Raw genomic sequence first — 133,091 nt, 5'->3', positions numbered from 1 at the left:
ATACTCCTTTCTCCGATTTTTTGCACAACAACAACCTGTGAGGTGGTTTGGGCTGAGAGTGAGTGACTGGCTCAAAGTGACCCAGCTGGCTTCATGCCTGAGGCAGGACTAGAACTCACAGTCTCCTAGTTTCTAGCCTGATGCCTAAACTACTACACCATATTTCTGCCATATGAATGCTTTTATTCTTTTGAGAAAATAGCAATTACTTATACTTCTTGAAAGAAGTGCCTGTTATCTTGTAATTACACCATTTTCAGCTGGGGAAGGGAATATTTTCTATCTAATAAAAGCTAAACAGTTACTGTTATGTATTGGGCTCATTAGTAATACCACGTGGGTTGCTGGAGCAGTTAACGGTTCTCCAGCAACCCAGACTACAAGTCTCCAGTGCTGCAATTGGCTATCCCTAGGCGGCAATGATTGCTTCAAACCTATTGGCTGCTGCCTAGGGGCTAGACTATATATTGCGGCTAGTTCATATCATCTAACCCATCCACTGCGATAATCAAGTTTGCAGATGATACAACTGTGGTGGGTCTTATTACAGGTGGGGATGAGACAGCATATAGGGCGGAGGTACAAAAACTATCCATATGGTGTAGTAACAACAACTTGCACCTAAACATCGGCAAGACGAAAGAGATGATGTTAGACTTCCAGAGAAAAAAGGAGGAACCTGCCCCACTTTACATCGGGGAGGACTGTGTAGAGAGAGTTTCCTCCTTTAAATTTCTGGGAGTCTACCTCTGTGAAGATCTGACCTGGAAAGTTAACACAACCCAGGTGGCTAGAAAGGCCCAACAGAGGCTTCACTTTCTTAGGGTCTTGCGGAAGAACAGGGTAGAACAACAGCTAATGACCCTCTTTTACCGGTCTACTATAGAGAGCGTCCTCTCGTATGGTATTGTGGTTTGGTATGCTGGTCTGACAGCCGCGGACAGGAAAGTATTACAGAGGGTAGTGAGCACAGCACAAGACATTGTGGGCTGTTCCCTGACACCACTGGATGACATCGCCAGGGCTCGTTGCCTTGGAAGAGTGAGGAAGATTCTCAGGGATGACTCACACCCTGGACGGTATCTCTTTAGTCTCCTACCATCCGGTAGGAGATATAGGAATATAGCCAGCTGTACCAACAGGCTGAAAAATAGCTTTTATCCATGGGCTATTAGGCTTTTAAATGAGACATAATCTTATGCAGAATTGACTTGGGAGGCCGGTGTGTGGTGTAGTTGGTTCACATGGTGTGGTAGGATGGAGGGTTTGTTGTCACTGTGTGTTGGGGGGAGAGAGCACAGGGGGAGGCTCAGCTAATCTCAATGTACACATGTTGTACTTTGACAATAAAGGTTTATTATTATTAAAGCCATTTGTTCAGTTCAGATTCTGCAAGCAATAAACCATGAGTTTTCCTGAGCTCACTTGCCTCGTCTTCATTCCTGCGCCAAAGAACCAGCTACACAACACTGGCGATGAAGGTGGGATCCTGTTTCCCTGAAAAAGAGCTGAAGTCTACGAGGGGAAGGCAGCGCACACCAGAGGGAAAAGGCATTTCACCCCCCTCAAGGTTGGCTAGCAAGGTACGCTAGCGACCTCGTGCTCAGTGGACTCATTCCCTGAGCCTGGGAAGCAGGATTGGAAGAAACTGCATGAACCAGCTAAGACAGAATGCTGAAGGTTGGGAGAATTTGAGAATTCGACGTGAAGCACCCAGAGGAATGGTCATCTTATTTGTCCCAGGTAGAAAACTACCTCCGGGCAAACCAGATCGCGGAAGAAGGACTGAAGGCCGCAATGTTACTCTGCCTGTGCGGCCCAGCAACCTTTGATTTGGCCGAGCACCTCTTTGCTCCAACACCGATAGAAGTGGTTTCCTATGCAGAACTCAAAAAGGAGCTAACCAGACATTTCCAGCCCAAGATGTCTGAAATGGCTTGGCGGTTCAAGTTCAACCAGAGAGTGCAGCAACCTGGCGAATCAGCTTCAGAATTCATAGCAGGTCTTTGCAAATTTTCTTTTTTTTTTTTAATTGAAAAGTTTTAACATACAATTTTCCTTTAAAACCCCCCTCCCCCTCCCTTCTCCCCCCCTACCTCTCCCCCCTCCCCCCCTCCCCCCCGACTTCCCAGAGCTAAATACAAGGTATATATATAAAAAGCAATCATAAACAATCATATACTAACAACTATAAACTCTAAAATCCATCACTCTCTAGCTTATATAGGATAAAACAAGCTTTAGTAATATTAAATATATATAAAGAAACCAAAAGAAAAAAAGAAAAAAAAAGAAAGAAGACTTATTCAAATGCTACATAAAACTTCTTAACCCTATACTTGTTCTGGATAAACTCAATCCATTTTCTCCATTCCAAATTTTCAAACTTAGAAGAGCGACTACGAGACCGGCTTGTCTGCGGCCTACAGGACCGAACGCTTCAGCAGAGACTCTTTGCCAGACCAAACTTAACGTTTTGAGAAGCACAAGACGAAGTAATGGCTGCCGAAGCTGCCGGGGGTGCAGTTCAAACAGTACAGCCCGCCAAAATGACAAAGCATAAAGGAACGGTCCACCATGAGGACACCAAACACACTGAAGAATCTTCCGAGGAAGAAGAGCCTGAAATCAACATACTCCAAAAGCAACTCAACATGAAACGCCGCAACAGCCAGCAGCAAGAGAACACTTACAAGACAGTTCTCTTACCTAGATGTAAAGGGTGCGGTAGCAACCATTGTCACACCGATTGCAGATTCCAATCAGCCATGTGCAGAGCTTGTGGCAGGACAGGCCACATTGCAGCAGTTTGCATATAAGATGGAATTGGACTGTAGCTCTGCAGTTTCCATTATTTCTCAAGACACTTTTAACTTCGTGTGTAGGCGCAGTAACAATTGGGCCAAACTAAGGCCCTCAGACATAATCCTAACTGACTTTCAAAATGCTCAAGTTAAAGTTAAGGGAGAAGCCACTTTGACGGTAAAATTTAAGGGTTTTTTTGGGCACCTGGATGTCATAGTAGTAGGGGGCCAGAGAACGAGTCTCATTGGACTCAATTGGTTTGATGCCTTAGGTATTCAGATTACTGGTATAAACTGGACACAAACTGCAGACCTCGCGTCAGTATGCGAGGACTATGCAGATGTTTTTGATTCAGCCCTAGGAACATACACAGGCCTGCCTATCTCATTTAAGCTAGATCCCAACGTAGTTCCAATCAGGGTTAAGCCTCGTAGGGTCCCCTTTGCCTTAAAACATAAAATTGATTCAGAAATTGATAAGCTTGTAGAACAGGGCGTTTTACAGCCTGTTGATGGTGGGGAGTGGGAAACTCCTATAGTCACTCCACTTAAAGCCAATTCGCATTTGCGCTGACTATAAATGCGCTCTAAATAAAGCCCTCAAGCAACACGCTTACCTGGTCCCAGTGGTCAACCACATTTTAGCCTCCTTGCAAGGGGGTACTATTTTTGCTAAACTTGATTTAGCACAGGCCTATCAGCAATTGCCGGTTGATGAAGCCACAGCTGCGGCTCAGACGATCGTGACTCACAGGGGGGGCTTTCAAAGTTAAACATTTACAGTTTGGAGTCAGTGTTGCACCTGGCATTTTCCAGGGGATCATGGAGCATACATTTAAGGGTATTCAGGGTGTCTGCCCTTATTTTGATGTTCTTATTGCAGGGGAATCCCCAAAAGTGCTAGCCAGTAGGCTCAGGGCTGTTTTGCAGAGGCTTTGCAAAACAGGCCTCAAATTAAAAAAGAGCAAGTGTAGTATTGGGGTTCCTTCAACAGAATTCCTGGGTTTCCAAATTAATGCTAATGGCATTCACCCTGCCGATTCTAAAGTGAAGGCCATTAAAATGGCTCCTAGGCCCAAATCCAAAGGAGAGCTACAAGCATTCTTGGGCCTCCTAAATTTCTATCACACATTTCTACCTCATAAGGCTGCAATAGCAGAGCCCCTCCACAGGCTTCTAGATAAGAAAGCTCCATGGAAATGGACTAACTTACATGAAAAAAGTTTCCAGGACTTAAAAGCACTATTGTCAGAAAAGTCCACTGTAACTCACTACAAAGAGTCTAAACCAGTATGTCTTGCATGCGATGCATCTCCCTATAGGGTGGGGGCAGTTTTAAGTCACGTAGAAAAAAATGGAACACAGGTTCCTATAGCATTTTACTCAAGGACATTGCCCTCTGCTGAGCACAACTATGCTCAGATTGACAAAGAGGCCCTAGCCATCGTTGCTGGAATAAAAAAAATCCATGACTATTTATATGGTAGGGACTTCACGGTCTTTACAGTCCACAAACCTCTGTTGGGACTTTTCACAACAGACAAACAAACCCCCCACATACTTTCTCCAAGAATGCTGAGATGGTCTATTTTTCTATCTGTATACACTTTTAAATTGATTCACAAACCAGGCAAAGAAATGGGCCATGCTGATGGCCTCATCAGACTTCCACTGCCACCAATGGAACCAGATCCAGCTCCAGCTGCTAGAATACTGTCCATACAGGACCTACCTGAATTTCCCCTCCATGTGGGGGACATAGCTGCTGAAACTGCCACAGATAGAACATTTAGTAGAGTATTGTCATGGGTATACACAGGCTGGTTGGATAAAAGCCCAGGTTCGAATTTCAGAACTATTTTGTCAGAAGGCATGAGTTATCTGCCCACAAGGGGTGCATTTTATGGGCAAACAGAGTCATAATTCCCACTTCCCTAAGAGACAGGGTTTTACACTCATTACATGAAGGCCATCCAGGCATTGTCAGAATGAAAGCTTTAGCTAGAAGCTACCTTTGGTGGCCTGGCCTTGATAAGGACATTGAGGCACAAGTCCATGGTTGTTATACATGCCAGCAATCGAGGCCTGAAGTGCCACAGGCTCCAGTTCACAGGTGGGAGGAAACGCACACTCCCTGGTCTAGGATTCATATAGACTACGCTGGGCCCTTTCAGGGACAGCTCTTCTTTATAGTAGTGGATAGCCACTCCAAATGGCTGGAAGTAATTCCAGTTCCTAACATAACTACTGCTAGGACCATCCAGGTGCTGAAAAAACTCTGCCACACATGGGCTGCCAGATGTCTTAGTTTCAGACAATGGGGCCCAATTCACTGCTGCTGATTTTCAGGCCTTCCTTAGAGCTAATCTCATCAGACATGCAACGTCTGCGCCTTTTCATTTGTCTTCTAATGGTCAAGCTGAACGCATGGTGAGGACAATGAAGGAATCACTCAAGTGCATTGTAGCAAGTGACTGGCATCACAGATTGGCAGATTTTCTACTCTGCCAGCATTCTATGCCCTGCACTGCTACAGGCAAAAGTCCTGCAGAACTACGTTGGGGGAGGCGTTTGATCACTAAATTGGACAGGTTGCATCCAGATAGAGTGGCAGCAGAAGCCTCTCGACCAAAACTCCCAAGGGGGCTGCAAGTGGGCGATTGTGTATGGGCCAGAAACTATGGACATGGGAATCTGTGGGTTCCTGGTCAAATTACCAAAGCATCCGGGCCCCTGTCTTATGAAGTGGGTTGGAGGCAGGGCGAGTTGTCAGATGCCACATTGATCAACTCAGAAAACGGTTTCCAGAACAGCCACTAAGTGAGGACTGCGTCATAAGTCCCTCCCAAGGTCCTCAAAATTGATGCCAAGCCAGTCCTCACATGGACTCTCAGGGTTTTTCCTTCATAACTGAGGAGGAACCAAAGGGAGAAGTGGGGAGTCCAGGAATGCAACATGGATCCCCTGAAGGAGCAAGCCGACCGAACTTCAGCAACTGCTGTGCCTACTCTGCTGATCAGTCTGACTCTGGGGTGGGCCAACCTGGAGAGGCCAGCCAGAGAGCATCTAATCCCCTTGACTCAGGAGCACCAAGGGACACAGGTCTACCCAGCCCACTGGGTAAGCTGGTAGACCACAAAGTGACTGGAACTCCAAGACGTTCCACTAGGGCACACAAGCCTCCTTCATATCTTGCTGATTACATTGTAAAATAAAGAGCTATAATATTGTTGTATTGCAACTTTTCACTGTACTACAGGAACTAGTGTTATGATGTTAACTTCTGGCGTGCTGTCAATGAAGGCCTATTCATTCAGGTGCTATGATGTTAACTGTCTAGTGTGCTGTCAATGAAGCCTATTCATTCAGATGTTGTTTATTAACACTATAACCTATATGGGTTTTTCTCTATTACTATTATTTAATGTTGTTTTGATAAGGAGTGTTGATATTTGCATTAAGACTAACTTGTGTTATAATATTGTCTGATCTAAGAGGGGAGGGGTGTTATGTATTGGGCTCATTAGTAATACCACATGAGTTGCTGGAGCAGCTAACGGCTCTCTAGCAACCCAGACTACAAGTCTCCAGTGCTGCAATTGGCTATCCTTAGGCCACAATGGTTGCTTCAAACCTATTGGCTGCCGCCTAGGGGCTAGACCAGGGGTCGGCAACCTAAAAAAGAAAAAGAGCCACTGGGAACCGGTTCCATCACAAATTAAAAAAAGAGGGAGCCGCGTGCGTGTGTCCATGCACGCGCATGCGCAAAAAGGTTTTTTGCGCATGCGCGGACGCACGCGGCTGCCATTTTTAAAAAAATGAGATGGAACCGGTTCCCGGTTGCCCGATGGCGACGGCCCGTCTGCAAAGCTGCCGCTTTCGGCAGCTTTGCAGACGGGCCGTGGCAGCTTCCGCAAAGAGCGGCGCCCCTGCCCATTCCGAGAGGTGCGCGCGCACCTCTCCGAACGACCGGAGGTGCGCGCGTACCTCCGCGCGAATGGGCAGCGGTGCCGCTCTTTCAGGAAGCCCGCCGCGGCCCGTCTGTGAAGCTGCCGAAAGCGGCAGCTTAGCAAACGGGCCGCGGCAGCTTCCGCAAAGAGCGGCGCCCCTGCCCATTCCGAGAGGTGCGCGCGCACCTCTCCGAACGACCGGAGTTGCGCGCGCACCTCCCCAAACCTTTGGGGAGGTGCGCGCGTACCTCCGTGCGAAGGGGCAGCAGCGCCGCTCTTTCAGGAAGCTGCCGAAAGCGAAGGGGCAGCGGCGCCGCTCTTTCAGGAAGCTGCCGAAAGCGAAGGGGCAGCGGCGCCGCTCTTTCAGGAAGCTGCCGAAAGCGGCAGCTTCCTGAAAGAGCGGCACCGCTGCCCGTTCTCCGAACGACCGGAGTTGCGCACGCACCTCCCCAAACCTTTGGGGAGGTGCGCGCGTACCTCCGTGTGAAGGGGCAGCAGCGCCGCTCTTTCAGGAAGCTGCCGAAAGCGAAGGGGCAGCGGCGCCGCTCTTTCAGGAAGCTGCCGAAAGCGGCAGCTTCCTGAAAGAGCGGCACCGCTGCCCGTTCTCCGAACGACCGGAGTTGCGCGCGCACCTCCCCAAACCTTTGGGGAGGTGCGCGCGTACCTCCGTGCGAAGGGGCAGCAGCGCCGCTCTTTCAGGAAGCTGCCGAAAGCGAAGGGGCAGCGGCGCCGCTCTTTCAGGAAGCTGCCGAAAGCGGCAGCTTCCTGAAAGAGCGGCACCGCTGCCCGTTCGCGCGGAGGTACGCGCGCACCTCCCCAAAGGTTTGGGGAGGTGCGCGCGCACCTCCGGTCGTTCGGAGAGGTGCGCGCGCACCTCTCGGAATGGGCAGGGGCGCCGCTCTTTGCGGAAGCTGCCGCGGCCCATCTGCTAAGCTGCCGCTTTCGGCAGCTTCACAGACGGGCCGAGGCGGGCTTCCTGAAAGAGCGGCACCGCTGCCCATTCGCGCGGAGGTACGCGCGCACCTCTCCAAAGGTTTGGGGAGGTGCGCGCGCACCTCCGCCCATTCGGGGAGGTGCGCGTGCACCTCTCCAAACGGGCGGTGCCACTCTCCATTTGGAGAGGTGCGCGCGCACCACTGCCCGTTGGAAGAGGTGCGCGCGCACCGGGCGGCTGGGAGCCGCAAGAGACGGCTCAAAGAGCCGCATGCGGCTCCGGAGCCGCAGGTTGCCGACCTGTGGGCTAGACTATATATTGCGGCTAGTTAAAGCCATTTGTTCAGTTCAGATTCTGCAAGCAATAAACCATGAGTTTTCCTGAGCTCACTTGCCTCGTCTTCATTCCTGCACCAAAGAACCCGCTACACAACACTTACCCTAATAGAGACATCAATTCAAAGACAATATGCCATACACCAAATTCTACAGAAAGGAAAAACAGTGCAGAGCAGCAGATACAGTTGTAAAAATATATGCTGTCATCAGTGGTGTTTTTTTTTTTTTGTAAGAAAAAAGATGCCGGAACTCAGGCCAGGACATTCCTTGATCGGCAACCTTTCACCCCCTCCAGAGCCGGACTGCCATGCTAAGGTGGATGGGATGGGTGGCATAGTCCTGGTCCCCCTCCGTCATTTTGGAGCTAGAGGGGAGTGATGGTGAACGGCTCTGCTGCCGCTGTGCGCTGCTGGAGGGGCTTTCTTTAAGCTTCGCCCCGCAGATCACCTGCCACAGTGCAGCCGCCACCTCCTTGTCCTCCACCAACTCTCCTGTGGCTTGCGCCATGACCGGGGGGCACAAGCCTCCCCCACTGCCTCCCTCCGCCAGTCCTTCTGTCACCTGTCCCACGGAGAATGACAAACACAGCAGCTTTGCACAGGGATGCAGAGCAGAGAACAGCACTTACTTGCTGCCCTGCATTGCCCCACATCTCCCTTCTCCCTTCTGGAAATGGCAGCCCCATTTCCTGCTGCTTCTCCTTCCGGTGCAACTCCTCCCTCCTCCCGAAAGCATTTCTTTGCTAACCTGCTTTCCAGCTCTGACGTGTTTCTCTTCTGCTGCAGGGAAACGGAGTTTGTGGGACTAAAAATTCCGTCAGACCTTCCAGTTCCTTGTGAGATCTTTTTTTTTTTTTCCACAAGAAGTTGGAAGGTCTGGCTGAACTTTTTTTAGTTCCATAAATTCCATTGAAAAAAGGTGTCGGAACACCGTTCTGTGCATTCTATGACAAAAAAAAAGCCCTGGCTGTCATTAATGCTCTAATTGCCTTCTTGGTGAATGAGGTTTACATACAGTATGAATGCATTCACAACATTCCAGATTGATTTAGAAAGAAAATAGTAAAAGGGATTGCAGGAAACAGATTCTGTACCACTTCCCTCTCACTAATGTTAATGGAGATATTTCTGGATAGTAGATGTTATGTACAGAGGGGATGTCACACACAGATAAGCCACTATCACCACCAGGTGGCAGGGTGCCTTGTCAGGATTGGCAGGGCATCCTCTGGCGGGAAATCCGGATATTGGGATTGCTGCAATGTATACCTGGCTAGGTATATAAAAGGGTAGTTGCCTTTGTTCTCCCAGTCTGTGCTGAATCAATAAAGTGTGCTATGTGAACCCTGTTGTCCTGAGTGGCCATGCGGTCCAGAACTCACGATCTAACAGTAGAGTCTTCCATTAATAAGAATACAGAATAACTAAGAGTCTTTTTCTTACAGAATTGTCCAGCAGAACAGCATTCCTCAATATTGACAGCTTTCAGATGTGAGGTCTCCAACTTTAGCTGGGGATTTCTGGGAACTGGGAGTCCATACATATAAAAGGTGCCAAACTAGAGGTGAGAAAGGTGAATATGCAGTAGAATACATAAATAGTACAGGACTTTCTATAGCTTTTTGAATTTATCAAATATGCCCCACAATTGCCCATTGACATTTGAGCCTAAATAGTTTATATATTTTAAATCTCTAGTTTTGTATCTGATTTGAAGTGATTACAAATGCTGGAGAAGTCTTATGGCCTCCTGATCAATTTCTAAATTGGCCACATTGTAATTATGGCAGCCTGAAAATGTAGATGGTTGTTTGGGAATTGCATATATTTTTGTATTGTATATCTTCTCTATAATCCTTCTTCATCATAATTGTTCATACTGCAACAGAGGTCCCCAACCTTTGGGGAACAAGAGACTGGTTCTGTGGAGAGAGGTTTTTCCATGGACCGGAGGGTGCATGGTTTCGTGTGCTGCCTGCATCCTGCGGATGGGTCGTGGCTTGTTGTGCGGACCAGTTGCTGGCATGCCGCAGCCTGGTACTAATTCATAGACTTGGAATTGGAGACCCCTGTACTACAAAACAATTGCAATAGGAAATGCAATACATTTGATAGGAAATACCTCTGCAGGTGGGAAGGGTTGGTGAGAATATCCTGTAAAAAACTTCCTATACTGAATTAATAATAATAATAATAATAATAATAATAATAATAATAATAATAATAATAATAATAATAATAATAATAATAATAATAATAATTTTATTTGTATACCGCCCTTCTCCCAAAGGACTCAGGGCGGTGAACAGGGCAATACATGTTAAAAGACAAAAATACAAAAATTAAAAGAGATTAAACAAGGTGCCCAAGAACTATAACAATAGGTTAAAATACATTGAACAGTAATAAAACCTGACCCCATCCCAACAGGCCAGGCCAGCTTGTTCGAACAAATAAGTCTTTAAATTGCGCCGGAAGGAGCAAAGGTCGGGCGCCATCCGGAGCTCAACCGGAAGATGGTTCCATAAATCCGGCTCGCCCACAGAGAACGCCCTCCCCCTGGGGGCCACCAGTCGGCATTCTTTGACCGGTGGCACCCTGAGGAGGCCCTCTCTGTGGGAGCGTACTGGGCGGAGGGAAGTTGATGCCGGCCGCAGGTGCTCCCTAAGGTATTAATACAATTAATACAATTGGCCTTTTTGCATTTTGAATATCATCCTTCAGGGTAAGATACGTGAGCAACTTAGGAGCAGAATCAAGCATGGATTTGTTGAATAAGCCACGATCACTAGATTCACATACTGTGCTACACTATAAACCATGTACTATAAATAAAATGGGTGGATTCAAACAAAACACTAAACCAGAAAGAAACAAATAATAGATTATGGTTTAACGGGATGCATGAATCTAGTGAAAACAGATGAATATTTAGATTTTTCAAACAGGTTCTGTAAACTTCTAAATATAATTGCATGGAAAAGAGGAGAGAAATTACCATACCAAGTGATTTACTTTGAATAACGTATTTTCTTTTTGTGTTGATAGAACAAAAATAAATACTAGAAGAATTCAGATGTTCTCCTGTCTTTTTGATTACAGATGTCTAAAATTTGAAATGAGGCACCATGGGGATATGTTTTTTAATTAAATACTTAAGCAAAATCAGAATATATCTGTAATTGTTTGCAATATATTTCTAGGTTTTTCTTGAATATGGAAAAAATGCTTCCGCGGAAGAACTACAAATTTCGACTGTTTCTCCTCCGTGCCACCCCTTGACATGCCTCCCTCTCCTTGCCAGTCTCCAAAGCCGCTAGCAGCTATAGTACAATGTATCGCAGGTAAAAATTACAGGACAATTTCTTCGCAATACCCGTATTGTCTATCTTCTGGCCTTTAGATGGCGCTCTTCCTTTATTCTCGCAGCTACGCGTGGTAACAGATTTACACTTCAAAAATTTAACTCACAGACAATGGACTAAACTATCTACTAAAGAAAAAGGGGGTATCCCTTCAGAAAAAAAAACTTATTAATATTCTTTCGCCCCTTTTTGCGAACTGTGAAATTTTATATAGAATAGTGAGAAGTAACGTACAGATGTCATAACGAACAGGTTTACTGATGCTAAGCTCAATTTTTCCTCTCCCCCTCTTTCGAATACGCAATGGGACGTGCTGGCAGTGAGGTTTGAGTTTCGGCGCGAAAAAAACACAGCTTGTAGTCAGGAAGTTAAGCCTGCGCGTCTTACCCCCCCGCCCGCCTTCACGTTTTATTCCTCCCTCCCTCGCGAGGCGGCGCGCTTCTGAACCTTGGGAAGGAGTGCGCGAGGCACAGGTGGGGGAAGGGCGGGAGGCCTCCCGACTGCGGCAGTAGCATTTCGGCGTTAAGAAGCTCCGGCCTGTGTAAGGATTTATCTATATATATATAAAAAATACATATCAAATTTAGGAACCGCCCCTCTCCCCACAGAGGAAGCAGTGGTAGTTGGGGGATGGAGGCGAGTGGCCATGCCTGCTTTTTATTTATTTGATTTTAGTCCGCCTTTATAAGTAATGCAAGGCTGTGACCATACCTAATGCTACTCCCTCCTATTTTCTCCACAACAACCCTGTGAGGTGAATTAGCGGAAAGAGAGTGACTGGCCCAAAGTCACCCAGCGGTTTTTTTCGTGCCTAGGGCTGGACTAGAACCCAGTCTCTTGCTTTCTAGGCCAGCACCTTAACCACTAAATCAAATTGGCTCCTTTCAGGGTGGTAGGGGAAGAAATCTCCTTTAGGCTTCTCGGGTGGGGCTTTCTTGCACTTGCCTTTCTCCGTTCAAGGAGAGAGTGGGTCAGTTCAAAGCAAAAACCCTACTTGAACGGAGCCCACCCCACGCCTTTGAAGTTTGGGTGAAAATTAGCTGGGTTGGGGTCTTGGGAGTGCGTGCTTCTTCCTCCTTTTCCATTAGGATTTGAGTGTGGGAGTAGGGAAGAATCAGGCACCTGACCTGGCTTTTTGCTTGGTCAGGCTTAAATTAGAGGTTACTGTGGACATAGCCAAGTTAATTTGGGAGCTAGTTTTTGGACAAGGTTAATGCCTGGAATACAAAAGAAGAAAAGGGGATTGATTCCATCTAAGATTGTTTTCCTCTTTTGTTTGTTTCTCTAGTAACAAGATGTCAAAGAGAAAAGCAACAAAAGTTTTCAAAAAGAAACTGGCAGTAAGTGGCATTTTGTTTTAAAGTGTGTGTAGGTATTTACCCCTTCTTTTTAATGTAGAAACCTTGAGTTGATTCGGGTGTAGGAATTCTATAAATTTATTTAATTCTTGAGCCATTTAGTTTTGCAATGACTTTCTAAACATAAAAAATTAGATCATCAATTTTTGTGATGTAGTTGAAGTAGGGCTGTTCACTACTTAGTACTTTGTCTTCAAATTGTTTGCAGTGTGAACATTAATGCAATTACATGTTTCTCTGGAATTATACAGCAGCTATAGAAAACCACTCCATGGGTTTTTTTTTAAATAATTTCCAATAATTTTATTAGGGATTATATTAAACAAGTAGAACTTACACAACTACAAAATATATTAAAGAAAATAAAAAAACAACTTCATGGTTTCAGGAATAGATGCAGCAGCTCTAAAATATTAATAGGTGCCGTGTGCAAAGCTCTAGATGGTAGTACTACATATGGCCCCTGCTAACTTTTTCTTAATTTAATTTGAACTTATTACTTATCTTAAATATTTAACTTTCTGAAGAGCTTGGACAACGTGTTTTTTAACATTGCTATGTTAAAAAGGTGCATGGAGCTTTTGAAATTCAGGACTTTAACATCTTTCGTTCTGGATGGAGTTATATTACCTCAGATAGACCCAGTGTGCAACTTGGGGGTTCTCCTAGATTTGCAATTCCTGCTCAAAGAGCAGGTGACAGTTGTGGCTTTGAGACCCTTTGTGCAACTTTGGATTGTGTGGCAGCTGGTCCTTTTCTGCTTTGGAAGTCCCTGCATTCAGTCACTCATCTCACACTTGGACTATTGCAACATGCTGTACATAGGTCTACTACTCTACTTGAAGAGTATTTGGAAATTACAGCTGGCACAGAATGCAGTCTTGGGGCCCCTAAGGTGGTCTGTATCACCAGTTGCCAGTTTGCTTCTAGGTACAATTCAAGATGTTGGTTATCACTTTAAAGCCTTCCATGGCATGGATCCAGGTTGCCTAAAGAACCATCTTAACACCAATGGGATTGCCCACCCCACTTACCCAGTAGAAAGGGAATGCTATCAGTCAAGGAAATCTGGCTGGCTGGGTCCAAGAAAAAAGCATTTTCTGCTGTGGTTCCTAGCCTTTATAACATCATGACCTCTGAGATGAGATCTATAGCCACCCTTTTGGCCTTCCAAAAGTATCTGAGGGACTTGGCTGTGCTAACTGGCATGGAAGCCCAATGGGGGCATATAATTCTTGAGGTGGTTAACAGACCATGAGAAGACACCCCCCCATGCATCCTGCTCCCTCTCCCCATCTTTGTGAATGTTAAGCTAATTTAATATTACCGTACTATTTATTGGTTTGATGCTTTAATGTTTTATCACTTTTTGAATAATTGCCTAAAGTTACCTGCAGGTGAAATGGGTAGCACATAAACTGAATAAATAATCTGTTTCTTTGCAGAGGTGTCAAGCCAAGCCAGACTCTCATGGTAAACTGTTTTCATCTGAGGAGCTTGATGTCTCAAGTATTTTGAAAATTCCTGGAAGCAGACAAACAGAGGAAACTAATGACTTATATGGTTAGTTATTGTCTGTAATATTTTAAAGATGTTCATACATAGTTATTAGAATTGTCTGCTTTCTGATTGGCACAGTGGATAGCCATTTGCTCTCTGAATTATTATTTTTTGCTTTTACATCTCATCAGCATAAACATTTTCTTCCATTAATTTGTCCTAATGCCTACTCTTGAATCCTGACAGCTATGCCAGGTATATTACACTGAGGGCTAAACATTCTATTCTCACTTTCATATGACCAGGCATTGCTATTTGCTCAATGTCTAGTGAACCAAACTAGGTTAGAACCCTAGAAAAATCAAGGTGGGATATCAACCTTTCATGGTAACTTGTTCTGCGTGATTGCTTCAAAGAACTATAAGTTACGAAACACTTTTATACAAGGCTTATTGCATCTTGGTGTTTTTCCCCCTCTTCCTAATATCTTCCTCTTGAGTGAAACTGCTTTGTGCACTTCACACAGAAACTATTGTTTTGAGATTTTCTGTGATAAGACAAGTAGGTTCTTTTAAATTGTTATAGTTAATTAGTACTTTTTCATCCTAGATCATCCTTTACATAGCACTGCTCTGTCTGTGTATGAGGAAGAAGAAAAGGCTGATAATGGAAACAATCAATATTCAACACTGAATGAGTCTACCAGCAATTTCTCTGGTCCAGTGTCCCCAAAGAAAAATGCAAAGAAAAGGTATTCCAAAAATAAGTTTATTTTCTCTAGACTGATTTTCTATGTGTATATGAATTTATTAGTGTGTCCAACTTAATCCAGCTATTAACCATTTATATAACTTCATTGAAGCTATGTCATCCAAATAGAGAAGAGATGTTTTGAGCACATCCAATACTTCATTCTAAAATTCCTAGTAAAGTACAAATATTAATTAAAGAATCAGTTATATTCTTTATTTTTGGTGCTTTTGAATCGGCTTTGAGTTTGGTCTCTAAATAGATAAGACTTCTTAGCAACATGTTTTCTTTATAATCGTTTCTTCTCTGTATGTTCCAAATCTACTGCTTTTTCTTTAAAACATTTGTAATTTTCAAGTAGGACAGGATCCAAGTTTTGTAATGACTTGCACATCTCTCATTAGCATAATTATTTTCTTAAATTACAATTGTGAAGGCACTAAAGTCTTGCTTCACCTTTTGTACTTCCTCTGTATCATCACTACCAAATATTTAGTTCTTACAATAGAGTCCCAAAGATGGCATTTCTGGCTAACTTCGTGAGGACTTGATTTTCTCACAAAAGTCAAAAGATTTTGGACTCTGCATGCCAGCATTTTGTAACACCTTGAAGACTTGGATTTGTTCCTGGGCACGGGAGTCAGATGGTTAGTTAGAGCTGAGACATAGTTGTTCTGATAGTTCTGAATTTTTTTAATCTGGGTTTTCCTTTTATATTCTTTTTTATGTGTATTTGTACATTTTTATATGACATTAGCTCCCCAAATTATTGGTGCTCTCTGAGCTTCGTGGTTTTCTTGCAGACTTTTCATTACCAAACTAGGTAACATCAGTGCTAGGAGGAAGAGGAGTTTGATCTTATTTTTATATACCGTATTTTCCGGCGTATAAGATGACTTTTTAACCCATGAAAATCTTCTCAAAAGTCAGGGGTCATCTTATACGCCCAGTCGTCTTATACGCCGGAAAATACGGGTAGTCTTATACGACGAGTATAGCCCAAACCCTATACCCGTATTTTTCGGACCATAAGACGCACTTTTCCCCCCCCAAAGTAGGGGGGAAAATGAGGGTGCGTCTTATGGTCCGAAGCTGATCCGTATGGCCAGCCCCAACCTCCGCAAGTGGAAAGCAAGGGAGATTGCTAGGAGCGCGAATCGGCACATGCTGAGAAATGCCGATCTCACGCTCCTGCAATCTCCCTCGGTTTCAGCTTCCCTTGCTACAAGAGAAAGCAGGCTGAAACGGAGTGAGGGAGATTGCCAGGAATGCGAATCGGTTGATCTCGCGCTGCTGCAATCTCCCTCATTTCAGCCTGCTTTCTCTTGTAGCAAGGGAAGCTGAAACTGAGGGAGGGAGATTGCAGGAGCGTGAGATCGGCCGATTCGCGTTCCTGGAAATCTCCCTTGCTCCGTTTCAGCTTGCTTTCTGCAAGGGCCGCCTCCGCAGGTACTGCTCTAACGTGGAGAGGGAAGGACAAACAGGGAGGGAAGGAAGAAAGGAAGGAAGGAAAGAAGCAAGGGACAATGGGAGAGGGAGGGAGGGAGAGAAATAGAGGGAGAGAGAAAGGGAGAGGGAGAGAGAGAAAGGGAGAGAGAGAAGGAGAAAAAGAGGGAGGGAAATAGAGGGAGAGAGAAAGGGAGAAATAGAGGGAAAGAAAAATAGGGAGAGAAAGAGGGAGACAGAGGAGAAAGAAGGAGGGAAATGGAGAGAGAAAGGGAGAGGGAAAGAGGGAGAGAAAGAAAGAGAAAGAGGGAGAGAGAGAGAAGGAGAAAGAGGGAGGGAAATAGAGGGAGAGAGAGAGAGAAAGAGGGAGAAAGAGAGGGAAAGAGAAAAATAGACCACGGAGACGTCCTCGGACAAGCGCTGGCTCTTCGGCTTTGAAACGGAGATGAGCACCGGCCCCTAGAGTCGGAAACGACTAGCACGCATGTGCGGGGGAACCTTTACCTTTATATATATATATATATATATATATATATATATATATATATATATATATATATATATATATATATATATATGGATCCTTGGTTTTTCGGGTTTTTCCCCGCGTAGAACTAAAGGTGTGGGCGCAACGTTTCGACGGAGTCTCATCCGTCATCATCAGGCTTTAGCTTCCTTCTTCTGGGAGAAGCATGTGGCTGTTAGTTCCTCTTTTTTAAACTGCCAGAGGGGGTGTGTTCTGTGGAGGTGTGCTCTGATTGGGTAGGGGACCAAGTGTGTTCTGATTGGGTGGGAGTGTGTTTTGAATGGTGGGTGTGTTCTGATTGGGTGGGGGGGTGTTCTGAGTGGATGGGCTGGTCTCAGCTGCCAGCTCCAGAACTGAGCTGGTGAGTTGTGCTGCTTTTGTTCGGCTTCGTGTTTGTGGTGGTGCCATGTTTTTATAGTGGGTGTCAGTTTGCTTATTGTGTGGTTTGGAGGGGTTTAAAGTGGCTGATGTTGCAGCTGTAGTTAGGTTTCTGTTTTGTGGTTGTGTGTCTTTATCGTTGTGGGTTCGGATTTGCTTTTTGAATGGTTGTGTGGTGGTGATGTCATGTGATGTTATCATGAGTTTGGGTCTGGTATCATTCTTGGTGGTTGGGCCTCGTCTGTCAATCAAGGCGGGTTTCCAAATGGCTGGTAGACGAGAGGTATCATCTCGTGTATTCATGCTGTGGGGGCGTTTTTCTATCTCAATGGCTTCTCTGATTATTCTGTTGTTAAAATGTTCAATTTTGGCGATAGTTTTGGTTTTTTTAAAATCAATTTCATGTCCCGTGGCTTCAAAGTGTTGGACCAGGGATGAAGTTTGTTCTCCCTTTCTGAGTGAGTTTTTGTGCTCTTCAATGCGTGCAGCCACGGGACATGAAATTGAGACCAGCCCATCCACTCAGAACACCCCCCCACCCAATCAGAACACACCCACCATTCTCCGCGCCCTGCCTGCCTGCTTCTTTCCGTTGCGGAAAGAAGCAGACCTCCGCGCCCTGCCTGCCTGCTTCTTTCCGCTGCGGAAAGAAGCAGACCTCCGCGCCCTGCCTGCCTGCTTCTTTCCGCTGCGGAAAGAAGCAGACCTCCGCGCCCTGCCTGCCTGCTTCTTTCCGCTGCGGAAAGAAGCAGACCTCCGCGCCCTGCCTGCCTGCTTCTTTCCGCTGCGGAAAGAAGCAGACCTCCGCGCCCTGCCTGCCTGCTTCTTTCCGCTGCGGAAAGAAGCAGACCTCCGCGCCCTGCCTGCCTGCTTCTTTCCGCTGCGGAAAGAAGCAGACCTCCGCGCCCTGCCTGTCTGCTTCTTTCCGCTGCGGAAAGAAGCAGACCTCCGCGCCCTGCCTGCCTGCTTCTTTCCGCTGCGGAAAGAAGCAGGCAGGGCACGGAGGTCTGCTTCTTTCCGCAGCGGAAAGAAGCAGACCTCCGCGCCCTGCCTGCCTGCTTCTTTCCGCTGCGGAAAGAAGCAGACCTCCGCGCCCTGCCTGCCTGCTTCTTTCCGCTGCACCTCCCCAAACCTCCCCAAACTTCGGCAGGTCTCCGGACGGCGGCGGCTTGGGAGAGGTGCGCGCGATCCTGGAAACACCGAAGCAAGTCCTCGGTAAGCTCCGGGCGGTCACTTGCTTCGCGTCTCCTGAGGGAAGGGGGGGCGACTGGAGCGGGCGTGTTTCCTCGCCTGCTGGGCGCCGCGATTTGCCCGGGGAACGTGCGGGCCCCGAATGGCAGCGTGGAGCGAGGAAGCGGACAGCCAGGGCTTCCCCGAGAGCCGCGGCCACACAGGGTATTCCTGTGTATTCAGGCTTGCAAAATGGCGGATCGAGCCTCTGCTGGCGGCAGAGGCTTGCAGAGCGCGGATCCAGCCTCCGCCAGCGGCGGAGGCTTGCAGAACGGCGGATTGGCTTATACTCGAGTCAACAACTTTTTCCAGTTTTTGGGGGTGAAATTGGGGGTCTCGGCTTATACTCGAGTCGGCTTATACTCAAGTATATACGGTATATAGACCAACAATGCATTGAATTACAAACGAACAGAACATTATAGTCAGGATTTGATGGAGTGTTTACTTCTGTGAGGTGTACAAGTTCATGCGTCACTTCTTTGGCAATGTTATAGATTGTAGATATAATTGGCTGGAAAGGTATGTCTGGCTTGTAAGCATGGGAACATCTACCATATTTTTCGGACCATAAGATGCACCTGACCATAAGACGCACCCAATTTTTAGAGCAGGAAAACAAGAAACAAAATATTCTGAACCAAATAGTACCGGTATACTAGGAAGGAAGGAGGGGAGATAGAGAGAGAAGGAAGGAGGGAGGAAGGAAGAAAGAGAGAGATAGAAAGAAAGAAAAAGAAAGAAAGAGGGTGGAAGGAAGAAAGAGAGCTAGAAAGAAGGAAGGAAGAAAGAAAGAGAAAGGGAGGGAGGAGGGAGGGAGCAAGGAAGAGAGAGAGAAAAAGAAAGAAAGAAGGAAGGAAGGGAGAAGGAAGGAAGAAAGAAAGAAAGGAGGGAGGGAGGAAGAAAGAGAGAAAGAAAGAAAGGTAGGTACCGGTAGTTTCTTTTCCCTGAATAGGTTTTCTAAGATGCCGAAGCAAATTCAAACAATTAGCAGTATTATCCTGCAAATGGGAAATCACTTCCAATAAACTTCGCAGAGAAAACTGCAGGGACAACTCCTCACGGCTTTGCTGGGGCAAGTCGCCTATGAGGTTTAGTTTAGCAAAAACTTTCTTTAGCAGCGAGGTAAAAGAAAGAAAATGTGCACGCGCAGGGAGGGGGAGGCAGTTAGAAGGCATGGCAGGCACGTCCGTATTTCCTCCCCTGCCGACCAATCACAGGGGCGGGGCGGAGAATTCCATGTCTTCATTCAGTCACGTCTCTCCAATGGAGCTGATGGACTGCGTTGACTGAACGGGAGACAAGTATTTTCGCTTACCTTCGGACCATAAGACGCACCTCGTTTTTCCACCCACTTTTGGGAGGGGAAAAGTGCATCTTATGGTCCGAAAAATACGGTATGTTCTATCTGTCCATTTGAGTCTAATTGCTATGGAATCCAACCCTTACAATTAATAATGTAAGGGTTTGTTTGTTCAGTATAACTAAATTTAATCCCTGATGAATGCACATTTGTGACCATATTTTGTTTTTTTCCCCAGTATGATATATGTACCATTGAATTTCCACATTTTATCACTACTAATTATGTTGCTTACTTCTTGTTATTTTTAAATGTAAATCTTTATCTGGAATAACATACAGATCTCTTTGGCCCATCAGTGAAATTATTTAGTCAATATAATGCTGCAGAAAAGGATTCTAACAAGTTTCCATTCCAGTGTTTAAAATTCCATGATAAAATATACTGTAGTATTTTTATGTTTACCAGAAAACCTCACATTCTGAAAACAATGAGAACTGAAGATACAGAAGAAGCTTCAATAAAGAACGTGGTAAGTAAAAGGTTTAGATCAGGGGTGTCGTCCAGAAGCGTGCCCATCCCATTGCTGGCAATGGCAAAACAGTCCCGATACCTCTCACGACGTCACGTGGCGTCGCGAGTTTGACATGTCTGGTTTAGATAATACTTTTTCCTTTTTATTGGGAGTAAAATACAATCTGTTATAGGCAGATGTTTTGAAACATATAATTACATTTGTTTTCAATCTCAGTTGTATATATACTTCGATAAAATTTAAAATTACATGACTCAAAACTACAAGCAAAACCAATTTAATCATTTTTAAGTTGAAATTTCTTATAATTTGTTATTTTTGTAATTGTTTTTTTAAAGCATACTGTTTTTATGCTCGAAATCTGATAGATTCCCTGCAGTGAAATATTATCTATCATGTCATTTGTTGACTGTATGTGGTATTATGTACCATTTCCTTGCAGACACCATGTGTTACAGCCTATTTCTGTTTTTAATGTTTACGTGTCCTGATAGTGCTAATCTGAATAGTCTCATATTTTCCTGAATCCATGAATGATAAAATAGTTTTTATGAGCTGAAAGCCATAGGTTACTTATGTTTATATGCTCAACAAAGATAGCTACTTATTTATTCAATTTATTTATTTATTTATTCAATTTCTATACCACTCTTCTCCCGAAGGACTCAGGGTGGTTAACAGGGCATACTTAAAGAGATTCAGTTTTAATTATAATAAATTGTAAGCAGTAGTTCTGTTATATAATCCATTTCTTACTCTACATGATTTTCTGCATATTTTATATACATTTCATATAACTTGAAGAGTTTTTCTTATACTAGTAGAAATTAGTGAATATATAGAAATGATTAAAATAATTCCTAAATAATTTTCAACACAGGTGAGCAAAATTTACATACATTGCAGGAATCTTCAAATTGTATGATCATTAAGAAATACTTAGAATGTAAGATATCAAATTAAATAATAGATTTTGGCAAAATTACAAATTCTACTTTAAATACCATTAATTAAAAAACATACAATTTAGTTTTCCTGCATGTTTTTTTAACTTGGCAGCTAATACAAAAAATGGGTCTTGCAATATTTTATATATCCTAGGAAATTAAACAATTAGTATTTGCTAGCAGGTAATTGGTATAGGAAATCACATTGATTAAAAAATAGACAAAACAAAGATTCTTAAAGAATCCTTTAATAGCATTTTATTAATATCTCTTTACCTTTATTTCAGCATAGTAATTCCTAATAATTACCTTTATAAAAAATAATTTCTTAGAAACTTTTCTACTTTCTAGGAGAGGCCATATTTAATTGGTTTTAATGTTTTGCTGATCACTATATTTAAATGTTTTTTGTAAAAATGCAGTGTCCCATATCAGTTATAAAACTCTATTATAAAAATGAAACAATTAGCACATACTTCAGTGATTATTAAAAAGCATGTTATTAAAAGTGGCCACTAGTTGTAAAAATATTTTTTTAATTTATTTTTGCTGCTGTGCAGCTATAGAGTATTCAAAGTTAATGGGGTGTTGTTACAAAGAAGTACATATGTGTAGTCTGATAGTGTATTCCTTGTATTTATTATAGGTGTTATGACAATTAACTAAAATTTTAAGCAGTGTACATCTAGACAAAGTTTATAGTTTGACTAAGTTTGACAAAGCTGTGCCTGCCAAATGAAATAACGTAAGTTGCTAACAACTAATATGTTCCTTAAATTTGACCTAACAGATACCCAAGAAAAAGACTCAATCCCATGTAAATAAGAATGTTTTACCAGAAAGGGAGACACATTGTCCAGGTAAATCATTTTTCCTCTCCCCTGGGCTCTAGAATGATTTTTCACTTCTATGTGTAGTATCAGACCTGTTGATCTTGATTTTTATAGTAACTGAGTAAAACTGTAGGACTTAGCATTTCATATACATCAGTTTAGGGACGCGGTGGCTCAGTGGGTTAGGACGCTGAGCTTGTCGATCAGAAGGTCAGCAGTTTGGCGGGTTGAATCCCGAGTGCTGCGTAACAGAGTGAGCGCCTGTTACTCATCCCAGCTTCTGCCAACCTGGCAGTTCTAAAGCATGTAAAAATGCAAGTAGAAAAATAGGGACCACTACGGTGGGAAGGTAACAGCGTTCCGTGCGCCTTTGGTGTCTAGTCATGCCGGCCACATGACCACGGAGACGTCCTCGGACAAGTGCTGGCTCTTTGGCTTTGAAACGGAGATGAGCACCGGCCCCTAGAGTTGGAAACGACTAGCACGCATGTACGGGGGAACCTTTACCTTTTATACATCCGTTTAAATTGTGTATCTTTGGGAAGCTTAGATAAGTTTGGACCCATAATAACCAAATGTATTAATAATCTATTTTTCACTTCATTTAGTTTCAAAAAAAGTTCCAAAGCAGCCAACAAAAGTTACCAGACATGTTACCAACGAAAAAGTTGTTTTGAAGGAGCTCGAAAAGATAACAGCAGAATTCAAGTAAGCATCTTTGTTTTTTTGATTGAGAATTTCCTTATGACTGAAAACTGCTATGGTGTTAAATGTCCCTTATAATTCAATCTGCTTTTTCGCTTTTCTAAATTGGAATCAGTGCTGTTGTGCTGTTTGGAGATATTGTAAAAACATAATGAAAGTACTACTTTAAATAATAGGGTTTTTTTCTGAAAAAATATGTCATAGCAAATTGTTATATTTAAAATAATATTTTTATCATCATTACTCTGGATGCTGAAGAGGGTTTAAGCAGGCTTGGGCCTCATCCCTGCTTTGATAGGAGACTGTCAAAAAATATCAGGACTGCATGAAAGCTGGGAAATTTGAAAAAAAAACACCAAAAGGCAGCAGGAGTTACGTGATATCAGAATTATTGCAGGAAACACGTTGACTAGCAGCAAAAGTACGAACCCAAGAATGATAATTTAAAACTTTTCAGCATTATAAGTTATAATATTTTTTAACAGGAAAATGTTAGGTATTTGGCATTGCTGTCTAAGTATCAACCATTAGTAGGATAAAATTCAGTGACAAGAATTTGCACCACTGCATGCACAAATTAGTTTAATGTGTTCCTTTAAGCATAGATTTATCATGATATATATTGTATATATTGTTTCAGAAAAGAAGTGGAACAGGAGAAGCATAAAAAAGTAATTGATAAATTTCATACCAGGCTCAAAGATGAACTTGCTGACATTGTACGTACAGTTTTTGACTGAGGAAAATTCTATATTTTGCAAGCATTAAAGGGGCGGTAATTAAAGACGAATCACCAAAATAACCTACAGACCCTTTAGTAGAAAAGGAATGATAATTAAATGTATCTGGGAGGGGGAACAAGTAGAGTGCTTGGGAATTTTATACAACAGGTCATTGGTCATTGGAACAGTCCATGATATAACACTGTGTATGTTAGAATAACAAACTGAAAATTTGGAAAGCATCCAGGAAGGAGAAAAACTAGGCAATGAAAAAAGTCAGTTGCAGTGTTTTTCTTTTTATGTGTAACAATTCTCTTAATTACCCATACTGTCTTCTGCTCCTATGCATTAGAATCTGAAAAAGGATAAAATTAGATACGTATATGTAAAAATCCAAAAACATTTAAAATTATTATTTCTTGAATTAAATAGCCTTCTTAGATTCTGGTTATTAGAAAATATGAATTTTACTAATTTCAATCTTAGGTATTGTAATTATTTACCAAGAAGTTATGCCATATTGTTAATTTGTGAATATTTTAATTAGTCTGCAGATGCTGAGAAACTGAAAAATACAAAATTGAAACAAACAAAGGTAAACTGGCCAGTGTATCTTTTAAACTGTTTAGGTTTTCTTCCTATAGATTAAAACTAGCTTTTAGTGGACAATATTTAAAGGAATAGGTTGTAATAATATGAAATTTCATTAATTCAGATTAGGAGCTAGACTAAATATATTCTATATGTGACTTTAATACAAATTGAAGGTTTTATGCATACTAATTTGCTCAGTTCTATATATGTAAACAGGTAGTCCTCAACTTATGACCACAATTGAGTCCAAAATTTCTGTTGCTAAATGAAACATTTGTTAAGTGAGTTTTGCCCCATTTTATGACCTTTCTTGCCACAGTTGTTAAGTGAATCACTGCAATTGTTAGCAACAATTGTTAAGTGAATCTGGCTTCCCCATTGACTTTGCTTATCAGAAGGTCACAAAAGTGATCACATGACCCCAGGACATTGCAACCATTATAAATATGAGTCAATTACCAAGCATCGAATTTTGATCACGTGATCATGGTGATGTGTGTGAAAAACAGTCATGTCACTTTTTTCAGTGCCGTTGTAACTTCGAAGAGTCAATAAATGACTTCTTGTAGGATGAGGACTACCTGTACTCACATTTTGTAAAATTCTGTTGATTCCAGAAAGGGATATTTTTCACTCAGTGGTCACACTTAGATTTTGAAATACTCTGCCTATGAAAAATCACTTAGTTTTACCAATAATCCTTGGTAATCAGCTTCAATGTGAATATTTTAAGGAATGCTACTGTTAGTGATTTTAATAAAGTTGATGAATTGTTATCTATGATTTTGGCTTTACATGATGTTAAGCACAGTGTGGGGTTTTTAAGCGTACAGGGTCAATTTAATATTTTTTAATTTGGTTTTTAACTTTTGTATGTTGGATTTTTAATTCCCTGTAAACCGCCCTGAGTCCTCAGGGAAAGGGCGGTATATAAATGTAACTAAATAAATAAATAAATAAATAAATATTTTTATTATATTTAGAATTATGCACATGTAGGTTGTAATATTTTTCTTTATTATTAGACAATATAAATATTTGAAATAAATATCCCCATTTCATAAGTAATTAAATTATAGCTGAAGGGATTTTCAGTGGTAAGGATATCTACAGTTGATTAAGTTGATCAAGGAAGAGTACCGTATTGAAATTATGTTCTAAATACTTCCTGCTTCTTCACAAGATTCTAACTTGGATTAAATTTTATAATAAGCAATATGTCTATATAGGTAGTCCTTGAGATACGACTGTAATGGATCCTGCTCATCACAATCGTAAAACCTGACTGACTCATGTTTAGAAACATTTTTGCCGTTGTCATTAACCAAATCACTGCTGTCATTAAGCAAACAGCATAGGCATTAAGTGAACCAGTGGTTTACTATGGGTACAGTTTTACTGAAAACTAAAAATAAATGTAGTTTTTGGCAAAATCGTTGTAAAACATGATCACTTGACCGGGAGTGCTGAAAATGGCTGTAAATATGGGCTGGTTGCTGAGCTCCTGAAGTGCAGTCACATGAGTCTGCAAGGAAGCATCGGAACTTTGAATTTGCATCATAAATACCCTTAAATAGATCTGTTGGAATTTCTAATGGTGGCTAAGAGACTAGTTGTAAGTCAAGACTACCTGTATTTTAAAGAAGTAATATCAGCGATGATATGCATTATCAAAAGGTAAAACTATTAAGGCACTTCCGATTTTGTGTCGGGGCGAGATGGGACGCAGGAAGACAGAGCTCTGCCTTCTGCACCCGATTTTCCCTGTTGGGGGCCCTGAAAAGGGCCTAAAGTCACCCTGAAGAGGCGTTGAAGGAGGGGTGCTTTGTCAATCATGGAGAGATGGTGGTTTCTCCATTCAATCCAAGGAAAGTCCTCTAAACTGGCAGGGGAAAGACCAGCCACATCTTTGCAGCCGGCCATTAGCTGCTGACAACGGAAGAACAAAAGCTTTAATTAAAGCACACCGTAAATAGCATGTTTGGACTGGGTGAGAATACTGATCCTTTCTTTACTATTTTACAACTTGAATTTCCTGGGAAAGGCTCCCAAGAAGCTTAAAACCTCCAGATGTGAACGGAAGCAGTGTTTTAAATTTTTTATGGGGGACAGAAATATACGATCCTGAAGTGAAAAGTAATACAAAGTTAGCATTTTAATAAATCTGAGAACTGAGATAAATTGTTAAGATTTTCTCTTTGGGAAAAAATATTGAGGTGAAATATAAGAAATCAACCCTTTGTTTAAGAGTGGAAAATGGACTTTGAGTGACATCTAGTGGTAGATCTGAGTACAGCACTATAACTAGGTCCTTGGCTGCTTGGTGAATTTCAGCCTAAGGGAAAATAGCTGGCAATAAAGGAAAATATTTTGGCATATTTATCACCCTGACCTTCTTGGACTATAAATACCTACTGTGCTTGGACCTTTAGTCTCCAACTAGTGAGAGAGAAAGAAAAATTTGAATAGGTCTCGCTGCAGGGAGGTTGAACCTTTTGAACACTCGGAACATTGTGGATTACAACCTTGCCTGACTGATAATTTTCAGGATACTTGAGACAAAGGATTACTATAAAATATTGATATTAGGACTGGATTATAAAGGCAATATATAAAGACCAGAAAACTAGAGGAAATCCTGTTCCACTCTTACTGAGACTGGTGATACTGGAGGATTTCTAGGAATGATACCTCAAGAAAAAACAAATCTTTCAGAAGGAAATAATCTATGCTATAACAAATTCATCAAACAATTCTTGCACGCACAGAGGACATAAAAAGAAACCATTACAAGACTAAAAATAATCTAGATGATATAAAGGACCAAATCTCCAAACTGAAGCTACAACTGGAAAGCCCCCAGACAACGAGTACAAAGTATGAACAAATAAACCAGAAATCAGAAGGTGAAGCAGAATAGACCTAGAGATGGAGGAAATAGGGAAAGGGAAATATGGACTGCCATTGACAAAATACTTCAAGACCTACCTATAACAATGAAAATACAAAAGACCCTTTACTCCTTTCTTCAAAATGCACCTGATGACAAGGAAGAAGATTCGAGAAAATGGAACATAGAGCGGGCAGGGGAAATGTCTAGGGAATGTGGATGGGCGGAATTCCTCCCCAAAAGTACTCTACCTAAACTGTCTTTCTCATGCCAAGCAGCTTGCACAAAAATGGAAAGAAAATTCTTGGGCGATTTAATTGCCTTGGCCTGGAAAGCTCCTTGGCAAAGAAAGCAAGCAAGCGAAAGTTAGACTTAAAAAACAGGATTAGATCTATCAGAGGGGGCACTATCTGTTTAACATACCGGTTTGAGTATGATTAAAAGAACGGATGACCCTTAGATATAACTAGATTTTTATAACGGAAGATATGATTTAGAATTAAAATAGCATTATTTCCCCTTCTTTTGATATGGGAAATTTGAAAATAAGAGGATTGGCATGAATAAAAAAGTTTAGCTATATAAATGTAATTAATATTGAGAAAATCGTAACTGACAAAGATACTTTAAATATTGATGGGAAATCAAACCTTAACAAGAGCATGAAAAACAGGATATTGACTTATGACTTGATATTATTGTTACCTCTATAATATTAGTAAAATACAATCAAGATGTCTGTATCCAATTTTGTATACATCAATAGCACTGAGAATTGTAATTGTTTAATGAGGGGAAAAGGGAAAAAATATGGGGAAGAAAGGAAGATCAAAGAAAAAAATACTGGATTGTGCAGTATTGAATAGACTTATATTGAAGAAGATAATGTTAAATACGTGAACCCAGACAACATGTTGTTTACTAAGATATAAATATTGTAATTTTAAAAAGATTAACAAAACTTATTTTAAAAAAGGTAAAACTATTAAGGATTTTCATATTTAATATTTTCTGGCATTTCAGATGGTCAGAAAGACAAATAAGAAAAGAAAACATTTAATAGAAATTAAAGAAGAGCTATTTAGGTATGTTAATAACTTTGCAATTAAGTTTTTAGATACGGTTATCACTGAATCCTACAATCTTGTTTTGTGCCAATCCAGTGATATGTTCATTTTCCCTGCTCCAGCAAATATTTCAGTAGCTCCAACTGACTGGTATTTATTTCAGATGTCCTATAACAACTATGCTGCATTAAATCAGATGCATCAGAGAACTGAAGCTGCACCTTTATGAATGTGGTAAAGATTTTTTCAAAACTAAATGTGGAGCATTACGTACTTAAATTCCAGATGCTTCCTCCAAATAGGTTTCAAACAGTATAAATAGTTTCTCATCTGGCAAGATTCATTCATCGTAAGCAGTATTTTTGCTTTTCAAAAATTAACACAAACATAAGAATAGTAGGTCTCAGAGAGATTATACACCCCAACTATCTGAAATTGCACTACTAACACCAAGTATCTCACACTGCAAAACACCCAGGACATTTGTCCTGTCCCTTCTAGTGTCACCAAGAGTATCCTATGTTCTTCAACCAATGAAAGAAAAAAATGCTACCAAAGAGTTGTTCACCCTGACTTAAAAAGCAGGTTTCCAATTAGATTTTATATTGATGCAGTAAGTCGATGTACCCCCTTATTTTTATCAGGGCTGAATCAAATACTGATTACCCTATTTCTTTGTGATAGTTTAGCTTATCATTCTACTCCTTCAGTTATGTAAAGTTTTCTGTAAAATAAAAGGAAACCTTAACAAAACATAATGCTCAAACATTTATTTTTGCTAGAAAGGAACCAGAACTGAAGAAACTAAAGAACGAATACAGCAAACTGCAAGAAAAAATATCCTGTCTCAGGAATGCAGCTCAGTTTATTAAAGATTTAAAGAGTCTTCAGCAAATGAAGGATGAAAAGGAAAACTCACAAAAAAAACTTGTAGTAAGTAACTATTTAATGGCTTAGCACACTGGAAGAATCACAGCTATAGCTACTGCTCCTTTTAAATACTAACCCTTGCATATTTCAGATAACATAAATACAGATAATTGTATTGTTCCTAGGAGATGCAATTTTTCCAGGTATTTGGGGTGTGCTTCAACAGAGACTTATTTGAGTGAAAAAAGCTAATCATGCCATGATTCTCCATCCCTGGCATCATTTTCAAGTACATATAGTAGTCAGCTTATGTCAGTTTTTTCACAAAGTTACAGTGGCACTGAAAAAGATGGACTTAACAATTGTCCTAGTTCTGGATGTTGCAGTGACCCCACAGGTGCCAACTCATGACTGATATTGCAGTGAGCCACTCACAAGATTGCCATTTGCAGTTTTTCCTACTGGCTTCTGACAAGCAAAATCAATGGAGAGATTAGCAGGGTAGGTCACAAGTAACCCCCCTTAGGTTGCTCCCCTATATTTTTCTCCCCAAAAGAAGGGATCTCATAGTAGCACCCCTTGCCCATCTGCACTTCACATCTCCTCCATAGCCTCAAGTAGCACCTGACCCTATGGCACCCTTTCCTGGGACTCCCACTTCTTCCTGCTTAATGATCCATGCACCCTGGGGCTATGACAGCAACTGGGATTGATGTCGCCCTTTATAACGCCATCACTTAGCAACATTAATTTCTATCCCCATTGCTATCATAACTCAAGAACTACCTGTATCCGAAAAAAATAACCCTTTTTAATGTAAATGGTACACATTTCAGTATTCAGTATTGAAATTTATGCACTCCTTCGTAAGATCCATGCAGTACGACTCTCAAAGCAACCTTTATTTTCGTATAACCATCTGTTCTATATAATATGTTTTACAATATCCTTGTGGGAATATATAGTATTGATATAATCATATTTGATGTGGAAAAGTAAGTGGCATATTGATTATTTTTGTGGTTAGCTTTTAAGTTTTATTACTCTTAGATAAATGTAAAATTCTTCATCTCATTTCATTCGAGTACAATAGTGTTTTCATAGATGGAGTGCAGTAACTTTTTATTTCTGGTGTATAAATCTCTAAGTGCAGTGTCTTATGTTATTTTAGGTTCCTTAAAAATGGTTGTTGAGGAATTAAACATTATTAACAGCCTCTACCCTTGCCAGAAATCCCAGTTTAGGAAGTTAGGATAAGTTCTACAGACATGGGGAATACTGATATATCCAATAACGTACAAGTATAGACAAGGCAGATAATTTTTATTAAAACTTTATTAACATTCTGGTAAAGGTCTTAAGCTCTGTGCAGGATGATGCTTATATTCCCCCAAAACTAAGAATACAACAAGACTTGTAATGGCTCTAGAGTTCTCAGATTCATGGATACTAAATTAAAAGAAATAAAAACATCTGAATAAAATATAGTTTTGCATATTTTGATAAGGCTTTGTTTTCAGACATGCAGGAAAGAACATATGAGAAATAGCCCACAAACACAATTGAGATATGGGCAGCATATCAGCCTTCATCACAAAAACACCATGGACATTAATCATAAGCCCATATATATCTTAAATGTCATGATTATGGTTTGTTAACTACAAAGGCAGGGAAAATGAAAACAGTCTTGACTTGTGGCAATTGCCTGCACAAGTCCATGCTGGTTTTTTTTATCCCTTTTGGAAATGATATCTTCTTGCCCTCTTCTTGGGCTGAAAGAGAATGGTCCAAAATCAACCAGCTGGCTTTGTGCCTAAAGCAAGACTAGAATTCATGGTCTCCCAGTTTCTAGCTTGGACCTTAAACTAGTTTTTCAAATCTAGATCAGAATATTCCCCCAAATAACAGAGGAAATAGACATAAGTAAAATTACAAAGAATGAAAATAAAAAAACAAGAAAGAAAAGGCTATCAAGGAAAAGAGGAACAGAGGTGCCTAGAAGCACTAATAGAAATAATAGGTCATTGACTTCTGGTTTTACAATGAGACGGGCGCAGGAAGGCAAGGCTCTGCCTTCCACACCTGATTTTGCCCTACTAGGGGCCCTAAAAAGGGCCTAAAGTTGCCCTGAAGAGGCAATGAAGGAGGGGTGCATTGTCGATCATGGAGAGATGGCAGTCTCTCCGTTCGATCCAAGGAAAGCACTCTAAACTGGCAAGGGAAAGACCGGCCACTCTGCGGCCAGCCATTAGTCACTGACAATCAAATAACAAAAACTTTATTAGCACCTCGTAAACAGCATGTTTGGACTGGTGAGAATATTGATCCTTTCTTTACTATTTTACAACTGAATTTCCTAGGATTGGTTCCCAAGAAGCTTTAAAACCTCTGGATGGGAACGGAAGCGGTGTTTAAAAATTTTTATGGGGGACAGAAATACATAATACTGAAGTGAAAGTAATACAGAACTACAGTTTTGATAAATCTGAGAACTGAGATAAATTGTTAAGATTTTCTCTGGGAAAAAAAATTGAGGTGAAATATAAGAAATCAACCCTTTGTTTTAAGAGTGGAAAATGGACTTTAAATGACATCTAAGTGCTGGATTTAAGTACAGCATCATAACTAGCTCTTTGGCTGCTTGGTACAGCTGGCAATAAAGGAAAATATTTTGGCATATTTATCATCCTGACCTTCTTGGACTATAAATACCTACTGGACTTGGACTGTTAATCTCAAGAGCTAGTGGGAGAGAGAAAAAATTGACTTTTGAATACGTCTGGCTGCAGGGAGGTTGAACATTTTGAACACTTGGAACATTGTGGATTACAACCTTGCCTGACTGATAATTTTCAGGATACTTGAGACAAAGGATTACTATAAAATATTGCTATTAGGACTGGATTATAAAAGCTATATATAAAGACCAGAAAACTAGAGGAAATCCTGTTCCACTCTTATTGAGACTGGTGATACTGGAGGATTTCTAGGAATGATGCCTCAAAAAACAAAAACAAATATCAGCTCCCAGACGACTACAAAATATGAACAAATAAACCAAAATAAGATGAAGGAGAAGAAATGGATCTAGTGATGGAGGAGATAGGAAAAGGGAAATAGGGACTGCCATATACAAATAAAACACTGTGAGGCCTACTTATAACGATGAAAATATAAAAGATCCCTTACTTCCTTCTCCAAAATACACCTGATAAGGAAGATTTGAGAAAACAGAACATAGAGCCGGCAGGGGAAATGTCTAGGGAATGTGGATGGGCAGAGTTCCAATCCAACCCCCCCCAAAATACTCTTATCTAAGTTGCCTTTCTTATGCCAAGCAGCTTGCACAAAAATAGAAATAAAACTTTTGGGCAATTTAATGGCCTTGGCCTGAAAAGCTACTTGGCAAAGAAAGAAAGCGAGAGTTAGACTTAAAAAAACCAGAAGATTTGATTTATCAGCAGGCATTATTAATATGCCTGTTTGAATATGATTAAAAGAATGGATGACCCTTAGATATAACTAGGTCTTTATAATGGAAGATATGATTTAGAATTAAAATAGCATTCTTTTTTCCTTTTGATATGGGAAATTTGAAAAAAAGAGGATTGATATGAAAAATGTTTAGCTATGTAAACATAATATTGAGAAAATCATCTGATAGATACTATAAATATTGATGGGAAATCAAACTTTAATAAAGAGCATGAAAAACAGAATATTGATTTATGAATTGGTATTGTTATCTCTATAATATTAGTAAAATACGAAGATGTCTATATTTAACTTTGTATACATCAATAGTACTAAGAATTGTAATTGTTCAATGAGGGGAAAAGGGAAAAAATATGTGGAAAAAAGGAAGATCAAGGAAAAAAATTGTGGAGTGTACAGTACTGAATAGATCTATATTAAAGAAGTTAATGTTAAATATGTAAGCCCAAACAACATGTTGTTTACTAAGTTCTAAAGATTGTAATTTTTAAAAAATCAATTATATCTATCTATCTGTCTGTCTGTCTGTCTGTATATATATATATATATGTATATATATATATATATATATATATATATATATATATATATATATATATATATATATATATATATATATATATATAGGGCATTAAGGTGATAGAAGGAACATACGCAAAGAAGGATTGTAGGCAAGGGAATGTTAATTCAGAAGCAAGTAATAAACTAGGTCCAAACATTAGGAATTTCTAACATAGGCATAGTATTTTATAAGCTTTTAAAGTATGTCTTGTTTTTCTCTTCCTGTTCCATAGTATGGTATTTCCAGTCTTCCTGCACTTCTGATGGAGTCACGAAGAATTTTAGGAGCAGAAAGTCACTTGCAAAATATCAACACAAAATTACAGGAAAGTTTGGAATTGCAAAAAACTAAGTAGTCATACTAAAAATTATATTCTGTGTTATCAGATGTACAATGTATTAAAATATAAAGTTGAAGTTGAAGTAGGAAAACTAAATAATTGGAGTTTATTTTCAGTGATCTAAACACCATAAATTCCTTTTGGCATGCTTACTGGTATATTTAGATACGATTATCTCAAAAATAAAAATCTTTTGTTTGGCAAAAAAGAAATAATGAGGCAACAAAACAGACCATTGGATCATAAATATAGAATTTAAATACGGTAGATTTACTTTGTGTGAGAACAAGTGATCTTTAAACTATTCTTTCATGAAAGTAGACTTTCCAACAGAGAAATAATCTTGCTATTATATAGTTGCAGTAAGGTTTTCATCTGGCAAGGCATGTGTAGCTGCATGTTGAGTACATATATGCTGCTTTCCAAGAAAGAAGATGGTTGTTGAGAAATTAAAACTTAGAGTTTATGCTTCTAGTTGTCAGCTCTAAATATATCACATTACTATTTATGTATTTGCATTACTATTTACATATTTAGCAATTCAATAAAATCCTTTTCTGAAATCCTAAGTCATATTTCTAGCACCTAGTTACTTCTAAACTCTAGTTGTCTTTATTCTTCATCAACCACAGTAAACATACGAAATGTAAGTTGCAGCTGAGAAGCCCAACAAAGCAAAACACCAGAGACATTGTGTTCGCTAATGTAACTTTATTAGCCATTAGCAAACCAATAAGGTAGAAAGGAAGCTAGCTCTGAGAATATGGCGGGAAACAGATAATTAAAAGAGTAAAACTTTTCCCTCCCCTCTGTGACAGTACAGGTCACATTGTCCAATTAATCTTCCAGCAATTATTATGAGAAGAAACATCTCGGTGTTTGGGCTGCCATATTGATAAGGAGCACCTGTGGATCCCAAACTCTCCCCCCTCCCCCATAACTGTAGTCAAGCCTAGAAACACTACAGCGGTCCTAAAGACAGGGTTCGTAGCTTGACGGGCCGGCCCCCTGGAAGGGAAGGGGAACCTGGAAAACAAAAAGGAACACACACCATGGCTTATTAATTTTTTGCTTGTACTAGTTCTGGCGGTATTTAAGTGTGTAATCGTTTTACCAAACAATCTGCTTTTCCGTGCTGGGCTTTTATCCATCTAACTTCTGATATTGAATAATCCTCCCACTGGATTAAGTACTGCAATTTCCATTTGTGGATTCTAGAATAGAGGATTCGCTTAACCTCATAATCCATTTCCCATTCTACCATTACTGGGGCTGGGGCTGCCTTCCTCACTGTTCTCATTGTGGATCCCCTGTGTGGCTTCAGCAAACTGCAATGGAATACCAGGTGCACTTTTCCCAACAACCTTGGTAGCTTTAGCTCTACTGTCACTGGGCTAATTACTTTTACAATAGAGAAAGAACCTATGTATTTCAGCCCCAGCTTCTTGCAAGTTTTTCTCAACTTAAGATACTTAATAGACAGATACACTTTTATCTCCTACATGGAACATTACCTGGGGAGCTCGGTTTTTATCTGCTTGTTTTTTCTGGTTTTTGGATGCCTTAGTTAAAGCCTTAGCATCGCTCCAGACCTATTGGAACGAACCCACCCAATCACTCAGGGTACTCAAGGATGGGGTTCCTGTGGGCACTCTAGTATTGGCACAAATTCCACTATTGTGGGTAACTTAAATAAAGTGAAGCCAGTGTTGCTGTGTACGGTTGTTATATGCCACTTCTGCAAACGGAAAAAGCCCAGTTTGTTTGCTGGTAGTTAACAACACTGGTACTGCTCCACTATGGTGTTGGCTCATTTTGCAGATCCATTTGTACTCAGATGAAAAACAACTGAGCCCCTGGGAGGACCCTATCATCCTTACAAACTCCCTCCAGAACTTTGCAGTAAACTGGACCCCATAATCTGAAATGATGCACTTAGGCGCTCCAGGTAGCCGGTAGATATGTTGCAAAAACATCACTAGCTTCTGGGCTGAGGGAAGTTCAGCACAGGAGATGAAGTGGGCTTGCTTAGAAAACAGGTCTATTACAGTTCAAATCACTCCCCCCACTCTCCAGCAGCTTCACTATAAAGTCCATGGCTATCTCCTCCCAGGGTCTGATTGGATTAGCCACCTGCTGCAGCAGTCCCAGACTCTTCCCTGGCAATCTTCCTGACCGTGCAAACTGCATCTCTCCCTACACAGTTCTCAATATATTTCTTCATTTTTGGCCACCAGAACTGACGATTGGTGAGGTGCAGCATCTTCAGGAACCCAAAATGACCCACTGCTTAGCATCGTGGCTGCTTTGTAGGACTTGTAGCTGCAGACGGTCTGGAACAGGGGTCGGCAACCTAAAAAAGAAAAAGAGCCACTGGGAACCGGTTCCATCACAAATTAAAAAAAGAGGGAGCCGCGTGCGTGTGTCCATGCATGCGCATGCGCAAAAAGGTTTTTTTGCGCATGCGCGGACGCACGCGGCTGCCATTTTTTAAAAAATGAGATGGAACCGGTTCCCGGTTGCCCGACGGCCCGTCTGCAAAGCTGCCGCTTTCGGCAGCTTTGCAGACGGGCCGTGGCAGCTTCCTCAAAGAGCGGCGCCCCTGCCCATTCCGAGAGGTGCGCACGCACCTCTCCGAACGACCGGAGGTGCGCGCGTACCTCCGCGCGAATGGGCAGCGGTGCCGCTCTTTGAGGAAGCTGCTGCGGCCCGTCTGCGAAGCTGCCGCTTTCGGCAGCTTCGCAGACGGGCCGTGGCAGCTTCCTCAAAAAGAGAGGCGCCCCTGCCCATTCCGAGAGGTGCGCGCGCACCTCTCCGAACGACCGGAGTTGCGTGCGCACCTCCGTGCGAAGGGGCAGCGGCGCCGCTCTTTGAGGAAGCTGCCGAAAGCGGCAGCTTCCTCAAAGAGCGGCACCGCTGCCCGTTCGCGCGGAGGTACGCGCGCACCTCCGGTCGTTCGGAGAGGTGCGCGCGCACCTCTCGGAATGGGCAGGGGCGCCGCTCTTTGAGGAAGCTGCCGCGGCCCGTCTGCTAAGCTGCCGCTTTCGGCAGCTTCACAGACGGGCCGCGGCAGCTTCCTGAAAGAGCGGCACCGCTGCCCATTCGCGTGGAGGTACATGCGCACCTCTCCAAAGGTTTGGGGAGGTGCGCGTGCACCTCCGCCCATTCGGGGAGGTGCGCGTGCACCTCTCCAAACGGGCGGTGCCACTCTCCATTTGGAGAGGTGCGCGCGCACCACTGCCCGTTGGAAGAGGTGCGCGCGCACCGGGCGGCTGGGAGCCGCAAGAGACGGCCGCAGGTTGCCGACCTGTGGTCTGGAACATACAATTTGTCCCCTTTCCATGCCAGCCCATCCCTCATGGTCAATTCTCTCTGATAAGCCACAAACCAGGAGTCAGTTTGCAGCTTTTGCTTCAGCTATTGGATAAATGTATTGGTGGGGGTGTGTGTGAACTCTTTCTCTTGTCTGGTTGTTGCTTGTGTTGCTTGTTACCTATCGGGAATGACGAAGCTCAGCACTTCCTGCCGAGTGCTTTTCAATCGGGGTATGCAGGACAGGGCATCAGACAGGAAGTTCTTTTCCCCCTGGAATGTATTTTAGTTCAAAATCAAATCTTTTGAAATAGTGCCCATCTGACTTGCTTAGGAAAAAGCTTGCGGGGAGGGGAGGTGTTTCAAGGCTTCTAAGTTTTTATAATCAGTCCAACACTTCAAAGGGGGCTTTGCTTCCCTCTAAAAAATGCCTCCAAGTTAGTAACACCTATCACACCACAAAAGCCTTTCTCCCACACAGCCCATTGCCATTCTGTCTTATTTAGCTTGCCAGATATGTACATGCACAGCTGTAGGTTCCCCTCCTCACTGCATTGGAGGACAGCTTCCACACCCACGTCGCTGGCATCTGCCTGGATCACAAAGGACTCCTCGGGATTTGGGTGTTTTAACACTGGTTCAGTGGCAAATAGTCCCTTTAAGCTTTTGAATGCCACTTGGCACTTCATTGTCCAGTTCAAGGTTTGATTCAGCCAGGGCTTGTCTCCCCCTTTTCCAGTCTTTAACAACTCAATGATTGATAAGGCAATTGTGGCAAAAGAGGGGATGAATTGCCTGTAAAAATTTGCAAACCCTGGGGGAAACTGCAGCTGCTGTGGGTGCTAGGGACTTGCCACTCCAAGATGGACCACAATCCCCGGGTTCATCTCTTATCCCCTTGCAGGATACACAGTAGCTCAAGTAGTCCAGTTTAGATTTGTGAAACTCACATTTTAAGAGTTTGGTGTACAGCAGACATGTCAAACACAAGGCCCGGGGGCCAGATCCGGCCCATAAAGTGGTTTCATGCGGCCCGCGAAGCCATCCTGGAAACAGTGAGGAAACGGCCCCCACTGCCTTGGCCCTGGCCCACAGACCCTCCTCCTGCCAGAGACCCTCAGATCTGTCCCACTCCTGCCCAGGCCCCCATAGGCACCCTTGATGCGAACCATGTAGAGCTGGCCACGCCCACCCAATAGGCCATACACACTCTAGCCACGCCCACCCAGTAGGCCACACCCACCCAGGTCACACCCACCCGGCCCCCTGAGGGTAACTGCAATGCTGATGCGGCCCTCAATGAAATTGAGTTCGACACCCCTGGTGTACAGCTTAGCCTCCAACAGCTTTTTCAGCACCAGTTGCATGAGCTTCATGTCCATGGTTTCGGTGTAAATGAGGATGTCATCCAGATACACTAGAACCCCCTTATAAAGATGCTCATGCAACACCTTGTTTATGAGTTGCATGAACAAAGCAGGGGCCTCCTGTAGTCTAAATGGCATCACTTTGAATTCATAGCTACTAAAGGGGCAGTTGAAAGCTGTTTTCCACGCATCACTTTCCTTAATTCTCACTCAGTAGTATGCCTTCCTCGGGTCTAATTTTGTGCATATCTTCCCTTTGGCTAAATGTCCTAACATGTCCTTCATGAGAGTGAGGGGATACATGTTCTCCACGCACATAGTGTTGATCCCAGAGAAATCCATGCATAATCTTAGCGGCCCATCTTTCTTTTTCTTTAATAGTACTGGTGCTGCTATTCGGGATTTCGCCACTTTGATAAACCCTCTTGCTAAATTCTTATCAATGTACTCCCTCATCTCCTTCAAAGTCATGGAATACATTTTCGGTTTAGGAAGTTTCGCCTCAGGCAGGATTTCAATAGTGCAGTCTGGGGTGGTGAGGGGGTAGGATGTTGCACTCTTTTTCACTGAACGCCTCTATAACGCTCTCTTGCTGCACTCAGGTTTTTTTCATGCCCCTTCCCTTCTCTGGCTGCTTTCTCCTTGTTCAGAGGGCTTGGGGCCTTCTTGCTCATAATCATACGTTTAGAGGTTTTCTCCCAATAGATCCAGGGCCCCCACTTGGCTAACCAAGACAGGCCCAGGATCATGTCCTCTGCCATCTTTGGGGCAACCATAAAGCGAACTTGGTGGTCCCCCAACTCTAACTGCACCGGCTCTGTCAAATGGGAAGCAGCTTTGCCTCCTATCAGCGTGCCCATCAACCTGTTCAAACTTCACTGTTTCTGTTTCTTGACTTCCTCACATGTAATCCTAGCCTCTGCACTGCAGCCTGACTGATTAGGCAATGGATGCTGCCTGCATCTGTGAGGGCTTTTACCATAGCCCCTGAGCAGGATGCCTTGACGTCTACCCTAACTTCAAGGTGGTTGACAGGTCCACTCACCATCAGGTCATCTTCTCCCTTGCTCTCACTGTCATAGAGGATCATCGGCGCCTCCTCTTTAGTTAGAGTTCCCTCCCCTTCGCTCTCTGGGGAGTGGACCTCAATGATTGGGCTGATGCTCATGATTTCTCCTTCCCTTTCTTCGGTGGCTTCTTTGGCTTTGAGGGGGTCACTGCCGCAAGAGCCATCCAGGGTAGTGATGCTGGGCACATCACAGCCCTGTGACCCTCCTAACCACAGTGAAAGCACATGATGGGGGTGCGATTGGACGGCCATGCAACTGGGGCTGCTGCTGCTGCTTGCTTTTTCCCTAAAGCGTGTTTCTCTTAGCTCTTCTTCAGTCGTGCTCCAAAACCCTCGCAGTCCTTGTACACCAAATCTAGCTCCACGATGGTGACTAACTGTTACCAGTCACTGAGCCAATTTGGGATCCCCCGAGCCAGACAAAGGTAAAATAGGTCGTGGCTTAGTCCCTCAGAAGTATTGGGTCAAGAGTTGCCTTAGCCAGTGTCTCAGCTTCCCCGCAACCTTCCTGAAGTCTGTAATGTACAGAGCCACAAGTCTACCCACCTGCTTGACATTCTGGGCCTCCACCTCCACTCATTGGGTCTGTGTGGGGTCCCCGAATCGGGCTTTGAGGCCACAGAGAAACATCTGGATGTCCCAGCTCGGGGGTGCCTTTGCCATGGAGAATTGTCACCCGCTACTGTACGCTGCCTCCCCTGCGAGGTTGGCCACTATGACATCCACCCAGGCCGCGTCATCAGGATATTCTTCTCCACGTCAGTCGAAGTGGGTCCAGACTTGATTGAGGAAGAGCACCAGCTTCTATTGCCCTCAACAGTGGTGTCCGTATGGGTACATCCATGGGTGAACTCCAAACCTGGAGGCTGGCGCTGGTCACCAATCTGCTGAGCAGGCACCAGTGGTGAGTTGTGGGCCCTCTGTCCCGGACTGCGACTGGGCTGGGGAGGCAGGCCTGGCTGCAGGCTAACTGATCCTCCAGACACCGTGGCTGCTGCTCCTGCTGAGTGCTGGGATAAAGGGGCCGGTGTTGATTCTGGGAACGGAGCTGAGCCCCCTTGGGGTCTAGGATCCAACCATAGGACCGGCTCTCTTCCTTGGACCTCTAGGCTGCTAAACTTCTGCCTCAGTTGCTCTTCCAATTAGCTGCCACACCTTGGCAAGTAGCGCTCCTTGGGTGCTGTCTACTCCGAGGCTCCTCACTCCCACCACTCCAGCTCTCTGCCCCATTCGGGCCGAGGGTGGTGCAATGGGAATTCAGCTTCAGTGGTTTTCTGCATCCCCTCTTGCCACTTCTTCAATTTGGGTCGGTTGAATGCCATTGCTCCACTTGTCCAATCCGGGATCGGGGTTGGCTCCTTTAATTCAACTCTCAGAGCATGTCAAGGCCGGTGGGGTTACGAAGCTGCTTTCAGCCCCAGCTGGAGTCCTGCTGGTCGATCCCGAACTGTCTTCAGATGCTGCTCCATTTCAGGCATCTTTTGAATCTTCACCACCCCTCTGGAGGGTACCAGAAGGGCGTAGAGGCTCAGGATCCTTGGAATTGTTTAGAAAGCTAGCTTAGTGTCAAGTTCTGGCTGTATTAGGCATTAACAAACCGGTTAAGATAGAAAGGAAGCTAGCTCTGAGAATATTTCAGGAAATAGATAATGAAGAGAGTAATTCTTTCCCTCCCCTCTCTGACAGGTCACATTGTCCAATTAATCTTCCAGCAACTGTTAGGAAAAGAAACTTCAGCCAACCAAAACATCTCAGCATTTTCAGCTCTCACGTTGATAAGGAGCACCTGTGGATCCCAAATTCCGCCCCCTCCCTTCGTAACTGTAGATAAGCCTAGAAACACTATGGCGGTCCTAAAGACAGTAGGGTTTGTAGCTTGACACAAAATTTATTATATACATAATGCCAGAGTAGTTTTAGATAATCAAATTAATTTTTTGCTAGGTTTTCAGTATTGCCAAATGTATCTGCTAGTGTGATATTTAATTCATCCACAAGATTTTTCTAACTTTCCTTTCTCCCCTTTGCTTCATAATTTCTTAAAACATCTGCTAGGAGCTCATCAGGTATTTCATTCACAGTATAGTTCTGGGTATGAAAAATATCAGTAGCTTCAATTAGTTCCACATCTTCAGAAGCTTCCAAAAGGTAGGTGTCAAGCTCATGATCCCATTCAACATTGGAACTTTTCTTGTTTAGCTTGTTATTTTCTTGCATTGAAGTAAAAGGTATGCTGTCCAATAAGTCTGTAACATCAACTGTATTTGCTCTGTCTTCAGTGTTATTTTCACCTATTGTACCTACATAATCTTCATCCTTTGAAGAGCAAACATTAAAATTTACAATATTAGATTATACTTTTCTGGTGAGATTACCTTATAGCATACCAATTACATACTGACTAAACCTAACCCCAAAGTTCTAGGCTTATAGTTTATAGTTTATAGTTTATTTGATTTATATACCGCCCTTCTCCTTGGTGGGACTCAGGGCGGTTCACAGGGCATATATCTCGCTCTGAGCAACAGAACACTGCTGGGAGGGTATTTAGGACTCGGGTGGGTGGATGAATGATAGTGGAGTATACAGGCTGAGAAGTTCTGGAAAGTGGTCTACACATCTTAAAGCTGCCAAGGTTGAAAAACACTGCTATAGAGGATGAACTGTGACTATCTATGCGGTGTCCCATATTTGATGAATAGAGAGAGGTGGAATTTAACTTGTAGCCACTGTATATTTTATTATTATTTTTCACCTGCAGTGCCCTTTTCCAGCCCGTATTAATTTGTTTTGTTCCCATAGGGATATGCTGAAAAAAATTATAGCTTTATCACAGCAAGTGGGAGGAACAAAACCTGGTTAACAGAACAACCTCCATCCTCCGTAGAAAAGAAACTCTTAAGTACTGATACTTTGTTCTAGAAAACAAACTAGTTATATTTATGGTTTTTGATATGCAGTTATTGTTCGAAATAGGTGGTTTCCATAAGAATGTTGTTCTGCACAGAACTGTAAACATTTTTTTTCAAATTTAAAGAACTGTATGCAAGCTGCTTAAAACTAGCAGAATATAGAGGGACAACTCCAGTTTAAAAGAGTTAAATGCAGTCTTCCATATCTCTCAGTTCATATAGAAATATTCTACTCAACTATTCCCATTCCAGGTTACTGATATTATTTACTTTGTCCTCCTCTAATGGAGGGAACAAATCTGTTTTTAATTGCACACTGAACAAATTATAAGGATTCATGCTGAACTTCATTCATTTACAGTTTTGTACACCTATTCCTAGAAATCAGATTCCAACAAGCTTCAACTGATGTAGCACATACTGCTAAAGTAAGGTTTCCAAATATAGCCTTATAATTACAAAATACATTTAGTAAAGTTTTATGGCTGTAATAATTAAGTTGCTTATAAGGTAAACAAAGATAAAATGGTATTATATATAATTCTGCTAAAGTATTACATATATCAGTTCCTATTTTGAAATTATCTTCTATGATTAAGCATATGTCTTATTTTATGCTGAATTTCAGTATTAAAAGAGAAAAATATACCTCTTTGAAAAGGAAGGGCAAACATACTTCAGCTGGTAGTGGAAAACCTATGTCATGAATACAAGTGGAATTATATTAGCAATAATTTATTTAAAATAGGTAATATAATGTGATAATTACAGAATGTACTCACATTCTGACTTGAAGTTTTCAGCTCTGCAAATAGGATCATGACATTTCTGATACCAATTTTCATTTTTCAAATCTATTATAATCCTTAAAACATAAATGATTTTACAATGACAAAGTTTATTCCGTAATAAATAAATATTTGATTTCTGTATACCGTACCAGGAAATTAATTTCCCCCTTTTCTGTTACTGTTAAGAAAAATAGGACGAGCATTCATATAAGATTAAGCATTACTGAATGAAATTTGATTTACTATTCATGCTGAACTCTGCATGCATGCACACACATGTATATGAACATAGAGAAACACCCATATATTAGATCTAGAATGTTCATTGCCATGTAATGATGCTGACTAAAAATGTTCACCAGTCAAACTTATTCCCTGTATTCCAACATACATCAAATCTTTCCATTACCTTTCTTTGCAAATTCTAAACATAATTACAAAAGCCTATACCATGAAATAAATATAATTCAGGTTCCAAAACATTAAGTAGATATTAAGAGTAACAAAAAAGTGAACCTACATTATATTATTACTTTTGTGCATTCTGCCAATATTTCTGCACCACCGATAGTTGGAGATGTCATATACAATAAGCTGTTCAAGTGAAAAGTAATTCCATCTTCTTATCCCTGAAAAACAAGACAGTCTATTTCTTAAAAACAGTATAAGTGCATTTAGAAAACATATTTCTCCTAGGTACAATTTTTTTTACCTCCTTGAACATTATCTTTCTTGATTAAAGTGCGAACAAAATTATCAATTTCTGGGTAAGGTGAACAATGGCATCCTTCTACTGGAGCTGTAAAAAAATTACATCTTTATTATCAGCAAATTTAAAGAAAAAATAATCATAGTAAGAACCAGCTAGGTTTCAATAGGGCACATTTGCATTATACATCAAAATATGTTTGCTAGTTCATCTCTTGAATAACAGGAATAGCCTGATTTTCAAACTAAGAAAGGGCACTGTGTATGAATGAGGCACTGGGAGGCACATTTACGATTAATCCATACAGTGGGTTAACATTTTGTAACAATATGCCTGGTGTTTTAAAACAAAAGTACTTTAAAAATGTTAAAAGTATGATTTCTTATTTCATTAACGTGAGCACTGATCCTCTCTAGTTAAGTCTGTATTAGAAAATACAGTACAAAAAGTCCTCAAGTTACAACTGTAATGGAGCCTGCCTATTATAGTTGTAAGTCATAACAGTTGTAAAAATGTTTCAGTCATGTGACACCCATTATACAGCCTTTTTGTGGCAGTCATTAAATGAACATGGGAGTCACAAGTGAACCCACTGTTTGGTATGGGCACTGTTGCCAAAAACTGGAAGTACTGGTTTTCAGCAAAACTGTTGTAAAATGTGGTCACATAACCATGAAATGCTTCAAACTGCCATCAATGCAGTGGTGTTGCTAAGCTCCAGTTGCAGTCATGTGTCTGGGGGTGGGGGGTGTTGACTGTCAGAACTACAAATCTGGGTTGTAAGTCCCCTTTTTCAGGTAGCTTATAATTTCAAGTGGACGCGAAGTTATCAATTGTAAGTTGAGAACTACCTGTAAGTATTTTCTAAGCTGCTTTTCATAATTAGTCATCGTCAATATTACAAATGCAAGAACCTTAATCTTGCTCAGAAGCAAAACACATTTTCAAATCTGCAATATTGTTTCATCAATTACCTTACAGAAATTTAAAGCAATAGTTATTTTACAGCACAGAACTTTTTGATGAAAATGCACTCGTGATGCACAGTTAAGTTTGAAAATTACATTTATTTATATACAAATACTGATGTCAGTGCCATACAATTACTAGAACCAACATTTCAATTTAATGTAATGGAAATACCCAGACAGTTCCTTGACATTTTATCTTCTAAATATAGGGATGGTTCTCTCGAATGCTCTTGGTTGTCACAGGTCAAAATTTTTAAGCAGTCTGAAAATCTGATGGAAAACAACAAGAATTATGAGCATAATTTTTTTCAAGCCATACTTCCCTATTCATCTTTTCCATTCCATAGTTGCTCATTAGAAAATACTATTTTGAGTTTGCAAAGTATTCTAAGAGTGTTTTCACTGCAATATATACTACATATAAAATGACAGAAGTTGACTTAAAGAAATTTTAAGATGCAGACTTGAAATAGAGGAGAAGCAAACCCGGACAAGGTTTTCCTTCTTCTATGACAGAGCATTTTATCTTCAAGGATCCGAAGCTGAGAAAACCCACCTCCTCAAACTAGTAACTCTTAGCATGCTTAAAGTCTAGTATGATTCTGTGTAACACAGTTGCATCAAATACTATTGCCTCAAGCATTCTCAAAAGACAAAAGGACAACAAACAAAGGAAATCACTGCTGCTACAAAGAAATAATGCAGTAATTTGACGTTACTACCTTACATTGCAGATCAAGGAGGACAAAAAATACTGTTCGTCTATGCAAGAATTGTTTACAGGTTTAGGAACAAACTTGTTATCTTCTGCAATATTCAAAGTGACCGTGTGTCCTGCTTTTGATGACATGTATAATCGAAAATTTCTATTTTTTGTATATACTCCTAAGGAAAGAAAAATATAGAAAGTATGGGTTTTTTTTAAATCCATGAATACAGATTATTTCAACACGCATGTTTAAGACTGGATTTCAGTCTGCATAAGTATGTTTAGCCCTACTTAAGTTTAGTCTTCAATTTATCATTGCATTCCTTTAAATATGAAAAGGCAAATTATACATGTGTATGAGTTCAAAAGTTAAAGTACAATTGTCTTCATTTTTTAAAGAAATACAGAATCCAAAGATTCTCCTTCATATGGCAGTTTTTTAAAGAAAACATTTTATTGAAACAAGTTTGCTAAAAAAAATTACTTTGAAGGATTGCTTTTTATTTAAATGAGTGCTTTCCAAGTAAATTACCCAAATTGGGTAAAAGTGATTTTCTTTGGGTCACAACACACAAACCCATTAAAATGGTTTTGCAGAGCAAATGCTACCTTGAGATATTTGTCAAAATAATAAAGGCGGGATACAAATTAAATCACTGAAGCAGTAGGCGTGAGCTTAAATGGACTCCAGAAGATGGTAGAGGACAGGAAGGCCTGGAGGAACATTGTCCATAGGGTCGCGATGGGTCGGACACGACTTCGCAACTAACAACAACAACAAATTACGGTAAATAAATGATTGAGCTTAGGTCAGTCAATGCAACATGTTAATTGAAAAAAGGATTATTTGAAGTTTTTCTTGTTAACAATTTTTTTAATTTTTTATATTTTAATCCCATTTATATCCCGCCCTTCTCCGAAGACTCAGGGTGGCTTACAATCTAAGAAGCACAAATCAATGTGCTTAGCAATAGCCTTCATTCTATGTATATGCCTGCTTATTAGGGCTTTCGCCCCCCCCCCAAGCAGCATTATTACAAAGTCAGCTTATTGCCCCCAACAATCTGGGTCCTCATTTTACCTACCTCGGAAGGATGGAAGGCTGAGTCAACCTTGAGCCTGGTGGGACTTGAACCTGCACTAATTGCAGGCAGCTGGTGTTACTTAAGGAGGCATTAGCCCACTGCTCCACCAAGGCTCCTATATCACAATTCTCTGTGGTAGATGGGGAGGCTGTGATGCCATTTCCAAAAACCTACATGTATGAAGTAGAATTTTCCACACCTGCTTTCGTAAAGAACACAAAACTTTGTCAGGCGCAAAAGACTAGGTCCACATGTGAGGGTTTAATTAAGCTGATTTATTGTTAATTTATTTATTGCACAGGAATCTTATCAATTAACGGTCAGCACTTGGTTAGTCAGATAAGGGTAAAGAGCGCTCCAGGGGGGATTGGACATAGTTCACTTACGACTTCGTAGGGTTTCTGGATTGATCCCTCTTTTCTCTACACCCTGCCATTCCTTCTTCTACACTATTAGAATATTTTATTGACCTGTGTGATTGGACACACAAGGAATTTGTCTCCAGTGCAAAAGCTTTCATACAAACAACAAAGTAATATAATCATACCAATAGGAGAAGATGGTAGAAAAGATGAGAAGGATAACAGTAATACAGTCATATTACATGGGTAAATCATAATCATAATAGTAAAGTTGGAAGGGACCTTGGAGATCATCTAGTCCAACCCGCTGCCCAGGCAGGAAACCCTATACCATTTCAGACAAATGGCTGTCCAGTCTCTTCTTAAAAACTTCCATTGTTGGAGCATTCACAGCTTCTGGAGGCAGGTTGTTCCACTGGTTAATTGTTCTAACTGTCAGGAAGTTTCTCCTTAGTTCTAGGTTGCTTCTCTCCTTGATTAGTTTCCATCCGTTGCTTCTTGTCCTGCCTTCAGGTGCTTTGGAGAATAGCTTGACTCCCTCTTCTTTGTGGCAGCCCGAGATATCCTTAGACTTAAGACAGTACTGTGGTAATTAAGTATTCAGCAAAGTGATGGTCCAAGAGAAAAAAAACTCTCTTTGTGTCTAGTTGTTTGGGTGTGCAATACCCTATAGCAGGGTCCTAAAGGGAGGAGTTGAAACAGTTTATGTCCAGGATGTGAGGGCTCCGTAGATATATTCTCAGCCCTCCTTCTGACCTGTACCGTATATAGGTCCTTAGTGGAAAGCAGGCTGGTTGCAACTGTTTTTTCTGCAGTCCTAATTATACATTGAAGTTTGTACCTGTGCTATTTGGTTGCTATACAAAACCAGATAGTTACAGAAGTACAAATGACAGACTCAATAATTCCTCTGTAGAACTGTATTAACAGCTCCTGGGGCAGCCTGAACTTTCTGACTATTTGTTGAACTATGAAAATACTTTTGGGCAATGAAGGAAAAAGTTCGGAAAGCACTGATTTAAACACAAATCAAGTTATTATGACTCAGAATTTAACGTTCTGAATTTTGAACTTTTCAAGTTTTGACATGTTCTTTAGTCTGAATGATAAGGGAACAATATTTTAAGCAACACTTAGTAGACACTGAAATTACTTTTTTCTTAAATAATAAATGTTCATAAATGAAAATACAAGGATATTAAGCAGCAAAATATAAATTTAAGGACATACGGTGTTAAAGACCAATTTGATGATAGTTCAATTCTAAAAATCTATTCAAAAATGAATTTCTGCTCTATTACCTGAAGATTATATTACACATATTAATTCTTCAAAAAATTATATCAAAAATGATACAATTGCCTATAATTTTTTGTATTTGTAGGTGCATATAATTGTACAAAAGAAGTCCTACAGGTATTCTTCCTGTTGCCCCCTTATAAGATTCATTTTCATACATGGAGAAGAAATTGAGCCTGGCCTACACTGTGGCATCAGATGCCATGTAACATTCAAATTTGAGCTAGAATTCTGAAACATAGAAGTATATTGGGGGGAAAAAGGTTAAGCAATATTCAAATATTACCTGGAGTGCATAACCTATTCTATAGACTAAGAGAAAAACACATAATACTAGATTTAGACTTTCAGATGTATTTGCCAGCTATTTTCCTGTGAATGTCACATTTGAAAATAGTGGAGCTATTCACACAACACAAGCCAATCGTGTTCTTAACTAATCAATACCTGATTGCTGTCCAACTCATATATATTTGTAGTAGCTGTTCATGACTTTTTTATACCTTAAAATGTTATCAGGCACTTTGGAGTTTCATAGTTAAGAACATATCCATTAACCATGTTACCCACATGGAAATGCTCTGTGTTTGTCCCAATATGCTAATTCTGTAGTAAACCCTACACAAGCCAAGAATTACGGTTTTCAAAGCTGCATGTCTCAGGGAAAGAAACGTTTGCCATGTTAAAACAATTGTAGCATGCTATGCAATGCCTAAGTACAATATTTAGGTTAATATTTACCAAGATCCACAAACAGTTGCTTTTTTCCTTGTTTACTATTCACTATTAAAAAAGAAAGATCAGTATTTTCTTCTGATGTCCCTTTTTCTGATATTTTGTAAGAGTTGAGTTTCCAGTTCTGAGATCCATCCTTGACTAAACTCTTGTTGTCAAGACATGTAGGCAAATCAGGTGTAGTTTTATAACACTGACCAACAGAGTTGATTTTTGGGGAGTCCATTGCATCTTTACTCTTAATTAAAAGAATAGCAGGTTGCAAAATTGTTCTTAAAAAGTTACCTTTAAAATAATCAGAATAGAGAAAAACAATATATAAACGTTTGGAAAATCACCATAAAACCTGTAATTTTCTCTTGTAAAATGTTTAGTTACAATATTCACGTAATAGTATAAAGTTTATAAAAGCAATTGGATTGGAATGTGCATTTGAAATATGAAATATTTACCTATGTGGATATTATTCTTAAATGCAGCATTTTCAAATAAAAATATTAAATGACAGCTATATTTTTCTTCAGTGCTGGAATCCAATTTCAAAATATTTTCAGCTGAGCATTTTATTCCATAATATTCATCTAGTTTTCTATCTATAAACTAAAAGAAAACAATCACAAAGATACTTCATTTCATATTTATGTATGTTCATATGAAAAGGCAAACAATCAAAAAATAGTTCCATATACCAGCAGCAATCTATAACATTTTTATGGTTTTGAGAACTTTTTTTTTTTAAAAAATTGGTCTCTGAGAACCACTGAGAATGTACGGTAGCTGTGGCTTCATTATCTCCTAATAATAGGTGGGACAATAAGTTTTGAAACTGGAAAGTGAATTTGAGGAGTGAAATCAGTAATCCTTGAAAGAGGCTCGAAGTACTCATTTTGTCCTTTCATGTTCTATGCCAAATAGGAAAAACTGGCCCACATTTCAGAATTTAAGGAATCTTTTAATGGCTGCCATAACCTTCTGCAAGGCATCCATTTTGTATCCTCTACAGACCTGAAAAAAATCTGAAAAGGTTGGCTCTCTTCCAGGAGCGTGTGGGCTGGTGGTGATAAAATGGTCCCAGGGTAAGCATGGTGGCCTAGAGATTACATGTAGAGAAGACTCCCTCAAGCCCCTTATACATACCCATTTACAGGGAAGCATCTGCCATTTCTTTTCCCTCAAACAGCAACCTTTTCAGCTGTTCACTTTGATTATATCAACAGATATATTACAGACACAACAGAGCATGGGAATGGGATGCCCTTTGGATTGTAGCGGTTTAAAAAAAGTGGTGGTCTTAACTGACCAAAAAATAATAATTGTTACATAATTCAAATACTTTTGAACTGTTTTCTTAAATTATAGTTGATACTTCAGTTGTCATTCGCATAGTATGTGGTAGGTTAAAGTATGTAATCTCTTTTCCCAGAATCTCCACTTAGATTCAGATATATAAAAACATATACAGATAGTCCTCGAGTTACGATGACAACTGAGCCCAAAATTTATGTTGTTAGGTGAAACATTTCTTAAGTGAGTTTGCCCCATTTTATGACTTTTCTTGCCATAGTTCTTAAGTGAATCATTGCATTTGTTAAGTTAATAACTTGGTTGTTAAGTGAATCTGAATTCCCCACTGACTTTGCTTGTCAGAAGGTCGCAAAAGCTGATCATATGACTCCAGGACACTGCAACTGTCATAAATACGAACCACTTGCCAAGCATCTGAATATTGATCATGTGACCATGGGGAGGCTGCAACGTTCGTAAGTGTGAAAATGGTCATAAGGCACGTTTTTCAGTGCCATTTAACTTTGAACGGTCATTAAATGAACTGTTGTTAAGTCAAGGACTACCTGTATTTAGTTTCCTCATCTGACACTGTAAAAAATAAATTCCTTCAAACCAGGCTTAATTCCTGATGACTTTGTGGACACTTCATGTACACTATAGATTCTTTTTCAACTTATCACTCTAGTATTTCCATGTATTATTCTTGTCTGAGCTTTGCTTTGCTTCTAAGCCCAGCAGCCCTTTTCAGATGTCAGAATGTATTTTGAGCCCGACTGTATTGTGTTTCAGATACATAAGTTGATGCATTTCTACTACTGATTTAATTTTCATTCCTTCTTCTGAACCTATTCTATGCACTTCCCCATTTACATTTACAACATTCATTTTTATATGTAAAAATTTAAGATACCCTAATACAAGATACATAATTCTTACATATCACCTCTCTCCGAGCAAATAATATTTTCTAAAACTGTACTGCAACTTATTTTCAGATTTAAACTTTAATTTATAGACAATTTTCAGCTTCCATTGGCTATTAATTCTGACATTAATCTATTATTACAATTGTAAGCTGTTATGTTGCTAATTGCATTTTTCTTTAAAAAAATTACCTTAATTAAGTCTGCTACCATCTGATTTGCATTGGCTTCCTGATTTGTTGGTTTGTAGAATTCCAAATCAAAGTAAAGTTTGCAAACAGCTGTTTCTGGGATAACTTCATAGCAATGCCTCAGTTTTCTTTCATATTTGCTATATTGAACACCAGAAACATTATTGTCATCATAATTAGGTAAACTATTTCAACTTCTCCCCTGTATAGTACTGGTGACTAAGGATTACCCCCTCCCAACTACCAGCAGTTTTAGCTAACACAGATAATGGTGAATTATATGAGAATTGCCATTCAGTAACTCAGTAACATCTGGAACACAGCTGTCAAACTTGATCGCATCATGTGATGTATCATGACACATTGTGACATTTTTTGCCTTTGCGGAGCTGGGGTGGGCATGGCCTGCACCTGATGCATTGAGCCCATGGGCTGCCAGTTTGACTCCCCTGATCTGGAAAGTCTTAGGTTCCTCAGCCAGGAACTAAAACATAGTAGAACTCTGTGATCTATAGAACCATCTCAAGAATACTAATCAGGGCACACATGTAGAACTGTATGAATGTTGCAGAAATATTATACAAGATATTTTATACAATATTTTACAATTGTACAATCCTTCATGTTTGTTTGGTTTCTGACTTGACAACTCTAGAAAACCACAATGCCAAATGTTAGCTGCTTATTTAGGCAGACTTTCATGAGTTACTATATCAAGAACACATTATCTCTAGCTATTCAAATTAAGCCTTAGATATCCCCAAGGCCTTTCAAAAAACTGTCAACTAAGACTGAAAGGGAAAGTCATTAAATGCATGGGAAAAATATTAACTATATTTACTTAATTTAAATGTAATATATCAGATTTATTTTTATCCTGGCTTTGACTTGTTAGTACATTTCTCATTTTTAAAGGACCACCTTAAAATCATAAAACCACAGGTGTACCAAATATAAGGTACTACATAAGCCAAAACGTTTGAGAGTGAAGATTTAAAATATATCCATGTTATTTATTATTCCTACAACAGAATGCTCCCAGTGTTTTTTAAATACAGGTAGTCCTCGAGTTACTAATGTAATGGAGCCGGCCCATTCCATTTGTAACTTGAAAACTCATAGGAGTGAATCACTCCCTGCTCTTTAAAATGCATGTGGCTCGTTAAGTGAACATGAAGTATCTCAGGGTGGGGAAGGCCATGGAGGACCGAGTGATGGAACAGGCCCCCAAGGCTTCCCGGATACGTCATGCTTCCCCCTCTCTTCATGCCGCAGCAGACTCACCTTGAAAAGATCTGTCTCCTGTCTGCTGCGGTTCCTGCTGCCACCCAGATCTGAGGCTGGGGAACGCTTCTGCGTGCCTCCTCAGGCTGGATCCAGGCGTCGGAGGCCTTTGCCAGGCTGCTGCCACCTGGAAGTAAGGCCAGGCGTCGAAGGCCTTTGCCAGGCTGCGGTTGCCTGGAACTGAGGCCGGGGGATGCTTTCATGGCCCTCCAGAAGCCTCATCCAGGCACTGGAGGCCTTTTCCAGTCCGTAGCTGCCCGGATCTGAGGCCGGGGGATGCTTCCACAGCCCTCCGGAGGCCCATTTCCAGGTGGCAGTGGCCTGGAAAAGGCCTCTCTTGCCCAGATAGGGCCTCCAGAGGGCAGTAGAAGCATCCCCCGTCCTCAGATCTGGGCAGCAGGGTGTTGAAAAGGCCTCCAGTCCCCAGATTGGGCCTCCAGAGGGCCGCGGAAGCATCCCCCGGCCTCAGATCCTGGTGGCAGCAGCCTGGAAAAGGCCTCCGGCACCTGGATTCAGCCTCCAGAGGCACTCGGAACAGAGGCCTAAAGTACCACGAGATCATGCGAGATCAGTAGCGTGAACTCTCGCTACTGATCTTGCATGATCTTGTGTTACTTTAGGCCTCCATTCTCTTTGAACACACCAAAGGCCTGGAGCAGCCAAGAAAGCGAAGGATCTCGATCTTCGCAGGCTGAGTACTGAAGGCCCAGTGCCTAGGGAAAACCGGGGTGGGGGTGGGGAGGGAGGGAATAACCAGAGTGAATGCCACTGTGGCCACTCATAAGGGTGAATGACTGCTGTGGTGCCGCTATATTCGTAATTTCGGGATTTGATTGTAAGCACTAGGGTACGCTTATCACATAACTTCGAACCTTCACTAAGGGAACACTCGCAACTCGGGGATTACCTGTACTTCAAGAAGCTGTTTAAGAATTGATGCAAGAAGTTTGATGTGCAAGACGTTTGACCAGCATCACAGCAAAAAGCTAGCTAGTCTGAATTTAAGCTTTATTTTTTAAAAAATCTGATAAAATTCATTATATTTCATAATAATGGGGAAAATAACCCACAAATACTAAAGACTGCAATTCTACATACATTTTGGAATAAATAAACTTTGCTAGACAGAATGTGCATCAATAAACAATTTTGTCCTTGATTTTCAGACATACCTGTAGTAGAACCAAAGTTCTGTATATGTTGTCACAAGATAGAGCCGTTGATTATTTCCATCATACTTTTCCAAAGCAAATACATGAACATCCTTTTGAAATAACATCAATGACATACATAACTACAAATGTTTTTCTAAAAATCATATCCAAACCTAGTTATTTATTTCTGTTGTCTTATTTGGGCTTTTAACATGCAAGAACTTCGCGGGTAAACAATTTTAAATACGTATTTGTATTTTTATTATTTGCTGTGGCTCAGTGGGTTAGGACGCTGAGCTTGTCGTTCAGAAGGTCGGCAGTTTGGCGGGTCGAATCCCGAGTGCCGCGTAACAGAGTGAGCGCCCGTTACTCGTCCCAGCTTCTGCCAACCTAGCAGTTCGAAAGCACGTAAAAATGCAAGTAGAAAAATAGGGACCACTACGGTGGGAAGGTAACAGCGTTCCGTGCGCCTTTGGCGTCTAGTCATGTCGGCCACATGACCACGGAGTCGTCGTCGGACAAGCGCTGGCTCTTCGGCTTTGAAACGGAGATGAGCACCGGCCCCTAGAGTTAGAAACAACTAGCACGCATGTACGGGGGAACCTTTACCTTTACCTTTTATTATATCTAAATCCTCCAGTGTACTAAGTTTCTGCTTAATATACAGATGGTCCTGCTTCTTCCAGATAATTGTAATAATCTAAAAATATCTCCAAGTATAATTATACCTTTTATTTTTTAATGATGCTGATTCAGCCACAATTCTGTAAGCAATATTAAGCCATTTCTATTGAAGGAGGTACTTGTTATTGACCATTTCTGACTTCTTTCAAAAGAAATAGAAGCAAGTTGGCTTCGTGTATTTTAATTTTCACAGTTTCTTCACTATATAATTTAAAATGTGGCTGTTTCCTAAGCTTATTAGCTCATATTTTAATATCCAAGGGTTTGTACCATAAAGTCAGACTAAATATGTGTTTATGAATATGGAACATTTCATAAATAAAAATCATTAATAAGAGATTAATTTCTAAATTGTCAAAATCCTATAACAGTTGTTAACATCCAATAGTCAAAAATGCTGCCCTATTGATTAATACTGTACCTCTTTACAAGTCTTGGCAAAGTTAAATGCATGAGTTTGCCGATAGAATAGTTTCCAAACTGAAGGTGGTTGCAATGGACTGGACAGTTTTGGCTTGTAACTCGAACAGAGAGGCCTCCGCTTATAGCAAGATGCTAGTTCCTCAACATTTTTCAGTTTTTCTTCCCACTTTCTCTTGGTTGAACCTGAAGCAATTAACAGTAAACACTTAGACCTTTCCAGTAAAAATCCCAATTCAATCCAATAGCAAGATTATATTTACCAAAATGTAAATGTAGAAATTGTGAAGAAGTTTCATGGTACTTTACAAACATATTATACAATGTATTCCAGGATGTAGAAGAAAGTTAGATGTTTATTTTCCCAAATGCCTGTATTTACATTGGCTGTTGGAGCAAGTTGGGGATCTTCCTGCAGTCTGGCAGGATCCCAGCCATGGGCTTGTCTCATATAATCCTGGACCAGACATATTAGGCTGGAATCCACTTCTCCAGATTTAGGAAGCCACACGTTGTATTTGCTTTAGACACTTAGCAATCTGGATATGGAAGTTATTCCTATCACCCTTTGTCAGATCTCTTCCTAGTTGAAAGATTAATTGTTCTATATGGGATGAGTAAACCAATCAACATGGTCTGCCACAGGATTTTAGGGATCAAAATCAATTCCAGAGGGCATTTGGGCAGTTAACCACTGATTTTGTAGAGTTAAGGTGCTATGTTAATGTGCTCTCTGGCTGTTTCTGGCCACTTATAGATTGGATCCTCTCCTGAGTTCGAAGATCATTAGTGTGTGATGATCTGGGTCCAACCTGGCTTCAGAAGAGAGTGATTCTGAAAGGCTTCTAGTCCCAAAAGCTAGCATCCTTTCCCTTGGGAAAGTTACTGAGGATATAATTACAGCACATTTCAAGAGCATAATAGAGAAGCCTGGGTTGCTCCGAGCTGCGCAGCGCCTCTGCTCTGGGATTCTTGGAGCAGAGCCAGGCGTTAGCAACCACCCCTGCCAAAAGGAAATACTTTTGATTATCAAGATGCAGGCAGAACGGTACAGGAGGTCAAGGTGAAGTGGACTCTTTATTTTTATTCTCTAGCTCAATGGATTTTATAGCTTTAAAGTGAAAGTGCGTAATAAGTGAAAGTGGGGGAAGATGGCGGCTAAAACTTCTAAAGCTCTTCGGAATGCGGGGTCTTCCCTGGTGCAAGAGACCTCACTGCAAGCTTTGCTTCCTCCTGCATCTCCTCCGGTATTGACGCTTAAGGATTTACAAGACGCTCTTGGAAAGCACGCACAACTGATGTCTGATATGATGGATGAAAAGTTGAAAAAGCTGGAGGAGAAATTGGAGGAGAAAATGGAGGAGAAAATGGAGAAACTGGAGAAGAAGATGGAAGAGAAGCTGAGAGCAATGAGGGTGGACATCTTGTCTAAGGTTGTATCCGTAGCTGAATGTGTGCTACAGCTGGATATAAAAGTGGAGGATCTCAGTCAAAAGAACTCTATATTAGAAGCAAAAGTATTAGAAAATGAAAATATAAGGGATAAAATGGATGAAGAATTGAGCCTTGTTCAGTATAATCAGATGCAGAATGCTATTAGAATTAGGGGTTTAAAGGAGAATGGTAAAGAAGATTTAAAGCAGCTGATTTCTGAGGCTCTGGAAGGGGTACTGGGCCAGTCAGCATCTGAAATTGAGGGAAATATGGACAAAGTTTTTCGTGTAAATTCATGGATTGCAAGACAGAGAAAGTTACCCAGAGATGTGGTAGTCTATTTTACAAAGAGAGTAATTAGAGATGAAGTCATTCAAGCTGCTTATGATACTAATTTGGTAGTGGCTGAGCAAGAAGTTTTGGTTTTAAAAGAGATTCCTCCGAAGATCCTAAGGAGAAGGAAAGATTTCGCATTTCTAGTACAGGAACTTAAGAAACGTTATATTAAGTTCAGATGGGAGATTCCAGTTGGGTTGGTGACAACGCACGAAGGTAAAAGACATCGTTTGGTTACTGTGGCTCAGGCACGTGATTTTTATAGTAATGTGTTAAAAGCAACCCCCCTATCATTTTTGGAAGTTGCAAAAGGACACGGTGTGGGAAAGTTTCAAGATGTTGCAGACAGACAGACAGAGGACAATGGTGGTGGAGGGGATCAAGCTACAGTCTCATCGGTTGCTGCAGGAGGTCAGAAGATGACGCGTGCCGCCCTAAGAAGAGCGAGACGAGAGCAAGAGCAAGACCAGCGGAAAGTTATGGAATCTTCAAAGTGTGCTTACAATGAAGATGTAGGAGGAGAGCGGTCTAAAGAAGTTTTGGGGGTCATGACAGAGGTGCTCCAAAAGTTTTGGGGCGTTAAGATTGCTGATTAAATTTTTAGATTAGAATGTCAATGGAGTAAAATTATTATAGAGGAGAAAGAAAGTTTTTTTTCTTTTTTTTTAATATTTTATACAATTTAAGATTGATGTTATTTGCTTGCTAGAAAAGTATATTAGGGTTACGGACTTAAAGTATGTGTTGAACTAAGAGTGGGTATGTAAGCTCCTAATTAATAACAAGTTGTCTTAGAGATTGCTTAAAAAATTTTTTTTTATATATACTCTTTTTATTTGAACTTTTATTTGAACTTAAGGATGATTTGGAACTGTGAGACATTTGGTGTGATACACGCAAGAACTATTTTAGATTATAGTTTAGTTTGGTTGGAGATTATTAAGATTAACAGAGATAAGCGCTTTTGGTGCGTAACTGAGAATTTGTTTGGAAATTATAGAAAGGTGGGAGAATGCAAATAGCAGGTGAAAGTTTTTTTTTTCTTTTCCCTTTTTTTTTGAAATTAATATGAATAAGGACTGGGATTAAGAAAATTTATTTTGAGTAAAGATCTTTTTCTGTTTTCCTCTTTTTCTTTTCTACTTTATTTGTAATATTAATATTGTTTGTATTCATTTTATATGAGCTAGAGAGAGATAGAATTTATAGTTTATTGTTGATAATATAGGGGTGTTTATGTTTGTTTTTTGAGTTTATGCCCTGTATTTAGCTCTGGGAAGTCCGGGGGGGGGAGGAGGGAGTGGGGGAGAGGGATAGGGGCGGGGGAGGGGGGGATTAAAGTCAAAATGCATTGTAAAACTTTTTAAATAATAAAAAAGAGCATAATAGAGAAAGTGAATTAGTAGGACTGTTTTCGGTCAGGATGTAGGCCTGGACATAGAATGAGACAATATCGGCTTTTTTAGAAGCTGGATGAGGGTGACATATGTCTGGTTCTTTTAGATCTTTTGGGGGACTTCTATAAAATTTAGTGTGGCATCTTTCTGGACCATTTGAAAAGATTGGGGATTAAAAGCACTATCTTATAGCAGTTCTGCTGTTTCTTTAGTGGGTCATTCCATTTGGGCAGTGGGAGGAGAGATTGGCCTGGTAAGTTGCTCCCCTATGCAGTGTTTCATCTTCTTTTACGTGGTGATCCTGGGACATCCAAGAGATTTGTGAATGGCTTCTCCTGGCATCTGAGAGTTATTAGGGGCCAGAAGGAACAAAACAACCCTAACCCTATTCAGAACAGAGCTACTGTTTGTACATCAAGGAGTTCTGTCAACGGCTGTGTGGTGCAATATCCCAAAAAGAACAGGTACTGGCAGGTGGAGAGAGTGGCAGCAACTCTGATTGTTGTGCCCGTTGCAGGCTTACTTGGACTGGGAGGACCACCTAATGGTGTTTCTTGCTGATCACTACAATGTATTCAAGAAGTAGCTATATTTGAAGACCACTTAAAAGTTAGAACTAGTCCAAAATGCAATAGTCCAAATGCTGGCTGGCATATGTTGGCAACAGCATTACACTTCTGACCTGACAACAGCTCTCTGTTCAGCTCCTGGTGCAATTATAAAGAGCTGTATAGCTTTGTACTACATTAACAGGGGCAATAATGATTTGACCTGGCTAGCAGTTCAAAAGCACGTAAAAATGCAAGTAGAAAAATAGGGACCACTATGGTGGGAAGGTAACAGTGTTCCGTGCGCCTTTGGCGTCTATCATGCCGGCCACATGACCATGGAGACGTCCTCGGACAAGCGCTGGCTCTTTGGCTTTGAAACGGAGATGAGCACCGGCCCCTAGAGTCGGAAACGAGTAGCACGCATGTGCGGGGGAACCTTTACCTTTTTTATATATGTGTCAGGAAATGTATTGGTATTTATTTGTTGCAGTAAGGGTGATAAGGCATACAAGCACTATTATTCAGTGAGTACATCTGCATTATGAATAGTTTACCCAGGGAAATTACACTGATCTCTCTGTAAGCTATTAAAAGCTAAATTATTTTGAGTGCCTTTGAAAGTCGAGATGCTATGATTGATATGGATGGAGCTATGTTGCCATCGTCTTTAATTTTGTACTACAGTGTGTATGTTTTAGGATATTATTCTTATAACTAAACTGCAAAGTGCAGACTCTTTTGATAGTTGCAGGTACAAATCCAATAAATAAATAGTCACCATATGTAACTAATAGCATACACTGTTGGATACTTTTGCAACAATTGTGTAGCCAAGTATTGAAATCTGATTACAAATAAGGAAAAGCCAATAGCCTACAATGGGAAAGAAAAACCTCTCTATGCTGGTGTGTACAGGTAATTCCCGAGTTATGAGTGTGCACTTAACGCTTGTTTGAAGTTACGTGATGAGTGCGCCCTAGTGCTTACGAGCAAGTCCCGAAGTTACGAATATTGCAGCACCATGGCAGTCATTCCCCTACAAGATACTTCAGTGGCACTGCAACATTCACCCCATTTCCCCCCTCCACTCCTCACAACTGCTTCCCCAGGGACTCCCTTCCTGCTGCGTCGGACTCACTTACCTTGCAAAAATCCTCTCTGCCACGGTTTCTTTCCCTTTGGAGGAGAGTCGTCTTGGAAATGTTTTTTGCACCAAGAATGGAAGTTTCTGGAGTCCATGATCTCGCATGAGTGTTTAAACTTGTGCCAAATCACGGACCTCAGAAACTTTCATTCTCTAGGTGCCTGTCTCCTGCTCCTGCCCCCAACTCCTTTCTGCCTGACAGCACGCCTAAAGCCTTCAACTGAGGAAGGCCAGGCCCCTCGCACGCACGACCAGCCCGGCGGAGCTCGTCACGCTGGGGGAGGAGGTTGGATCCAGCCCTTGGAGGACTGCTTCAAGCTGCTGCCACCCGGAACAGAGCTTTCAAGGGCCTGATCCAAGCCTCGGAGGCGTTTTTCTAGCCGTTTGCACCAGTCACGGAGGTGTGGGGGGGAACTGCAGAAGTGTTCCCTGGCCTTAAATCCGGGTGTCAGCGGCCTGGAAAAGGCCTCCAGAGCCCGGTTCAGGCCATGCGGGGGTTGAGGAAGTGTTCCCCAGCCTCAAATCTGGGCAGCAGCAGAAACCGCAGCAGAGAGGAGATGGATCTATTCTAGACGAGTCCAGCATGGCAGGAAGGGTGGGGGAAGCATGCAGTATCTTAGTGGGTTGGGGAGGCCTTGTGGGCATTAGGCCCTCCATGGCCTTCCCCACCCTGATACTTCATCTTTGCTTAACCAGCCATGTGTACAATCATTCCATTAGCTTAGCATCAAGATTCTCAAAGTACATTCTCAGTATATACATGAAAACATATTAAAAATGTTATTTCACTTATTGAAGGAATTAGGATACATTAAAAATGTGGTAATGTAATTAGGATACATTAAAAATGTGGTAATGAAATTGGAGGGGGGAAAGGAGCCTTGGTGGAGCAGTGGGCTAATGCCTCCTTAAGTAACACCAGCTGCCTGCAATCAGTGCAGGTTCGCATCCCACCAGGCTCAAGGTTGACTCAGCCTTCCATCCTTCCGAGGTAGGTAAAATGAGGACCCAGATTGTTGGGGGCAATAAGCTGACTTTGTAATAATGCCGCTTGGGGGGTGTATGAAAGCCCTAATAAGCAGGCATATACATAGAATGAAGGCTACTGCTAAGCTTGTAAGCCGCCCTGAGTCTTCGGAGAAGGGCGGGATATAAATGGAATTAAAATAAATAAATAAAATAAATAAAGAGATAGCTTTTTAAAAAAAATCTTTCCAGTTAACTTTCTACTCTTTCAAGCAGATTTTCATAGAATATAAAAAAGCAGAGCAAAATAAATTAGAGAAATCAAAACTTAAATTGCAAGCCTTTTTACTTGTGAGCAAATTCATTATAAACATTATCAGGCTTTCAAATAATGAACTTACCGATATTCATGACAGTTTCCTTGCACAGTAATCAATAGCTTTCAATCTTTAGTTTTCAAAAGTAAAGAAAAATATCTGCATGAAAATACATGAAGTATTAGATTAATATGCTGTTACAGCCAGTCTGTTACTGAACTTTTACCAATAGAAACTTGTTATCCTTGATGCATTTTTCAAGTTAATGATGAAGTGAGATTAGATTATTTTAACAAAAAAGAATATATATAGAATAATTAATACAATAGTATAATACTCTAATAAAGAAAAATACTATATATGTCCAAAATGCTGTTAGCTTTTGTTTACTAAACTGTAAGTGAACTTATCTTTTTTCCCCCCTTCTGTTTAATTGTGTCTGATTCATGGAGACTGTCTGGACAAGTTCCTGTAGTTTTCTTGGTATTTATACATCAGTGATTGAAAAAGAATTTGATTTGAGTTTTAGTCTTGGATTGCCAATATGTGTTCACTTTATATTAAGAACTGGATCTCTAACAATGCAGCCTTAGTCAATATTATTTCCTGTGATAAAGGTTTAATGATGCATTTATACCTTGGATTTTAAGTACATGTAATACATTTTTTCTAGTTTTCGGCTTTTTTTCCTTTTTTTACAATTTCTTTTTTATATTGTAGTAATTAAAGTAGAAAATATTAAAAATAGTTGTGAAGTAATAAATATAATCAAGGTACATAGGTTATAACTGCAATTTTAGGATTGCGCCTAAACATCAGTAACATAAATCACAAGAAATGTAAGATTTAATCTTGACATTTTTATGATTGAAATGACAGCATAGAAAAGAGTATTTTCACAACCACAATGTACATATCTAGTCACTTATTCCAGTGGTTCTCAATCTGCGGTCCGCGGACCCCTGGGAAGGCCACAATGTCATCCCAGTGGGTTTGCAAAGGCTTGAAGAAATGTTATGATATAAATCTTGAGTTAAGTCGTGGTAGTCCGTGGCCATGCTTCACGGCCACAAAAGGTATTTAAAGGGTGTGCATCGTGAAGAAAAGGTTGAGAACCCACTTATTCTGTAATGTGTGTGTGTGTGTGTGCGTGCACACTCATTCTGAATCCAAAATTTTACAAAAATGCATTAAAGCTGAATGCATGCTGAGATGACTACAGAAACATGATCCTCAAATGGAAAGTGAAATAGGCAGAAATAGCTTAAGAATTTAGCTAGTTTAAGAAACAAGAAGGTGAGAGAAGTCAGCTCCCCAGAGAAGGAAATATTAAAAAGGCAGAAAAATCTATTTCCTAAAAACAAATTGAAGAAGCAGGAAAGCATGCCCAGTTTTCTTAATAGTCTCAGGTCTCCTTCCCCCCCCCCCAGCAGAAAACCAGTTCTATAGACATGCAAATGTGAGCATCAAGAAGGTTGGAGCCAGGAGCTTAGGTAGACAAAGGCTTAACATCTACACACTCCAGCCCCAGGGAAGTAGGGGCTGTGACATACCCACAGCCAGCAAGTTTCCTAGAAGGGCACACCTGGACTCAGGGTACGTGACACAGGAAATAGCCTCAAACAGGAACCAGAAATAACTCCAAACAATAGAGTCCAGGGGGTATAAAACCCCACTACCCACAGGTGGTCATTTTCTGGATCCATCTTGCTGTCTGGCTTTTTTCTGCAATAAACTGTAACCTTCTTCTCAAAGCAGTCTCCATGTTGTTTATCCCCGGCTTGGATGGAACCATGATGAAGACTTTTCTTCCTACAGAGGGATGCACTATGTAGGAAGAAAAGTCTTCATCATGGTTCCATCCAAGCTGGGGATAAACAACATGGCGACTGCTTTAGGAAGGTTATAGTTTATTGCAGAGGAAAGCCAGACAGAAAGATGGATCCAGAAAAAAAAGGACTGAGCACATGTAGGGAGTGGGGTTTTATACCCTCTAGTCTAGAGCCTTTTGTTTTGGAGTTATTTCCTGTCAGGCTTTTTATTTCCTGTGTCACATATTCTGACCTGAGTCTGGGTGTGCCTTTCTGGTATTCTTGATGGTGGTGGGTTAATCCTATCATGTCCCCTGCTTCTCTGGGGCTGGGGCTGATGTTGACTATAGAGATCTTTCTTCCTAATCCCAGTTTCCTGACAAGATTTTCCAGTGCTTTTTTGTAAAAAAAAAAAAAAAAGGTGCCGGAACTCACAAAGGTGCCTACCCTACAAGGTTCCATCCAAAAAAGGTGCCAGAACTCCATTCTGGGCATTCAATGACCAAACAAAAGCCAAGATTATCACATCTGCATTCCTGTAGACTTGGTTTCTGCTTGTGAGACTTGGGGGCAGGCTTGATTTCTGCTTTTAAAATCCTTTAGGGAAATATACTGCTCAAAAAAATAAAGGGAACAGAAAATAAGACATCCTACTATTGAATTCAGTACATTGTGTTGTTTAAGTGTTCCCTTTATTTTTTTGAGCAGTATATATTCTGCCCTTTTAATATTTCCTTCTGGGGGGGGGGACTTCCCACAACTATTTCATCAATGGATGTGTAAAATAAAAAGAAAATCCAGCCTTTCATTCTTCCATCAGTGAACTTGTAACAAAAAAGCCCACTGTTTCTCTGGTCCATAGGTTCAGCTACTGAAGGCTTCTCAAGAGACAAGTAATCCAGAGAAGAGCAACGAGCAAGTGGAAGGGAGGGGCCGCTGCATAGTAGCCAAGTACAAGGAGTTAGAGGCTGCCCGCTCAGATCGGCTGAGAGTAAACAGAAACTTGCATTCCGCCTGCTGCAAATGATTAATGGGCCACGCTCACGCTAGGCGTTTTGTTGTGCAAATGAGCCCATAGTTCCCAATTTCTCATCAACTTATATTTGGCGGTTTGATTAGACTGTGCACAGCAAACTGGACGCGCATCTCCTATAAGCTTTGAGAATTAAAGCAGCGCCTCTTCACAAAAGGTGTCCTCCCGTGTCTCTCCGCCTAATTCAGGGGTCTTCAAACTTGGCCCTTTTATGACTTGTGGACTTCAACTCCCAGAATTCCTCAGCCAGCTTTGCTGGCTGAGGAATTCTGGGAATTGAAGTCCACAAGTCATAAAAGGGCCAAGTTTGAAGACCCCTGGCCTAATTATATGGACATAGGGAGAGGGCGGGATCTGCAACACAGTTTTTGAACCTTCACTTCCTTGCCAGCCCTAAAGAAAAACTCTAAAGGCCCGCGCAACTTGCAAAAACAACATGCAGTTCGGCAAACAAAAGAATCGGGAGGTCGCGTGATTACATCATCTTATACTCGTCCCAGCGACGGGGATGAAAGGGAGGTCGCTCATCCCACCTACCTCGGCGGGGAGAGGGGGCGGCTTCCAAAGCAGCCCCTTCTCCAGGGAGGGCCGCAGTTGCCAGCCTAGCTTCGAAAGTCGGCAGGAAGAAAACCGCGCCCGCGCTCCCGATTGGACAAACGTCCCTGTTGCTGGGGTCGTCGTCAATACTAGGCAGCGGCAACTCTTCCTCCCTCCAGGGCGGGGTTAAAAGCGAGGCTGGGCTGGGGAACCGAGCGTAGAGACAGCGGCCGGAGGCAGCCCTGGAAGCGAGTAAAACCGTAGGAGCGAAGGAGGAGTCACTAGAGGTCAGCGATCTTGCCCCCGGTTGTGTGTGTGTGTGTGTGGGGGGGGGTGTTTCCCACGTAAGTCATTTTTTCACTCCCAGGCTGGTGCTGGTGCTGTTGAGTTCCTCGAGCAGTTCTTTCCTAGCCCGGGTGCGGTGTGGTCCTTGCGTCTCGGTTGGAAATAAAGTATTTTTTTTCTTTCTTTAAACGGTTGCTTCCAGCCAAGCTAACCCGCTAAGAGAGGCGGGACGCGTTCCTGTTGCTGCTCTCTCGGATCGCCATTCTTTCCTTTCTCTAGAAGCTGCTAATTGGCGCCATCGTGGTTAATTGTTCTTGCTTACTTCTACCCCGCAGACTTTCTCACCTGCATAAGCCTCGGAGATTAAGAAGTGGCCGAGCAGCTGCTGGCAAGTTGCATAGTAGGTATCGGCGTCCTTCCTGGAAACAAAAGTCTTACCCGTTCTCTTTGAGGCCCATCCCGAGACCACTTGTGCAACAGTTTAAAAAAGATTTTTAAAAGATTTTGGTTTGGCAGTGGATTGGGACTACCTTCCTTTCTGTCTTTGTCCTTTGCTTCATGACGTTTCAATAAGAGAAAGAGAAATGAAAGTTAAAAATCAATTTTTATTACAGTCACAGACCAGCACTGAATATTAAAATAAACACCAAACAACTACAGTTAACTAAGTGAAGAAAAGGAAGGCTCTTAATACTCAAAGCTGTATTCCTAAAAGAGAAGTTTAATTCTCAAAAGTATTAAGGCATTTGGTAGATTGGCTACCATAAATTAAACTACCCTTTAACATTGATTCTCCACCTCTATTTTGGCATCCCAAGAGCATGGCTTGCAAAACAAAATTTAACAATTTTGGGTTGACTATTAGTTTTAGTTCCTGACTTTGGGTTTGACAGGCCTTTTATATAGATCAAGATTACAATGAATGTATGGCAGTTTATGAGTTCATGAACAGTCCTCCAGGGGTAGTTCACACTGAAATTGCCTACCAAAACTACATCTGCAGTGTGAAGAACAAGCACTAAAGTGCTTCCTTAGAGACGTAGGACCAAATATTTTGCATAATTCTAGAAATATCTTTACCCAAAGAATTGTCAGATCTTTAGAACAAGTTAATTTGGAGCCAAGTCTGATAAATTGCAGCACAATCTTAGTGTAGTTTATTCAGAAATACAGCCCAGTAGAAACAAGGGGCACTTGCTACCAAGAAAATGTTAATACTGTATGCAGTATCTATATGAAAAGCCTCCTTGAGAATGCCGTTCTCTAAATATTTGGCTTCCCTCAAAATTCTTTACTGTTTTCAACTGAGGACAGCATAAAATTAACTATTTGTTAGATTTATAGTCTCCTTTTCCTTCAGGAGTTAAATTATGGGTTGTATTGTATTTTCTAATTTTGCAGAGTTCTGAAACTAAAGTATTTGATGACATAACCAAGAGAAAATTTCATATAGTGCCTTTACACAGCTGGTGCAAAGAGATCTAATAGGAGAACACATGGGGATAAAATTGGTGACTTTTAAAAACTCTTAGAATGCCAGTAGATGACATTTCCTGACCTTTGCAGCAATCTTAAGAGCAGTTTACTATGTGTATCTTTTATATGCTAGTAGTACCTGGGCAGTGTAGCTTTACTTGCTAATAATGAAAGCTACACAGAGTAGAAGTGATATAATATATCCACAGATGGAACCAGCAACTCAGTCATTAAGCAGAGCGGTTGCTAAATGAAATTGCATCTGTGCTTATGATTTTATTTTAGCTTTCCATTGTTTAAGGGACTTGCAAGAATTGGTAATAGTTACTTTTTCATCAATCTTGTAACTGCCAATGATGACTAAACAAAGTTACTATATAGGGCTAGCTGGTTTTATTATTTCACTTATTTGTATTCTGAGGCTAACCTTAAATTATTTGATTTTTGTAAGAAGTTCATCACAAACCATTTATTTGCTTATTTGATTTATATCCTGTCTTCCCTTCTAAAATTCCAGACAGACTATATGGTTTCATTTTATCCCAACAATGACAATTCTGGGTAGTGGGGTGAATTGATGCACTGTAATTGGTCTGTTATCTAGTGAATTTTCAAGGCTTGAAGGTGTGCCTCCCCTTTTGTAGCCAGTGCTTTAACTACTACACCATACTGGAAGCAGATGTAATTGGAACAAATCTGTATTTTCCATTGCTTTTTGAAATGTAGCAATCACCTAAGAGATTAGGCAGATTAATCAAGGTTGCATGCAGGTTCTGTCAATAATTATAGCCTTCAACCATAAAGATTGGAAAAGGACCACTCCCAGCCTTCATCTAAGAGATTAAGCAGATTAATGAAGGCTGCCTCCAGTTCCTGTAAATAAAGCCTCAAACCACAAAGATTGGATAAGACCACGCCTACCCTATGCCTGTTAAAGAGTTATTTCAACTCTGCTTTCAATAAGGATTTTATAATCCAAGATAAAAATAATTTCTGGTATCCCAATATATTGCATCAAGTTGAGAATGCTGTATGATTGCATTCTTTGCATTCCTACCTTTTCTTAATTTTGCTTTCAAGAATCTTTCAATTTATGAATTAATGGGATGCCAGCATAAAGTAAGTAAACATCTCAAGTAAAATGTAGGTTGCCTCTCCGTGCCCCTCAAGTCTGATGCAGTCCACAACTGGAAGAAAGTGTCCTGTCCTGGATACTTCCTTGGTTCTTTATAGTTAATAGTATTTGTGACCTGCTCATTTAGTTGGGAATCTGGATTCTATTTTTCTTGGTATATCATGTTTACTATATTTAAAATTATAAATTACAGTAATGCTGAATGAAAAACATCTTACTGAAATGTATTTTAAAAGTATTTTAAAACATTACAATTTCTAGAGGAATACTACTCTAGGCAAGCAGTAGTTTGGGGAAGAATATGGAAAATCGTGATTTCAAATATTACCTAGAACAGAGGTCTACAACCTTTTGGGCACCAGGGACCGGCTCTGTGGAGAGATTTTTTCGCTGACCAGAGGGTGCGTGGTTTTGTGTGCTGCCTGCATCCCACAGATGGGGTTTTGCTTTTTTGTGCGGACCGGTTGCTGGCATGCAGTGGCCCTGTACCAGTTCACGGAGCAGGAGTTGGGGACCTCTGACCTAGAAGTTAAGTTTTATTTACTCTTCAGTGCCTCTAAGGAAGCCAACACTACCTATTATTGTATAAAAAGGGCTATCTTTAACTATATTGACCTAGATCAGGAGTGTTAAACATGCAACGTCATGTGACGTGCCGCAACATATCGTGACTTTTTTCCATTGCTGGCAGTGGGATGGGCACGGTTTTGGCATGACGCATCCGGCCTAGGGGCCGGCACTTTGACACCCCTGACCTAGATTATCAGATATGTCAGTTGTATTATTGCTAACTTTTCATAGAACCATCTTAACTTTCTTAATTGTGTTTCTGTCAAAGAAACTCAGGGGAGCAAGTGGTAGTACCAAAAAGCAGACAAGCGTAAACTTAACGCTTGTCTTAGACAGAATTCTTTTCCCCTTTGAGAAATGAAATCATCTTCCCCAGAGGAATGTATATTCTGCTTGATAGATGATGACATCAGTGCATTAGCTAACCAGGATGAGGTAATGCTTTGATACATGAGTGAGGTTAGTTGGTAATAGCATGGTGCTCTCAAGAGATATGTTGCTTCTGTATGTTAGTATCACTGTAGTGGAACAGAAGTAAATAATTGCTGACAGAGCATGTATCAGATTCTACACAATTAGAACAGATGTCTACTTATGAGAAAGTCTTTTAGTAATTCTTTTTCCTAGGAAAATATATGGCCAATTTGCTTTTAGAAAATACTGTTTTTCAAGTGAAATTTAGTTATTTTTAAGCAATATTCATTTAACTCATGCAGGTAATGTTCTTTGTATTCTTTGAGTTTTCTTATAAGTATTTTGGTTTCTGTGTATTGACTGAATTTCCCCTAATTAAATCTATACATTTTTGTGTGTTCTGGACTTTACAAAAATTGAACCCTCAATTTCTGTAGCTAGATAAACATTTCTTCAGAATAACCAGCTAAGTCTTAGTAGTAACTACAGTAGATTGTATTTTCTTTGAGAATTATTGAAGGGAATCATTTAATTATTGACATGGATATGATAGCTAGCTAGTAGCCAATAAGTTTTTTTATGATTCAGAGACAATAGGCTCAAATAAGGATGAAATGACCCCAAGATATGTGGAGTAAATATTAAGAGTCACAGGAAAAAAAGATACATCAGTTCACATCCTCATAGCTTTCCATCCATGTGCTCCATCACTGTTCTACCTTGAACAGACCCACAGGGGAAGGAGAACCTCTTTTAAATGTCACACCCTTATGCTTGCTATCAGGAATCCAACGTCGGGACCTCAGAAAGTGTTCGCATAGATTCCTGCTGTAGGTTATCTGGCACATAAAGTTAGGGCAGTCCAATTGAAGAGAAGGGAAATAGCATCCTGAGACCCCTTCAGGTATTGATCTATCATAGGTCAGTAGACAAATTGCCTCACTGAAATAGTTCCACATTCACTGAAAAAACACTGTATATATTTTGATCCCATAGATGCAGTAACTATTGACCTTGTTTCTCAAAACAGATTAACAAGGCAAGGATGCAATCCACAAAGCTTGCTAAGCAGTGGTGGGATTCAAATATGTGAACAACTGGTTCTCTGTGTGGATGCTGTTTTCGGAGATCCATTCGGGGTCTGGGCAACAAAAAATTGGCTACCGGTTCTGCTGAAGTGGTGTGAACCAGCTGAATCCCACCACTGTTGCTAAGTAACTAAGTGCATATGTGCAAGAATTTACAATACAAAGTCACATTTTGCTAAATCACATACTGTTCGCAATGGTTTGCTGGGTATGGTTTATTTATTATTCATGTATTTATACTACCCATCTCACACAAGTGACTTTAATCTGGTTTACCAGATTAAAAACAGAACCTCCCCAAAGACTTCTCCACCTGGATGCCAGAGGAGAAACTATTAGCCATTCATAGGCATAGAGGAAGAAACAGGTCTTCAGTTCCTTACAAAAGTCAAACCTAGTTGGGTATCTATCTTACATTTTAAGGTGCAAGGAAGCAAAAGGTGCTCACTATTTAATTATACAATTAAAATTATATTTTTCCTTTATTTACAAACAGAACCAAATTATGGCAGAAGAAAACCATGTCCTGAAATCACCACATAGTGTAACAGACGCAAAGACTTTATCTGGTTCTGAAGGGTAAGCAGGGTTTATTGGGGGGAGTGGGGTGTCTCTTGGGTCGTGTGTGTGTACAATTATTTATCTAGTTAAAGAATTGGTTTATGGGAAATCTCACTGACCTATTTAAGCCAAAATTAATAGTCACATTGCATCCAGTTCCTACAATGAGCCTGGCATCAACTAAGAGTGTGTCAATCAGTAGTGGATGTTTCATTTGGCACTTCCTACCACTCAGTGGGTTAGGACGCTGAGCTTGTCGATCAGAAGGTCGGCAGTTTGGCGGGTCGAATCCCGAGTGCTGCGTAACAGAGTGAGCGCCTGTTACTCGTCCCAGCTTCTGCCAACCTAGCAGTTCGAAAGCATGTAAAAATGCAAGTAGAAAAATAGGGACCACTCCGGTGGGAAGGTAACAGCGTTCCGTGCGCCTTTGGTGTCTAGTCATGCTGGCCACATGACCACGGAGATGTCCTCGGACAAGCGCTGGCTCTTCGGCTTTGAAACGGAGATGAGCACCGGCCCCTAGAGTCAGAAACGACTAGCACGCATGTGCGGGGGAACCTTTACCTTTTACCTTTTACCTTTACCACTCATTACTGTATAGCAAAAGCAAAGAAAAATAAAGCTATGAGGAATGTAGCAGCACTCTTACTTTAGATTCTGTATGAAAATCTGGGTACCTTGGGAAGTGCCAGTTTTCTTAAATAAATAAGAGAATATATTAAACAGTAGGCAGCCAGATAATTACAAATTAATCCTAACTTAGTTCGGTGTCTTAAGTTTTATAACTAAAAGTTCACTATGTTTCCTTGAGCTTGGGTACACACTCATCACAAGAAGTTTTTGGGACTTTGTGTAAATGCAACATCTCTTTTTTATTCATTAAAGCACACTGTCTTTCACTTAGATTTTCACATGAGCATTAAAAAAGATTCTGTTCCTTTAACAAGTCAGTTCTTAAAGCAAACAAATATTTTTTCAACTTGCATGAAAGCTAGAAAAAGACTGTTTAATGAATAACAGAGAGGTGTGTGTTTGTACTGGGTCCAAATCACATCTTCTAAATCATTGGGATGCACACAGCCCTATTGTGTACATCTCATTTCTTTTCAATAATATCATCTCGTACATTATTCTGAAATCAACTCAATTTTTTGCATTAAATAGCTTTGAGATGTGTAATTATTTCACTCATTCTTCAAGATCTGATTCCTTATCATTTTTATAACTAGTATTTTTTTGCCAGCAACCCTTTATCTTAACATTGGTAAATTTCTCAGTGCATACAAAATGCATAGAATCAAACACTGATCTTCAATTTGTAACTTGAATGACAACATTAGCTTTACATTGTTTTATTTCTTCATAGGAAAAGCATTCCTTTTAGCAAATCTGTTGATTCTGTGATACAAGCAGATGAAAGTTATAGAATGGACTGTCCAGAAATGGGGATATGCATTCTAGTCAACAATAAACATTTCCTTCCAGATACTGGTAAATATGTTTTTATTTATTAAAATTAAAATATAAGCAGGTAATTTACTTGGAACAGTCAGATGCTTTTCTTTGAATTTGAATTCTTTGAATTTCCTAGAACCTGCATTCTCTCTATGGCAGGGGTGTCAAACTCACAATGTCACATGACGTGTCACAATGTAGCATGAGTTTTTTTCCATTGCCGGCAATGGGGCGGGCGTGGTTTCGGCATGACACATCCGGCCCATGAGCCGGCAGTTTGACACCCCTGCTTTATGGTGTCAATCTTTGGAGTTATATTTCCTAAGGTCATCAACCTATGTTGTATGGTTAAGCATGCACTTCTGATCACAGCTTTAAAGACATCCAATATCCCCTCCCAGTGATCCAAAAAAGGAATATTCATGGTCAGTAGAACGTCTCGAGCAAATTTCTAATATCCCAGTTCATCTCTAGGAACATTTAAGTCAGGGGTGTCAAACTGCCGGCCCACGGGCCGGAGCATCACAGAGAAACCATGCCCATCCCATTTTCGGCAATGGGAAAGAGTTCCGATACGTCGCGCGATGTCACGTGACATCGCGAGTTTGACATGCCTGATTTAAGTTATGGATACAGAAACGTCAAATGGTAAAGAAGAGGCTAAAGGGTAGGAAAGCAGAAGAGAAGATCAAGCCAGCTTCATTTCTCCTAGTAACAAAGGTTGGAGATTTAGAATCAGTAAATTACAGTCATGTACGGGCATGTACATCATTAAGGAAGAACCTGACTTCCTCTTGTTGTCTTTTAAAAGAGAAATAATTCCCTGAATACAAAGGGATAGAAATAACACTGCAGTGGAGTGAAATCTAATTCCCTTGACAACTTGCGTGGCATTTAAATAAAGTTTCTCATAATCTATTCTGCAGCCATTCTTCAGAATACATGCAAGTTCAAAGTCTGTAGGGTGTCACAGCTACACCCTGTGTCTGTTTGTTACATCTGCCCCACTTCCACGAATTCAGACACTCTAGCCATTTCTAAAAGAAGACTATGGAAGGGCATTACAGATACAGCATTCCTAGATTGTGGAAATAAAGGCACGTTAAGTGAACCCTCCTCTCCTTCCAGTGTCCCAGAGGACTCAGCTGCCTGTTAGATCATTGAACACTCACCATGAAATTCTAAAAAGACTGTTCTGAAGAGGTTTGTTTGTTTGTTTGTTTGCCCACTCACCTAAAATCCACAATTCTCTGGCTTAAAGAGTAAATATAACTGGAAATTCTGCCTTGCCAGGATACCCAACTGTAAATACCTTCATGGCCTTGTATGATGGGACATCTGTTTGATGTCACATGTATAACTGTTATTTCACATTTTATATATTCTCTAGCTGGGCAGATGCTGCCTGTTAATATACACTGTCTTGCTGCATTATAGTGTTTTCAAAATGCAAGATGTCTTATGATTTCCCCCCCCCCTCTTTTTTAACATGAAGGAATGACACTTCGATCTGGTACAGATGCAGACGCAGCACTTGTTTTAGACACTTTCAGAACATTGGGATATAATGTGAAAACTTACAATGATCTTTCATGTAAACAAATTATTGATGTGTTGCAAAACAGTGAGTAGTCACTTTATGATGTATCATCAGTTGTACTGAAATATATTACAGAATGAGCTAATATTTTAAGTTTGGAGCTATCTGTTCTTATTGACAAAAGTCTATGCCTCGAATTAAAGGAATTGTATGGCATATCAGTAAGAAAGTAGATTTTTGAAGAGTCTTGGTATTATTAAATTCAATCATCTACATTTCAGAATAAAATTTGCTGTATCCAAAGGTGTTTTGTTTCATTCAATTCTCATCATTTTTGTTACTTTCTGGTTTTAATAAAATAATGTTTAATGTAGAACATTTTATTGCTATAGACTAGAGTCAAATTATGTACAGGTAGTCCTTGATTTACGACCACAGTTAGAACCAGAACTTTCATCACTAAGCAAGGCAGTTGTTGAATGAGTCATGACTTATTTATTTATTTATTTTGGTTTTCTTGCAGTCATTAAGCAAATCACCATGGTTATTAAGTGAATCACAGGGTTGTTAAGCAAATCTGGCTCCCTGCAATGACTTTGCTTCTTGGAGTAGGAAAGTTGCAAATGGCAATCATGGTCCTGGGACACAGCAATTTATCATAAATACATATCAGTTACCAAGTACCCAAATTTTGATCATGTAATCATAGGGACACTGCTGTGGTCTTAAGTGTAAGGACCAGTTGTACATAACTTTTTTCAGCATCATTGTAACTATGAACAGTCGCTAAAAATGGTCATAAACTGAGAACTACCGGTACTACATCTTGAAAGTTATGTGAATACTTAAAATAAGAAAGTACTTGACTATGACTATCCTGATGAAGATAGCAAAATTATAGATTGTTTTTGGAAGTGCAAAAAGCAAACTATTGCACTAAAAATGTTTCTCTGCTTCTACAGACTAATTATATCTTAACATTCAAAAGTTTTATTTTTTTAACAAATATAATTTTCTTGGTTAATTTGAAGAAAATTGTTATTTAGGAATTTCTGATCGCAATATAAACATTATCTTCTCTTTAAGTTGCCAAGGACGATCATAGAAAGAGAAATAGTTTTGTTTGTGTCTTGCTAAGCCATGGGGAGGATGGATTGATTTATGGCACGGATGGCCCTCTAGAACTGAAAACATTAACCAACCTCTTCAGAGGAGACAGGTGTAAGACCCTGCGAGGGAAGCCAAAGCTCTTTTTTATCCAGGTAATAAGAAACACAAAGTAGAAAGATAGAAATCCTTCAGTGAAAGACTTCCTCAAAGGGCCAGATTGTTGCCCGTCCCCCCAACATACACATTAAATTGGGAATAGTAATGAAGTAGAATCCTTTTAGCATCTGTAGGGAAGCACTGAACCCTCTTTAGATGTTGCAATTATCCTTGTGCAGTATAGTAATACAAATTATTCTTACGTATCAATAAAGGAAAATATTTGTGGCTCAGGATTTAAACCAGGGGGCCTTGGTGCTCTCTGCGCTTGTTTGTTTCCTTGCAGACATTTCATTGCCCAAACTAGCTAACATCATCAGTGCTAGTCATTAGCACTGAAGATGTTACTTTGTTTAGGTAATGAAATGTCTGCAAGGAAACAACCAAACTCAGAGAGCACTAAGGACCCCTTATTCATGTGTGTTTACACAAGAATTGACAGGTCTATCAGTCCCTCCCAAAAGAGTTACGTCCTTTCTTTAAGAAATTAAGCCAGATGTATTATTTTTTTAGTGGACTTATTTTCAGAGTAAAGCAATCTAATTCATAATCCTTAAAATAACTAGAAGTTTTCATATATTCTCCTTTAGAAATTAAAATAATCAAACTTCGCTTGACCCAAATCGAAATTATGCACATGATTTCATCTATCCATTGCAGTAGGGCACTCTAAAGATGGTGTGAAATTTTAATATGATTTGGAGAGTAATGATAAAACTTCCAAACTTAATATAGAACTTAGGTTTTGCATATTACAGTTTATGTGCCTTTTGTATATAAAAGTGCACTTATTCTCTGTTTTAGGGATACTGTTATATTCAAAGATGATGTGGATATGGCTCATTGTATTTGTCAACAACATCTTAAGCCATGTCAGTCAGTTAATCTTTATTATGGTCATAGACCAGCAAATAAAAGCATTAAAACATAACTAAAAAATAAAAGACATACATAATAATATATTGTGATTGGTGGTAGATTTTATTCATTTATTTATTTATTTAATTGGATTTGTATACTGCCCTTTCCCGAAGGACTCAGGGCGGTTTACAGGGAATTAAAACAAATACAAAAATTAAAAACAATTAAAAAGATTATAACAGTCCCTGAAAGAGTAAAAACCCCAATTAAAATTAAAATTAAAATTCTCAGCCTGGGCCAGAGAGCTCGAAGAGCCAGGTCTTCAGGTCCCAGCGGAATGAATAGAGGTCAGGGGCAGTCCTCAGCTCCACAGGCAGCTGGTTCCAGAGGGCAGGCGCACCCACTGAGAAGGCCCTCCCCCTGGGCCTTACCCGCCGGCAATCTTTTACCGGCGGCACCCTGAGAAGACCCTCCCTGTGAGAGCGCACTGGACGAAGGGAACTTGATGCTGGCAGCAGGTGTTCCCTCAGATATCCCGGACCCAAGCCATTTAGAGCTTTATAGGTCATTACCAGCACCTTGAATCTCACAGTAGATCAACAGTAGGCGGTTAAAATTTGCCTGATTTTACATATAGCATACCAGAATTTAGCCACATTCAGAGAAATTACTTCATATTGATCTGGCATGTAAAAAAGATTAGTATTTCCTGGATATTTTATTAGATAAAGTGTTATAAATTGAGTCTTTGAGTCCTTATATAAGATGCAGTATAGCGGGACGTGTGCTATAGTTTCAATGGTCCCTTGCCCACAGGGGCACAGTCTCCACTCATATGGTTTTAAGCCATGCCTTTTCCTGGCCTTGCATGGTACTTGTCTGGACCCAGAGAGCTGTTTTGTGAGACCAGGAAAAGACTTGACTTCTTTAAGATGTTGCTGTGAGATACAGCAAATGCATCCATGCTGGATCCAAAATAATTTTTCTGCTTTGAATCAGAATACTGCTCACCTCTACTCTGTATGTACTCATTTATATCCCATCAGTGTTAGTGAAGAATGTTAGTAATATTTATGATATTTTCCTGTTTTGTATTGGGTAGGCTTGTAGAGGAACAGATCTTGATTCTGGAGTTGAAACAGACAGCAGCTCAGATGAAAGAATGTGTCAGAAAATACCTGTTGAGGCAGACTTCCTATATGCTTATTCTACTGCACCGGGTAAGATAAATTAATGGAAAATGCAACTTTTGCGTAAATCTCATTAGATTTATAACCTTATCTTGAATAGATCTATTAACCTCAGTCCTCTTCAATACCCTAACTTGTATAATTCAAGTGTTTTCTCATTTTCACAAATGCAATATTCTCCAGCTTTGCCAGAGCTTAATTATATAATATAATATGGCTTCCTATTCTGACACTTCCTCTGGTGATCTTCCCTGCTGATCTACAATCCACATAGTCTACTCAGGATACATGTTGTCTTTGTCAGATTTCATCTCAATAGACAGGAAAGGAACATATTTTTATTCCTTTGTAAGAAGAAATTAGCATTATTGATATGGATAATATGTACATCACCTCTGACCAATACATAAAGAGGATTCTCACCATAAAGACCAATTCTCTTGCCTTATACTGGTTGGTAGAACCAACACTATATCTATTGTGTCTATAAGAGGAGTTAAAGGACACATTTTAGTGTTCAGGCTATTTTGTTGGAAAGCATTTTTCCTCATTCTGTCCAGTCTTTTGTCTTTCAAGATATTTTTTGGAAGGCTTCTCAGATCAATTTCTGTTTCAAGCTTCATGTCGGGATACAACAGAGAAAGACATTCTGTGAATGATTTTGTGATCATTGATTTTTCTGATCAATGGAATGATTTACCTCTATTGAAGACTTTGGAAATAAATAGAGGTTATTTCTTTCATCCTTCCATTTTCCTTAAGAAAACATACTTGGAAGGGTTGGTGGGAGGAAGGGAAGAATGAGGTATGCCAAATAAATAATTTTGGGTAGAATGTGATCAAATGCTTTAAATATCAGAATATTGCTTTAGATGCTCTCATTGGATTCTATGCTGCTGGTTTGATAATTGCATAATATTGTGGAGAACAAATTCTATGGCTGGCTTTTATAATTATTGCTTGAACAATATAATTTATTTTTACTTTCTCTTAGGCTACTACTCATGGAGGAATTCCTTAGAAGGTTCCTGGTTTATACAGTCATTGTGTGTGATGTTGAAACAATATGCTAAGAAACTTGAACTTTTGCATATCCTAACACGTGTAAATCGCAAAGTTGCAGAATTCAGTTCCTATTCAAACAGACCTGACTTTCATGGAAAGAAGCAGATCCCATGTATTGTGTCTATGCTAACAAAAGATTTTTATTTTCCATTCTGAAGAGTTCTTTATCTTCTGATACAGAAGCTAAAAGAAGGGAGATGGCAGAATTTGTTTTATTCCAAGCTATGTTTATTTCCTGGTGCCCAGGTGGCATTAAGATTTATAAAGATAACTATTTCAGTCAATAGAACAATAGTACAGAATTGTGCAGATTTAGTGATAGAGAAATTGTGATTTAGAAAATGAAAAAAAAATCCATTTGACTTGGAGTAATTTTCAATAAAAATATGAAAGATTCAGTAACTTTCTGTTGACAAAATAATTTGCAAGTAAAAAGTAATAAAGTGTACCATTTTCAGAATAAATGGTTAACTTTGGTAACAATGTTACAGCCTAATGTGAATAAACGTTCATCCAAATACTTTATATCCTTGTTAGTTGAAACTTCTTGCCAATCAGATTATTTAAGACTAGATTGTAATATCATTATGCAACAGAAGTTTTCCAAAATGGTGTAAAGACTAAACTATAAGTGGGACTAAGCTATTGAAAGTAGAATCAAATTCCTTATAGCTGTCTCTTTGTGCATTTGTGCTTTGTGCTCAGTGATGGACTTTTAGACTTTATTCAGAGCATTTTGCTCTTTTAAAATACCAGCAATACCTTTAAATGGACTTAAGCTTAAAAGATGACAAAAGGTGCTTATAACTTGAGTCAGAATGGGATCCTGGATTTCAGTTTGTAATGTAGTAGTGTGTGGTTTTTAACTTGTAGCATATACACTTTGTATATTCTAAAAGGCATGCAAAAGTGTGAGTTCTCATTTCTAATTTTGAATGTGTAGTTTGTAGAAATATGAATCATTTAAAAATAGAATAAAAGAGAGAGGCTTCTAAAACTTAAGTATACATTTCCTGTGAAATTCAGACTTTGGGCATCTTCAATGCATGTCTCTCTTCTTTTTATAAACTTGGGAATAAAGGTAAGGCTAGCTCACTTTTTAACAGTGTTTGCTGTTAAATTTTTCATACTGCTTAACAGAAATCTGTCTTCCTGGAACTTAATTTTGTCCTGGTTAAAGATTTGCTAAAGACTTTCCATTTTAAAGATCCAGGACCTCTGTTGCCTCCATTCCAGTGTTTAGTTTAGTTTAGTTTTATTGAATTTTTATACCGCCCTTCTCCCGAAGGACTCAGGGCGGTGAACAGGGCATATAATAAAAATACAAAAGTACAAAAGTTAAAAAAGAATTAAATTAATGCCCAAAATAAAACAATAAGAATATACAATAATTAAAACCCTAAATTGACTCCCCATCAGGCCAGGCCAGCTTGTTCAAATAAGTGGGTCTTTAACCCGCGCCGGAAGGAGCGGAGATCCGGTGCCATCCGGAGCTCAACCGGCAGTTGATTCCACAGAGCCAGGGCGCCCACAGAGAAGGCCCTCCCCCTGGGGGCCACCAGCCGGCATTCTCTGACTGGAGGCACCCTGAGGAGGCCCTCTCTGTGGGAACACACAGGGCGGAGGGGAGTTGACGCCGGCAGCAGGTGGTCCCCGAGGTATTCCGGACCCATGCCATGTAAGGACTTAAAAACCATCACTAAGACCTTGAACCTCACCCGGAAGACAACTGGTAACCAATGCAGCTCGCGGAGCAAAGGTGTAACATGGGAGTACCGGGAAACAGTGATCTTCATATATTCACTAGGATTTTTCAGAGTGATAGGCTAGAATTCTGAGAGCATACTAGGAACTCAGAAAAACAACAGATATTTAAAAAATATTTAGAACACATTTGAATCCTGAAGACATTAACTCATTTAATGTTAATATTTTAAGCTAATTCCTTAGCAGTCTTCAACTACAGTAAAATACTCTTCCTCAATAGTCACACAGTTTTAAGATACTAGTCTTTTGACAGAGGCAAGCATAGGACTCAGCACCTGCTTTCTTTTTTACTTGTTATAACATTCTGACATTTTTTATTAATTCAAAAGATTTTTCACATGCTTTGATTACTGTTGCCTATCTTTGCTGTCCTCAACTTGTTTTAAATTTTAACTTTCTAGACAGTGTTGCTTGCTTCACAAATCTTGCTAAGGCAAAAAGGGGTTATTTCTAGTTTTGTGAGAAGAATCAGTGAATAAACCATGGCTTATTTTAGGATTCTTTTAAATTGTGGTTGTTGGCTTATTGATTACACCCATGGCTCTGGGTGATCAGCAGAGAAAGTGTCAGGTGTCAGAAAGAGACTCATTTCTTTGTGATTTCCTGCATATTCTTGGATTCTTACCTGTCCTGTCTTCCAATTAGTATCTCCTAACCAATAATAAAAGATTCAAAGTAATACAGATGGTCCTTGATTTATGACCATAATTGAGCCTGGAATTATTGTCCTGGAATACATTTCCCACCTTTTTCACGTAAGCCAATGCCATAGTTACCAAATGCTGCAGTCATTAAGTGAACCTGCAGTTGTTGAGTGAAACATTCATTTGTTTTTTGCCAGTTTGGTCTTGTGGTTAAGGCACAAGGCTAGAAACCAGGAGATGGTGCATTCTAGTCCTTCCTTAGACATGAAAGCCAGCTGGGTGACCTTGGGCTAATCACTAAGCCCAACCCACCTTGCAAGTTTGTTGTGAGAAAAGTAGGAAGGAATATTAGGTATACTTGCTGCCTTGAATTATTTATAAAAATAATAAAAGTGGGATAAAAATAAATAACATAAAAACATACTTATAAATGTTGTTGTTGTTAGTTGCGAAGTCGTGTCCGACCCATTGCGACCCTATGGACAATGTTCCTCCAGGCTTTCCTGTCCTCTGCCATCTTCTGGGCTCCATTTAAGCTCACGCCTACTGCTTCAGTGACTCCATCCAGCCACCTCATTCTCTGTCGTCCCCTTCTTCTATTGCCCTCAATCTTTCCCAGCATTAGGCTCTTCTCCAGTGAGTCCTTCCTCCTCATTAGGTGGCCAAAGTATTTGAGTTTTAGCTTCAGGATCTGGCCTTCTAAGGAGCAGTCAGGGTTGATCTCCTCTAGGACTGACCGGTTTGATCGCCTTGCAGTCCAAGGGACTCGCAGGAGTCTTCTCCAGCACCAGAGTTCAAAGGCCTCAATTCTTTTGCGCTCAGCCTTTCTTATGGTCCAACTTTCACTGCCATACATTGCAACTGGGAAGACCATAGCCTTGACTCTACGCACTTTTGTTGACAGGGTGATGTCTCTGCTTTTTAGTGTGCTGTCTAGATTTGCCATGGCTTTCCTCCCCAGGAGCAAGCGTCTTTTAATTTCTTGGCTGCAGTCCCCATCTGCAGTGATCTTGGAGCCCAGGAAAATAAAATCTGTCACTACCTCCATTTCTTCCCCATCTATTTGCCAGGAATTGAGAGGGCCGGATGCCATGATCTTGGTTTTCTTAATGTTTAGTTTCAACCCAACTTTTGCACTCTCCTTCTTCACTCGCAACAAGAGACTCTTCAGTTCCTCTTCACTTTCTGCCATTAGAGTGGTATCATCTGCGTATCTTAGGTTGTTGATATTTCTTCCAGCAATCTTAATTCCAACTTTTGATTCATCTAGCCCAGCCTTTCTCATGATGTGCTCTGCATATAAGTTAAATAGGCAAGGCGACAGTATACAGCCTTGCCGGACTCCTTTCCCAATTTGGAACCAATCAGTGGTTCCGTGTCCAGTTCTCACTGTTGCTTCTTGGCCCGCATATAGGTTTCTCAAGAGACAAATAAGATGTTCTGGTACTCCCATCTCTTTAAGAACTTGCCACAGTTTGTTATGATCCACACAATCAAAGGCTTTAGCATAGTCAATGAAGCAGAAGTAGATGTTTTTCTGGAACTCTCTAGCTTTCTCCATGATCCAGCATATGTTGGCTATTTGATCTCTAGTTCCTCTGCCTCTTCGAAATCCTGCCTGTACTTCTGGTAGTTCTCGATCCACATACTGCTGGAGTCTAGCTTGTAGGATTTTAAGCATAACTTTACTAGCATGAGAAATGAGTGCAATGGTGCGATAGTTTGAACATTCTTTGGCACTGCCTTTCTTTGGAATTGGAATGTAAACTGATCTTTTCCAATCCTGTGGCCACTGTTGAGTTTTCCAAATTTGCTGGCAAATTGAGTGTAGCACTTTTACTGCATCGTCTTTTAAGATTTTGAATAGCTCAGCTGGAATACTGTCACCTCCACTAGCTTTGTTGTTGCTCAGCTTTTCTAAGGCCCACTTCACTTCACATTCTAGGATGTCTGGCTCAAGGTCAGTGACCACCTCATTGTGATTATCAGGGACGTTAAGCTCATTCTTGTATAGTTCTTCTGTGTAATTTTGCCATCTCTTCTTAATCTCTTCTGCCTCTGTTAGGTCCCTGCCATTTTGGTCCTTTATCATGCCCATTTTTGCATTGAACGTTCCCTTCATCTCTCCAATTTTCTTGAAAGATCTCTGGTCCTCCCTATTCTATTGTTTTCTTCTATTTCTTTGCACTGTTCATTTAAGAAGGCATTCTTATCTCTTCTAGCTATTCTCTGGAATTCTGCATTCAATTGGGCGTATCTTTCTTTTTCTCCCTTGCCTTTTGCTTCCCTCCTTTCCTCAGCTATTTGCAAAGCTTCCTCAGACAGCCATTTTGCTTTCTTGCATTTCTTTTTCTTTGGAATGGTTTTGGTTGCTACCTCTTGTACAATGTTGCGAACCTCTGTCCATAGTTCTTCAGGCACCCTGTCTATCAGATCTAATTCCTTAAATCTATTTGTCACCTCTACTGTATATTCAACGGGGATATGATTTAATTCATACCTGACTGGCCTGGTGCTTTTCCCTACTTTCTTCAGTTTAAGCCTAAACTTTGCAACAAGAAGCTCATGGTCTGAGCCACAGTCAGCTCCTGGTCTTGTTTTTACTGACTGTATAGAGCTTCTCCATCTTTGGCTGCAGAGCATATAGTCAATCTGATTTCTGTGTTGACCGTCTGGTGATGTCCATGTGTAGAGCCGTCTCTTGGGTTGTTGGAAAAGAGTGTTTGCTATGACCATCGTATTCTCTTGACAAATTTCTATCAGCCTGTGCCCTGCTTCATTTTGTACTCCAAGGCCAAACTTGCCTGTTATTCCGGTTATCTTTTGGCTTCCTACTTTAGCATTCCAATCCCCCATGATGATAAGGACATCATTTTTTGGTGTTAGTTCTATAAGGTGCTGTAGGGCTTCATAGAACCGGTCAATTTCATCCTCTTCAGCACCGGTGGTTGGGGCATAGACTTGGACTACTGTGATATTGAATGGTTTGCCTTGGATTCGAACTGAGATCATTCTGTCATTTTGAGGATTGTATCCCAGTATTGCTTTTCCTACTCTTTTATTGACTATGAAGGCTACTCCATTTGTTCTGAGGGATTCTTGCCCGCAGTAGTATACCTGATGGTCATCTGAATTAAATTCACCCATTCCTGTCCATTTTAGTTCACTGATACCTAAGATGTCAATGTTCAGTCTTGTCATCTCTTGTTTGACCACGTCCAGCTTTCCTTGATTCATGGATCTTACATTCCAGGTTCCTATGGAGAAAAAATCTTTACAGCATCGGACTTTCCTTTCACCACCAGACATATCCACAGCTGAGCGTCCTTTCGGCTTTGGCCCAGTCGCTTCATTCTTTCTGGCGCTACTAGTACTAGCCCTCTGCTCTTCCCCAGTAGCATATTGGACGCCTTCCGACCTGAGGGGCTCATCTTCCAGCATCATATCGTTTTGCCTTTTGGTACTGTCCATAGGGTTTTCATGGCAAAGATACTGGAGTGGGTTGCCATTTCCTTCTCCAGTGGATCACGTTTTGTCAGAACTCTCTGCTATGACCTGTCCGTCTTGGGTGGCCCTGCACGGCATAGCTCATAGCTTCATTGAATTATGCAAGCCCCTTCGCCACGACAAGGCAGTAATCCATGAAGGGGATACTTATAAATACATGCAAAACAAAGTTTCTACCTCTCCTGGTAATGTATATTGAAACAAAAGGATGCACAGGATGCACATTTTTATCAGGACAATTGAGTTTGCTTTGCTGGTCTTTGTTTTGGTTACCAATACCACAGTAAAAAAATTGATTCTTATCAATTACAAAAAATGCAAATGGGTGGGACAGGTAAGAGCACTATAGCAACTGCTATGTTCTTGACAGAAAGGAAGATCTTAAGTAACAGGGATCCTAGAATTTAAGAAATATCCACTCTTACAAGGCTTGCTGAACAGTAGGTTGGTACTTCAGTAGTAAGCCCATGGTGTATTTGCTTGATAAGTTGCATATTCTCAGTTTATTGCTAAATAAATTAGTTGTAGAATAAGCATGCAGTTATTAAACTTTAAAAAGATTTCTTCGTCTCATACAAAAGTAATATCAAAGATATCCCCATTTCAAGAAATATTTAATTTATTAAATAATTACATTTGTGACTGTTTGAATTTTCATATGACAATTTAATAAATTGTATTCATTGTTTTAATCAACTGAGTGACCATCTCTGTTTTTAACAGTACAAACGTAGGACTTGCAGATACCATGTTTCCCAAGTCTTATATTTTTTTTGCACCAAAAAATGCATTAGGGCTTATTTTTGGGGAACACGGTATCAGGGTGATCAGCCCAGCCAGGCATCCCACCCCCAGCGCATGCACAAGAGGCAGCGAGCACATGGGGGGCGATGATGTCCTGCCACAGCCCACTGGCCCCTTGGCGCAGCACAGGTAAGTCAGAGCGTGGAAGCAGAGGCATGGGAAGGCAGGCAATCCTGATGTGCAGTGTGGCTGCCTGCCCTGGCACAGCTGTGGGCAAGCCGAGAGACAGTGGAACAGAGTGGGCGGCGCATTGGGATCGCCTGCCTCCCCCCCCCATACCTCTGCTTCTGCCTGCTGCCAGTGCCACTATGTGAGCTTCCCGCAAGCCAGGTGGCTGCACCCTACATCCAGATCGCCTGCCTCCCACCGCATCTGCTTCCATGCTCGGACTTGTTCTGTGTGGGGTGCAGCTGTTGCCAGACACTGTTCAGCCCCCGTGCGCTTGCCACCTCCTGTGTCGGCCACACCCATCCCCCTGGGCTTATTTTTGGGGTAGGGCTTGTATTAGATGTACCCTACAAAATCAGGCTAGGGCTTATTTTCTGGGTGGGTCCTATTTTCAGGGAAACACGGTATCAACCGGTATCCAGGCAGTAGAATCTTCTTAATGTACAATTATGTCTGCACAGTTGCCATGGAAAGTTATTATATGCAAACAATGATAACAAAGCTTAGTGTGCTTGACTGACTGATAAGTTAATATGATCTCCCAACTTGAACATCTATGATTCTGGATTGTGTACATTAAACATCAAAGTAAAGAAACAACCAATAAGGTTATAAACAACAGAAATTAATAGGAATCGGGAACCCAAATTTATATCACAGCCTTCCTGGCTCTAATGCCTGATTTTGTGTTGATAGTACAATAAATTACAAAGGTTGAGAGGAGAGTGTTTCCCCCTTTTTACTTCACAAAGCAAGGTTAAATACTTTATATACTTTACATCTTCAACTTACAACCACAATTGGGTGCCAAATTTCTGTTGCTACATGAGACAGGCGAATTTTGCTCCATTTTACAACTCTTTGTGCCATAGTTAAGTGAATCACTGCTGTCATTAGTAACATTAACTGAATCTAGCTTCCCCATTGATTTTGCTTGAGAGTGATCACACGACCCTGGGACACTACAGCTGTCTTAAATATGAATTGCCAAGCATTCAAATTTTGATCATGTGACCATGGGGATGCTGCAATGGTTGTGTGGAAAACTATTATGTCACTTTTTTCAGTGCTTTTATAACTTTAATCACTAAATGAATAGTTGTAAGTTGAGGACTACTTGTACTGACATTCTTATGTGCCAACATCATAGCTAGTATAAAGGATCACTTATTAATCTCATCCATGTAACTGAGGTGTCCTCTGTATCCACAGGGTGTCACTAGAGATAAGGAAGTAAACCAAACTAAATAAAAATATTGTGAAGGAAGGGTGGAAATCCTATGCAAAGTAATCTTAAATGTAAACTGTATCCCTGTTAACACAAAGTTCCCAATAACTGGTCTGTTTCTGTTAAAATTTAATTTCCATGGAAAAAATGCATAAACTGCTAGAACGATCCTAATTTATCTACTATAACTAGAATGTATGGTTTTATATACCTCCCTGAGATTGTTGCAGAATCCTTTATTATTTCTTATGGTACAGCTTCTTTTTCAAAGAATCCATGAAGTGTCACCCCTCTTGGTGGGAAAAAATTAATTGTACATTAACTGTTAATAGTCCTGCTGTAGATGTCCTAAGTATTTAAGTATTTAAGACTAAAAATACCGTAGTTCCTTGCTATTGGTTTTGATTGAGATTGAAACCCAAACATTACTTACTATAGTACTATAGTAGTATGGTACTTCCTTAGATGGATCATCAAGAAGAGCTCCTCCATCAACCTTTGACAGTGAAAAAACTGTGATAGAAGATAGATATTTAGTTATCCTTCTTGTAAGAAGGTTGAACTTTAAACAAGTCTTAAACTATTAACATTTTGAATTGACTTCATGCAACCTATTAAACAAAATGATGTTTTACATGGGGGAATTAGAATTTATTATAATGGCTCATCTTTTTTATCCATTCCAGTAGAACATGGGTGTCAAACTCCTGGCCTGCGGGCTGGATGTATCACGTCAAAACCGCATTGCCGGCAATGGGGAAAAAATTGCGATATGTTGCGACACATCATGTGACGTCGCAAGTTTGACACCCGTGCAGTAGAATAACCAAAACCCTTCTCATACCTTTAGAGAGGAAAAAAATTAAAAATCCCACTTCACGTACGTGATCATCACTTTCAGAAAAGAAACTGAAATCTTGCCATTTTCATTCCTATTAAATTAGGCCACCATTCCCCTAAAATGACATGGAGGAGGTGGGTATTTGTTAGTGGAAAATTTTCTCTTCAGTGAGAAAATTAATTACAAATAAAAGAAATGTCTTACATGTAGCTGAGTAGAAAACTATGCAAGAGTTTAAGTTACCAATATTATCAGCTTGCAAATACCACATGCAGATTTTGAACTGGCACTATAAATCTGTGGAATGTTTGAAATTAATTTGGAACAGCTTTTTCACATAAGATCAGAAACCATTGAGCTAAATGTAATTTAAAACCATATGAATGTATACAAAGCATATATAGTATACATTTTTAAACATCACATCAACTTCTCGCTTGGATATATGGCTGTGGAGGAAGATATATAATAATTTTTATGCAATTTTCTTTTTGGTAAAGGAGCTCCAACTGCTCCTTCATTGGTTTGTTTTCATTTTTTGAAATAGCAAAGTATTTCCATCTCACCATAAAGAATGAAAAAATAATTAAAGCTAGAATTTTTCCCACCAGATCTTATAAACAGAAGGATGTAATAGTCAGAGGTAGGAAAGCCTCAGTTACATATATCAAATAGAAATTTACAGTGATGTGTTGTGTCTTAACTCCAGTGTTATACTTTAGTTCCACACAGACGGGAGGACTAAGCTGGTTTACATGAGTATCTAGAGCTTATGGCTGATCTCATAAGCCTGTCTTGCCATGTGGATTTCTGCTTTCTTTCTGTGCTGCCATAAGGGAAATGATTTTCTGGGGATTTATCTGTACATAAGGAAATACTCTGAATTCCACACAAAACATTCTTTTATTTATGAATTAGCAAGACTCTCATAGCTGTAATTTCACAGAATGATGTGACAGATTGTCTCCAAAGATTGTTCATCTGTCCCAGAAGCAACTGCTTTGGTGATCATGGGCTGCATTTAAGATTTTTGATAATTCAACCTGTTCTCTTGAGAGCAACAAGATAGCACACAGTCTTCCTTCATTTTAGTCCCATATCAATAATCTAGAGGGAAAGTTGCCTGAAAGAGAATGAGTGAAAGTCACTTACACTAGGAAATGGAAGATTACTTGCATTCTCCTAAAAAACAGGTGTCAAACTCAATCATGTCACATGACGTATCGTGACGTATCATGACATTTTTTGCCTTTGCGGAGTTGGGCTGGGCATGGCCTGCATGTGACGCATCCAGCCCACGGGCTGCCAGTTTGACATCCCTGTCCTAAAATAAATGATTGCCTGAACCCTCCCTTATAAAGAAGCGAGCAAAAATCTAAGTGAACCTGGAAACTGAGGAAGATGTAACAGCTAGGCGAAATTACGTGTGCCTCGGCATATAGTCACACTGGCCACCTGACCACAGAAATGTCTTCAGACAATGCTGACTCCCTCAGCTAACAAAAGGAGATGAATATCATCTAGAGTCAGACATGACTGGACAGGGAAAACCTTTACCTTTAGGCTAAGTAAAAAGAAAGAAGAGATCATCAGGTATATCAGGAGTATCTTCAGCCTATAGTCAAAAAAGTCAAGATGGTGGCTGTTTTTTATGTGTTGTGTATGCATAGGTTTGATTATACATTGCAGCCACTATCTTTTTTCATTATACTATGTCACAGGTCAGCAACGTGCAGCTCCGGAGCCGCATGCGGCTCTGAGCCGTCTCCTGCGGCTCCCAGCCGCCCGGTGCGCACACACCTCTTTGAACGGGCAGTGGTGCGCGCGCACCTCTCCAAATGGAGAGTGGCACCGCCCGTTCCGAGAGGTGCGCGCGCACCTTTCCGAAGGGCGGAGGTGCGCACGCACCTCTCCAAGCCGCCGCCATCCCGTCAAACATTGACGAACACGGCAGCTGTGCAAATGGGATGGCAGCGGTTTGGAGAGTGCGCACGCACCTCTCCCAAGCCGCCGCCGTCCGGAGACCTGCCAACATTTGGGGAGGTGCACGCGCACCTACGGTCGTTCAGAGAGGTGCGCGCGCACCTCTCAGAATGGGTAGCGGTGCCGCTTCTTGCAAAAGCTGCCGCGGCCTGTCTGCAAAGCTGCCACTTTTGGCAGCTTTGCAGACGGGCCGCGGCAGCTTTCCCAAGAAGCGGGGCCGCTGCCCATTCACGCGGAGGTACGGAGACCTGCCGACATTTGGGGAGGTTTGAGGAGGTGCGCACGCACCTACGGTCGTTCGGAGAGGTGTGCGTGCACCTCTCGGAATGGGTAGCGGCGCCGCTTCTTGCGAAAGCTGCCGCGGCCCGTCTGCAAAGCTGCTGAAAGCGGCAGCTTTGCAGACGGGCCGTCGCTGTCGCGCAACTGGGAACCGGTTCCTTCACACATTAAAAAAAGGCAACCGCACGCGTCCACGCATGCGCAAGAAAAACCCGTTTTGCGCATGCGCGTGCATGGACGCACGCATGCAGCTCCCACTTTATGTGTGATGGAACCGGTTCCCAGTGGCTCTTTTCCTTTTTCGGGTTGCCGACCCCTGTACTATGTGAATACCTCCAGTGTACATGGAGAAGAGATCCTTGTAAAAGTCCACTGACTTTCATCCTTCTCAATGGAAACAGCTTGTATCCTATCATTTCTGTTTGTGTAATATTGTATAATATTGTTAAACTAAGTTGCTGCCCTTGAGGACCACTCGGAGGCTTCAGCTGGTGCAGAATGCAGCCACGCGGGTTGTGATGGGGGTTTCCCGATACTCCCATGTAACACCTCTGCTCCGCGAGCTGCATTGGCTTCCGGTTGCCCTCCGGGTGAGATTCAAGGTGCTGGTGATGACCTATAAAGCCCTAAATGGCTTGGGTCCGGGATATCTGAGGGAACACCTGCTGCCGGCATCAAGCTCCCTTCATCCTGTGCACTCCCACAGGGAGGGTCTTCTCAGGGTACCGCTGGTAAAAGATTGCCGGCGGATAACACATAGATCCTTGTCCCAAAATTATATTTTGCAAATAGCAACACATTTACTTAGATGAACTAAAGTAATTATACTTTGTACTTGAAGTCAGCCTTTGGTAAACAATCAATCAGATTAATTTCTAGACTCAGCATGTACAGTTATAGCATTTTACTAGCTTCTCATACTCTGGTTAGAGATCACTACCAACAATCCACATTTTTCCAAATAATAACATTAGTTTATGGTAACATGTATATGGTTCAGCTCAACCATATACATGTCTACCATATAGACCAGGGGTGTCAAACTGCCGGCCCATGGGCCGGACGCATCATCCGGAAGCTGCACCTACCCCATTGCCGGCAATGGCAAAACCGTCCTGATACATTGTGCAGTGTCACGTGACGTCACAAGTTTGACATGTCTGGTAATAGACTTTTATGTTAAAGAGGAGAAAGAGATTACAGGCAATCTTCAACTTACAACAGTTCACTTAGTGACCATTTGAAGTTGCAACAGCACTGAAAAAGTGACTTACATATATTGCATGCATGGTAAGGCTTAAGAGAGTGCTCAATGTACTATGGCGAACTAGTATTTTTAGATTCCTATGATTAAGTATTCTTTAAAGGATAAATCATATGCATTTAGTATTGACTTCATAAAATATTTTTGGCAACTCAAACTTGATATTTTAATTGATACCTTATTTCTAATGCAAAAAGTATAAATAGTTTATTATTTGGTAGAACTGTAAACTAAAATGCTGAATATTAATAAAGCAATGGGTAAGCAAGAGTATTGAGTATGTTCCTTGTGATCTTAAAATGATACTATATCTACCAAGCATTAGTTTTCACTTTTACTGGATATCCCAGAGGACTTTAAAAGCAATATGCTGTTAAAGTCATTATGTAGCAAGTGTAAAATGGAAGAAAGAACATTTACTCAAATGACATAGGCTTTTCTTTCTATTGCCCCATTTCAATTTAATATCTGTAAGTTTGTTAATATGGTGTTATAAGATCAGTAAGGTTTAAAGATATGAATGTATTTTGGTTACATATCAAAAATGTTTATTCATAATGAAATAATTATAAGTGGAGATGAGAATGGAGAGGGGGTGGCAAAAAACCCGTTCCTTAATTTAATTTTTAATTTAATTTAATTAGATTTACATACCGCCCTTTCCCGAAGGACTCAGGGCGGTTTACAGGGAATTTAAAATCAGCAATACAAAATACAAAAGTTAAAAAACAATTAAAAAGATTAAATTATCCCTTAAAATAAAAACCCCAATTAAAAATTCTCAGCCTGGGCCGGAGAGCTCAAAGAGCCAGGTCTTCAGGTCCCGGCGAAATGAACGAAGGTCGGGGGGCAGTCCTAAGCTCCACGGGCAGCTGGTTCCAGAGGGCAGGCGCACCCACAGAGAAGGCCCTCCCCCTGGGTGTTATCCGCCGGCAGTCTTTTACTGGCGGCACCCTGAGAAGACACTCCCTGGGGGAGCACACAGGACGAAGGGAGCTTGATGCCGGCAGCAGGTGTTCACTCAAATATGGGAAAGACAGTGTATTCCCATTTTAAAACTTTTTTTTATTATTGACATGGGTTCCCTTCCTACTTAGTAACTATTCCTGCAGTGGAAAGATTAAGCAACATTGTTCTACATATCAAGATCTAATGATGTGATTAAAAACTAGACTACGGCTACACTAGTAGTCTTCGACTTATGACCATAATGGAAACTGCCCATCACAATTTTAAATCACGATGGTCAAGATTTTAAATCAAATGGGTTGATCAGATGACCAACCAGATTTTATGACTTTTTAGGGGAAGTTAAGCATTGTTGAAGTCATTAAGCAAACCAATGGTTTGCTATAGGTGGGTGCCAAAAACAGCAAAATCATTGTAAAATGTAGTTACATGATTATGGGATGCTGCGTAAATGTGGCCCAGTTGCAAAGCCCCTAAAATTCAGTCATGTGACTATCAAAATTTTAAGTAGCTCCCAGTTAGGTCCATTGTAACTTTGGTCACTGAGTGATCAGTTATAAGTTGAGGACTACCTATATGTAGCACAATGTACACTATATTATTTCCTTTACACTGTATTTTTTAATACTACAATTAAATTAATGCATAATCCCAGTGAACCATTAAGATTTTTTTTTTAAAAAAAAGGAAAAGTGAATGCAATTACTGAATAGCCAGTTACTGAGGAATATTGGCCAAACCAATAGCCTGCAGCTTGTGGGAATTGGACTACAGCCAGATTTTTCCTGGCTATTTTTGATATGACGACTCAGCAAAGATGCAAACATTGGTGTCACCCATTCGGGGTTTATTTTTCCCATAGCGGGACTTGACATCACATCTCAAGCCTGAGCGTCTAAGATGGTGCACAGAAATGGCCTTTGAAAATTCTGACTCAAATTGGTATGTATCAAAACTGAGGAAAGTTTCTCCAAACTGATTAAGGCAGGGATGTCAAACTCAATTTCATTGAGGGACGCATCAGCATTGCGGTTGCCCTCAAGGGGCCGGGTGGGTATGGCCAGGGTGGGTGTGGCTAGAGTGCGTATGGCCTACTGGATGGGCATGGCCAGCTCTACATCGTTCGCATCAAGGGTGCCTACGGGGGCCTGGGCAGGAGTGGGACAGATTTGAGAGTCTCTGGGCCAGGGCCAAGGCAGTGGGGGCCATTCCCTCACTGTTTCCAGGATGGCTTCGTGGGCCACATGAAACCACTTTGCAGGCCGGATCCGGCCCCCGGGCCTTGTGTTTGACATGTCTGGATTAAGGGAAGAGAAAAAATCTCAAACAATTTGCAAGAAGTTTAAGAAGAATGTATTATTACTACTATTTTTTAGTGATGATGGAAGAATTGAGACTGAAAAAGTTCCAAGGGAGAAATTCCTTAGTGATCTCTTTCTTCAGGATTTAAGTAAACCCAGGGAGGCTGCAGACCTCTGGAGAAATAACTTTGCAATTAAAAGCCAGGATCTTCATGCAGATTCTTCAAGAAGCCCTCTAAATAACAAAAACATCTCACTTACTCCATGAACATTTTATCTGAAATGCCCTCCTCCTTTGACAGAAAAATTGAAAAGCATTTTTTTTCCTTAAACGAGAACTACAGGAAATTTTCTTGGCCAGTCACTAGGTGAGGAAGCCACCGGTCTCCGAGCAAAAAAACAAAAACAAAAACAAAACCCCAACCCAATTATAATAGTCCTGGCACAGGATGATTTTCTAGCTCTTTCCAGAGCGATGCACCAACGAGATGGCTTCTCTCCAGCCAAACGCCGAGTCGTGCAGCTGTAAGATTCGAGCTTCTCCGGCGACGTCCTTCCTCCGTGTAAGGAAACGCTGCAAGATGCTCCCATGCCATTCACGGCTCCAGAGACCCAGGCTCTGGCGGTTGGAAGAGAGCAGCCCGTTTTTTTTAAAAAAAAAAATGGGGCGGCGGGAGCGAGGTCTTTTGAGCTCTCCGCCTTTCCTAGCCAAGGAACGGAAATTTGCCTTCCGTCCTCCACTTTCCGCCCCCTCCCCGGTGCTGGTGTCGCTGTTGCTGAAGGGAAGTGAAAATGAAATCGGCTTTTCTGAGAAATGATGAAAGCGGCCGAGCCCGCCAATGAGCAGCTGCGCCCAACTTCCGCACCTCTTTCGCTCCAGCCCCCACCTCCCTTCTGCACAAACAGGCCTCGGAGAGGTGGAGGAAAGGGTGGGGGGGGGGTGGGGGGAGGAAGGGAAGGGAGGAGGGGGAGGAATTTCCAAGATTGGACTCCTCGCTCCTTCTCGCCTTGTTTTGCTTTCGATCTGGCGTCAGGACTAATCCCCGCCAAATAACAGAGGAGGAATAACTTTTAGTTTTGCTCCCGCGATTTATTCCGCCGCCGGTTTTCCTTTCCATTTTGCGTCTCTTGGCAACCGTGACAACCTTGAGGAATTACATAAATACCGGGAAACGCATAATTGGTAAGGTAAATTCAGAACAATCTTTTTTTGTTGTTTTGTTTTTTTTACAACCAGAAACCCAAGACCCAATAACCGTAACACATTTCTTTCATCTGATTTTGCATTTACGCGTATGCCGGACGCGTTTTCACCCAAATGCAAAGGCCGTGGCGGGTCATATGATGTTAGGCTCAGCTACTGGCAAGAGAAAGCCGGGCTTTTAATTTCACTTTTGGATTTGCAGGGAAGAGGCACGGGAAGGACGCGTTTCTCTTTCAGGCTCAGCAGTCGAGGACGGACCTGGGGTGGGGGCGGCTGGCGCGGCGGCGAAGCATGTCGGTGGCAGAAACCCCAAACCCCAGCCTCCCTTTGGTTCTCTTTTTTCCTCTCGGCGTCGGCGGGCCGCGGAGAAACGGGCTTTCGGAGTGCGCAAAAACTCGGGATGTCACAGCCGAGACGATTCTCGTCGAGCGGGGGATTCTCTTCCCCCCCCCGGCAATTTTCCTTGAACCCCCAGCGGAGACGAGCTCTTGGGAGTTGCGGAAAGGGCGCTGCTTTGCCATCCGCTGGCCAGGCGGATAGTCTCTCTGGTAATCGGAAAACCGAGGTGAGCCCGCGAGCCAGCAGAGCCCTCGGCTTTGCTTTCCCATTTTCGGGCAGGGGAAACGCGGGCAGGTCGGAGGAGACCTTGGCCTTGTCGGTTCCCACCCTTGCAGGACTTTGGACCGGCTCATGGCGGGATCGGGCCCTGTTGAGAGGCGCTGCCAAGAGCGCCCCGGCTGGGGAGAGGTTTTTGCCTGATTTTTCTCGATGTTTGTGCTGCGAGGGGAAGGCGGGCTCGGAAGGAGCGGGGGCCCGAAGTGTGCATCGCAGGGAAGGGTGCGTTTTGCTGTCCCCCGAGACACCGCGCCAGACTTCGCTGCAGGCAAGCGAGAGGCAGAACTCCGGGCGGATCAGCCCTGCCGAGGGGCAGGGGTAAGACGGGTCGTTTTCTCCTAACAAGTCATTGGTGCTTTGGGGAGAAGCAGGAGGGGCCGCTGTGTCAGCATAATGGCCCCCCTCCCCAATATCCCGCGAAGGCGGCTGTTACACAAGCCAGCTGGGTCACTTCCTTTTCTCAGCGGCCGGGTCAAGTCGTGACGTAGGTGCTCGTCTGGCCAATCGGGGAACGGATCCTCGTCTATAGAACGCCTCTCTCGATACTTTTACCGCTCGCGCGCTACGTTGGGTTCCAGGAAGCAGGGAATGGGAAAGGGCCCAAGGGAAGCCCGACGACTCCCAGGCGCTGATCTGATGCTTTTCGAGTGGGAAGTGCGGAAGAGGCCTTCCTAGCCTGATGCCCCCTAACTGTGTTACATTTCAGGCTCCTTACGCTTTGAAAAAAAAATATGGCTGGGAATGGTAGAGGTTGCCCTTCCAAGAAGGCTAAGGTTAAAGCCAGCACATCTGGTACAGGTACTAAATAGAACACAGTTAGATCAGGTGCACGGACTTCGGGGAAGTCTGTTGTGCTTCAGTTCTTTCTGCAGGCAGGTCCTTTAGAAATGGCTCTAAATGATTATGTGGGCGGCTGTACTGTACTAGATCAAGCTCTCGTGCTGGTTGAATTGATGTGGGGTATCTTTCACCATGCTTTAAGTATTGCGCATTTGTGAGGGTTGTGAGAGCCGGTGTGGTCCAGTGGTTTAAGCACCAGATTAGAAACCAGGAGTTTGTGAGTTTTAGTCCTGCCTTAGGCACGAAAGAAGGCCTTGCAGGGTTGCTGTTGTGGGGAAAATAAGAGGAAGGAGGCGTATTAGGTATGTTTGCCATCTTGAATTAGGTACCTCAAAAAGCAAAGCAGGGTTGGACCTGGTTTGTCCATGAATAGAAGACCACTAGGAGATACCAGGCTAGATTGGAAAAAGATACCAGAAGAAGGGAATAGCAAATCTTACTGTTGTCCAGATAGAGGCTTTACATATCTTGAAACACACATAGTGTTACCACAACTAAGCATTTTGGTGGGTTTTAGCTGCTAGTGATATGAATGGAAGCAGCCTTAGGGATGCTAACAGCTAATAGCACAAACCATGCAAATACTGTTCACTATGATACTTAAATATTTTTGAGTACTGACTGTACTGAGTCTAAAAATAGGTTATCCTGAGTTTTGTGCATTTTGATTTTTGACATGAAACTGCAGTTAGCTTTGCAAGCAGCAATTAAAATCTAGTATTAATGTGTTTCCTTAATACTGTGCACTATACACAAAGCGAACAGATTAAAATGCATGGAACATTAAAGTTAATGTTCTATAATTATTTTTTCGATACAATAAGATTTTCTTATGAATTGATGTGCGTAAGAACAAAGCTAAATAATTTGCCATATCTTTTTCTGGTTTCCAAGTTGTATCTTGCAATGTGTACCATTGCCTTTTTTTGTGTAGAAAAGATTATTCATCTGGAAGATTCAATTGTTGGAAGATAAGGAACATTTATGGCTTCAGTCTAGAAAAAGTTCTGGTGTTTTATTACGTCAATAAGACAGCTTGTGAAATACCTGTATAATGAAGTGAACACATCTGAAATTTGAAAACTGAAAAGCAGATTTAATCTGCTTCTGTTTGGAAGAAGACATGTTACCTCTGGTATTATGGCAATATATGCAGCTTCATTTGTGTTTCTTAGATTTCATTAAGTATTTTTAAGTTATGTCATTTCCTTAAATTCCTTTACTCCTTGTACATAAAGTTATTTATGTGCTCTACGTGTGTATTCAAAAATGAAATAGAAGTATTTATAATTTTTAAACAGTACAAATAATTGGCTGAACAAATGAGCTTTAAGTTCTATAACTTACAAAATAGTAAAAAAAAAATATTGAAAACAATATCTTATACTTTTCTTTCTTAGATGATAATTAGGTTTCAAATATATGGATACCAAAGAATTAATACCAACACCTGGTTTGCTAAAACCAGATCTGCCTTATTTCCAACTCTTGTGTATTGCTACCCACTAGAGGAAACATTTCTCTTGCATTTGATGTTTGTTGGGGGTTATAAATAAAATGCAAGGTAGCAAAGGGGTGGTTTTCAGTCCATCTTAAAATATCTGTGGGAAATTCATTTTATCGGAAAGTTATCTCCCACTTAAAGAATGTTACTGATTTACTTTGGTCAAACATCAATTGAAAATAGCTTGATTATTTTTTTTTGCCTCTCTCACTTTAAGGATATTAGTGGTTTACTTTGAGTCACATTTAGTTTGCCATCAATGTGGACATGAAGTTCTGGATTTTACAGTTCTACTTGCCCTGTTTGATGTGGTAGATATCCCATGCTATGTCAGCCTTTGTTGCTTTGTTACTTCTTCTCAAGTTTTTAGCTGAATGGCTTTCAGCAGAGGTCTTTATACTGCATGAGGAGAAAAAAGAAAAGCCACATTAAGTTTTTGTTGTGTTTTGAAGACCAAGCTTGGAAACAGGGACAAGATTTCATGCCTTAAGGATGGAGCAAGACTCTAGACTCTGGCATCCACAAACTTCGTGTTGACTGACAAACTCAGCTAAAATGTGTGAGAATCTCTGCATGCTCTAGCAATTGATTAATGAATGCTTATTTTAATGTGATATTTCTTTGTTCATCTGTATAAAATAAACATTCTTTATGGAAATAGATCTTGAAGTCTTTGCAGTGTAAATAAATTCATCTCTAGGGAGCGGCTACAGTGAAAATCCTGTACCTACTAAATGTGGATGCAGTTATTAAAGGTGCTATTGTTTTGGGAAAACCTGGGAACTGTGAGGTTATATAAAGTTTGGCATATTGAAAACAATGACTATTGTTTAAACAAAGAAAAATGTGTTTCTATGTGTGGGTGAATCTTCTGAATCAAGGAAATGGAGTGGAGTAAAAGCATATTCACTGTTCGTTGACCACGTGAAGAGATTTAGGCAACTTGATCTTGCTTATGGAGCAACAGGTTTTGTGGAACAGAATGCTCATAAATATAGAAACATAATATTGCATTCACAGAACTTTCAATGCCAATAATACTGAAGTACAATCACAAGTCACAATCCATTTGGAATGATTTTTATTAATGAAACATTTTATATTGGTTCCTACAATTTTAGAAAAAAATGTACTTTCAAAATTGCTTAGTAGTACAGGTGCAAGAAGTGCTTTAAGACAATGACCAGGACAGCAACCAACATAAATGAATGAGTCATTCTCTCCCATTAAAGCAAGAAAAAACATCCTGTCAACATATTGTTAATATTCTTTATAGCAAGTTATTCACAGCACTGAGAATCTGTTTGATGTGAATGGAATAAGTGACAGGCCTATCTCATCCCTTTAGGAGGTGAGAGTTTTTTTTACAAAAGGGAAATAGGTTCACACCCCTAGAAAAACTTTTATAAGCATGTCCAAAATTTGGATTATGCATGTTTTGCTGCCTCTGATTTGAGTAGCAGATCTTATGTAATGTTGCAAATCAGTATTGATGAAGGCCTTCCACTTCTGAATCCATTATTTGGAAATGCCCATCTCTAATTGCATGTAGAAAATAGGTCATTTTTCTGTCATATTTAGGCAGTGTATAGCCAGTTTGCAGAATGAACATTGGGGATTGCCTGGACCCTTGCCATGAAAAACATCACATATTCAAGGAGTTAGGGGCTCCTTGACACTAAGAATGCATTTTCTTCAGGAGATAGTTCTTTGCCAGAGTTTGGCTATTTGTCTGGGAAAACAGTTTAAAAGAAACTAATCTAATAGGATGGGTCCATGGTTCATTCCATCCTTCCTGATAGATTGTTCCCCTCCCCTCCCACTTCGTTTAGTGGTTGTTTGTGGTTACAACAGCAATGAAAAACTTTATGACCAATACATGCATGTATGACCTTTGCAGGTCTGTAAAGCAAATAAAGCTGAATAAGATCATAAGCACAGTTGCAGTTTCACTTAGCATCTGCTTCACTTAATAATCAAATTGCCAGTTCCAATTCTGGTTGCTAAACAAAGACTACCTGAATGGAGATCCAATAAAAACTGATTGAGACAAGCAGAAAGAGAGGCCTTGAACCATTCCAATGAAGCTCCTTCTCTACATTTAAATGCTGTAATTCTGCAATATTTTCTCTGTTTCTCAACAGACAGCTTTTATCTTAGTAAGGCTTAATGTCTTGTCTTCTGGGGTGTTGGGGGAAGGTACAGTGGCAGAAAAAATTATTTGATCCCCTGCTGATTTTGTACATTTGCCCACTGACAAAGAAATGATCAGTCTATAATTGTAATGGTAGGTTTATTTTAATAGTGAGAGACAGAATAACAAAAAATTCTGGAAAAACACATATCAAAAAAGTTATAAATTGATTTGCATTTTAATAATTGAAATAAGTATTTGATCCCCTATCAGTCAGCAAGATTTCTGGTTCCCAGGTGTCTTATACAGGTAATGAGCTGAGATTAGGAGTACTCTCTTAAAGGGAGTGCTCCTAATCTCAGCTTGTTAATTGTATAAAAGACATCTGTCCACAGAAGCAATCAATCAGATTCCAAACTCTCTACCAGGGCCAAGACCAAAGAGCTGTCCAAGGATGTCAGGGAAAGATTGTAGACCAGGGGTGTCAAACTCAATTTCATTGAGGGCCGCATCAGCATTGCGGTTGCCCTCAAGGGGCCGGGTGTCTGTTGTAGACTTACACAAGGCTGGAATCGGGTACAAGACTATCGCCAAGCATCTTGGTGAGAAAGTGACAACAGTTGGTGCGATTATTCACAAAAGGAAGAATAAAAAAATAACTGTCAATCTCTTGGTCTGGATTTCCATGCAAGATCTCACCTCATGGAGTTTCAGTGATCATGAGAACGGTGAGGAATCAGCCCAGAACTACACGAGAGGATCTTGTCAATGATCTCAAGGCAGCTGGGACCATAGTCACCTAGAAAACAATTGGTAACATACTATGCCGTGAAGGACTGAAATCCTGCAGCGCTTGCAAGGTCCCCCTGCTCAAGAAAGTACATGTTCAGGCCCATCTGAAGTTTGCCAATGAACATCTGAATGATTCAGAGGAGAACTGGCTGAAAGTATTGTGGTCAACTGAGACCAAAATCTAGCTCTTTGGCATCAACTCAACTCGCTGTGTTTAGAGAAGGAGGAATGCTGCCTATGATCCCAAGAACACCATCCCCACCATCAAACATGGAGGTGGAAACATTATGCTTTGGGGATGTTTTTCTGCTAAGGGGACAGTACAACTTCACCTCATCAAAGGGACAATGGACGGGGCCATGTACTGTCAAATCTTGGGTGAGAACCTCCTTCCCTCAGTCAGGGCATTGAAAATGGGTCGTGGATGGGTATTCCAGCATGACAATGACCCACAACACACGGCCAAGGCAACAGCAGTGGCTCAAGAAGAAGCACATCAAGGTCCTGGAGAGGCCTAGCCAGTCTCCAGACCTTAATCCCATAGAAAATCTGTGGAGGGTGCTGAAAGTTTGAGCTGCCAAACATCAGCCTCAAAACCTCAATGACTTGGAGAGGATCTGCAGAGAAGATTGGGACAAAATCCCTCCTGAGATGTGTACAAATCTGGTGGCCAACTTCAAGAAGTGTCTGACCTCTGCCAATAAGGGATTTGCCACCAAGTACTAAGTCATGTTTTGCGAAGGAGTCAGATACTTATTTCATTCATTAAAATGCAAATCATTTTATAACTTTTTTGAAATGCATTTTTCTGGCTTTTTTGTTGTTATTTTGTCTCTCACTGTTAAACCTACCATTACAATTATAGACTGATCATTTCTTTGTCAGTGGGCAAACGTACAAAATCAGCAGGGGATCAAATAATTCTTTCCTTCACTGTATGTATTCCATTTTGCAAAATGCTGATGTCCATGTTTGGATGAAGCTTTAGAAAAAGTTGCTTCATGTGTTGATGCACTGCTTATTTTATGCCATCTGGTGCCTAAAGCTTAAAGCCCCTCATTAATAAGAGCTTGTGCTGTTCCGAAGAGAAGATTGTGCATTTTGTATTAGCATATTGGTCACCAATACCTCCATGTGACCAGCTAAATTCTTTTCAGCTGAGATTGCTATCAAGATATGTTGGGTTAGAATCTGATCTTATGGTCATTCTATAAATCTCCTATAATTTTTTAAATTCCAGGTTACTATATTTTACTTCCATTTTTTGGCTGTCTTTGGTGGTAAATAAAGGAATGATATTTGTGGTATGATATTTTTATTTATTATTAAATCCTTGTCCAATTCTGTGCCATCATTGTGGATGATGAACTTAAAATATTCTGTTTTCTAAGTGGCATTTAAAAGTTACAGCTGGCACTTCTTGGTAAAACCTGAAAGAATGAAAAAGATAGAGTAGCATAAACAGTAATTGCATAGTTTGTAGAGACGTGAAGGCCAAAGTCCATTGGTTTTATTTGAACATAGTCAAACTTGTATGCATACAACTGTCTCTAAGCTCTTAAGCTTGAATTGTTTGGAAAATCTAATCAGCTAGCTAGCCTAACAATTGTGGCCCCCAAACCTCCTATCCTCCTACATTGTTGCCCAGAATGTAAAATAATGTGTTTTTCAAACTTGCCAACTTTAAGCTGTGTGACTTCAATCCCCAGAGTTCTCCAGCCAGCCATGACTATATGCTCAAGCTTTTATATTTTTAATAAATATTCCAAAGGGGATTGATGATTTTTTTGAAATTTTTAATTAGTTTTATAGGGTTAAAAAGGAAGGTAGGTAAATGGGGGTTTGGAATAGGGTAGAGGAAAGGTTAAGGGTAGGGGTTGTGGTATGTACATGTATTTGTGAACCAATATGGTGGTTGGGTATTCAAAAGTAACAACAAGTTGTTTGTAGATAGTTCAGGTTGCATTAATAAAAATTCTTTCTCTGATTCCCTTAATTTTCACATAGTCAAAGTAATCAAGTTAATACATTTCTAGTTATGGGCTAGTCAATTAACAAAGTTTTCAATATAGTTAGACTAATACATATCAAAATCCTGTTTTTAAGTTTTACCTAATTGCAGTAAAATATTCTAAGGTAGCCTATAATATACAGAAAAGAGCTTACTTTTTGGGTAACCTACAATTCCCTATTTCAGTAAAGAATAATTCTCTTGTCTACAAAACTTACATTGTTCATTACAAATCATTCTTATGATTTAGCAGTAAAATCTAGTTTTCATCTTAACAAAACTATTATTAGAAAAGATTTTTTGTCTTAACCATTCAACACTTAATAAAATACTATCTTATAAGATTCTAAATTTTATAGTATAATTCAAAGTTTTATTCTAAAAGCTTAATTTTGTTTTCCTTTAAAAATCTAAAACCTAAATATGAAATCAGTGTATATATTTTTTAAGATTCCCCTTAGTCCATCAAAAGAATTTTTTTAAGTTCTGTCTTTACAAATCCCAAAAAAGAGACAAGTCTAAATCTTTAAATCTAACTCTCGCCGTCTTTTTGTGCCAACCAGGCTTCCATTTTAATGCCTTTAAGTTCTCCAATGTGTCTCCCTTTCTTCCTCCACCTCTTATTTGAATCCACGGAGACCATCCAGATGACAGTTTTGCCAAGCTAATGTCCCCTTTATAATCATTGAAGTATTGCTTTAATAGCTCAGTTTTTGATGTTTGTTATGATATGATTGTCATTAATTCAGTCTGATCTTTTTCTTGTTCCAAAGGGGGGATTGATGATTGATGACTCACAAAAGAGCAATAGAGCTACATGAAGGAGCCTAGAACACCGATTTCAAATCTTACCAAGCAATACTGTAATTTAGTTGTCTGAACACAATTTCTGGCAATGTGAGTCATTAGGTACATCAGAAATTCCCTACTCACTTGCAAAAGAGCAGCAACAACAGCAAAAAATCAGCTTGTGGATCAACTGGACTTAGGAGAATCACTCCTTAATCAGGAGGAAGTACAGTGTACCTTGTCAAGTAAAATTCCCCTTGGCAGCTTTGTATATTTGTTTATGGATGGGGTGATTAAGCTCAGTGTTGATTGTGTAATAAGTAATAATGGACTTTGGGCTTTTTGTCTGCTTCAGAGTGGCATTGAGTAATTTTGTTGCCACTCTAATCGTTCACTTTTGAAAAGCAGTATCTGCACCCTCTCTGATTTTGTAGAACTTTACTTAATGCTGTGGAACAGATAGAAAGTTGGGCATCTAAAATCAATTGTCAGTCCTTAACCCAAGCCTAAATATTTTGTGTCCTAATTATTTGAGCTGCTGAATTGAGGTAGTAGCTTGGTTCAAACACAATCATTGCTAGCTGTTTTGTCTGGTTTACTTCTACATACATGGTTAAATCTCATTTTGCAGTCCTACTTTGTGGGTCAAAGCCTAGCCATGATCTTTCACTTCATATGATGAGGTAAATGATAGCTTGTTCCAGGGTTGAAAAGGTAGAAGAGAATTTCTGTAAGTTAGAAAAAAAGTGCAAGCCTAATCCCTTTAAAAGGTTCATTCAGTTTCTTATAGCACTGTCGTCAATGATGTTTTTTGGAGAGTTTTGTTTTGTTGTCTTCAAGCCAGTCATGACTCCTGGTGACGGCCCTAGACCAGGGGCGTCAAACTGCTGGCCCGCGGGCCGGTTGCATCATGTGGAGTCTGCACCCACCCCTGCTCTGGCAATGCAAAAAAAGTTGTGATACGCCGCGACACATCACGTGATGTGGCGAGTTTGACATCCATGGCCTAGACTGTAGTTTTGTTGGCAGCATTTCATAACTGATTTGCCATTGCCTACTTCTTAGGGCTGAGAAAGTGACTGGCCCAAGGCACTGAACCAAGTTTATCTAAAACCTAATTGTCAACCCTAAAGTAAACTGAGTAATACCTTAGTGTTGGCTCCAGAAGTAAGAGGAAAATTCTTGCATTAGGGGTCTTTTCATATTTTGTATAAATTGCTTTCAATATGACAGGCATTTATTGCAAAGAACATTGATATGACTTTGTATTGACTTAAGTGGCAAGTGGTTTCTGTCCTATACAGTGCCAAATATGCTGAATCACCATATTGGGTCATTCAAGCCTTTCCAGATTTTTCCACAAGTGATAGATATCTTAATATTAAGAAAATAGGTTTCGACTTATACATATAGGTTCCAACATAAGTAGTAATGGCGTCTGTCTTTATCCCTATTAGGCCATCTCTGATGGCAGTATTGCTTTGAGGCCATCTTGGGTTGTAATGGCTCAGATAGAAGATACTGCAGATTCTAGCTGTACCTTTGAACCACTTGAATATACTGTATAATCTATGGTGTTAGAATGAAGAAGCCCATTGCTATCTATAAATGAGGTGCAGACAGCTTGTGTGCATCCCAAAATACTTGGATAACTGTGAACCAGTTTTGATGAGGGACTCACATTTGGGATTGGGAAGCAGTTGTTAGTCACATCAAATTGGATAGCAGCCTGAGTTGATAAAGCAAGGGAGTGTCCCTTTACTATGCTTTTTATTATTTTGTGACCATGATTTTATTTAAAATATTGCTGAGGTATTATTTATACAGAGACTGATATAATTGTATTTATCTGTCATTCCAAATAAAGCAAGTCAGAGTTCTTAATTAGTGATTGCTTGGGCAATGGGCAAAAGTGATGCTATTCACAGTAGTTCCACGTTTATTGGTTTGTGGATTGTTGTGTATATTTCTCGGTAGGAAGCAAAATAAGTCCTGGCATTAAATCTGCATGCTTGTTATGCAAATTGTGTGAAAGTGTGTAAAAAAAACTTGATTAAGAAGAGGTTTTATGACAAGTTGAAGCAGACGGGCACTTGAGCACTTCTCTTTCTGCAGTACTTGGGAGCCTTCCTTCAGAAGTACAGAGCCTTGGTGGAGCAGTGGGCTAATGCCTCCTTAAGTAACACCAGCTGCCTGCAATTAGTGCAGGTTCGCATCCCACCAGGCTCAAGGTTGACTCAGCCTTCCATCCTTCCGAGGTAGGTAAAATGAGGACCCAGATTGTTGGGGGCAATTAAGCTGACTTTGTAATAATGCCGCTTGGGGGGGGTGTATGAAAGCCCTAATAAGCAGTCATATACATAGAATGAAGGCTACTGCTAAGCTTGTAAGCCGCCCTGAGTCTTCGGAGAAGGGCGGGATATAAATGGAATTAAAATAAAATTAAAATAAATAAATTTTACAATGGTCATTGCAGCTATTATCACTGAACAGAGGTCATTGGGCCATTACTGAATGGGACCCAATACAGCTGAAGAGAAACAAGTTGGTAGGATCTTGAGGCATACCAAGCAGGTGTAGGAAACCTGTAGTCTGATGGGCATACTTGGGACCTTGAGTGCACTCTTTAATTAAAGATGAGGGTGGAAACTAACACTTTGGCTTGTAACATGCTAGGTTTTTAAGTCAAAGTATTTACCAACAACAAAATTACTGCTGTTCATGGTGGAAAAATACTTTCTACTTGGGAATGGAGAACTAAGAAATGTTTATTTCATATCTGTCTAGTGAACTTACTAGAAGTATTCAGTATTCATTTTTATAGTATTCATTTGTTACTATAAACATGCTACTTGTCAAGGATATCCACAGGGCATGGTCAAAAAAGTCAGGATGGTTGGCCCAACACTGCTATCCTAAAAAATCATATTCTCTATTTTGTGCCAATTATTCCTGTGTGTATATGGCAGATAAAAAAATAAACTTCCATTTCAGTTCTTAACAGGAAAGTAAGACTATCTTCCATAAAAGAGAGCTGCTGGAGGTCTAGCCGATCCGAACCCGACTGGTTGCGGTTAAGAACCTATATTAGGTCTTATCTCGCAGCGATGAGGGTGGCGAGGTGCAATTACTTCTCCACCCTCATCGCGTCCGCAGATAACCGCCCGGCCGCCTTGTTTAGGGTGACTCGCTCGCTTCTTAATCAGGAGGTGAGGGAGGATCCCTTGCAGGGTCGTGCCGAGGAATTTAGTCAACATCTGACGGATAAAATCGCTCGGATTCGGACCGGGTTGGACTCCAGCTGGGCAGAGTCTGGCGATCAGGACACGGGCGGTCTTGTCAATGTTACCTGGGAGGAGTTTGATTCTGTGACCCCTGATGAAGTGTACAGGATTATGGGGAAGCTGAGTTCCACCACATGTTTATTGGATCCGTGCCCTTCTTGGCTGGTTTATGCAGCTAGGGAGAGGACACGAGGCTGGCTCCAGGCGGTTATATCTGCTTCTTTGAGTGAGGGTTATTTCCCCACCGTCTTGAAGGAGGCGGTGGTGAGACCTCTCCTCAAGAAGCCTGCCCTGGACCCAGCTGTACTGAACAACTTTCGTCCAGTCTCCAACCTTCGCTTTCTTGCGAAGGTTGTTGAGAGTGTGGTGGCGCATCAGCTCCCTTTGGTCCTGGATGAAGCGGATTATCTGGACCCTTACCAATCGGGTTTCAGGCCCGGGCACAGCACGGAGACGGCATTGGTCGCTCTGGTGAATGATCTCTGGAGGGCTCGGGATAGGGGATATTCCTCTGTCCTAGTCCTATTAGACCTCTCGGCGGCTTTCGATACCATCGACCATGGTATCTTGCTGCGGCGTCTCAGGGGATTGGGAGTGGGAGGCACAGTTTTTCAGTGGTTCTCCTCCTATCTCCTGGGACGCTCGCAGTCGGTGTTGGCAGGGGGGCAGAGGTCGACCCCTAGGACTCTCGCTTGTGGAGTTCCTCAGGGGTCGGTCCTCTCGCCCCTCCTGTTCAACATCTATATGAAACCGCTGGGTGAGATCATTCGTGGTTTTGGAGTTGGGTATCATCAATATGCCGATGATACCCAACTTTTTATTTCAACCCCAAACCACCCCAGTGATGCCCTCGCTGTGATGTCCCGTTGCCTGGAGGCGGTTCGGGTCTGGATGGGGAGGAACAGACTTCAACTCAACCCTGACAAGACTGAGTGGCTGTACATTCCGGCATCCCGGGACATTCAAAATGTTCCATCTCTTTCTATGGGGGGTGAGCTCTTACCCCCCGTGGATAGGGCTCGCAACTTGGGAGTCCTCCTAGATTCACGGCTCACCCTGGAAGATCATATAGTGGCCGTGACTAGGGGGGCTTTCGCCCAGGTTCGCCTGGTGCGCCAGTTGCGACCCTATCTGAACCGGGATGCCCTGTGTACGGTCACTCATGCGCTCGTGACCTCTCGCCTTGACTACTGTAATGCTCTCTACATGGGGCTTCCCTTGAAGACCACTCGGAGGCTCCAACTGGTACAGAATGCAGCCGCGAGAGTTGTCTTGGGAGTTTCCCGGTACTCCCATGTTACACCTTTGCTCCGCGAGCTGCATTGGTTACCAGTTGTCTTCCGGGTGAGGTTCAAGGTTTTGGTTACGATCTTTAAGTCCTTACATGGCATGGGTCCGGGATACCTCAGGGACCACCTGCTGCCGGCATCAACTCCCCTCCGCCCTGTGCGTTCCCACAGAGAGGGCCTCCTCAGGGTGCCGCCAGTCAAGGAATGCCGACTGGTGGCCCCCAGGGGGAGGGCCTTCTCTGTGGGCGCTCCGGCATTATGGAACCAACTGCCGGTGGAGCTCCGGACGGCATCAGACCTCCGAACTTTCCGTCAAGGCCTGAAGACCCACCTATTTGAAATGGCTGGTCTGGCCTGACGGGGGATTATGGGTTTTAATTTGTCGTTTTAGATTTGTATTACTGTTTTTAACTGGGCATGGGTTTAATCTTTTTTTGATTTTTGTATTGTCTTTTTTTATATATGCCCTGTGAACCGCCCTGAGTCCATACCAAGGAGAAGGGCGGTATACAAATTAAATAAAACTAAACTAAACTAAACTAAAAGGCTCTCACTGCACAGAGCTTTTTATAAAAAGAGTTCACAGCAACAAAAGCAACAAAAGCAACGAGATGTTTTATAAAGCATCTTATTTAAATGTGGGGCAGAGAAGAAAGAAATGTACATGTGATTTCTACATGGTCCTAATCCAAATTCTCTTGAAAGAAAGATCTGTCACCTACATAATAGTGGAGACTTGTGCCCATATTTTTAAGGCTGTGCCTTAACAAATAGATACAGATGGTCCTCCTTTAAGGACCAAAATTGGGACTGGCAATTTGGTTATTAAGTGAAGCGGTCAAAATGAAATTGTCACTGTGCTTTTGGTCTTACTTCAGTTTTTTTTTTCTGTACAGACTTGTGAAAGCCATAAATGCAAAGATTGGTTGCAAAATTATTTTTTCATCACTATTGTAACTGCAGTCAGTCACTAAATGAGGCAGCTGCTAAACAAGGACTGCCTGTAGTTTACCTCTTATGAACCCGCCAAAAACCTCTTTGGAGAGTTTTATAATTTGCCCCCTGACCTTAAAGTAATTACTATAGAACATGTATTTACTGTATAACAGGATCGAAAGTAATCTTAAAACACCTGGAGGTTAGAGAATCCTAAATAAAACTGAAACGGTGTCAAAACTAACAAAAAGCTGACAGCAATCATAGTTACTGCATAGTTTTTTCCAGTTGCTGACTAAAACCAATCTAAGTATAATACCCAGTCCAGTTTCATTTCTTATTTCTTCTGTTCACTGGTTTCAGTTTGTGTTTCCGATTTTGACAAGACACTTGCTTGGTCTTTTATAATTTGTGTAAACTTCTTGCTTTTTTCAAGCTTTTAAAAAATTCTTACAGCAAGAGACTTCCCAGTCTGGTCTGACTCAAAGAAAAAATTCCACTGATTTTATTAGTAGTTTACTTTTGAATCATTGTGCAATCTACTGGTTACCCAGCTTTGTGTTGAAGATGTGTGAAACAGTACTGATCCTAAAGCAGTAGTATTATTTTTTTTTAAATAGGTGATGAGTGAGGGGCAAGGATTGCATGTGAGAAAGTAGGTACAAGGGACAAGGGAAAAAAATGAAACTGAAGATAATTAATTTTTACAGCTAATAATAGCAATAGCACTTAGACTTATATATTATTTCATAGTGCTTTACAATCCTCTAAGCATTTTACAGAGTCAGCATATTGCCTCCAACAACCTGGGCCCTCATTTGACTAATCTCGGAAGATGGAAGGCTGAATGAACCTTGAGCCAGTCAGAATCGAACTCCTGGCTCGACTGTGGCAGTGAGTAGAGTTAGATTGCAATACTGCATTCTAACCACTGCACCACCACGGCTCAGTTCTTACAATATACTCTGTATATTAAATGATTGTCTCCTTTTGTCATATTGAAAATTAAAATTTGACGCTAAATATTGAAGAAACTTTGAAAACTGCATTAGAAACTCCGAAGGGCACAAGAGGCAGGGCTTTTTTTCTCATAGAACGCTCAGAACGGAGTTCCGGCACCTTTTTTGGATGGAACCTTGTAGGTTCGGCAAGGCGGGTTGTATGACATGTGTGAGTTCCGGCACCTTTTTCTTTTACAAAAAAAGCACTGACAAGAGGTAAACCTAATTTCTCTAGTAGGTATGCATCCTAGAGAAACTCTTTCTCAAAAGACATACTGGTAGCAACAAAGACTAGAAGCATTACAGTCCAGTGAGAACTGTACATCTCAGGATGAATGTGAGCAAGTTGCTTTATTAATTGCAACTCTCTCTCAAACTTCCCCTTTCTTTTGAACAGTTAAATATTGTGAAGAGTGCAGACAGTTTAAACATAACACGTTACATACAGAAGCACCATTAACCTGTTGACATAACGCCAGATACCCACATCACTTAACCAACAGAACCCAGTAGAATTTGACTTCATGTTAGGGCTACACCATCTGCTCTTTCTTTTGAAGTGATACATGTCATCACCCACCAATAATAACTTTTAGGTTTCTATCTAGAACATGAATCAGTCTCAATACAAGAGAATAAATAGAAGTATGATTTTAAAATAGTATATGTAGAAACTAGTGGAAGAACATTTCAACTGATTATAAATTTAATCTGCATCAAAGATAAGCCCTGGGTGATTATTTACAGTGTGAAATTTATTAGCAAATTTTATTTTAACCAAACAGAAGGCTTATGTCCACTGGAGATATTAAATTAGAGCAGTTGAAAGTATTACTAGTAAATAGATTTTATTTTTATTTTATTCATGTTTATTTTATATGTACTTAGTCTCATTAGAACTATCATGGATCTGACACTTTTGGGCATTCAGTGTTTTTATTTTCTCATACTGAGGAGAAGACATCATGTAACTGTCAGACAAGATCATAAACCTGTTACAGTCCTCTGGTGTGCGATTATTTCTTTGTTGCAAGTAGCCACTGCGCTCTTGATGCCACAATTTTGCTTATGAACAAAATTGAGTAACGGTGCTATTTGAAACTATACATTGTCTTTTAGGGATGTATTTGTGGGTCTTCATTACTACCTTCTTGTATGTATTATGGCTGGGTTTCTACTACATGGGACTTTTGATGAGAAGTGGATTATCTGCACTGCTGAGTCAATAGAGAAAATGTTTTAGCTTGCAGCTGTTTAGGAGAGATAGGGAAGTCTCTTGAGAGAAGTATCTTGGTACTAGCTTCTGTTCTCTTCTGCATTGTAGCTGTAGAGATGATTAAGAGAAAGCAACCACCATACTGGGGTGTGTGTGTAGGAAGAACAGGGAGAATGGAGAGCGGGAAAGAGGACACATGGGTGTGGGCAACAGGGTACAAGTGATGTCACATGCATTATATCATCAAACAAATACAATTTGCTAGGCTTCTAGCTAATGCCTTTGAGGGGATAAAGAAAGCATATTCTATATTCTCTGGGTTGTGGCTGATTTACACCATTATTTTGTTAGCCATTAGTTGTTGAGTAAAACACAATTGCTAAAGTGTACATATGCTAAGTGATACACCATAGCTTACCTATTGTAATGGCTAACTTCACACCACATAGATGACACCAGAGGCAAATAAATCAGCTTATGAATTGGGTGTGTTGTGCAAACGAAGTCTGAGATTAGTCTCTATAATAGGTGGTTGTATTAGCTTTCAAAGAAAATGTACATTTCTTTGAATTGATTGGATTAGTTTTTTTCTGTCCATTATCTATGAAATTGATATTTTATTGTGCTTTGTGGGAATTTGTGTGTTTTGTCAGATTTGGGTCTCAGGCTTCAATTCTAACTTACAGAGTTTTTTGGCTAAAATTTCCATAAAAGTCATCAACTCAACTTCTGTAAAATGAATATTGAAACAGAAAACAGGAACACAGATAGACTTCCCTTCATCTAAGAGCCAAAAAAAAGAAAACTGCTCTTTAAGCTCTTCTGCCCTGTGGACAAAGAAGAAATTAAATTACTCTTCAGGAAAGTGTATATGAGGTTATAGTTTCTCTGCTCTGGGTTCTTTAGATTCAGGTTAGTAAATGTCTCCTAATTAGACTGGACCAGAATTGCTGAAGGGTGAATTCTGTGGCTCCCTCCCACTGCTGATTTTTTTCAGAGCCAAGAGCCACCACCAACAGTGCACTTTAATGGCTGTCCTCAGATCTGGTTCCAGAAGGCTTGTTTCAGGTGAGGAGACCAACATGAAGCAACAACCGTACCTTACATTGTAATATGTTTATTAGTCAGGGAGACTGCAAGTTGACAACTTATAGGACTAACCTGAATCCTTGTTTAGTTTGCATTTATGCTAATGCCTGAATGCAGATGGTGACAGGGATGCTTAAGAGCAGTTATAGCAGTCTGCAGGGTCTCATCTTAGACTGTGTTTTGTACAGCTGTCACTTGAGAAGGTAACTTAAGCTTCTTCAGTTCAACCTCCCCCTCACTTTTGAATGCACTCTTATGTTTTACCTGGGTCACAATATCTATTTGGCAGGTGAATGTACTGAAATCCCTAGACCCCCTTTAGGTGCATGCAAAATATACTCATTTATATTATGAGTAAGGATACTAAGTAAGTCTCAGAAAGTGCGATGGTTACAATGGTGTCAGCAGACAAGAAAATACCCACCCCACACCACCCCACCCAGCAAGTTTCTGTTCCACTATTGCAAGATGTGGAATAGGTAACAGCTTATATGGCTTTAAAGTGACATTTGACAAATTCAAAGAGGATTCATAGAGGATAGATTTCACATTATTTCCATGTTATGGGAATATCAGTTAAAAAATATGCCCATTGTGGGAATTAATAACTACCTAATGACAAATACATGGAGATGAGTAGCCATGATAGGATGTGTATGAACCTAGAATATCCAAACTTTTTTTGGAAATAGGTGAATTAGAGCCCTTTTAAAAATGGTTAGGTGTTGTTGAATATGTATTCATAATTAATATAGTTTAATATAGATAAAAACCCCTGGAGGTCCTTGAATTTCTAAGTACCTCTTCCAGCTGTGCTCTAGTGTTAATGCAGAGTGTTAACTTACATTAACTTGTAATTATTCATATTTACATCAAAAAATAAACCAAAGCTTGATGTTGGTTAATAAATCAGAATCCTCCCTTATGAATTTGTCTTGTTAATCAGGAATAAGACAACATTATCCAATTTCATTATACTAGGAAATAGGCTATTGCAAGCACGATTTCCTTGTGGATTTGGGAAGTAGTAAGGGAGCACTGCATGACTTTTAACTTCTTTAATCAGTGTGCAAATAATTGATTACCGGTACTAGGATTTATGTATAACATGATTTTGTTTGTTTGTGGAAAGAATTCTAACACAGGAGCCAGGCCTTTGTGGGGAAACAGCTTATGCAACTAGCTTGTTATGTACCGAAAGAAGACATTCCAATGCTGCTGTTGCATAAAAATTGTAAAAGCTTTGGGTCTTTCTTGACACAGCTGCCTTAATATACTTCTTAGTATAAGTGTTTGTCGAGGCCCACTTCTCATGTTACAGATAAAGTATGTTCCACTCTATAAATGCTTGAAAAAGTACTGAAAATATGATAAGAAAGGACTTTTCAGAATTAAAACACAGCTATCCTCTGGTGCAGCACAAATGCAGCATCTGGCTGGGAGGAAAGTTCTTAGGGTTGCACAAATCTCTCAAAGAAGGCAGGGATTGTAGCTATTTTTCCTGGTGCCATTCCAAAGGGACAACCTTGTTTTTATGACAGAGTAGATCACTCTTTTCACATACAATAAAGCATATGGTGGAACTTTCAACTTTTGCCTTGGCATTGAAGTCACGGAACCAGCAAGCACTACTAACATTGCTGATGTTATCTTTCTTCCTCTTCATGCTTCTGCTGAGTTGTTCTTCTATCCTTAAACCATACTGCATTTTAGGTCATTGAATTTGCTGATTTCCAAGCCCAGGCAGTTGGTCCTCCACATTGCTGCAATTCATAATCCATGGCCTGGGTGGCAACCTATCCTTTGCTTTTCATCCAAAGCAGGGTCATAATAAAGCTCAAAACCCTCATTGTCAGAATTTGCTAATCAACTAGATGTTTTCCTTCTTCCAGCATATCAGTGGCAAATTGCTGAGGGTGATAGTATGAGATCATTGGAAATGCTCCAAGGACATAAACGGGGTTTCTCGCACTTGTGACAACTTTGCTTATGAAATTGTCTCAAGTAATTCTTCTGACGTGAAGAGAAGGTATTGAGATGCTCTGTTTAACCTATGTAGCTACGCTTTTCTTAGCTAGTTTCCAGAGTATGGAAAGTGAGGAGAGAACCATTTATTTATCTATTTACTTATTTTAAATGATTTATATAGCTGTTCATCTTGTAAGAACAAGCACAGGTGGCATTCATAACAATTATCAATTTCCATGATGCCTCTGAATAGCTTGAGTCATTTGAACCCTTTTGCCTGGTTCTGCCTGAGCCCAGAGAAGAGACAGTCCAATCCTTTATTTGCTTACACTTAGTGGACAAAATCTTGCCAATCTAAAGCCATAAGATACTAAATATATTCTGAGAGATTCTAGGATGTGGTTACCCTGAACCTCTTCCCTCCTTCCTCATCCAGCTGAGGACTGTACAGTCTCTTGATCTCAGTCCTTTTCTGAGAAAGCTCTGATTTGGCCAAATCCTCCCCCTCTGCTGCTGCAAGTGTAAATTCCATCATACCAATTGGGTCTTATGAGGGATGTCCAACAAAGCTACAAGGACGGCTGTGCTATCCTAAGTGCATGGAGAGCAGCAAGCCTTGGCCTTGCACACCTGTATTTCCTAGACATTGTGGCAGAAAGATTAGAAATCTTAGCTTTTTGTTTTAATTTAGCTAGGCTTCCTCCAAAGTGACCATTCTGTTTAGTTTAAACTGCAGCTTACTAATAAGCCAAGTCATAAATCACAGCTAAATTCTAATCTCCTTGTAGCAAATATAGTTTAAATGAAACATAGCCTCCCTATAGAAAATTCAGCTAGTTTAAAAGCAGAAGTAACTTTCTGATCGATTTCTATGGAGATTCTCACTCACGCAGGCCGTGGTTGTCCCAATGGTGTGTTTTTAAAAGGCAACTGGACTTCCTTTGCTTTTCCTTGAAGATGTTTCCCTTCTCATCCAAGAGGTTTCTTCAGTTCTGAACTGAAAAAGCTTCTTGGGTGAGAAGCAAAATGTCTTCAAAAACAAACAAAATAAAGAAAGTCCAGTTGTCTCTTGAAAAAGCACCTTTGGGACATTTCTAATTGATTCCTCAGGCCCACTCTAAAGGAGGGGAAATTAATACTTTAGTTTAACACTGCATGTGAAACAGTTTTTTAGTCCTTCCTGAAAATCAGTTCTCATAAAATATGAGTAGTAGGCATATGGTATTCCAGAGGTTGTTAAACTACCTCCTCCTTTATCCCTGGAATTGAGTGTTGTGGCTTAGGACTGAAAGGACGTGTAATCTGACAGCCTCTGGGAAGATGCATTTTTCTAACTGCTGCCTTAAACATTCTTATGTGAGCCATCTAGGAATAGTAGCATCTTTGAAGCTCTCCAGCTATTTGATATAGTGGAACTAATGTATAAAATGGTAAACCAGGAGAAAACACGTTTTTTGGGGGGGGGTTGTTTTAGAACAATGCTCTACTAATTAATTTATGTTTGGTGTCTTTTTGACTAAACAAGGTTATGCTCTAAATTCTTGAAATCTTACATGTCCACTTTCTAACTGTTGATCTGGTGTGAAGTCAGTTCTGTATTCAACCTAGCCTAGCATATCGGTTTATTTTCTTGAAGCGTGACAACATCTGTCCAGAGGTTATGACATTGCTGAATCATACATTGTAAGCATGTAATATATGCTGTCTAGAATGACTGTGGTATCATTTTACTGATGAACTATATTGCAGGTACATAATTTATGATCCCTTTTGCTCTCTGGACACTGTTATGGTTTATGGTACCTGATAAATGATTCTAATCTCAATAAACTAAATAAAAATAGGTTGATGTATTCTTGGCAAAGTATAAAGGGCCCAACAATCTGATCCACATTCATTCACCAATGTCTGCTTGGACTGAGTTCCTTGGATAACTCCCAGTTAGTGTATAAGCTTATAGGGTATAAGGTTAGAAACTTTACCAGTCTTAGCTTTAACGTATTTTCCCAATTATGTGTGTATAAATATGCCAAAATTCTCACTGATGTCTTACGAAAAAAGTTGGGGGTACACTTAGCTTTTCCCTTGAGATCAGCAAGATTCAAAGAGGGCTTAACTTTTCTTACGAAGATATTCTTAAGCTGAAGGAGTGTTGAAAATTGTCAACAGATGTAGACATTTCACTGATTCAGTATAAGGTAAATGCTCATAAGGACTAAATAACCATTCAGGGAAGATTAACCAAGATTCAATCTGTTGATATGAAGGCCTTGATATTGTTTTACTGTAGATCAAAACCTTCAGCATTCATTGGCTTGAGTATTTAATCAAAAGGAAATATGAATTTGGCTTTCAAAATAATCAGTACTTCCTCTTCTTGCAGAGGAAACAATGCCTGTGGAAAGAATGCGAATGCGGCCATGGCTAGAGGAACAAATAAATTCAAACAAAATCCCAGGGCTGAAATGGCTAAATGAGGTAAGGCAAGCCTGTACTTTTAAGCAGTGAGAAATAAACCAGACTGACTTTTTCTAAAGCAAGAATGTTTTGAATAGTATTTTACTACAAGCAAAATAAAAGAGCCACAGCCTTTGTTTTGCTTTTGCTTCCTAGAAGTTTAACACACACCCTGTGTGTGTGTGCCCATCCATGCACACAGAGAATTTCTTCTGGGACTAAGTGCACTTATGCGCATACCTGAGTCTTCCAAAAGATGTGACTGCATTAATTCTCCAGGAAAGGGGAGCTTTACTCATGGTAACACATTACAAAGCACTTATTTCAAATGCTTTGTTTAGCCTTAATAAAAAACACTTCGCTCACTTTAGTCAAGTCATTGTTTATAATTCTGATTTATAGAGCAGAAATAACCCAGTCACCTGATTCACTTGTAACCAGAAACTTTGCCTCCCCAATTTTTTGTATCAAACAAGGGGGTATACAGTTACATATCTCTATAAAAAGGAGGAGGATTTTAGAGGTAAGTCTTCCCTCAAGAAACTAATAAAATCTAAAAATGTTGTTTTGCAAGTATAATAACACAAACTCATTAGTACCCTAAACATGGTAGACTAAGTTAAAGTACCTCAGTCTTAATATTAATTGATTTATGCATCATGTACTAATTGTATACTGTATTATTTTGGAAGGATACCACAATTTCAAATGACAAAGAGCTGTCTCATTAGCATCCTCATTTTTAAAGATTTAAATAAATGCTTTTCCAGCTTGGCAATTTAAGATGTGTGGATTTAAACTCCCAGGATCCTCCAACCAGCAACAGAATTCTGAGAGTTGAAGTCCACACAAGCCAAGTTTGAGAAACACCTATTTAAAAATTCTATCATCTCTTGTTTGCTGTCCCAGAATACTCTTATTCCAGCATCTCTCTGTCTCTTCTTCTAAACCCTATTTTTAAAATGTGGATTGCACCAATCACTGTGTTCATTTTCTAAGAATGCTGCTTGTGGTATGTGAACCAAAGAAGCAATATTATAAATAAAGTAAATGCTATGGGCAAATTGTCAAATTGCCTTTAAAAAGTAAAATATTTAAAAATATACAAAGAAATCTAAAAGAGCCTGGCAGCATCCAGAGATGTGTCCTTAAACATTTGGGTGGTCTAACTTTGCTTTAAGTACCTTAAGATTTAAGCTTGTGAGCTAATTCTTTATGTGTCCTATTTGTTCCCTACCCCCAGGAAAAGAAGATTTTTCAGATTCCTTGGATGCATGCCGCACGTCATGGTTGGGATGTTGAGAAAGATGCTCCTTTATTTCGGAATTGGGCCATTCACACTGGTATGGGAAACGTATTTTTACTGGGGCAGTTTCTCATTGAATTTCTGTATTTTTCTTATTGATACTACTTTCTGTTTTGCTGTTCTGTGTGATCAGACTCATTAGTACCCTAAACATAGTAGAGTAAGTTAAAGTGCCCTCTCTGTTTCAAATGGATGGAGCAGTATTTTTCAACCCCGGAAACTTGAAAATGTGTAGACTTCAACTCCCAGAATTCTCCAGCCAAGATGGCTGCCTGGGAAAGTCCTCACATCTTCAAGTTGCTGATGTTGAGAAACACTGGGATAGAGAGTCTTTGAAGTATAGCAAAGTCCTTAACTATCAGGTGTGTCCATGTGCTTTGCTCCTGAAAATTGATTTCTGGGACCACATGTGGGTAAATATGGACTATCAATGAGAACCTTGCTGGTTTGCTTATCTAGAACAATGGTTCTCAATCTTTTCTTCACCACGGGACCCCCTTTAAGTACCTTTTGTGGCCCTGGACCACCAAGACTTAACTCAAGATTTAAATCATAACATTTATTCAAGCCTTCACGGACCTCTTGTGATGACATCACGGACCTCCAGGGGTCAATGGACCACAGGTTGAGAAGCACTGATCTAGAATTCTGTGTAGCTGTAAAGTCTTTAAAAGGTATTGGTTCTGACTCCTCTATCGCAAATACCTGAGTTGTGAAACCAAAAGAAAGTAAATCCTCCCTATCCATATGCTGGAGGTGCTTTGGCCCTCAATCCCCACTTCTTAAGAATTACCACACTTGAATATGGGGATACGCTTGTGGCCTACAAAAAGCATTTTGTTATATTTGACCTTTGGGCAGGTGCAAAAAACAGTCAAATATACAGTTAACTTCCAGAAGTTGGATTCAAGGACATGAGTAAGGGTGGAGCAGGTTCAATGGGCTCCAGGTAAGTCTGCCTTGGGAGTACTTGTCAATTGATACCACTTCCACATAGGTGATGGAACAACTTAGGTTCAATCCAGGACATCTTCAGCTCATGCTGAACTCTTCTTGGCAGTGTGCAGCCCAGTTAACCCTTACATTTCTTCAATGTTTTTGTTAGCTCTTTAGGAATAGTTTTTGGCAGATTAAGCCAATAACGTTATGGGCTTATATCAGAAAATCTCCAAAGCACCTGAAAGTCTCCCAAGCACCTGAAGGTGGAATAAGAAGCAATGATTGGAAACTAATCAAGGAAAGAACCAACCTAGAATTAAGGAGACATTTCCTGACTGATAGAACAATTAATGGAACAGCTTGCCTCCAGAAATTGTAGGTGCTCCATCACTGGAGATTTTTAAGAAAGATTGGGCAATCATTTGTTGGTAATGATATAGGATTTCCTGCTTGAGCAGGGGGTTGGACTAGAACAGACACGTCAAACTCGCGATGTCACGTGACGGTTTTGCCATTGCCGGCAGTGGGGTGGGCGTGGCTTCCAGATGACGCAGCTGGCCCATGGGCCGGCAGTTTGACACCCCTGGACTAGGAGACCTCCGAGGTCCTTTCCAACTCTGTTGTTAAAATGTCCATCAATGTTTAATTGAAACTGATTTTGAGGCTCTTTAATGGGAGGCACTCCACAAATATTTTAAAGAAGAATTCTGTATCAGTTTTTCACAGTTCCTGTCTTTCTGTGGCCTTTGTTTGCAGTGCATTTCCTTCCCCTCGTCAAATTAATCATTGATTTTTAAACCGGTGTTGCAACAACACTCTCTTCCACTTCAAGATAAAGTCTGGTTACCAAGATTTTTTTCCTTCCCTTTTTGCTTAGGAAAGTACCAGCCAGGAGTCGATAAAGCAGATCCAAAAACATGGAAAGCCAATTTTCGATGTGCGATGAACTCCTTGCCAGATATAGAAGAAGTTAAAGACAAAAGCATCAAGAAAGGCAACAATGCTTTCAGAGTGTATCGGATGTTGCCGTTATCCGAGAGGCCTTCTAAGAAAGGTAAACGAAAGTACTATGATAATTAGTGACTTGTTGGACATCAGCTAACTGTTTTTTAAGAGACTTCCCAATAAATTGAGACTCCAGTTCACAGAATTTCCACTTGATCAAAACAAATAAAGCTTACAGCCACAACACACTTAGGAAACCAGAGGGGAAATCTGGGAAAAGACAGATTAGGCGCATGTGGATAATTAGGCAGGCATTCTTTATTTGGTCACAGGCACATCTACTAAGTTTATGCAACCACCTAAGAAGAAGAAAAATTTAAAGAAGTCTTCAAATTCATTTCCATCCTTCCCTTCAGCTGTGCAGATGAGTGTAAATAGTCTTGGCTCCATCAGCGTTTCATATTAGTGCAGGTTCGCATCCCACCAAGCTCAAGGTTGACTCAGCCTTCCATCCTTCTGAGGTAGGTAAAATGAGGACCCAGATTGTTGGGGGCAATTAAGCTGACTTTGTAATAATGCCGCTTGGGAGGGGGCGAAAGCCCTAATAAGCAGGCATATACATAGAATGAAGGCTACTGCTAAGCTTGTAAGCCGCCCTGAGTCTTCGGAGAAGGGCGGGATATAAATGGAATTAAAATAAAAAATAAAATATGACACCATCAAATTGCATATTTTTTCCTGTTCTTAAAACTGATAACCAAAGAAGAAAAGGAAAGCTGCGCACGGTCCAGCAGATGACAGTACTGAATTAATTCCTAGCACCCCCAGTTTTTTTTTTAAAAAATGACCCTTTTCAGAAAATGGGGAAAAGTCTTTCATTGCTAATCAGAATAGAAAATATTGTAAATGATGATAAGAACCCCGGCATTCATCCCCTTCTGATAATATAATAATGATATGAATTATTTTCAAAGAAATGCAGTAGGATCAAAACCATGATAGCCCCAGTGATACATTGTTCACCTTCCTGGCATGAATAATTACAAATGGAAATTTTACATGAGATGCCAAAGTCTCATAAGATTTTGCAGAAAATTTTAGCTTCTTTATTTCCTGTTGCTTTGGCAGCTGGTGGTTAGAAAAGTATAGTGTCTTATTATTTGGGAAGACAACCCCAGAAACTGGAAAAAAATCCCAATAATACTAGCTATTGTATTTCCAATGTAAAGAGGATATACCCTGCAGTGTAAGTTTTGGGAAAGAGAGTTAAGAATTACTCACCTGTTATGCCACCTGCCCCTGTTCAAAGGAATATCAGCAACGTGGAGTAAAATCCGATGCCTCTGTAGAACTAGCCTCTAGTTTTGGAGCATGGGCTTCACTATTTCTTCATTATCTAATTTAGAGAGATAGTTTCCCATTATAAATTTTAATTCTTCAATCTTTTTATTTGCCTCCAAGAGCTGATCAAATATAGCAATAACTGTTTGTGCTGTCAAGAGGCAATTCTTGGCAATCAAGTCCAAGTCTCCCTTAAAATTGCTCTTAATATTATCCTTGTTCTCCCCTCCGTCTCCTATTGGAGCTTCATTTTCCACAGAAAGGCAGTCATCCTCCTCCCAATCCAGTAAGGAGAGGTTACAAGGGGAAAAGAGAAAAAAAAGGAGGCTTGCAGTGTTCACTATCTGAAATAAGTCCTTTATCTTTGGTTGTCTGGGTGACTTGCGGCCATGTTGTGTTTAAGGTTTATCCAATTTATGCCTCCTTTTAAACTTTATTTTTGAGTCCCTTTTGGCTTTTACTATTAGCTTTTGTTTTGGCTTCCTTGGGTAGTTTAAAGGATTTTAAAACATACTCCCAGTTCATCGGCAAGTGCTTGAAGCTGATAAGTTAAGGAACTCGTAGTCTAAAACCTAATCCTACCTAATCCTAAATCTAAAATCAAAATTACTACTCCTAGTAAACCTTTACTAATTAATAGTTAATATTAGATAAAAATGAACTATTTTATAATCATACAAAAGTTACTAAAATAAGAGAATGAGGAGCTTACTAAAAGAGCTGTTACATGGCAACCAACTTTGGCAGTAATCCCAGTGTAGAGAGGGATCTCATTCCTCATTGACATGGGGAATCTTGGAAAATAATGTCAGTTCTGTTTGTCTATCTTCATGTATTTTCAGTATGATTTGAACAAGTAGCATTTTTCAAGTATTATTGACCTGATTGTTATTATGTTAAATTCAGGTGAAAATCTTTTATTTGCAAAGAATAGACTTAAGCCAAGATGACTAATTTTTGTCAGGAAATGACTGTAAATATCTTTTCTTACATTTCTACAGGAAAGAAACCCAAGTCTGACAAGGAAGATAAAATTAAACAAATTAAGGTATTTTTTGTTACCATTTCAAAGCTAAAGAAGATGTATACCACTTCTGAATTTATGATACAGAAATTTCCAAAACATTCTGAAAACTTATTTCAGTTTATTATTCAGTCTCCTTTTCTCAAATCCATGATTATTGAAATGAAAACCAAAGTGTAGCAGCATGATAAGACGCTCTCATCAAAATATGTTTCTAATCATTGAATTTAGACTATTCTGCTGGCTCATGAAATTTTTTGACTTTTTTTTTGGTTATTCATATTTCTAGTTACTGAACTCTTGGCAAATAGCACCATGATGGGTAGTGGTCTTGCATTCACAAAAGTATGTGTAGTACTCAAATCTCTCTAGGAGGACACAATGTGATAATTGCCAGTTGCTTGTGTGTTACATAATTGGTTGTGTTTTTGAAAGGTTAATTCTCATAATATATTCTGCACAAAGAATTAAACAAGGCAGAGTCCTTTCTCTTCGTCTTGTCGGCACATATGTCATTAGTAACAGCCTATACCGGGGTATAGCTGGCTCAGGAATTCTGGGAGTTGAAGTCCACGAGTCATAAAAGAGCCAAGGTTGTGTACCCCTGGCCTATACAGTTATCTGACTACACTTTCCAATGTGGATAGGCGTTAACTACACAGTTTCAGTACTATGTTTGCAGGCTTCAGGAACAGAAACAGAAATATAGAATTTTGCCATATGAGGAGGCAAGAAGCTTCCTTCTCAGGCAGCAGATGTTTGTTTTATTGGAAAGACCCAAATCAGTTATGATTTCTGTTTTCCTGTTGTATCTATCTCTGTTTTTATTATATTGTACTTTTGCTGTGGGTGAACGTTATGGTTGATAATTGTAATGACTTGTTAAATACTCTGACTAAGGCACAAGTACTGGAAGGGCAAGTTATTCAATGTAATGATTATTTCTGTTGTTAAAAATATATTTTAGTTAACAGAATAAGTATTTTATTATGAACATATTATTAAGAAGTCTAACTCGGGAACTAGGACATTTTCTTCCTTTTCATAGTGTCATAGTTTATACCTACAACCTTCTATATCAGCAACTAGAAATTAGAGGAACCTCTCAGTGATCAAAATGAAGGAGGGTTTTATTTCTATTACTTTCTTTTTCCTTTGAAGGATAAGGAACAAAAACCCCTAAAGGGATGAAAACAAACACAAGAATTCTTTCTTGTCCTGGACTACCAAATATACAATCAGAAATTGATTAAAAAGGGGGATTTCCTTGTCCATGTTGCATTTTTCTTGTAAAGAAAGAACATGTACTACTATCAAAGGGCATTTTGTGGCTTTAAGACCCTGGGATTTTTGCATTGAGGCCGATGCCCAAGAGTGCTTAATTAAGTTTTATGGATTTGATTTTGCAGGAAGTAGAAATTTGCTAAGTTCACGCATCTTAGTTAGAACCATGAGTTTATTTGGAAGGCTATGATAAATATTTAATAAGAGTTGTTGGAGATGGTGATACCTAAGTTAATTTCTTAATGCAAAGCATATTTCTTAGAAGTCCTCTGAATAAACTGTGTGCATTGCCTTTCTGAATGCAGAATATTTTTATGAATAAAATGGCTGGTGTTTCAGTTCTGAGATTGGACAGCATGAGACACTAGTCTGCTTTAACTTGATCTGCAGAATGCCAAAGGAATGGTATGGGATAGGTTTAGCTGATGACTAGCCAGGAGATGACATATATTTCTGAGTGCCTACTAATGTATCATCCTTCCATTGCTTTCTTTCTAGCAAGAACCAGAGGAGTGCTCTTATCAGCTGAGTAATGGAACAAGTCCAGAGTTTTCTAATTACTGCTTGTCTTCTGCAATAAAAACTGAAGTCGACAGTACAATAAACATTGTAGGTAAGCAGCTCCAGTAGACCGGCCCATTCTTTTCCTTGTGTGGCAAACTTCTAGACCAAGGATTTTGACTTTTAAAGTTCAGTTTTCATACTAAACAGTAATATATCAGATGTATCATAGCAACAGAATAATTAGGTCTTGGTTTAGTTAGGAATCTTGAACAAAACTCCTGGGAAATGGTAAATGTGAAAGAAGAAATTTAACAGTTTGTCTAGCAGTTATTTGGCTACAGATTTAGTCCTGCTTAGAGCAGACCCATCGGAGTTATGAATCATGAGTTCCACTGTATCTTTTCGAACACAAATAAGACTGCAGATCAGCAGACTTTGGATGGGCAACCCTGAACATAAGATTTTCGGAATTTTTTCACCTGGGTGACGAGAGAATTCTGATCTGAGTGGGAAAATTCTCACTTTAGAAACTCTCCTTCCTTCCCTCGGGGCTTCCAAAACCCATCCTTTCTAATCTGACAATTTCCAAATGACGTTATTATAAAAATGGCCCAAGGATTACTGTAAATATGACTGTAGAACTATAAAACCCAATGTTCCTCGAACACATATTATACACCTACCCTGAACCTGGGATAGAGAAAATATGCTGTGGATAGTCAAAGAAAAATGCAAATCTTGTTCTCCGGACCTCCTGTTGGAATGAACTTAGCGACTCTTTGGGTATATTGGAGGTGTTGAAAGGTGTTGAAAAACACAAATGTGGCGGAGTGCTTTAAAACAGGGTCATTTTTTTTAAGCTAGAATACATCTTTAACTGAAGAAAAAAATAATACCTGTTCTCATTCACAAAATACAATTTTAGTACACTAAGTGATTAATTTATTAGATTTCTTCCCTTTCTTTGATTAGTTCAGTGCCAAGGTTAGATGGCCTCTGCAAACTATGGTTTTGCTAATGATCACCCTTCTTCCCTCCCTCCTTTCCTCCCTTTTGGACCATGTTGCCTGAAGTAGTAAAAAGGTACTCTTCCTGTACATACAAGCTTCATCCACTATCAAAATTCTGAGATGCCCTCCCATACTGTATGTGTGAGGTGGTTAAGGTGCTGTAATAAAATATTCACAACAAGCTGATTGACTCCGAGTAGTAATGGGGAAAGAATGACTCAGTAAAATTTGGTAAAGTAGATTATCTGATGTTTTCTCATTTTATGGTATAAAATATGATAACCATAGTGCATTCAGAATCACTGAAAAATATGCTATTAGTTCATATGACTGCATGTCATCACCATTATTATAATTTGCTCTCATATCCAGTTGTAGGAGAATCACACTTTGAGGTTGGTTCTGGGGATCACATGATAGTTCCCAATCCTCCAGATATTTGCCAAGTAGTAGAGGTAACGACAGAATGTGATGACCAGCCCAGCTCCATGAGTCAATTATATCCACTACAGATCTCTCCTGTCTCCTATGCAGGTCAGTAGCTTTGTAATTAGAATTTTTAACAAATGTTTCCTTTTCTGCTTAGGTTACTTGGAAGTGATTTTATTGTTGCGCTGGGAAAAGCATAGTAATCATACTTGTTCGAGCAAGCCGGCCTAGCCTGAGGGGGGATTGGTGGGGTTTTTTATCATTTGTATTGGGGTTTTTACTATGTATCAATTGTATTTTAATCGGGCATGTATTTAATCATCTTTTAGTTTTTGTAAATTTCTGTGTTTTATTCTTGCCCTGTACACCGCCCTGAGTCCTCCGGGAGAAGGGCGGTATAGAAATATTAATAAATTAAAATTAAATTAAACAATTTTCTTCTAGGAAAGAAAGCTGTATTGAAATCAGAGATGGGAACTAAATTTGAATGCTCCTTAAAAGTACTTAAAATTAAATTTAATAAAACTCAGTCAATAAAAAATTTAGTTCCTTAAAGACAGTAGCTGTTTTGAAGAGCATTTAATCTTCATTTTATTTTTATATATTTTAAACTGCCCTTGAAAATGGAAATCATTGTCATTTATATGGACTCCAGGAATGCAGATCAGGGTCTTTTTTGTATTTCCCTATGTGAAATCTAAGACTCAATCTGAGACCTATTGTATGTAATGCAGCTGCTTTACCAATGATTTAGTCTTTATCTGCTATTATGCATAAAATCTTGTCATGCGTTTTGTCTTTCAGGTATATCACAATACAGCCAAAGACAAATAATGTTTGGTAAAACATAATTTACTAGGAAATCAATGTATCTTCAGTTGAAAAAAGCAGCCTTAAGTCTAGATCAGGGGTAGGCAACCTTGGCTCTTTTATGACTTGTGGACCAACTCCCAGAATTCCTGAGCCAGCATGGCTCAGCATGGAAACCTCTCCCTTCCCCCCAGCATGGCTGGCTCAGGAATTCTGGGAGTTGAAGTCCACGAGTCATAAAAGAGCCAAGGTTGCCTACCCCTGGTCTAGATAAACATTATCAAGTAAAATAAGTTTTACTGTTTCTTGGGCATGGAGCCAATAACATTACTTGCAAGTAAGCCATAGTAATGTGCAGAGTCTCTATGTACAATCATGGCTGCAAATGCAGGGATAGTTGAAAATAACCTCTTGATCCTGAACCAAGTTTACACATAGTAGTAGTGTTTGCCTTTGGCCCTCAGATGCAAGCAATTCTATTGCTTTTTTAAAAAAATAAGACTACTCATTTTAGATTACTTTTTTCCCTCGGTCCCAGTGGTTAATATGATCCAACTGGTTTTACATAAATCTCATTAGACTGATATAGAATCATTTCTTGTATATGAGAAAATGTACCAATCATGGTTAAAACAAAATAACCATAGTGAATTTCTATATATATTGGCTATTCATACTTATCTAGAATTCATATTTTTATCCCTATTTTGTCCAGCAGAAAGTGAAACAACAGATAGTATGCCAAGTGATGAAGAAAAGGCACAAGTAAGTAAAACATTACCAGGTTTTCTTTTTACTGTTATAAATAGGTTTTTCCATTGCTTTTAGGAACTTTGGTTTATTGATGTTTAGAAGTCAACATCCTTTCTGTTCTTTATAAAGGTTTGCATGATGTCTTATGATGAATGGTAACAGTGTACAATAACATTTAGATGTTACTAATACAGTAATACAGTAACTGCCAACCTAGCAGTTCGAAAGCATGTAAAAATGGAAGTAGAAAAATAGGGACCACTACGGTGGGAAGGTAACGGCGTTCCGTGCGCCTTTGGCGTCTAGTCATGCTGGCCACATGACCACGGAGATGTCCTCGGACAAACGCTGGCTCTTTGGCTTTGAAACGGAGATGAGCACCGGCCCCTAGAGTTGGAAACGACTAGCACGCATGTGCGGGGGAACCTTTACCTTTACCTTTAATACAGTAATAGTAACAGATGAGGAAGGAAGCTGCATTAAATTTTCTGCATGAGCAGCATTAAAATGATTGTACCATTACAAAATGCCAAATACAAGTAGTCCTGGACTTAAAACAGTTCATTTAGTGACCATTTGAAGTTACAACAACGTTGAAAAAAATGACTTATGACCATTTTCCACAGTTACGACTTGCAGCATCCCTGTGGTCAAGTGATTAAAATTCAGATGCTTGGCAACTGACTCATATTTATGACAGCTGCCGTGTCCTGAGGTCATGTGATCATCTTTTGTGACCTGATAAGTAAATTCAATAGGGAAGCCAGATTCACTTAACAACCAAGTTGCTAACTTAACAACCGCAGTGATTCACTTAATCACTGTGGCAAGAAAAATCATTCGCTTAGCAACTGTCTTGCTTAGGAACAGAAATTTTAGGCTCAGTTGTGGTCATAGGTTGCGGACTACCTCAAACCTCTTCATAAAAAAATCTTCCCATTTGACTACCTCAAACCTCTTCATAAAAAAATCTTCCCATTTGACTTCCTCAAACCTCTTCATAAAAAAATCTTCCCATTTGACTACTTCAAACCTCTTCATAAAAAAATCTTCCCATTTTCCAAAAAGATGAAAAATAGGAACTGCCTAGGCTTTCTGGAGGGAGGAATCTTTCCTTTTTCCTCAGCAGTCACATTGGTGAAAGGGATCCTGAAGACAGCCACTACAGATGGGCTCCTTCAAACAGCCCTGTTAAGGAAGCCGAGAGTGCGATGGCTGACACATTATCCTCCAGTCAGCTGAAACCAGTCCAGAAGTCATGACTGAACTTCTCAGATATCCTTGTTTCTGATGAGGTTACTCTGTAAAAATTACAAGAAAAGTTTAAGCATCTTAACAAGAGCCATTTGAAATTCCATCACTAATAACATAGGCCGTATTTTCCCTTCTCCTCCTGTTGCAACTTGTGGCTTATGACCAAAGAGCAAGTTCAGCCACAGTATTGGCAAAATAATTTCCCCCATTTTCCCACATATCTAAAGTATTACGGTTAGGAATTTTGTAGTCAGGTTTTCCTGTCCACAAAAGATGAACAGCTTGTAAAATACAAAAAGTATAAACAAGCATTAAACATATATATAAAACAATCAAAAAATTAAAACTGAAATATTTGATATATAAGCAGCAGACAAGGGAACCGAAGCAAAAGGGAATGTGACTTTTTTCAGCCCATTGCTCTATGTTATTAGTGATAGAATATTAAAGGCAACTCTTCATCATTACAGCCAGCTTTTAGACACCAATGGACTGGACGTTACATTCCAATAAATCTGGAATGCTATGACTGCTGAAGGATCATGGCAGGTCCAACAAAGATGCAACAAGTATATTAAATAATAGATGTGGCTGCTTGGGGCAGATATATTTTTAAGCTGCTGCTGAATTTGAAAAATACCCAAAACTTTAATTCCCCATAGTTAAATTTAATTTCCAGATCATCAGGTACAGAACAGGTTTACACATCAAGCTAAAAAATAATGTGATTTCCTTTGTTTTGGCTTTCTAAGTTGGGAGGTCAGGCAATTTTGATTAACTCATCAAATCTTGATTAAGTGAACTGGCTTAGCACAGCGTGTGAACCCAGTGAGAACCTCCATTGAGAACTTCACTGTATCTTTGACAGCAGTGACTTTTCTGTAACAGATGTGAAATCTAGTAACTTCTAGGGCCGTCGTAGCACCCGGTTTGGTAATGTTCAGTACTATGCAAGTTACATAGAATTATTCCAAGCCCATCTGAATACTTACTTGCCCAGCTTGTAGATTAGGCTGAGTTGAAGAAGTAGCTAAAGGAATCTAGCTCAGAGCCAGGAGACCATTTTCCAGGGCACACATGCAACACACAAAAGGCTAGGTCAATTCCTTCTCTATTTTTGCATTTTCATTTATAATGCAGTTTTAGCCATTGAATCTCTATATAAGACATTGAACCTGGTGAATCTCTACAGAAACGATAATACTTATATGGGCTAGTAGTGGTTTGCAAAGCTCATGGGGTCAAATAAGTCATCTCAGAGTAAAATGTAAAAAATACAAACTTTCCAGATGTTGCAGCTATTTTGACATTTCAAGGAGTGGTAATGTGTAGATTTATGCATGTACAAGAGCTGCTGCTTTTCACTGGTGATCCAATTGTGGATGCACAAACGTGCATAGGCAACCCGAAATAGCCTTCCAAAGGATCACATTGTTTTCACATTTGCAAAGAATGTCCTTTAAATACTTTAGACAACCCTAATAACGATTTGAGTTATCTATTTTGGTGCAATATATATTTTCCACTTCAACTTGCTTCTTATTCTTTTTGTTATATCTTAGTCAGAAGCTGTGTCTTTTGGATTTCCTGAGTTCACATGTGCTTGAACACAATGGCAGGAAGTTCTCCTAACCATGTACATTGTATCTGGGAGATGAATAGCATTTCTATCCAGTCTTATTCACAAGTTGCATGAGAAACAATCAGGAAACAAATATTTCTTTTTTCATTGTAGTTTTTCCTCTTTATTTTTGATTTTTTTTTAAAAAAAACTGTCTGCTTTTCAAATGATAATTTCTCTCTTCTGTAAAGCCAGGGCCAAAGCTGAGCATTCTTGCTTTCTGCTGAACTTAATGAGAAAAGGTTAAACTAGGAGGTGTGTGATGGAACCATGTGGTAGATTGAAATCTTCAACTTCTCCAGAATGAAAAGAAATAATTTCAGCTACAAAATGGGGAAATTTCAATTTGCCCTTGCTGATTTTTTTCCTGGCTGGTAATATTTGTTTTGCTATATTTGCTATAAGATTGGAACAGACATGAATTTGAAGAGACCTGACCCTTAAATTTTCTATAGTAAGTCCTTGATTTACAACCACTTTTTAGCAAATGTTCAAAGTTACAGTGGCACTGAAAAAAGGGATTTACATCTGTCACAGCATCCCAATGATCATGTGATCAGAATTTGAGCACTTGGCAACTGGCATGAAAGGTCATTTGATTGCCATTTGTGAACTTCCCAGCAGGCCTCCAACCAGCAAGGTCATTGGGGAAAGCTGACTTTGTTTAACAACTGCATGATTCATTGAACAGTTATAGTGATTCGCTTAACATTCATGACAAAAAGGAGGTCATAAAACTGGGCTCTTAACAACTGCCTTACTTAGCAAAGGAAATTTTGGTCTCCATTGTGGTTATTGAGAACTACCTGCATATATTTCTTCATTCATCAGCTATGATGCTGATTTGTATAGAAGCTTTATCGGTGTTTGTTAGAAAGTCTGAACAGGGGACCTACATAACTGGGCATTTTGAAATCTTCAAAATGCCCAATCAAGTAGGTACCCTGTTCAAACTTTCTTGGAACACTTGAGTCCCCCTGTATACACATGCAGAGCTTTCCCTAAAGGCATGGAGATCAGAAGTCAGTGCTGGGAGTAGGGTCAGTGAATATGTCCAACTGGTCCTTCCACTTGTTTATGCATTGAGGAAAAATGCCCTTTTCTTTGCACACAATCATTGTCCCAAGCAACAAAACCTATATGGCACAGATTGGACTTGTTGCAACAAGATGTACAATTGAGGCAAGAAAAGTCTACCTTGTGTTTCACACACCACTGCAAGAATTCTGTCCTTGTCAGCATGCTTGCTCTTTTATGCAACAGATAACTTGAGCAATATTAGATATTTTTTAAACGTGTCAGTGCAATGCAGGTAATCATCACCTACTGACCACAATTAGGATCAGCAACTCTGTTACTAAGCACCACATTTCTAAGCAAAATGTCATGTGACCATGCCAATTTAACAACATCATTTCTGGTTCTGGTCGTTAAGCATGATATCACATAACTGCAGCTTGCAACTTCCTGCCAGCTTCCCAGTAACTTTGCTTCTCGGAAGTTGACTGTGAACGTTTGCAAATGGAAATCATGTGACTGTGGGACATTACAACTGTCATAAATGGATGCTGGTTGCCAGCTATCCAAATTGTGATCAGGTGACCAAAGTATGACCTCCATAGCTTTGAGCACTAGATGTAAATCTCTTTTTTAGTTACTGTTGTAACTTTGAATGGTCGTTGAACAAATGGACTACCTGTATACTATCTTGGGTACTGGAGTTTTGGCTAGGGACTAGGGACCAAGTTTCAAGTCCCCAGTTGATCAAAGAGCTATCTGGATGATTTTGAACTAGAGTAACCCATGGGGTTGTAGTTCTGTGATTAAAATGAGGGAAGATCACGTATGCATTGGAGCTTCCAGAAGAAACACAGGATACAGATACCATAAATAAATAAAAATATTCTAATTGAGTTAACAAAATAAGTAACTTGATCAATTCTTCTCTACAGAGTCAACTTCAGTGGGAAAAGAAAAACATCGGTGGGAAACAATATTATAGCAATTTGGGCACAAGGAATCCACCTTACTCACTTCCTAGTATGTCCACCTTTGTGACTTCTAACCAACCTGACCTCCAGGTGACCATCAAAGAAGAAAGCTGCCCTTTGCCTTATAGCAGCTCATGGCCTTCTTTTCCAGATCACCCTCTCCAACAAATAGTTTGCTCAGCTTCTACCAGCTATACTAGCAGGCCTCCAGATCATGAAAATCGGGCAAGTGTCATCAAGAAAACCTCAGATATCACCCAGTCAAGAGTCAAGAGCAGCTAAGCCATTCACTGATATGTTGCTGGCAGATGGTATCTTATGGCTTTGAGGAGCATATCTAGTGGGTGCTCTACAAATTTAAAGAAAACCTGGATAGTACAGGATATGACTGTGTTCAACTCCAGCATTGGAGCATCTTAAACTCAGGACTCTGACCATCAGAATGTCGGAGTTCCAAGATTACAGCCCAGGGAATGGAGGTTCACTTTGAAATGTATCGCCAAGCTTCATCAAGCATCCCTCCCAACAATTCCTCCAAACAGAAGCACTTCACTTCTTGCAGCCACCCTAATGAACCTCAAACCTTTGGAATGAAAGAGAAAATGTGAACTTGCTGGATTTTTTTTCTGCAGAATCTATTGTTAATATGTACATAATGCAGCACTAGCAATATTGCAGTCTGCTTTCGCACCTTATTAAAAAAAATAGCACTTGCAAAAAAGGCCTTTTATTAATTAATGGCACATTTAAAGCTCCAGGTTTGATCTCTCCGAGGGCTTTTCTGACATATGTAGCCTTGGAATCTGGAAATACGAATTAAAAAGGAAGGTAAAACTTCCCATGTACATTTCACAGATTGTTCTGAAGAGTGCTTGTCTTATTTGTGTCTAATCTGCTATGCTTGAAATCTGTGTGGTACAATAGAAGAAAATCTATTACAGATATATTATGCAAATTCCTAGGTTTTAAAGAAAGAAAAAATTACCCTAATTCTAACCAGAGTAAACTTTTTTATTTTTTTATACAGTGTAATATTTTATTCAAAGTAAAATTCTAAAGTGAATATAATTGTTTCAAGTTTTTTATCTTTTCTACAGCAAATTTATAATTTTACAATTTAGTGTTTGGTTGTCAACAACTATCACATCTTTGTGGCACATTTCTTTTTTTCATTTTCTTCCTTTCTTGCTCTTCCTCTCTTCCTCTCCTTTTTACAATTTGTAAAGGTGAAATAATGAGTTTTATGTAGCAATCGAAGTATCCTGTGGATTGATAATAAATATTACATATAGCTAAATTTTAAATAAATACGTTGTCTACATTTATGAAATGATCAGAAATCCTATAAGGGGTAAGTTGAGAAATATTTTGATGAGCAACAAGCTTGAGCAAGGAGGAGAGAATGATGAATGTCTGGGCTAAAAACTGTATTGAAAACACAAATATTTAACAAAATGCCATGGAATTCAATCGGAGAATTATATTCAGCAGGTCCTGAAATAAAATGAATAATATTTCCTAGTTTTCAAACATGGAACATGTTAAACAGCCTCATGCCTCCTTTCAAATAAAATACTTCATATTTAATTTATGAATTGTTAAAAGTACACAATGTGTCATTTTTTCCCAGAATTTCAAATACATGTGCTGAGGTTTGGGGTAGTACTTTGCAATTGAGCTGGAAAATCAAAAGACATGAAATTCCTTCTGATTTCCTCACCACAAATAGATCCCACTGCTTTAAAGAAGGGCTGTGCTCCCACCCCAAATATCATGAAGCACTTTTTCAGAATAATTTTTGAAGCACATCCTAGTTCATATCCAATTTGCAGATCAGAATATCTTTATACCAGTTTTAGGAAAGGGTCAAAAGTGTAGCAAAAAGACTGACAGAGCAACTTTAATGTTAACTGATAGACAACATGGTAGCTTTAATTCTGAATTGTAATTAAACAAAGATTCTATAGGGTTAAGGTTATGGTTATGATTCCCACTTATTCTCTATAATTGGATTAAGAGATTAACCCAAGTATGGAGCTGAACAGCATACAACACCAGCAAACAAATCTCAGGCTTTAATAGTGGAAAATGTTTAAAGATACAGGAAGAACAGGAACAAATTAGACCAGACATAAAACACCTTCAAACTTGAAGATTATACTTGGTTTATTTTTAAAACCAGTAAAAACCTGAGACAAATATAGAAAATGCATTTTATGAAAAGATACTTAGCCTAGAAATACTGAAGATATACAAGGGGGTTTGTCTGGTTAGTGAAATGGGCATCAGTGGAACAGATGTTACAGGGCCATTTTTAGAACCAATTTGGAAAAAGCATGGCTGTATGAAGAAAAATAGGATTGCTCACACACTGTTGGACATCTCCCATTCAACGACTGTTCTTTTGAAAATATCTTTCTTTGGCACACATCAAGAGATCTAGTGACAGATCTACCTTGTGGTTATACCTGAGTTGTGGTTGTTATTGTTGTTGTTGTTGTTATTATTATTATTATTATTATTATTATTATTATTATTATTATTATTATTATTATATATGGCAATTCTTTCAAATAGTTATTTGAAGTCTATATTGGCCTTTGACTATGCACAGAAATATTTTTCACATGAAATGGTTCCCAAATAGGGCCTGACAATCTCTGGTGGTCTACAAGGATTGTTCTTTGGATACCAAAAATCTCACAAGATTGCATTTTTGCTTGAAATATCATGTGATTTCAGCATACGTATATGCCCCAAACCTTGCAATATTGCAACTAAGAATACCAACATTCTGTGTGATTCAATGATTATGAGATCAGTAACTATACTTTTCTAAAAAATTAAAGATTTCAC

General features: G+C 40.2%; 4 protein-coding genes across 12 annotated transcripts; 3 read left to right on the top strand and 1 right to left on the bottom strand.

Annotated features, from left to right (window-relative positions):
- Positions 1-11,853: 11,853 nt before the first annotated feature.
- Positions 11,854-34,072, top strand: CENPU (centromere protein U). The gene is made up of 12 exons (XM_083367350.1): positions 11,854-11,931; positions 12,679-12,730; positions 14,194-14,311; positions 14,858-14,999; positions 20,350-20,413; positions 22,154-22,223; positions 22,805-22,904; positions 23,542-23,620; positions 24,171-24,218; positions 28,131-28,192; positions 28,957-29,107; positions 33,337-34,072. The coding sequence occupies exons 2-12, from the start codon at positions 12,686-12,688 to the stop codon at positions 33,457-33,459; spliced, it is 1,002 nt and encodes a 333-aa protein (XP_083223476.1). The 5' UTR covers positions 11,854-11,931; positions 12,679-12,685; the 3' UTR covers positions 33,460-34,072.
- Positions 34,073-40,806: 6,734 nt separating this feature from the next.
- Positions 40,807-64,450, bottom strand: PRIMPOL (primase and DNA directed polymerase). Its single transcript, XM_083367347.1, has 14 exons — positions 64,235-64,450; positions 60,938-61,012; positions 54,710-54,894; positions 53,623-53,714; positions 51,168-51,306; positions 49,218-49,365; positions 48,772-49,050; positions 45,298-45,460; positions 44,748-44,845; positions 43,608-43,694; positions 43,416-43,524; positions 42,887-42,969; positions 42,754-42,800; positions 40,807-41,508 (listed from the first exon to the last, which is right to left on the bottom strand). The coding sequence occupies exons 2-14, from the start codon at positions 60,945-60,947 to the stop codon at positions 41,197-41,199; spliced, it is 1,752 nt and encodes a 583-aa protein (XP_083223473.1). The 5' UTR covers positions 60,948-61,012; positions 64,235-64,450; the 3' UTR covers positions 40,807-41,196.
- On the top strand, positions 64,428-83,750 carry CASP3 (caspase 3). Of its 2 annotated transcripts, none has more exons than XM_083367351.1 (10): positions 64,428-64,521; positions 64,855-64,919; positions 67,392-67,658; positions 69,699-69,781; positions 71,130-71,254; positions 72,714-72,842; positions 73,845-74,020; positions 75,988-76,105; positions 77,070-79,992; positions 83,293-83,750. In XM_083367351.1, exons 3-9 carry the CDS (start codon positions 67,566-67,568, stop codon positions 77,294-77,296), a joined length of 951 nt encoding a protein of 316 aa, XP_083223477.1. In that variant the 5' UTR covers positions 64,428-64,521; positions 64,855-64,919; positions 67,392-67,565; the 3' UTR covers positions 77,297-79,992; positions 83,293-83,750. The 2 variants fall into 2 exon arrangements, with proteins under 2 accessions (XP_083223477.1, XP_083223478.1); XM_083367352.1 differs by having other exon boundaries at positions 64,436-64,521; positions 67,463-67,658.
- Positions 83,751-92,866: 9,116 nt separating this feature from the next.
- On the top strand, positions 92,867-131,844 carry IRF2 (interferon regulatory factor 2). Of its 8 annotated transcripts, XM_083367455.1 has the most exons (10): positions 110,508-110,578; positions 112,492-112,628; positions 114,951-115,045; positions 116,268-116,367; positions 118,147-118,323; positions 120,557-120,603; positions 122,362-122,476; positions 123,750-123,911; positions 125,332-125,381; positions 130,197-131,844. In XM_083367455.1, exons 3-10 carry the CDS (start codon positions 114,959-114,961, stop codon positions 130,515-130,517), a joined length of 1,059 nt encoding a protein of 352 aa, XP_083223581.1. In that variant the 5' UTR covers positions 110,508-110,578; positions 112,492-112,628; positions 114,951-114,958; the 3' UTR covers positions 130,518-131,844. The 8 variants fall into 8 exon arrangements, with proteins under 8 accessions (XP_083223580.1, XP_083223582.1, XP_083223584.1 ...); XM_083367454.1 differs by lacking the exons at positions 110,508-110,578; positions 112,492-112,628 and adding an exon at positions 92,867-93,078; XM_083367456.1 differs by lacking the exons at positions 110,508-110,578; positions 112,492-112,628 and adding an exon at positions 92,873-93,083.
- Positions 131,845-133,091: the final 1,247 nt, after the last annotated feature.

This window comes from Vipera ursinii, assembly GCF_947247035.1.
Source record: "Vipera ursinii genome assembly, chromosome: 7".
Taxonomy (NCBI): domain Eukaryota; kingdom Metazoa; phylum Chordata; class Lepidosauria; order Squamata; family Viperidae; genus Vipera; species Vipera ursinii.
This window is presented reverse-complemented; position numbering and strand designations above follow the sequence as displayed.

Bases quoted from the DNA above. Each gene is read 5' to 3' on its own strand.
- CENPU (XM_083367350.1), top strand. From the start codon at position 12,686: ATGTCAAAGAGAAAAGCAACAAAAGTTTTCAAAAAGAAACTGGCA. The intron at 12,731-14,193 runs GTAAGTGGCATT...GTTTCTTTGCAG, and splicing joins TTTTCAAAAAGAAACTGGCA to AGGTGTCAAGCCAAGCCAGA. The intron at 14,312-14,857 runs GTTAGTTATTGT...TTTTCATCCTAG, and splicing joins GGAAACTAATGACTTATATG to ATCATCCTTTACATAGCACT.
- PRIMPOL (XM_083367347.1), bottom strand. The intron at 42,970-43,415 runs GTAGGTTCACTT...TTATGTTTTAAG, and splicing joins CACAAAAGTAATAATATAAT to GATTATAATAGATTTGAAAA. The intron at 41,509-42,753 runs GTATATTTTTCT...TGCTCTTCAAAG, and splicing joins TGCCCTTCCTTTTCAAAGAG to GATGAAGATTATGTAGGTAC.
- CASP3 (XM_083367351.1), top strand. From the start codon at position 67,566: ATGGGGTTTTGCTTTTTTGTGCGGACCGGTTGCTGGCATGCAGTGGCC. The intron at 72,843-73,844 runs GTGAGTAGTCAC...CTTCTCTTTAAG, and splicing joins TATTGATGTGTTGCAAAACA to TTGCCAAGGACGATCATAGA. The intron at 76,106-77,069 runs GTAAGATAAATT...ACTTTCTCTTAG, and splicing joins TGCTTATTCTACTGCACCGG to GCTACTACTCATGGAGGAAT.
- IRF2 (XM_083367451.1), top strand. From the start codon at position 94,446: ATGGCTGGGAATGGTAGAGGTTGCCCTTCCAAGAAGGCTAAGGTTAAA. The intron at 122,477-123,749 runs GTAAGCAGCTCC...TCTCATATCCAG, and splicing joins CAGTACAATAAACATTGTAG to TTGTAGGAGAATCACACTTT. The intron at 125,382-130,196 runs GTAAGTAAAACA...TCTTCTCTACAG, and splicing joins GTGATGAAGAAAAGGCACAA to AGTCAACTTCAGTGGGAAAA.